The sequence below is a fragment of the Solanum pennellii genome, chromosome 6 (assembly GCF_001406875.1).
Source record: "Solanum pennellii chromosome 6, SPENNV200".
In the NCBI taxonomy this organism is placed as follows: domain Eukaryota; kingdom Viridiplantae; phylum Streptophyta; class Magnoliopsida; order Solanales; family Solanaceae; genus Solanum; species Solanum pennellii.
The window spans coordinates 1,874,063-2,004,065 of record NC_028642.1 but is presented as its reverse complement, the minus strand read 5'-3'; the positions used below and the strand labels follow the sequence as shown (position 1 = coordinate 2,004,065).

At 33.6% G+C, this 130,003-nt stretch overlaps 15 protein-coding genes and 3 pseudogenes across 31 annotated transcripts in view; 9 read left to right on the top strand and 9 right to left on the bottom strand.

Annotated features, from left to right (window-relative positions):
* The first annotated feature begins 11,941 nt into the window (after window positions 1–11,941).
* Window positions 11,942–16,377, top strand: LOC107021377 (E3 ubiquitin-protein ligase RNF4). The gene is made up of 6 exons (XM_015222023.2): window positions 11,942–12,087; window positions 14,156–14,454; window positions 14,582–14,639; window positions 15,246–15,358; window positions 15,458–15,689; window positions 16,132–16,377. Exons 2-5 carry the CDS (start codon window positions 14,203–14,205, stop codon window positions 15,680–15,682), a joined length of 648 nt encoding a protein of 215 aa, XP_015077509.1. The 5' UTR covers window positions 11,942–12,087; window positions 14,156–14,202; the 3' UTR covers window positions 15,683–15,689; window positions 16,132–16,377.
* Window positions 16,378–17,535: 1,158 nt separating this feature from the next.
* LOC107021951 (S-norcoclaurine synthase-like) lies at window positions 17,536–18,021 on the bottom strand. The gene has a single exon (XM_015222662.1). It carries the CDS (start codon window positions 18,019–18,021, stop codon window positions 17,536–17,538), a length of 486 nt encoding a protein of 161 aa, XP_015078148.1.
* Window positions 18,022–23,809: 5,788 nt separating this feature from the next.
* Window positions 23,810–27,872, top strand: LOC107021950 (putative pentatricopeptide repeat-containing protein At1g12700, mitochondrial). Its single transcript, XM_027917841.1, has 3 exons — window positions 23,810–25,808; window positions 26,095–26,150; window positions 27,021–27,872. Exon 1 carries the CDS (start codon window positions 23,884–23,886, stop codon window positions 25,654–25,656), a length of 1,773 nt encoding a protein of 590 aa, XP_027773642.1. The 5' UTR covers window positions 23,810–23,883; the 3' UTR covers window positions 25,657–25,808; window positions 26,095–26,150; window positions 27,021–27,872.
* Window positions 27,873–28,884: 1,012 nt separating this feature from the next.
* On the top strand, window positions 28,885–32,050 carry LOC114077660 (annotated as a pseudogene).
* A 182-nt stretch (window positions 32,051–32,232) lies between these two features.
* Window positions 32,233–36,527, bottom strand: LOC107023612. Its single transcript, XM_015224359.2, has 4 exons — window positions 36,320–36,527; window positions 35,793–35,906; window positions 34,372–34,476; window positions 32,233–32,768 (listed from the first exon to the last, which is right to left on the bottom strand). The coding sequence occupies exons 1-4, from the start codon at window positions 36,420–36,422 to the stop codon at window positions 32,518–32,520; spliced, it is 573 nt and encodes a 190-aa protein (XP_015079845.1). The 5' UTR covers window positions 36,423–36,527; the 3' UTR covers window positions 32,233–32,517.
* Window positions 36,528–39,513: 2,986 nt separating this feature from the next.
* On the top strand, window positions 39,514–41,036 carry LOC107022729. Its single transcript, XM_015223321.2, has one exon. The coding sequence runs from the start codon at window positions 39,826–39,828 to the stop codon at window positions 40,816–40,818; it is 993 nt and encodes a 330-aa protein (XP_015078807.1). The 5' UTR covers window positions 39,514–39,825; the 3' UTR covers window positions 40,819–41,036.
* A 501-nt stretch (window positions 41,037–41,537) lies between these two features.
* On the bottom strand, window positions 41,538–46,993 carry LOC107021244 (putative G3BP-like protein). Of its 5 annotated transcripts, none has more exons than XM_015221861.2 (10): window positions 46,830–46,993; window positions 46,584–46,660; window positions 45,415–45,552; window positions 44,506–44,794; window positions 44,064–44,416; window positions 43,764–43,935; window positions 43,528–43,658; window positions 43,342–43,407; window positions 42,688–42,754; window positions 41,538–42,169 (listed from the first exon to the last, which is right to left on the bottom strand). In XM_015221861.2, the coding sequence occupies exons 2-10, from the start codon at window positions 46,632–46,634 to the stop codon at window positions 41,865–41,867; spliced, it is 1,572 nt and encodes a 523-aa protein (XP_015077347.1). In that variant the 5' UTR covers window positions 46,635–46,660; window positions 46,830–46,993; the 3' UTR covers window positions 41,538–41,864. The 5 variants fall into 5 exon arrangements, with proteins under 5 accessions (XP_015077347.1, XP_015077348.1, XP_015077349.1 ...); XM_015221862.2 differs by having other exon boundaries at window positions 43,534–43,658; XM_015221863.2 differs by having other exon boundaries at window positions 44,091–44,416.
* A 3,557-nt stretch (window positions 46,994–50,550) lies between these two features.
* LOC107023386 (putative ER lumen protein-retaining receptor C28H8.4) lies at window positions 50,551–53,847 on the bottom strand. The gene is made up of 6 exons (XM_015224068.2): window positions 53,531–53,847; window positions 52,473–52,672; window positions 51,784–51,921; window positions 51,581–51,661; window positions 50,913–51,040; window positions 50,551–50,766 (listed from the first exon to the last, which is right to left on the bottom strand). Exons 1-6 carry the CDS (start codon window positions 53,757–53,759, stop codon window positions 50,727–50,729), a joined length of 816 nt encoding a protein of 271 aa, XP_015079554.1. The 5' UTR covers window positions 53,760–53,847; the 3' UTR covers window positions 50,551–50,726.
* A 4,291-nt stretch (window positions 53,848–58,138) lies between these two features.
* On the bottom strand, window positions 58,139–61,065 carry LOC107023387. The gene is made up of 3 exons (XM_015224070.2): window positions 60,763–61,065; window positions 59,110–59,348; window positions 58,139–58,647 (listed from the first exon to the last, which is right to left on the bottom strand). The coding sequence occupies exons 1-3, from the start codon at window positions 60,973–60,975 to the stop codon at window positions 58,455–58,457; spliced, it is 645 nt and encodes a 214-aa protein (XP_015079556.1). The 5' UTR covers window positions 60,976–61,065; the 3' UTR covers window positions 58,139–58,454.
* Window positions 61,066–62,644: 1,579 nt separating this feature from the next.
* LOC107021949 lies at window positions 62,645–64,213 on the top strand (annotated as a pseudogene).
* A 34-nt stretch (window positions 64,214–64,247) lies between these two features.
* On the bottom strand, window positions 64,248–66,126 carry LOC107021948 (annotated as a pseudogene).
* Window positions 66,127–66,325: 199 nt separating this feature from the next.
* LOC107021947 (serine/threonine-protein kinase PRP4 homolog) lies at window positions 66,326–80,883 on the top strand. Of its 2 annotated transcripts, XM_027917477.1 has the most exons (19): window positions 66,326–66,534; window positions 66,672–66,771; window positions 66,871–67,482; window positions 67,576–67,745; window positions 68,289–68,491; window positions 68,884–68,949; window positions 69,117–69,209; window positions 69,385–69,477; window positions 69,566–69,634; window positions 70,144–70,216; window positions 70,497–70,653; window positions 70,739–71,030; window positions 71,159–71,273; window positions 71,417–71,580; window positions 71,770–71,844; window positions 71,963–72,165; window positions 75,678–75,794; window positions 76,187–78,060; window positions 79,237–80,883. In XM_027917477.1, the coding sequence occupies exons 3-18, from the start codon at window positions 66,995–66,997 to the stop codon at window positions 76,239–76,241; spliced, it is 2,433 nt and encodes an 810-aa protein (XP_027773278.1). In that variant the 5' UTR covers window positions 66,326–66,534; window positions 66,672–66,771; window positions 66,871–66,994; the 3' UTR covers window positions 76,242–78,060; window positions 79,237–80,883. The 2 variants fall into 2 exon arrangements, with proteins under 2 accessions (XP_027773278.1, XP_027773279.1); XM_027917478.1 differs by lacking the exon at window positions 66,672–66,771.
* Window positions 79,078–89,355, bottom strand: LOC107021945 (pentatricopeptide repeat-containing protein At4g31850, chloroplastic-like). The gene is given in 9 exon segments (XM_027917742.1): window positions 79,078–79,516; window positions 79,734–79,794; window positions 80,036–80,120; window positions 81,389–81,451; window positions 81,979–84,044; window positions 87,269–87,338; window positions 87,401–88,824; window positions 88,826–89,095; window positions 89,097–89,355. Coding segments are annotated over 5 exon segments (3,927 nt in total). The 5' UTR covers window positions 89,337–89,355; the 3' UTR covers window positions 79,078–79,516; window positions 79,734–79,794; window positions 80,036–80,120; window positions 81,389–81,451; window positions 81,979–82,121.
* A 1,459-nt stretch (window positions 89,356–90,814) lies between these two features.
* Window positions 90,815–103,376, bottom strand: LOC107021140 (mitochondrial import receptor subunit TOM40-1-like). Its single transcript, XM_015221742.2, has 11 exons — window positions 103,117–103,376; window positions 98,018–98,099; window positions 97,807–97,906; window positions 97,625–97,720; window positions 97,487–97,537; window positions 97,238–97,303; window positions 95,053–95,154; window positions 94,336–94,404; window positions 94,179–94,262; window positions 91,442–91,537; window positions 90,815–91,213 (listed from the first exon to the last, which is right to left on the bottom strand). The coding sequence occupies exons 1-11, from the start codon at window positions 103,256–103,258 to the stop codon at window positions 91,157–91,159; spliced, it is 945 nt and encodes a 314-aa protein (XP_015077228.1). The 5' UTR covers window positions 103,259–103,376; the 3' UTR covers window positions 90,815–91,156.
* Window positions 103,377–107,775: 4,399 nt separating this feature from the next.
* On the top strand, window positions 107,776–112,714 carry LOC107023119 (peroxisomal membrane protein 13). The gene is made up of 5 exons (XM_015223687.2): window positions 107,776–107,931; window positions 109,540–109,776; window positions 110,849–111,171; window positions 111,866–111,958; window positions 112,112–112,714. Exons 1-5 carry the CDS (start codon window positions 107,904–107,906, stop codon window positions 112,319–112,321), a joined length of 891 nt encoding a protein of 296 aa, XP_015079173.1. The 5' UTR covers window positions 107,776–107,903; the 3' UTR covers window positions 112,322–112,714.
* A 357-nt stretch (window positions 112,715–113,071) lies between these two features.
* Window positions 113,072–117,201, bottom strand: LOC107023118 (F-box/LRR-repeat protein 12). Of its 5 annotated transcripts, none has more exons than XM_015223682.2 (3): window positions 117,049–117,201; window positions 115,093–115,333; window positions 113,072–114,980 (listed from the first exon to the last, which is right to left on the bottom strand). In XM_015223682.2, exon 3 carries the CDS (start codon window positions 114,601–114,603, stop codon window positions 113,431–113,433), a length of 1,173 nt encoding a protein of 390 aa, XP_015079168.1. In that variant the 5' UTR covers window positions 114,604–114,980; window positions 115,093–115,333; window positions 117,049–117,201; the 3' UTR covers window positions 113,072–113,430. The 5 variants fall into 5 exon arrangements, with proteins under 5 accessions (XP_015079168.1, XP_015079170.1, XP_015079171.1 ...); XM_015223684.2 differs by having other exon boundaries at window positions 115,093–115,242; window positions 117,049–117,193; XM_015223685.2 differs by lacking the exon at window positions 115,093–115,333 and having other exon boundaries at window positions 117,049–117,196.
* A 3,477-nt stretch (window positions 117,202–120,678) lies between these two features.
* On the top strand, window positions 120,679–124,161 carry LOC107023471 (60S ribosomal protein L5-like). Its single transcript, XM_015224173.2, has 9 exons — window positions 120,679–120,833; window positions 121,662–121,731; window positions 121,825–121,916; window positions 122,157–122,283; window positions 122,374–122,453; window positions 122,546–122,662; window positions 123,125–123,259; window positions 123,412–123,581; window positions 123,867–124,161. The coding sequence occupies exons 1-9, from the start codon at window positions 120,831–120,833 to the stop codon at window positions 123,976–123,978; spliced, it is 906 nt and encodes a 301-aa protein (XP_015079659.1). The 5' UTR covers window positions 120,679–120,830; the 3' UTR covers window positions 123,979–124,161.
* A 1,161-nt stretch (window positions 124,162–125,322) lies between these two features.
* Window positions 125,323–130,003, top strand: part of LOC107021378 (mediator of RNA polymerase II transcription subunit 19a-like) — a 7,340-nt gene continuing 2,659 nt past the window's right edge. For 4 of the 8 annotated variants that reach the window (XR_003579042.1, XR_003579041.1, XM_027918114.1 and 1 more), the window contains exons 1-4: window positions 125,323–125,479; window positions 128,432–128,497; window positions 129,269–129,558; window positions 129,742–129,969. Coding sequence is in view for 4 of the 8 variants with exons in the window: in XM_027918114.1 (XP_027773915.1) it covers window positions 128,467–128,497; window positions 129,269–129,558; window positions 129,742–129,969 (549 nt within the window). In the remaining 4 variants the exon portion in view is untranslated. Of the gene's footprint in view, window positions 125,480–128,388; window positions 128,498–129,268; window positions 129,559–129,741; window positions 129,970–130,003 lie in introns of all 8 variants that reach the window. The other 4 variants (XR_003579043.1, XR_001457017.2, XM_015222024.2 and 1 more) reach the window with 2 other exon arrangements.

The window sequence follows — 130,003 nt, the reverse complement described above, 5'->3', positions numbered from 1 at the left end:
GTGACACCCGATCCCCTAATCTCATCACTTTAGTTCATCAAGCCTTCTTTTATACCAAGGCATCATCAATTCTCATTAACAAGGTAGATTAGGATTTCTTTCAAGATTAAGATTCAATAGCTTCATCATGCTTATTTTATCACAATTGTATAATCACATTCATACAAGCATACAATTAAGCATATAGAAGGGTTTACAATACTACCCAATACATATCATTCGCTATTAAGAGTTTACTACGAATAGCATGAAAACCATAACCTACCTCCACCGAAGAATTGTGATCAAGCAAGCAAATTCCCCAAAGCTTTGTTTCCTCTTCGTTTCTCCCCTTTTTTCGTTCGATTCTCTCTCTCTTTGTTCTTTCTATTTTTCTTATTCAAACCCTCTTTCTTTTACCCTAATTAGCATATAATTAAGTATAAAGATGGCAATAATATCCCACTAATTAACTCAAGGTTACCTCTTTTAACCCCCAAGTAATTAGACTTATTAACATTAACCCACTAACTTTATAATTAAAGCAGGAATAGTCCAAAACGCCCCTTAAATTACTTAACAGAAATCCGACCCAGCCTGGGATTACGCAGCCTGTGACGGCCCGTCGTGCCTGCGACGGTCCGTCCTGCTGCTCCCGTCACAAAGTTCAGAGACTCAATTTCCTTGAAGAGTCTGTGACGGTCCGTCGTGCCCACGACGGTCCGTCCTGCCATTCCGTTACGAAGTTCAGAGAGTCGATTTCAGTACCCAAATTTCAGAATTCTAAGTGTTTTGGAACGAGACCCCCTCGACGGTCCGTCGTGCCCATGACGGTCCGTCGTGGGTTCCGTCGACTCAGACAGTTTTTCCAGAAATAAAATCTGCTGCTTAAAACGACTAAACAGGTCGTTACAATAGATACCAATTTACCCATCGTTCGTCCTCGAACGATCACAAGAAGAAAAACAAGGGCGAAAAGGAGTACCTGAATCTGTAAACAGGTGTGGGTATCTTTCTTGCATATCAGCCTCCTTCTCCCAAGTGGCCTCTTCAACTGGTCGATTCTTCTATTGAACTTTGATGGATGCAATCTCCCTTGATCTCAACTTGCGAATTTCTCTATCTAGAATGGCAACAGGCTCCTCCTCATAAGACAAATTCTCATCAAGCAGAACTGAATCCCAACGAATGATGTAGTTTCCATCCCCATGGTATCTTTTCAACATAGACACATGAAATACCGGATGCACTCCTGACAGTCCTGGAGGCAAGGCTAATTCATAAGCCACCTCCCCTACTCGCTTAAGTACTTCAAATGGTCCAATATACCTTGGGCTTAGCTTACCTCTTTTACCAAACCGCATCACCCCTTTCATGGGCGAAACCTTCAGCAAGACTTGCTCACCCTCCATAAACTCCAAGTCTCTAACCTTTCGATCTGCATATTCCTTTTGCCTACTTTGCGCCGCTAAAAGCTTTTCTTGAATAGATTTCACCTTCTCTAATGAATCCCTCAAAAGGTCAGTACCCCAAGGTCTAACCTCAAATGCATCAAACCAACCAATGGGAGACCTACATCTCCTCCCATACAATGCTTCGAAAGGAGCCATATCAATACTTGAGTGATAGCTATTATTGTATGAAAACTCCGCTAAGGGTAAGAAGTTATCCCAATGACCACCAAATTCTATCACACATGCACGAAGCATATCCTCCAATACCTGAATCGTTCGCTCAGACTGCCCATCCGTCTGAGGGTGGAATGCAGTACTAAGATCCAACCTAGTACCTAATTCGGCATGCAATGTTCTCCAAAACTTAGAAGTAAACTGCGTACCTCTATCTGATATGATGGACAGTGGAACTCCATGCAACCGAACAATCTCTGAGATATAGAGTTTGGCTAACTTTTCTGCATTGTAAGTCACCTTGACCGGAATGAAGTGAGCAGACTTAGTTAACCTATCCACAATTACCCAAATAGAATCAAACTTACCTAATGTCTTTGGAAGACCAACCACGAAGTCCATTGCAATCCTTTCCCACTTCCATTCGGGAATGGGCATTCTCTGAAGTGTTCCTCCGGGCCTCTGGTGTTCATACTTTACTTGCTGACAATTTGGACATTTGGCAACAAAATCAACAATGTCGCGCTTCATTCTACTCCACCAAAAGTGTTGCTTTAGGTCACGATACATCTTGGTTGCACCAGGGTGTATAGAATACCTTGAACTATGAGCCTCTGTCAGAATAGTGTTGATCAAATCATCAACACGGGGTACACATACCCTTCCCTTGATTCTCAAAACACCTTCCTCATCGATTGTTGCTTCTTTAGCCTCTCCTCGCAACACTTTATCTCGGATCCGGATCAATTTCTCATCATTAAACTGTTTTCCCTTGATCTTGTCAAGAAAAGAAGATCTCGCCTCCACACTGGCCAAAAATCCTCCCTTCTCATTTACTTCCAACCTCATAAGGTCATTAGCCAGAGTCTGAACCTCTCTAGCCAATGGGCGTCTAGAAGCTTGTAAGTGAGCTAGACTACCCATGCTCCCTGCTTTTCTACTTAAGGCGTCTGCCACCACATTAGCCTTTCCTGGGTGATACAAGATGGTGACATCGTAATCCTTCAGTAGCTCCATCCATCTCCTCTGTCTCAAATTCAAATCTTTCTGAGTAAAGACATACTGTAGGCTACGATGATCCGTATAGACTTCACACTTAACCCCATATAGATAGTGTCTCCATTGCTTTAATGCAAACACTACCGCAGCCAACTCCAAATCGTGGGTCGGATAATTACGTTCATGCACCTTTAATTGCCTCGAAGCATACGCAATTACGTTCTTCTCTTGCATTAGCACTGCACCCAAACCAGAATAGGATGCATCACAATACACAATGAAGTTCTTACCCTCTACTGGCAAGGTAAGGATAGGTGCGGTAGTCAACAAGGTCTTGAGTTTCTGAAAGCTTTCCTCACATTCATCCGACCATACAAATGGAACATTCTGCTTAGTCAAGTTCATCAATTGGGAAGCAATAGAAGAGAATCCCTTGACAAATCGACGGTAGTAACTGGCTAAACCAACAAAGCTTCTTATTTCTGACACATTAGTAGGTCTTACCCAATTCTTCACTACTTCGATCTTAGAAGGATCCACCATCACTCCATCCTTAGAAACCACGTGCCCCAAGAAGGACACTGAATCTAGCCAAAACTCACACTTGGAGAATTTGGCATAAAGCTTTTTCTCCCTCAACATTTCCAACACAATTCTCAAATGCTCCTCATGTTCCTTCTTACTCTTGGAGTATATCAGTATATCATCAATAAATACGATCACAAAGAGATCCAGATATGGCTTAAAAATCCCGTTCATCAAGCTCATGAAAGCAGCAGGGGCATTCGTTAGTCCAAAGGACATTACCAAGAATTCATAATGCCCATACCTGGTTCGAAAAGCAGTCTTTGGCACATCTGCTGCCCGTATTTTCAATTGATGATAACCAGACCTCAAGTCAATCTTAGAGAAGACACAAGCACCTTGTAACTGATCGAACAAATCATCAATGCGAGGAAGAGGATACCTGTTCTTAACAGTTACTTTATTTAGTTGCCGGTAATCTATGCACATCCGAAGACTCCCATCTTTCTTCTTCACAAACAAAACAGGAGCACCCCAAGGGGATGCACTCGGTCTAATAAAGCCTTTCCCTAACAATTCTTGAAGTTGGGCTTTTAACTCCCTTAACTCTGCTGGAGCCATTCTATAAGGGGGTATGGAAATGGGACGAGTACCCGGCTCCAAATCAATGCAAAAGTCGATATCCCTGTCCGGTGGCATACCAGGAAGGTCTGCAGGGAACACATCCAGAAACTCACGAACTACCGAAACCGACTCAATCGAAGGTACTTGGGTAGTATCATCCCTGAGGTGTGCCAAGAACGCTAAACACCCTTTACTAACCATTTTCTTAGCACGAAGAAAGGAGATGATACGAACTGGAGTGGAAGTGTAGTTACCCTCCCACACTAACGGATCTGTCCCAGGCTTGGCCAACGTTACAGTTTTAGCATTACAATCTAAGATTGCAAAATTTGGAGAAAGCCAAGTCATACCCAGAATTACATCGAAATCAACCATTTCTAAGATAACCAAGTCTACACGAGTATTGCTACCCATAAAAGTCACCAGACAAGACCTATATACCTTTTCGACTATCACAGACTCACCCACCGGAGTAGAAACACGAATAGGCATGTCAAGCAATTCACAATGTAAATTAAGACCGGTAGCAAATGAGGAAGATACATATGAAAATGTGGAGCCAGGATCAAATAATACAGAAGCCATGCAATCACAAACCAAAAGATTACCTGTGATAACAGCATCTGATGTCTCCGCTTCAGACCGCCCAGGGAAAGCGTAACAATGGGCCCTATCACCTGTCTGCCCGTTGCCCCTACCATGTGGTGTTGTAGTAGCTCCAATTTGTCCGTCACCCCGGCCGTTTTGGTGACCACCATTACCTCGGCCACCACGTCCTCCAGAATAACGGCCTCTACCATGACCACCTCTACCTCTAGCTATTGGGGGTCTATAACTCTGTTTTGGACAATTCCTCCTAATATGTCCAGTCTCCCCACATCCATAACATTCTCTGGAGTCTAGCATAGGTCTCTGTGAGAATGACGAGGTCTGGGAATAACCTCCAACCTCAGAGAAATGTTGACCGGTCTGAGGTGGACCCCCAACTACAGTCTGTAGTGAAGACTGAATTGGTCGGACTGAGTAACCTCCTGAACCCTGTCCTCTAGAGTAAGAACCATTAAACTCACCTCCCTTTCGAAACCTTTTAGATGTCGATGCCATGGTGAAGTCATCTGGCTTCACTCCCTCCACCTCTATCACAAAGTCTACCACTTCTTGGAAGGATTTCGCTGTAGCCGCTACCTGTAAGGCTGAAATCCGCAAATCTGACCTCAACCCTTTCACAAAACGGCGAATCCGCTCTTGTGAACTGAAGCAAAGCTGGGTGGCATACCTAGATAATGCACGAAACTTAGCCTCATACGCAGTGACCGTCATTCTGCCTTGCTCTAGGCTCAAGAACTCATCTCTCCTCCTATCCCTCAAGGTCCGGGGGATATACTTCTCCATAAATAAGCTAGAGAATGACGCCCAAGTCATGGGTGGTGCCTGTGCGGGTTGACACTCAACATGTGACCGCCACCACATTTTGGCGTTCCCTTGAAACTGATAAGTCACAAACTCAACACCAAACCGTTCTACTATGCCCATCTTATGTAGTAACTCATGACAATCAACCAGAAAATCGTAGGCATCCTCAGATTCAGCACCCTTGAAGACTGGAGGTTTCAATTTCAAGAACTTACTGAAAAGTTCATGCTGATCGCTTGTCATTATAGGCCCTGTAGTCAAACGAGGAAACGTGCCTATTTCCAATGGAGCATCCATGCGGGGAGCCGCAGCAGTTGCCTGTTGTACTTCCGGAACCTGAGGTGCTGGTGCAGAAAACACTGGAGGTGTCTGGCCTTGATCAGATAACCCACTAAGATAAGCCAGAACCTGATTGATCATCTCTGGGGTAGGTTGGGGTGGCAATCCCTCATTCTGTACTTGTTCATTCTCCCCTTCCTCACCCTCTATTACTACTTCCTCAGTCGGTGGAGGAGTCACCGCCCTAGTACCAGATGGGGCAGGTGCTTGTCCTCTTCCCCTAGAGGACGTCCTCCCACGACCTCTACCACGGCCTCTTGCCGTTGCTCTTCCTCGAGCTACAGCCCCAGCGGCTGGCTCAGACGCACCCTGTTCCGCCGGTGCTGGTGTTGGCGTAGTCGTTGCTCTAGTTCTGACCATCTGCGAAAATAGAGTGAAGATGGTCAGATACCAATTTGTATCATCTAGATACCAATTGGATTCAAGTAATAGCACGAAAGAAAGAAAGAATGGAATTTTCCTAAAGTCCTATAGCCTCTCAAAGAAAAGTAAAGGCGTCCCCCTACCGTTCCTTAAGACTCTACTAGACTCGTTCTTGTGTGATGAGACCAACGAACCTAATGCTCTGATACCAAGTTTGTCACGACCCAAAACCGAGCCGCGACTGGCACCCACACTTACCCTCCTATGTGAGCGAACCAACCAATCTAAACCTTAACATTTCAATTTAATATCAACAGAAAATAATGCGGAAGACTTAAACTCATTAATAAAAAGAAATTCAATAACTTCTAAAATTCAACATCTATTATTCCCCAAAATCTGGAAGTCATCACCACAAGAACATCTATGATCAAATTACTAAACTAAGAGTATTCTAAGAAGCTAAAATAAACAAAAGCTAGTCCATGCCGGAACTTCAAGGCATCAAGACATGAGGAAGAAGATCCAGTCCAAGCTAGAAGCATTAGCTCACCCTGAAATCCGGTGTAATGAAGACTGGCTAGAGTTGCGGTTGAGTTGAAGACGACGGTATGTTTGCTGCACTCCACAAATAACAAAGAAAACAAATACAAGTAGGGGTCAGTACAAAACACGGGTACTGAGTAGATATCATCGGCCAACTCAAAATAGAAAACAGTATATATCAGATAATATCATAAATCAACTACAATACTCAACGTGTAGCAACAACAAGTTCTATAATCATTAATAAACACCGCCAAGTTCACACATGAGGACTCAAGCCTCAATACCATACTCTTTTGGGAATTAGGTTCATTAGATTGAGTATATTAACATCTTTCAAGATTCATTATCTTTATTCCTCTTGTGTCGGTACGTGACACTCCGCTCCCCTACTACTATGTGTCGGTACGTGACACTCCGATCCCCTAATTCTACGTGTCGGTTCGTGACACCCGATCCCCTAATTCTACGTGTCGGTTCGTGACACCCGATCCCCTAATTCTACGTGTCGGTTCGTGACACCCGATCCCCTAATTCTACGTGTCGGTTCGTGACACCCGATCCCCTAATTCTACGTGTCGGTTCGTGACACCCGATCCCCTAATTCTACGTGTCGGTTCGTGACACCCGATCCCCTAATTCTACGTGTCGGTTCGTGACACCCGATCCCCTAATTCTACGTGTCGGTTCGTGACACCCGATCCCCTAATTCTACGTGTCGGTTCGTGACACCCGGTCCCCCTAATTCTACGTGTCGGTTCGTGACACCCGATCCCCTAATTCTACGTGTCGGTTCGTGACACCCGGTCCCCTAAATCTACGTGTCGGTTCGTGACACCCGATCCCCTAATTCTACGTGTCGGTTCGTGACACCCGATCCCCTAATTCTACGTGTCGGTTCGTGACACCCGATCCCCTAATTCTACGTGTCGGTTCGTGACACCCGATCCCCTAATTCTACGTGTCGGTTCGTGACACCCGGTCCCCTAATTCTACGTGTCGGTTCGTGACACCCGGTCCCCCTAATTCTACGTGTCGGTTCGTGACACCCGATCCCCTAATTCTACGTGTCGGTTCGTGACACCCGGTCCCCTAATTCTACGTGTCGGTTCGTGACACCCGCTCCCCTAATCTCATCCCTTTAGTTCATCAAGCCTTCTTTTATACCAAGGCATCATCAATCTCATTAACAAAGTAGATTAGGGTTTTTCAAGATTTGGGATTCAATAGCTTCATCATGCTTATTTTATCACAATTATATAATCACATTCATACAAGCATACAATTAAGCATATAGAAGGGTTTACAATACTACCCAATACATATCATTCGCTATTAAGAGTTTACTACGAATAGCATAAACCATAACCTACCTCCACCGAAGATTTCTTGATCAAGCAAGCAAATCCTCAAAATCTTTGCTATCCTCTTCGTTTCCCTCTTCTCTCGATCGTTCTCCCTCTCTTGTTCTTTCTATTTTTCTTATTCCAAAACCCTCTTTCTTTTACCCTAATTAGTATATAATTAAGTATAAAAGATGAATGAAATAACCCACTTTTTATTTTAAGGTTGTCTCCTTTAACCCCCAAGTAATTGAATTATTAATATTAATCCATTAACTTTATAATTATAAGCATGAAAAGTCCAAAACGCCCCTTTAAAAACTTAACAGAATTTCCGACCCGAGTGAGCTTACGGAGCCTGTGACGGTCCGTCACGACTGTGACGGTCCGTCCTGCAGGTCCGTCACAAAGCTCAGAGACTAGATTTTAGTAAAAGTTCTGTGACGGCCCGTCATGCCTGCGACGGTCCGTCCTGCCATTTCGTCGCGAAGTTCAGAGAGTCGATTTCAGTACCCAATTTTCAGAATTCTAAGTGTTTTGGAACGAGACCCCCTCGACGGTCCGTCGTGCCCATGACGGTCCGTCGTGGGATCCGTCGTCTCAGCCAGTTTTTCCAGAAATAAAATCTGCTGCTCAAAACGACTAAACAGGTCGTTACACCACGAGACCTTATTATCATGGACTTGACATTAAGACTTTCCAAAATGAGGGCTCAACATATGCGACCTCAACTAGGGAGTCTTCATTAGCAAACACAGAGTCTGTTTCATTCATTCATACATACTTCATTTCATTCATTCATAGGCTAGTGTGAACACCAGCTAAACCTAGGATGTAGTTTAAGACTTTCATCGGGTTTGTTGTGCAATGATCAGGAATAACCTAATGTCATTACCTGAGTCTAGCTCACCTCTTGATTATCCTATCCTAACACCTTCGGTATCATTCATTTCTTTATATAATTCATTTGAGGCTAGCCACATTCATTCATTGGGAACTTTAACTTTAACCGACATAGATCATGTGAGTATCATGAAATTCAGTGTCTCCCCCACACTGAAAAAAGGTGGAATCACCGGCCAAAGTGACTCAATAACATGCTAGCGTATATGGGAATTTAACCCCGCTAGATCCCTATATTGGCAGTATAGGTTTAAAGACTAGGAGATGTATGGAGACCCATACCCGGCAAGCCGGACAGTCTCATCTCATGAGAGTTACGTGAACCTTCGCCCTTTCCGAAAGAAGGCATCACCGCTCATAGCTAGCCTATCGGTGTTCAGTATAAAGTTCCATTACATTCAACTCATACGTCATGGAAGCCGGCTTCTAGTATGAGGACAACATAGCTCATTAGATGATTTCTCATCTCATCATTAGTATTAAGTGTGTTAAACTCAATACTTTCATTATAGTGTTCATAGAGACTGGTCTCTTCATTATCTTACACGCTCGTTGGTGAGTACATATTGGTAACATTTACTTAGACTCATTTGAGATTGCTCTCATCATATACATTAGCCTCATATCATGTTGTCACCACATTCTTCATTTTTAGCACCCTTGTTTTTCATAGTTACTCACCTCTTATTACGTGAATGTTCGTTTTTTCAATTCATAGTTCATATCATCATATGCCAATGCACTTGGCCATTTAGTGTATCTTACACTCGTACTTAACCCTCCTAAGGTTCATCATTTCATTACGTACATCTTAGGTTCACTTATTTTTGAACGTATGTTAGACTTATGTGTCTATACATACAAGCCATGAGGCTTCATTCATAGTTCGCTAGGTGATTCTTACTTCCCTAAGATTATGTGTTACAAGACTTATGTATCTTGTATATATGCCAAGATCTTGATTTTTGATCTAAGTAGATGGCATTACTCTTGGATATTTTACTCACGTATGACTTATGTATCAATACGGAAGTTTAGGCACGAAAACTCAAATCTTGAATCACTTGGATATCATTTATGTTTTTCATTGATTTTATTTCTAATATTCATAACATTATTTCTCTCAATTAAATCTCAACATTTACATGAAATGATTAATTTTCTATTTTAATTAGAATTCTAAATTAAATCTCAACATTTACATGAAGGGATTAATTTTCTAATTTAATTTTACTCTTAGTTAACCGAAGGGTTGGGGGTTCGAACCCCCACAATCCCTCTTTAAATTTTATTGGTCTCTTATTACCCATTCTTGCCTAAACAAGAGGTTGTGGGTTCAAACCCCCACAACCTCCTGATTTTTTTCTTGTTACGTTTCAGCTCGACAGTTACTGAGGGGCGCGGGGTTGATTCCCCACGGCCCCATGCTTTTCCCTTAATAAATTTCCCCCCCTTTTGCTTCTCACTTTCGCTACTGGTCGGGAGTTGTGGGATCGATTCCCCACAACCCCCCCCTTTTTTTTTCTCTTCTCCTTCGCTAACTACCTAGAGGATGTGGGTTCGAATCCCACTCCTCTCATTTATATATATACGTTTTAAGCAGAAAAATTCGGCTAAGGGCACACGGGTTCGAATTCGTGCGCCTCACTTATTTTTAATTGCCTGCTTGGGGTATCCTCCGCGTCGTGGGATCGAAACCCCACAACAACATATTTTTTACCCTTTTTCTGTCGAGTTTTGCTGTAAACCCAGCCCCAGTTCGAGTCCCACTTAGCAAACCCCTTTTTATTTAATTTATTAAGGTATGCTTTAGTGAGGTCTGGGGTTTGATCCCTACAGACCTCACCTATTTTTTTTTTATTTTCAGATGCCCAATATTTCCAGAAATCACATGCAGCCGATTTTCAGATTCTGGAACTTTGTTACACATTTATATACATCATTTTACGGGACATTTGATCACCTCTTTCTTAGTCGTTCGTTGGGATTCTTAAAACAAGTTAAACATATGATTTGGTCATTTGTCTTAACTAGAATTTCTAGCATTTCAACCATATGAACATCACGATTTTAAGAGCTTCTAATTGCACATAAAACACGAGTAATCTCTATGCTATTAACATGCTAAAGAAAGACTCAAAGTCATGATCACAATCTTGCACAAATACATACGTATTTACATTCATATTTCCGAAAAACACAAAATGTAAACACATAATCATGAACACATACTCGAAACGAGATTATCACTACAAACACAGTATCCCTAAATTCTACCAACAAGAATACCCAACATAGATCATAGGGAGCTAGTGACAGGGACATGCAACAGGAAACAACCTTAGTTTCGAGGTGAATAGTTTGAATCATAAGGGGCCTCTTGGGAAAGGAACCAAGAGAGAAGAAACCCATACCTTAATTTGCTTGATCAAACGTGAAGTTGCTGCCCAAAAATCTTCTCCTTGCCTTTACGTTTTGATTACTTTGTTTTTCTTAAAATTTCTTGTGAGTTCTTCAAATGTGAATAACTCTTGATGTATTTTCTGTTTTTGAAGTTGTTTTTGCAGAATAACGTGTGGGAGAGAGATTGAGAACGTGAGAGAGAGATGGTGAACGTGTGTGAGAGAGTTATTAGGATTAGGAGACAAAATTCAAGACTTAGCCAAAATGGAATTTAATTAACTTAATAAAAAATCTGATTTATTTTAATTAATACGTGAAAGGATCATTATACCCTTAAAATTTCAGATTTTTTTAAAAATAATTAAATCACCTTAAGTACCTATTTATTCGATTTTTAGGATTGTTACAATATTTTTATGCTATGCATACAATTTTTAATACACCAAACCCAACAATGCATAAAATTTTTATATGTATGTTTAATGGCTTAATGCAACTATGCAAGTATAACTACACAATTACTTTCAACTTTAATTACTTATTTCCAAATTATTTTTCAAGAACTAATACCTCCATTTAATGCCACAAGATCAAAGGACGATTTTATACATTTAATTTAATTTTAATTTAGGATCACAAAATTCAAAAGTTTTCTTTATGTATTTAAACTCTGTGCCAAGTCAAACCATATTATTCTTTATAAAACAGAAAGAATAATTATTATAATAAAATATACATATTTATCATTATTTTTCTAAAGAATAAAGAATAATACTAAATTTAAATAAACAAGTAAAAATAAATAAAAATATATTTCAAATCATAATATCTTACAAATTATAATCCGCCCCGTCCGCCCGCCCGCAAACGGTGCAATTAAAAATGGTATTTCCTTATTTGTAACAAAAAGTTTGTGTTACACAGTATTTTGAATTTCAAATTCACTCTCTCCCCTCTCTCTATAAAACCCTAATAAATGTTTTTGGGTTGTTGAATTTTTTTGCAGTTTTGAACAAGTTCAGGTTCGATTCTCATTTGGATCCTTTAATTCCTTTGAAATTATCGATTAACTTGTTTTGTGTTCTTCGTTTTTTTATTTTTAAATGTTTAATCGGTTTATTTTACAGTCTTGTGTTGTGATCTGCTAAATTTTCGTGTATATGTTTGTGTTGTGATGAAAAATTCATATTTTTGCTTCCATTGTTTGTTATATATATACTGAAATTGTTGTTATTAAGTATGAATAGATAGATAGCGGACTGGTTGTTGTTGCTACAGTTCTGTTATGTGTGGCTAGGTTTACTTTGGATCAGCTTAAACTAGGAGGAGGGGGGGGGGGATCCGTAGATTAAACATTCAGCTAAAAATGGTCAAATTGTGTACGCGGTACTTGTTGCTGGTGGGAGTTGATAGGTATCTTATGGAATTAGTCGAGGTAGGTGAAATTTGGCTTGGGCACTAGGATTATTAAAAAAAATAAAAATAGGGTGGAGTGTATATGTTGAATTTATATAGCCAACACACTAGTTTGGGATTGAAGCGGGTTGAGTTGATTTAAGTTGTGTTGTTTCTTTTCGAGCATCATGAAATAAATGAAGGTTTTGATAGATTTGACATTAAGTCTAGAAACAGTCAAATTGTGTACCTGGCACTTGATGCAGGTGGGAGTAGATAAGTATCCTGTGGAGTGCATGCAAGCTGGCCTGGACACTGTGTTTATAAAAAAAACAATTAAATAGTGTGGAACGGATACACTGAATTTATATAGACAACACACTAGTTTGGGATTGAAGCGTATTGAGTTGATATAAGTTGTGTGGTTCCTTTCGAGCATCACAAAGTAAATGAGAGTTTCTGTAGATTTGATATTCAGTCTGAAATTTATCAAATTGTGATGAATCCTCTGAATAGGGACTAATGGAGTGTAATGGATACACTGGATTTATACAATCAACCCACTAGATTTAAGTTGTGTAGTTTCTGGTAATTTTTTGCCAAATTGGTGAGTTTTTGTTTGAACAATTTGATATAAAGGGAGTGTCCACTCTCTGCTTTCACACTGTTGATATTGGTTTTGAGGTTACAATATAACAATAACAACAACAAACAACAACAAACCAAACCCAGTCTAGTCCCATAAGCGTGGTTTGGGGAGGTCGAATGTGTGCAGGCCTCACCCGTATCTTGTGGAGGTAGAGAGGTTGTTTCTGGAAAATCCTCAGCTCGAGTAACACACATTAAAATCAGTTTAACGGGAAATACAGAAGTAAAGAGGACATAACAAGGTTTTAGGTTACAATGTGGAAGTTAATTTTGTTTTCTGGGTCTTCTTTTAACTATGTGTAAGATTCAATTTTGGAACTTGAATGGGCTATGGTTAAACCGGATAACTTTTCAAACTCAAAAGTTATAAAAAGAAGAAGCTATTTGATTCTGTTGTACGGAGCTTAGTATTAAGCTGTAGAGCTTGACGAAGGTTGGCAGATGGAGTGTGAAGGATTCTTGAGATACTGTCTCGTTGGTATCAAACTTTCGATGCCCGTGCTTTCCTTTCCATTGATTGCAGCCCGATTTAACTTCTACTTAGCTAAAAATACATGAAAGCACCCTTCGGGGTGACCCAGTGGTTTGAGCTTGGGACTTCCATGTTGGAGGTCTCAAGTTCGAAACCCCTTGCCAGCGAAAGCAAGGGGTTTGCCTTTTGGGTCGAGCTCGTCGCACCAGGCTTGCTTAGTGGGGTTACCTCTCCTATGTGGTTTGCGAGCTACTGCATAGGAGCGGGGTTTTACCCTGTGCGCACCCAAAAGGGTAGCGGCTGCGGGTTTCCCTTGCCGTTAAAAAAAATCAAAAAAAAAATCATGAAAGCATGCAACTTGCAGTTTGCAAGTCTATTCATTTCTGCTTCTCGCCATGGTGTATGTTAAAAGTCAACTTTAAGCGTTTCTGCAGAAGTGTATTTAGTAAATCAAAGATACTTGAATTACTGCTAGTTCTTGTCCCTTGCATTATGATGAAAATAAAACCCTATCATAACTTCAAATTTATCTGTCTTTCCCTATTCTTGATATATAATTTCACTTGACATCTTAGGAATTATACTGTCGAAGATAACCCTTGGGATCACGACTGAGCAAAGCATGAGTTCCCAAGAAAGTAGTGCACAACCAATTAGGCGTACAAGGTCCCAGTCGAGAAGAAATACTGTTCTAAATGTGGATCTAAATGCTGCACCGCCAGCTGAGAACAGAATTCAGGAAGGAGATCCTATTCATGTTGTGTCTGGGGATACACCACAAGGACGAAGAGGTGCCTCTTTGACAGCTGGAGCAATTGATGTTGAGGCACTTGATGATGATGTGATTATATCATCCCCTAGGGCGTTTGCAGCAGTATGTACTTCCCCATACTATTCTATTTTCTTTTGTTAAGATTGTTTAGTGGTACATCATGTTTGTGATTACGGCTGATGTTTCACATCAAGTCTAATATGTTAGATATCTTCTCATTTTTCATTAGGCTAAGAACAACTCCAGAAGGAATCAAGGACGGGTTATTGTGCTTGATGTGGATTCTGGTAATTTATTCTTCTCTTAAGCCTGTTACACCTGCAGGTTATTTGTTTGTGTTTAGCTATAGAACTTTTTTATTTGCTTTAGATAGGAATTATCTGACTAGAATTGCTTAGAGTAACCTCTTTGTTTTCTTTTTTAATGGTTAAGTAGATATGTGATTGTAATTATAGTATTCTCTTTATGGGTGGAGCAAGATGATCTTTCCTGGACCTATGATAATCGTCTCTTTCTTTGAGGATTCCAATTCAATGTACGAAATTTGTGCACTCAAGGAGTGTCTGTTCTGATGGAATGGAGGATTTTATTAATTCTTCAGGATTAAAATGAATCTTAAAGTGACATAATACTTCGCCAGTATCAACTGAACTTTCTTTAGAGTATTTTCTTTTTCTAATCCTCTAATGGTTGGGAGGAGGAGGAGTGTGTAGATAACAGAATATACACAAGGTATTTGAGCTATGGCATGTATGGTGTTCTAATTAATTTTGCATCAGAAGTGCTTGACCTGATGTACTTTTGTGTTAGTCCATTTGCATGGAAAGCTTTGCTTGAGTTATTTCTTCCATTACCCTTTATGATTGACTTTGGTTGGAGCATGGCTATTGCAGAGGACCGTGCTTCTAGGGGTAACAGTCGCAACAGGCATAGAAGAGTCTCTACAAATCAAGCAACAAACAATGGTGATAATCACATAGACCTAGAAGGACATAGCTGCCCAAAGGTACAGTCCATGTACTATATCTTGTTCTTTATTTAAAAGAATATATTTTATCGATCTACCATCTCAAGTTTCGAAAATTAATTTTGTTCCCCATGCCAGAGAGTTGATCTTAGAAGTGCAATACCAGCACCACCAAAAGAGCCTACATTCAGCTGTCCAGTGTGCATGGGTCCATTAGTTGAGGAGATGTCAACGAAATGTGGTCACATTTTCTGCAAGGCGTGCATTAAAGCATCCATTGCTGCTCAGGGAAAATGTCCTACGTGTAGGAGGAAACTGGCCGTGAAAGACACCATAAGAGTATATCTTCCTGCCACAAATTAAGTCCAAGGTTTGTTTACCGCTCCCTCAAACTTTTTTCTCTCTCTTTCCCCCTCTATTTCCTGAATAAATGGATAAGGATTTATTCTTTTATGTGCTTGTGTTATAATCTCCTCTGTCCACACAGGAAGTGCTAAGTGGTAGTTTGGTTCACTTTCTAGTTATGTGTGAATTATAACGTCAAGATGATTTATGCCTTGAGAATTATTAACCTTATTTCAATACCAGTGTTTGGTTATAAAATCTCCAAATCCAACTTGGATTTGGATTCCAAATTTGGGAAAGTGCTCCGAACTTGTTTTCCAACCCCATCTTCATAAAATTCCAAATAATGTGTTCTCTTCTCGTCTTTGCATAAAGTATAACCAGATCACTCCTTAAAGTTTTGCTACCTTTGCAGATAGAACATGTCATGGCTATTATATAACATGGTTGACCACCTTCTTTGACAGGATTTTGCTATCATTTACATGACCTCTGGATGAAGTGTATGACTATGTGAGTGGAAGGGAAAGTATGACTGGAAATACTTTTATTCAGTTAAGCTTTAGGTCTGAATCATTGATGGTACTCTTCCAGTATGTGCCTTTAAAAGATTGGTGTAATTAGTAAATGGATTTAAGCTACATGCATTTGACAACTTTTGTGATATCATTTGTGTAATATACCTTGAAGAAAATCTATGAACCATTCAGCAAGTTCTTGCCTATCCCCCTCCCCCCCACCCCCCACCCCCCTTTTTTTAATAACCTAGAAATTCTCGAGCGTCAATGGTACACGGGTTGAACTCGGTCCTTTATGGTCAATATCTGAGAATTCCTGGGAGTGTCTTGTCAATGAAGAATATGGGGACAAAGAAAGGTTTTGGGGAAGGCTAGGCCCCTCTTACTGTTAGATCTTATCAATGAAGAATATAGGGATGAATCATGGTTTTTCTTCAACTTTTATCAATGAAGAAGAAAGTAGCAAACTATGCTAGAATTAAGCATATAGCTTTAGGCTTGTGTCTAGATTGATGAAATGAAAAGAGCTACAAGAAGATCATAAGTGGAGAAATGGGTTCACCACCAAAGGTCTAGTCGGATGGTTGAGATTCTCGTACCCTTAACCAGTTGGGTTCAAATCGTATGAATAGAGACCATTTTGGTACATAGGCACTTTACTTCCTCATATTAGGTCTATTCATCGTGAATCGAGATCAGTCAGATCAGTGGACTTCAATAAATTGGATGGTTTGAAAAATGGATTTCCTATTGTTATTGAATTGGATTCCGATCAAGGCAAATCCTCCATGGTTTTTGAATTCAATTATGTAGAAGATGAGAAGAAAGATAGAGTGCACATCTCAACTAAACCATTTCGATATCGACTATTTAATAGAGTGAAATTTAAATCCTTATGAGATTTAATATTATTGCATATTGATCGTTCATAAGCTATCATACTCACTTTTTTTCCCCTATTTAACCATATGATATTTGAATCTTACTGGCTTAACCACTTGAGTATGTTCTTTTCATAGATTAACACAATCTACACACACAAATATGGAACCAATTGTGTTGCATAATACATTGTACATGACCAACCCCTAAACAGAAAGAAACACAAATTTGTCAAAATACTAGAAACTATAGTAGCATCAATAATAAACAAAATTCACCTAATATGTTTATTTCCCAATTCTTTTTCATTGAAATACAAATAAAGCTTCAACCATTGACCAAACTCTTCATCAAAGTCGGACTAGAGTAAGATAAAGACGAGTTTTTTGGGTATATATGATTTTTGCTCGAACTAAGTATACATACGTATAATTCATCATAGTCTTCTGAATCTTGGATTCGCCTCTCCAATTAGGTGGAAGCTTGACCATCTTTGCCTTGAGTTAGACACTTTGCAACCACATTCATTATGGCCACAAAGGGTTGAATACTAACAAATGAGGCATTAGCTATTGCTTCTTCCTTGACTTCATACTCAATTGTTGATTTTGTGATACATGTTTCTTTACCTTTCTCTATGACTTCAAACTTAACTTTATAAAGTGTAAATCCAAGATCAAGAAGTCCACCTTCCACCACTTGAGCTATTTTCACCCTCTTATCATCATCAATAACAACAAATTTCTCTTTGTGAGATGTCAAAAGTGGTGTTCCTGGTGGAAATGTTACTCTGAGGACTGAATCAACACCACCATCACCTTCAAGTATATCGACGTTATGAACGATATTCGGAAGCTCTTTAACTACAATATGTGCTAGTTGAATAGTGCCATAGATTTTCCAAGCTTCATTTGCTGGCACATGAACTTCAATCTCTTCAGAAATTGTTCCAAACATGTTGTTTGTTAGAGTGAAAAATATAGTAGTTTTGATTATTGTATATTTTCCTGTTAATGTACACTAAGTTATATGTATATATATATATATATACATAAAAAAAGATAATATTTGGAGCATATAATTGTTAGGCCTTGCCGAATGAGTCTTATGTGATGTTGATATATGGCCGGCCAATTGTACCATCACACCTCACTATAAACGCCTCGTTCGTATCGAGATATTTTAAAACTTATGTAGAGACTGATACTATCTTCGTCGCATTTTAAATGTCATTTTTCGGATTTCAAGAATGAAACAAATCTCTCTTTGACCGTAAATTATTCATAGATCTTTTAAACAATTTGAATTATTAATTATTGTTACTAATAGCACTTTTTAAGTAGTTTACAAATATATAAACTTCATTTCAAATAAATTGAAGATTTTATGCGCAAATTTCTATCAAACTTAAACTGTTTGACTCTCAAAACATAAAGGGTGTCATGTAAATTGGGACAGAGGGAGTATACGTTTATTTGGATGTTAGAAAAAAAAAAGCAAAAAGAAAAACCTAATTTTCTAATGTAAAAATAACGAAATTATTAAAATTTAAAATCTTAAATAGTATTTATGTTTCAATAATTCAAAAATAAAGAAGGATAATGCATCAATAATTTTTGTCTAATGAAAATCAAATATGCGCGGATCTTTCAATGTAAATTACTATAATTACCAGAAAATATTGTAATATATAAAAGTTTAAAATATTTGATCAAAATATTAACCTATACTATTTCTGTATCTGGTTTTATAACAATAAAGAATTTATTATTTTATGAAAATAATGAACTAGCAATAAAATTGGGAATACTGTAAACTAAAATAATTAATATTTGATAAGGTTATTATAAAAAGGGCCATTTTTACAAAGATCCTACACCACTATTAATTAAATTATATAAGTATTAAATTATCTCCTAAACTACGATTTTGCAATATTAGTTATTTTCCTCATTTCCATTTAGTTGGCACGTCATAAAAAACTAACTTAGCATATGTATTTTTGTATATTTTGTGTCAATTAATAAAATTATATATAATAAGAATAAAATTATTAAAAAATAATAATTGATGTTAAAATAAATGTTATATCTATTTAAATGATTATAATTTTGTATATCGAACTTAAAAAGTACTAATTACTATACTAGCGAACAATTATCAGGAGTTAATCAGTTTGCCGCGATTGAGTTACTGAGAGTGAAACAGAAGACCTCGTGATCAGGGACGAAGCCAACTTATTATTTGGGAACGACTTTCGTGGAAATGAAAAAGTCCTTTATCGAATTGAAACTAATGACTTAAGACTCCTAGAAAACAAAAGAAGGAGTCAAAATAGGTTGTGAGTCTTGTTTTGTTTGAGTTAGGAATTAGGGGATTGAAATGAGTTTTGGTAATATTAAAGGAAATTCTTATATAATATATATGTTATTTGATTAATTACGCTTTCAAGTGTTAATTTATTTTTATTATCATATAGACATATTTTAGCTTTAATAACCATTTGATATAAATATATAGTAAAATTGTATTTAAATTGTATATTAGGTGAAGTTCTTAAGAAAATGTATAAAGTTATATTAAAACTGTATTAAATATAAACAATCGGTGGTTTGGTAGTGGTGTTACGGAAAGAAAAACTCTCAAAATATTAAAGTTGTGCTAATATTATATATATAAATATAAACTGCAGTTATAATACAACTCAATTTCAATATTATATATTATAAATTCGTTAGTAATTATTCAGAACAAATATAATACATTTTAAACGATGTAAATTTTAATTTAAATAGTATCCAAACGCTTGAAATTCACATACAAGACTTATATTATATTTGTATTAAGAATGTTTTGTCATATATTAGGTGAAAGTTCTAATAAAATGTATTAAGGTTATATCAAAATTTTGTATTAAATGTACAAAGTTGGTGGTTTGATTGTAATAGTGATTTATCGAAAAGAAAGAAGTGAAACTCTGAGAAATCATTACTAAATTTGTATTATAATTATATTAAAAAATAATAATTTTGTGGTAAGAAAAACTGAAATGTGTAGGAGTAAGAGATATGTTATAATCAGAAAATAAAGTTATATAATATATTATTTATGTAAATTACTCGAATTAAATTGTGTTAGGTTCAAAACTCAAAATATATTATTAATATAATTTAAAATGTAAAATATTTTTTTGATTTTATTTAATGAAACTTCGAATATTCAATGCATCGCGAAATCGTGATCCTTGCATCGAACATCAGATCGAATTATTTGAGGGAAGAACTGATATTGCATCGAAAAATTGACACCGAAAATTGAATTAGTTCAATTTAGTATTTATGTCTACCCCTAATAAGTTGTTCGATTTATGAAATGTCTCTCAAGTGTGCTAATAAATTATTCAATGATACGTAGTCAAATGTTAGAAAATTCATTTCTCATCAATAATCCAATCAAGAAGTTCGAACCCTTGTTTCAATTATTTCTTTAATTGAAATATATTTTTGTAACTTATTAGGGTATTACATTAGTAAATCGATTTGATCTGATTTAACAAACGTTGATATGATGGACTGATTTGTGCATACATGCAGAAAAGTTTTCATTATTATAGCGAATATTCCAAAAAAAATTAAATTAAACAAAGCATCTTTAACTTTTAATGTTGAAACCTTAAATCAAAATTAAATTTATAAGATATTTATTATTGATTTTTTATTTTTAACGATTCAATTTTTATTTTATCAATAAAAAATAGGGCAACTTTCACATATAGAGCAAACAAAAAATTCATATTTGTATGCTATAGCAAAATTTGCATAATTGCGCTCCATAGCAAATATATAATTGTGTAATTCGCTATATATATAAAATTGTATGATTCGCTGGCCTAAATTGTATAATTCGCTGGTCTCGCTATACAGATACAATTGTATGATTTGCTAGCCTAAATTGCATGATTCGCTAGCTTATTTCGCTGCAATATCTGTATAAAATTTGTTTTGTGTACAATTGAATCGAAGTAAAATGTTTGTATATTTTATAATTATAAGTGTATAGGAAGAAGATATATATATTTCTCTCGCTTTATACAAAAAAAGAAACACAATTTGCACTTCTGTTGTATAAAGCGAGAGAAAATTATATTTCACTGCAATTGTATAATTCACAAATTGTATAATTCGCTGGCCACTGCAATATTTGTATAAAATTTGCATTTGTATACAATTGAATCGAAGTAAAATATTTGTAAATTTGTATAATTAAGTGTATAGAGCGAAAATATATGTTTTTGCATGTGTATATACAAATATCTCTTGCTTTATACAATACAAAAACACAATTTATACACTTCTGTTGTATAAAGTGAGAGAGGCGAGCAGAGGGAGAGTGGCGAGCGAGAGTTTAGGGAGAGAGGCGACTGACAAATGTTGACAAACATTTGCTATGGGGCACAATTAAATCAAACAGTAGTTACTCAATTTATTTTAAATTATTAGTTTGCTATTATATACAATTATCCCTAAAAAATACTCATATAATTATATCCATGAACTATCAAAAATGATATACCTAAAAATTTCTTTATTGACCATTTTTATTTTAGACATAATTGTTCAAATTCTAGAAGACTCATCGATAAATTGAGGTAACAACATTTATTGTCTTGTTTTTGTCATAATTAAACGGGATAATGTACAAGTACCCCTCAATCTATGCTCGAAATCCCAAAGACACACTTATGCTATACTAAGGTCCTATTACCTCTGAACTTATTTTATAAATAATTTTCTATCTCTTTTCGATCTACGTGGCACTATCTTGTGGGTCCAGCATGTGTTGATATTTTTTTTCAAACACTGCCACATAGACTGAAAAGGAATAGAAAATTATTTATAAAATAAGTTTAGGGGTAATATGACTTTAGTATATTAAAAGTATCTCTCTGAGATTTCAGGCATAAGTTCAGCATGTGTTGACATTTTTTTCAAACTAGTGCCACATAAGCTGAAAATGGGTAGAAAATTATTTATAAAATAAGTTTAGGAGTAATATAACTTTAATATATTAAAAATATGTCTCTAAAATTTCATATATAAGATGAAGGACTAATTATGCATTTTCGCTGATTAAATAGAAGATTATACTAATTTGTGTCGAGAAAAGAGAAGGTGTGGCAATCTGTGGTCTGATAGTGGTGATTACGGAAAAAAACTCTGAAAATATTGAAGTTGTGCTAAAATTATATATATAAATATAAACTGTAGTTATAACACAATTCAATTTCAATATTATATATCATAAATTCAATAGTAATTATTCAAAATAAATATAATATATTTTTAACGATGTAAATTTTAATTTAAATAGTATCCAAATGTTTGAAATTCACATACAATACTTATATTATATTTGTATTAAGAATGTTTTGTCATATATTAGGTGAAGTTCTAATAAAATGTATTAAAGTTATATCAAAATTGTATTAAATGTACACAGTTGGTAGTCTGATTGTGATAGGTACTAAATTTGTATTAAAATTATATTAAAAATAATAATTTTGTGGTAAGAAAGACTGATATGTGCAGGAGTAAGAGATATGTTATAATTAGAAAATAAAGTTATATAATATATTATTTATGTAAATTACTCGAATTAAATTGTGTTGGTTCAAAACTCAAAATATATCATTAATATAATTTAAAATGTAAAATATTTTTTTTATTTTATTTAATGAAACTTTGAATATTTGTTGCATTGCGAAATCGTGATCCTTGCATCGAACACCATATCGAATTATTTGAGGAAAAAAATTGACATTTCAAATTGAATTAGTTCAATTTGATTTTTAGTATTTATGTTTACCCCTAATAAGCTGTTCGGTTAATGAAATGTCTCTCAAGTGTGCTACTAAATTATTCAATGATACATAGTCAAATATTAGAAAATTCATTTCTTATCAATAATCTAATTAAAAAGTTCGAACCCTTGTTTCAGTTATTCCTTTGATTGGATCATTAGCTAAAATATATTTTTGTAACGTATTAGGTATCCCATTAGTAAATCGATTTGATTTGATTTAACAAATGTTGATACGATGGACTGATTTGTGTATACATGCAGAAAATTTTTCATTATTATAGCGAATATTAATTAAATTAAACAAAGAACCTTTAACTTTTAATGCTGAAACCTTTAATTAAAATTAAATTTATAAGATACTTATTATCGATTTTTTATTTTTAACGATTCAATTTTTATTTTATCAATAAAAAATACTCATATAATTATATCCATAAACTATCAAAAATGATATACCTAAAAATTTCTTTATTGACCATTTTTATTTTAGACGTAATTGTTCAAATTCTAGAAGACTCATCGATAAATTGAGGTAACAATATTTATTGTCTTGTTTTTGTCATAATTTAACGGGATAATGCACAAGTACTATCCCTGAACTTATGCTATACTATGAACCTATTACCCCTGAACTTATTTTATAAATAATTTTCTTTTTCTTTTCGATTTACGTGGCACTATCTTGTGGGTTCAATATGTGCTGACATTTTCTTCAAACTAGTGCCACATAAGATAAAAAGGGTAAAAAATTATGTATAAAATAAGTTTGGGAGTAATATGACTTTAGTATATTAAAAGTATGTATCTGAGATTTCGAGCATAGGTCGAGGAATTAATAAAAGATTATACTAATTTGTGTCGAGAAAAGAGAAGGTGTGGCAACTACTCTGTTAATAATTTTAATACAAAAAAGTATGTGCAGGCAAAATTAGGTCACACAGCACAGAAAAATTGAAGATGGCAATGGAGATGAGGAGAATTTTTCTGCGGAAATGTAATGGTATTTGCTCTATCTCTTCGTTTCATATATTACATTCTTATTCTTCTTCACAGCGTAGTGAAGTAAAGGGTAGAGTTGGGTTAAGTAGTAGTAGCAATTTTGAGTGTTTAGATGATGCTGTTACTCTCTTCCATCAAATGGTTACAATGAAGCCTCTTCCTTCAGTTGTCGATTTCTCTAAGTTTTTTAAGAATATGATAAGTATGAAGCATTACTCTGCTGTCATTTCTCTTTTTCGACAAATGCAGAAATTGGGTATCCAAATTGATGGAGTCATTTTGACTAGTGTGATTAACAGTTATTGCTTCATGCATCGTGCTGATTGTGGATTTTGGGTGTTATCAATTTACTTAAAGAGTGGTTTTGCATTTGATGTTGTCATCTTTACAACCCTAATAAGGGGATTCTTTGCTGAAAACAAGGTTAAAGATGCTGTTGAATTGTTCAAAAAATTGGTTACAGAGAAGATTTGTGAGCCTGATGAAGTCATGTATGCAACCGTCATGAATGGACTCAGTAAAAGGGGTCATACTCAAAAAACTTTAAGTTTGCTACGGTTAATGGAACAAGGGAACACTAAACCAAAAACAATTAACTACAATATCGTAATAGATGCCCTATGCAAAGATGGGAACTCAGATACTGCTATCAACTTTTTGAATGAGATGAAGCAAAAAGGCATTCATCCAGACATACCAACGTATAATTCATTGATTGATAGTTTGTGTAAGCTCGGTCAGTGGGAAAAGGTTAAAACTTTGTTCTCGGAGATGGTGAACCTTAATATGTATCCAGATGTGCGCACCTTCAACATACTAACAGATGGACTATGCAAAGAAGGGAAAGTTGAAGATGCCGAAGAAGTAATAAAACAAATGGTTGAAAAGGGTGTCGAGCCTAATGTAATCACCTACAATGTGATAATGGATGGATATTGTTTGCGTGGTCAATTAGGTAAAGCGAGGAGAATTTTTGATATCTTGATAGATAAGGGCATTGAGCCTACCATTTTTAGCTATAACATACTAATAAATGGATATTGTAAGAAAAAGAAAATTGACAAGGCCATGCAATTGTTTTGTGAAATTTCTCAAAAGGGATTAAAGCCTAATATTGTTAGCTACAATACTATCTTGCAAGGTCTGTTTGAAGTTGGAAGAATTGGTGTTGCAAAACAATTGTTTGTTGGGATGGTATCTACTGGGCCGGTACCTAATTTATCCACTCATAACACTTTGCTTGATGGTTATTTTAAGTACGGACTTGTTGAAGAAGCTATGTCACTCTTTAATAAGTTGGAAAGAAAGACAGAAAATATTGATATTATATCTTACAATATTATCATTAATGGGTTGTGTAAAAACGGTAAACTCGATGAAGCTTGTGCTATTTTTGAGAAGCTTTCTTTAATGGGATTGATTCTGAATGTGAGAACATACAATACAATGATAACTGGATTTTGTCTACAAGGGTTGTTAGATGAAGCTAAAGATATGCTTAGAAAAATGGAGGGGGACAATTGTCTTCCAAACAATGTCACTTACAATGTTATTGTGCAAGGGTATCTTAGGTGTAGGAAAATAAATGAAATGGTAACTTTTATGAATGAAATGACTGGGAGGGGCTTCTCATTTGACGCAACTACAGCTAAGTTACTGGTAAAGGAAATAAGTGAGAATACTTCCATCCTTGAGATGATACCAAAGCTCCACACGGAAAAGAAGAAGTGAAAATTGCTATCGCTTGGTTTTTTCGGCTATGTTTTAAGCTTTGATACAGTTTTGTTTATCACCTCAAATGAAATTGAATCCAATGCAATTGTGGAAGATGAAATATGGCAATGAAAATGTTGCTTTGGCTTTCGGGCTGGCTTATCGAGGAGGTACATCACTGTTGATGTTTTGATTGTTTTTCCACTATTTTTTATCTTGGAAATCAGATATTACTGTTCTCTTGATATGAGAAATAGTGTGAGTTACCCTTATGTGTACATATTATAAGTTTAGGAATATCATATCCAATGCTATTTGTTGTCAACATGTAGTGTCATTTTCTATCTATTTGAGAATAAATAACAATGTCCTTCAATATATTGAGGAGTAGCATATTTCAGACAGGCACTCCATTATATGATGTCAATTTTATTTACGTGTGGGTTTGCGGAACAGGTTCATCACGGTCACGCCAGAAGCTGAAGTTCTGAAAGCGAAGCAGCTGATGATAGGTACTACTTTCTGCTTCTTTTCTTTTTTTGATGCCCTCTTTAGTGTATTTGCTTCATACACAAGAATATTTGCAATAATGTACTTATGATGGACATGAAGAGTAACAATTTAAGCCACGCCAAACAAAAGAAGAGATTATACAAGAATAACAATTTTGAAAGAACAAATTTTGGAATACCTAGCAAGACTACTGGTTTTTAACTATAAAGCACACAAAATGAAGAAGGAAAAAGGGAACACTGAACACAAGAGTAGTGCAGTAATAATTGATATCAATACAACCCTCCATCACTTATTCACCACAACAAAGTTGTCTGAGGATTTATCTTGATTCTCTAAGGCTGATGTACTGGCAAAGAGAATTGTATATCGTCTTCCTTACATGCTATCTGCAATGAAAATTACACTGGTCAAGTAATCGGAAAAAGAAAGAGAAGCTACTCCATTTTATGTGGCACTTCTTTTCTTTTTAGCATGTTTAAAATAGAACAACGCCTTTCCATTATTGAAAATAATTTAATTATAAATTTCCCATTTTACCTTTGATGACATGCTTTTATAGCCACAAATATGACATGGCACGTTTAAGACTAGAAGTTCCTTTCTTTTGTCAAACTCGGTGTCCAGTGAAACTCCACCGCATAAAACTAAATGGAATAGGTAATAAGTTCCGTCTATACTTACATATTTCCCAGGGTAAGAGCACTCACTATTTTTCACGCATGTTGCTTAAATAACGAGATATTATTCAGGCCAAGGACCTGTAAGTTTTCAGTTCTTCTCTGCCTGGTGGCTCTGATGTATTTCTCTGCTGACTGGTTCCTTGTCCAGCTTACACTTTAAGTTGCTTGACATGGATGTGACTGCAGGTGCTAGATTACATTGAAGATAGCGGTCTTGAGGAGATTGCACAAGGAAGTTCAAGAGCTTTAGGGTGTTTCTTTCTGGTCCATTTGCTCCAGGACCGAATGTATCCTTGATGAAGCAAGACCTTATAGCTGTCTCAGTGGGCTTCCCTAAGCTTCAGTCAGTTTTATACTTCTACCGCCAAATGACAAATGATGCCTTGGTTACTATTGCAAGGAACCATTGTAATATGATCCAATTTCGTTTGTGTGTATTATCAAACCTCAAACTCATGTAACCCTTGAAGCACTTGATGCTGGTTTTTGGGGCCATTGTTCAACACTGCAAGGAATTCCAGCAACTCTCTCTTTCTGGCCTCCTTACGGACCTTATGTTTGAGTACATCAGGGTCCATGCTAGAAGTTAGAGATGCTTTCCTTAGCTTTTCTGGGGGATAAGCATCTATGCCTCCACTACGTGCTCTCTGGCTGTGATAGCCTCGGCAAGTTGGAGATTAGAGACTGCCCCTTTGGCGATGAGGCTCTGTTATCCAACGGTGCAAAGCTGGAGACAGTGTAATCCCTTTGGATGTCTAAATTGTTCAGTATGTATCCTTCTAGCTCAGAAGTTGCCAGGGATTAATTTTGAAGTTTTAGACGGGAGGGTAATCCGGACACGAGACAAGAAAATTTCCCTGTGCATCCTCTAGTAACTTGTTCTTCTGGTGAAATGGTGTTGTCATGTACTTCTGAGCATCTATAGTTGAACTCTAATTGTAATTCTCTATGAAGAATAATGTGAACTAAGCCATTCATTTATATATCTCAAGTGCATATCATGACTTTGCAACATGATGCAAATGAAATCCCATTGGTTGTAACTTTCAAAAGGTATTTTATTGTTTTACTATTCTTTCTTCTACATTGATAAATCTGCTTTAATACTAAAGAGATTATTGCATCAAACAAATAAATAATACTCTCTTTGTCCTTAATTACTTATCCACATTTGAATTGACACACCTATTAAGAAAACAATTATTGACATAGTCAGTTTATCATTTTACCCCTATTAATTATGAAGTGGATGAATTCAAGAAATTCTATTTTTTTTTAAAGTACTTAAGTTAGCGTATAGCCCAAAAATGGAAAAATGACAGAAATGTCACCTATAAGTTCCATTATCTCCTATTAGTTTTACAAATCTCCAAAATCCCTCATTTTCGCGCATTAGATTAATATATCAATGCATCATATTAAAGTATCTCGCGAATCAGATTAGTGTATCATGTATAAAATATACATAAGATTAGTGTATCATGTATAAGATGTAATGTATTTTACTTAACGATTAATATATCTCGCGCATCAAATTAATGTATCAGCACTTATATTATTGTATCAGTTTGAGGGATCTATGTTATTATAAAATTATAAGGGCTAAATAGTAATTTTACTTTAGAAGTATGTAATTTCTGTCATTTGTCAAAAAAAATTTGTCTATTAGTAATAACCGTAAAAAAATAAAAAGTGGACAAGTATAGTATTATTTTGTCATCAATAATATCTTTTGATACTGATTACACATCCCGCAGATATTAATATTAGTTATACTTTCTCCGTCTCATTTTATGTGGCACTTTTTTCGCATTTCGAGATTCGAACAAGTTTATTTTTAACCGTATATTTTTCATACATGTTTTTAATATTTTGAATTATCTAATTTATAATACTCTTTACGTAGTTTACAAATATATAAATTTTATTTTTTAAAAATTAAAAATTTCATATGTAAATATTCGACCAAAATTAAATTGTTTGAATCTCAAAAAACGAAAATTGTTTGAATCTCAAAAAACGAAAAGTGTCACGTTGATCACTGACATTTCTTATTAGGTCACACTGAAAATTATTGAGCGGCAATGGCAATGAGCAGAATTTGTCTGAGGAATTGCAATGGTATTCTCTCTATCTCCTCTTCTTCACGCAGTAATTTTGAGTGTTTAGATGATGCTCTTACTCAATTCCATCAAATGGTTACAATGAAGCCTCTTTCTTCAGTTGTCGATTTCTCTAAATTATTTCAAAATTTGATAAATAGGAAGCATTACTCAAATGTTGTTTCTCTTTTCCGAGAAATGCAGAAATTAGGTATACCAATTGATGGGTTCATCTTGACTAATGTGATTAACAGTTATTGCCTTATATGCATACTACTGCTTGTGCATTTTCAGTGTTATCTATTTACTTGAAGAATGGCATTCCGTTTGATACTGTTGCATTTAACACCCTATTAAGAGGAATTTTTGCTGAAAATAAGGTTAAGGATGCTGTGGAATTGTTCAAAAAATTAGTGAGAGAGAAAACTTGTGAGCCTGATGAATTCATGTATGCAATCGTCATGAATGGGTTAAGCAAAAGAGGTCATACTCAGAAAATTGTAAGTTTGCTACGGTTAATGGAACAAGGTAAAACTCAGCCCGATATATGTATCTACAACATTGTTATAGATGCTCATTGCAAAGATGGAAACTTAGATGCTGCTATCAACATTCTGAATGAGATGAAACAGAAAGACATTTATCCCGATATAGTCACATATACTTCAATAATTGATGGTTTGTGTAAGTTTGGTCAGTGGGAGAAGGCTACAACTATGTTCTCTGAGATGGTGAACATTAATATGTATCTAGATCTGCGCGTCTTCAATATACTAATAGATGGACTATGCAAAGAAGGGAAAGTTGAAGATGCGGAGGAAGTAATGAGAAACATGGTTGGAAAGGGTGTAGAGCCTGATATATTCACTCATAGTATGATAATGGATGGATATTGTTTGCGTGGTGAAGTAGATAGAGCTAGGAGAATTTTCGATATCTTGATAGATAAGGGAATTGAGCCTACCATTTTTAGCTATAACATACTAATAAATGGTTACTGTAAGAAAAAGAATCTTGATGAGGCCATGCAATTGTTTAGTGAAATTTCTCAAAAGGGATTAAAGCCTAGTATTGTTACCTACAATACTATCTTACAAGGTCTGTTTGAAGTTGGAAGAATTGGTGTTGCAAAACAACTGTTTGTAGAGATGGAATCTGCAGGACTTGCCCCTGATTTATACATGTATGGTACTTTGCTTGATGGTTATTTCAAGTATGGACTTGTCGAAGAAGCTATGTCACTGTTTAATAAGTTGGAAAGGAAGATAGAAAATGTTAATATTATATATTACAATATTATCATTAATGGATTGTCTAAAAACGGTGAACTTGATAAAGCTCATGCCATTTTTGAGAAGCTTTCTTCAATGGGATTGGTTCCGGATGTGAGAACATACACTATTATGATAGCTGGATTTTGTCAACAAGAGCTGTTAGATGAAGCTAAGGATATGCTTAGAAAAATGGAAGACAACGGTTGTTTTCCAAACAATTTCACTTACAATATTATTTTGCGAGGATATCTTAGGTGCCGGAAAATAAATGAAATGGTAAGTTTTATGAAGGAGATGAATGGAAGGGGCTTCTCATTTGATGCAACTACAGCTGAGTTACTAGTAAATGCTATTAGTGAGAATCCTTCAGTCCTTGACATGTTACCAGAACTTCATGAGGAAATCAAGAAGTGAAAATTGTTTATCGCTTGGTTTTTTCAGCTGCAGTATGTGATACAATTTCCTTTTTATCCTTGCAAAAGGATTGACATCCAATGCAATTGCAGAAGTTGATGGCAATTAGAGCGTTGCTTGAGGTTTCTTAGGCAGACCTACTGAGGAGGTAATATTGAATTTTGATATTTTGAGTTCTATATCCGTTTTTCTTTTTCTCAATTGCACCATAAATATGAGAATAAAATGGTAATCTTATCGAGTTAAATATAACAATGTTGAGTTTCATTATGTGTTTTAAGTCTAGTAATATCATTTATCAGGTGCTATTTAGTCATTGAATCTAATAGGAAATACTATAGTTGCCAGATTTGTGTTCTTTCCATTTGGCCTTGTCTGGTAAAGCATTTTGCAGCCCTTGAATCCTTCATTCACTTCTCAAAATTGAGAATTTGACAGTGCATGTGTAAAACTTAACCAATCTCTCTATTTGTTTCCGAACCCCATATCTGTAATCGAGTTCATCAAAAATCCCCAATTTACATGGTTGTCACCTTCTATATCTCCAGCTTCATCAATAGCCAAGTGCTCCTTATCTTCTTCTTCTTTTTTTTAATCCAAAGCCTCATTGCTTGTCTATCTTTAGTGAATGCCAACTGTTTTCTGTCCAATAATTTTCTGATAAATTGCTTCGATCTTCTTGCCAGCTGTTTGGCTATAATTTATATACACTATCAATCAAACTAATGTATTTGAAATGTTTCAACTTTTTCGCGAGTTTAAAGCGCCAATTATCATTTGTTTTCTTTTTCTGCCTGGACTATCACTCTCTATGTATTAAAAAACAGACCTCAACAATCAATTTTTGCCTTTTCTACTTGAAAGATGGTGGTAGTTCAGGTAGAAAGAGAACACCTGACAGTAGAGGTGTGTATGATAGTTCAGTTCATGGAGGAGGAAAAGGAAACATCTTATAGTTGAGGTGTGAAACTCACAAAAAATCGATGTGTTTTTGACTATCAACTCTCCATTTTTCATGGGAGTTAAGGCAAGCAGTTTATGTTGCATATATATTCCTTGCAAAATGTTCGTTCTGTTGAAAATACTCTACTACTTTAAACACATCATCCTTTGACAAATGACAACTTCACTTGGAGAGCCTAATATGGCATTTATTCTACTCAAATGTATATTTAGTTGGCAATATCTTATCCCGGTAAATAGTGTGGATAACTTTTTGGATTTTGTTAGCTCCCTGTCTGCTTCATGTTTTGTTTGAAGCAACTTCTTTTGCTCTCTTGTAATCTTGCATTCATCTTAGTAGGGGCCTGTTGAGCTGGACTTACAAATAAAAGTTTATTACTTCTAGGTTTTAGTTTTATGTAAAATAGGAGTATTTTTTTATGTGTATGTTTTGAATTATAACTAAACTATGTGTTGCCTTCTACCAATAGTGCATATTGAGAGCTTAAGAGCTTAGGGCACCAGCGCCTTGTGGTCGAGACCTGTGCATATTGAGAACTTAGTGCACCAAGCTGTCTTTGCGCTCTTTAACCTATATAAATTATGTCTTTCCTGTAAATTTGCTAATCGATTTGTAGTATTATTTCGGCTTTCAGACTTGTTTTTGTCCCCTAAACAATATGCATGCATTATTTCTCTTATAACAATGATTTTTCATGCCTTAAAAGCTTTCTTTCAATTTATTTTGCCATAACATAGCAAATATTTATTCCAGATTTGTACTTTCCTTCAGTGTAACACAACTTGTGTTGTAAGCTCGGAAAAACATTGAACACCCATCAAATGCTTTGCCATTTTCTGTTTCTACGATCTGTGCGGCAACTGCACTAAAGTGTCTCAATCAAAAGAAAGGATATCGAATTGGAAGTAATATGCTGATTTGTTTCTCCATCATGATTCCTTCTTCAGATTGTGGACACTTCTGTATAGCTCCTCTTCCCGAGCACGCTTTGCAGCAAGAGCTTCCTCGTCAAGCACTTGGATAGGCGACCATTCAGGAAGTTTTAGCCAATCATCCTTCTTATTGACCAGAGAGTCGTAGTAGCTTCTCAAGGCTGGTTTTACTCTTATAGTAGCATAATCAACGGTTGTTCCCACAACTGCAAACATGACAGAATAACGAACAGCACCAAGTTGACCACCTGATAATCATCCAATAGAATCGGTCAGCTATTTATCAGGTTCATAGAGATCAAGCACGATCACTAGTACGTCTTGAGAGAAACATATCAGAAATCATAGATTTGAAAAGCATAGATGAAATGTTGTCATCAAAAACTTCAGCTCAAACTGCATCCAAACTGAGCTTGATTCAACTAGTAGTATCGGTAATAGGAAAAAGAGATACAAAATATACAAATATTCCAATATCGCATAGAAAGTAAGGGAAATATATTGTGACTTTGTGGGTTTCAAATCCAACCACAACAACAAACACAGTGAGATCCCACAGGTTGGGTCTGGGGAGTGGAATTAGAGAGGTTGTTTCTGAAAGACTCTCGCTTGTGGGCTTCAAACCCAAGAAATAAAATATCAAAAACATAAGCAAGGGTAAACATGACCAACGTAGAGCACTTTCCAGATTACAGAGTAAAAGCTACAATCTTAACTGGTCTCTTTGCACAAGTATTTATCTAACATAGCTATGAGATTAAACAAAGCTTCTGCACCATGAGAATACAACTTTATATTGAACTGATAAAAGGTATGATACATACAAGAGTTCTATCGATAGTATCGAAGCCATAATAAACTTTAAAAGTAGATGTGCTGAGAACAATTATTTTGAATTAATATCACAAAAATGTCGGTGCCAACCCAACTAATTTGGGACAGGGGCTAGTTGTTATGTTGCATGACCAGAATGTTGAAATACAAATGCATAGAGTAACTGTTGTTCACCAAACTACAGAAAATCGAAATACTTCCCATAATCATTGGATCACAAACTAAAGTGAGCATAACTAGCTCGTTTTTTTAAGTTGGATCTAACAAAACATCTTCAGCATATTTTAACTGATGCTTGGATTCATAAATTGAGCAAGAGGCCCATTAGATTTGCCACCCAAGGGTGTATCCTACTGGTCAATAAGGTGGGAGGAGAACGAGGTCTCAAATTCAATCCCAGTAGGTGAACTCTTACCATCGACCTAAACCTGACCTTAGTGGGCAAAGTTACCCAATACTTGTGCTGGTGGGAACGGTACTCAAGGGAATAATCGCGTAAGCTGGACCAGACACTACAGGCATTAAAAACTTTGGATCCAACATCGAAATTCCAACAACTCTCCACGGAATCATTTTATATGGAATGCAAAAATATCACTCGCCTAAGAACTTCTTGCCAGGAGTCTCTTCCACTTTTTTGATCTTTTTTATATATGATGCAAGGTTCCTCCAATCTTGGTCTCCTCTCAAATGGACATGTAAGAGACTTTTTTCCGTTAAAGATTTTTAAAAAAAGGCAGTAGTGAACAAATCTAGCTGCCCTGATAAGCAAACAAACATGACCATGAAAAATCAGCAAAGGGGCTCGCTCAGTGAAACTATTTGTACCATGATTATTCATAAACATAACCGTTTTTTAAAAAGTAACTAAATATCTAAACACATGATGTCATTAAAAAGAAAGACCACATGTCTAATTAATGTCTAAATTAGCCTATCCTGCTGGAGCCTTTGATGCGCTGGCGGCTGCGCACGCACACAAGAAACACATTGAGGAGAGAGAGTTGCAAATTTTACCTTGCAGACGTCCAAGTATAGCACCACTACCAAAACCTCCAATAGCTGAGTTCAGCAGATCATCAGGCTTTCCTGTTCTACTTGCTCTTACGAACTCACGAGCACCTGCCACACAAATAAAAAAGAACATATATCAACTTCAGATTTATGTGCCATTGGACACAAACAACATCACGATACTGAAACGGCTATGATCACTCTTTTGACTAAACTTCACCCATGGGCTTCTAAGAAATAGACGATCTTAAGTGGAATCAACGTCCCAAGTCCAGAGCCAGGTTTTTGATATAAAGTTGCAGTATGAGAGTCCATTGTGCAATGAAGACTGCATAAATTATGTGGATTAATTTGTTGTGGATAAAGCTGTTATAAACATTTTGAACATGTCTGTAAGAAGATGAGTTTATTCATGACAGCTAAATTTGTGACAAAATTAACATCACCAAAAAAGTGGAGTGTTCAAGAATAAAATATGTGAGGAAAGCAGATGAGGTGAATAAGATTGTCACCTGTGGAATCTGAAAGATGCAAACTTATGAAGCAGAAATCTGAACAGAATACCAGATTATTGGCTTTCAAATTATAAACGGCATAGAGGAGAAATGAATAATACAATCAATCAAGTAACATCACTCCCATGTTAGTGGAAGTTGGCTTGAATTCTTTGTCTCCATTCTGCTCCATTCAAATTTATTCATTCTAAAACTAAGATTGCCTTTTAATAGTAATTAGGGGCTCTCTATTCTCTAAACCGGTAAATCTCCCGTCATTCAAATCTAACCAAAATAGAAGGACTCCTAATAAACACGGGATCTAACATATGTGCAATATAGCAACATAAATCTTTATACCGACTAGTGTTTTTTTTAAATGAGAATGGTAACTTTTTCTTCTATTTATCCCCAGGTATACTACATCAAAGTAGCCCCCCTTCCAAAAGTATTACAAACTAAACAGACTCCATACCGACTAGTTTTTATAACTGTGGTACAACAAGAAGCTGGACTTATCAACCAAAAAAATAGAAAATAACACAAACCTAGAAGCCCAGTAGGTGGAATCTGCTATTGTCAGATCGACGGGTGATTTAACAATAGAAAAATGTTGCGAGCGTATTTGAACCAAAAGGTGGATGAAGGATAATTTTACATCATTTACTAATTCATAGTGATATTTTTTGGCCCTTTCCTATTTCCATTTTGATGTTGCTGGGAGAAAATGTTGCAAAAAGGGGAGGGTCAGAGAAAATAAGCAAATCTGTAGTACTAAAACAGCACACAACGTGGCCTACCATTTTCAACATCTTGGAAACAACATGTCTCCCCCAAACCAAATTCCAAAATCAAATTCAACTCAACACAAGTCTTCATGACATGATTAAGGGATATAAAATTTTAAAACAAGTAAAAGAGTGAGATTACCGCAATAACATGCAGTGACGATAGCAAAATTCGTTGCATAAGTCGCACAAATGTTTGCTAAGCCATGAACTTTCCGGTGCTTTGATACCAAACCAGCTCCTCCACCAGCCACCCCTAAATTCCATACCAAAAAAAAAAAAAAGTTACAAATATAAAAATAACTTATCAAAAATAACAATAAACTTAGATGAACAAATCAATTGATCAAATAACTATCTCAAATAAGTTTGACATCGACTATTTAAAATTTGCCCGCAGGAATCCGGTAGATTTTGCTCAAACAGTGTATATGCGTTAATAAATTCATTAAATTTATACATATATTAACTTTAGCACCCAGTTATTATCACTTAAAATCGTCCTAAAATTCAAAATACATAAAAATTGAAATTCTGGCTTCGCCTATGAGTATATTCATTTCATTTTCACTGTATTTTCGATCGATTTAATCACGTACAAGCTCAAAATATCAATTTAAAAGCGTAAATCGAATTAAAATTAGGGTTTCCGTGAGAACTAAAAAGTACCAGCTAAGAGAGTCGGAAGAAGAAACCGTTCCTTCCAATCTGATGATGATGAAGACGCAGATGAAACTTGTTCTTGTGCATTACTTTTACGCATGGAATCCATTGATTCTCGATTTCGATCTTCTGGTGAAAGTTGATCGGAATCGGAGAGATTTGAGTGACCCGAAACGAAATAAGGAGGACTGAGTTTTGGATTAAAAGAACCGGCCCAATTAAAAATGGGCTAGTCTAGATAAGAATTTGGAAACTTACATAAATATACTATAATTAAATATCACATTTGTATGTTATACCTATAGTTTGTATAATTGTACTATATAGCAAATTTTATATTTGCTATGGAGCTTTTGATTTGTATAATTCGCTACAAACATCTAATTTTATACGAAATTTTTGATTTTGTATAAATTCATTTATACATTGTAATTTGTATAATAAGATTTATATTTATATAATTTTAAGTGTATATGACGAAAATATATATATTTATATTTGTATATACACTTTTCTCTCGCTTTATACAAACACAAACACTTTTTATACATTTTATACCTAAATATATAAAATGACTAATTGAATTCCGGAAATGGTTAATTCTATATATCGAATCAGATGACAAAAAAAAAAGATGTTTGCTGCGAATTGCAATTAAAATAAACTATGGCTATAACATTTAATTTGAATTAATAATTTGTTATTTCATACAATTTTCCTATTTATAATACATGTTTAATACATATTACAAAGACCAACTTTTTATTCACATATATACAAGTTTTATTGATGGATATTACATTATCATACATTCTAATACACTTACAATACAATATGTCAAATTCTTATCAAACAAACCTAACATATTCTAAAAAACGATTATAATACATATATATTGCATACATAATTCATTTTTAATACACATTGCAGATTTAACATAACATTGCTATGTATTGCTATAAATGATAATAAATAAATAAAAATTTCGCTAAAATTAGTAATTATTTATTAAAAAGGTACCCATCCAAATAATTTTTCTTTAGAATTTTCACGACATCACGTAGGTAACTGTTAATACCTTTCATCTTTTTAGGTGGGGACAATCGAAAAAGTATTCCTTCTATTCCAATTATTATATATATTACATTTTTTTAGTCTATTCAAAATAAAATATCATTTTTTTTACTATTTAAAAATTCTTATTTTTAATAATGTTGATGTGTACATCTTAACTAGTTGTAGCACTAAGCTAACTAGTAATTATGCACTTTATATTCTTTATTATCACTTTTGGATACATAATTAGGAAAGGAGATAGTAAATATTACACACATGTAAAATGTAATTGACTAACTAGATAAAAGTTGAATCATATAGGGGACAAAGATGAAAAAACTAGTGAAGGAAGGTACCTTTTTCTACATAAGTCTCTTGGATGCTTCAATTATGGAATTAAAATGATAAAATTAAATGTTAGTCCTTCAATTTTTTAATTAAATTTGAGCATATATTTAACAAAAAAAATTAAAATATAAATATATAATCAAAATTATCGAGTTCAATATAAATTTGTGAAATCATTGTTCAGGGCAAATATCACATTTGAATAAAGGGCAAATAGTATTGTATTGTATTTTATATTTTATATTATGTTTAATGAATATAACATTTGTATATATTATATTGTTCTCTGTCATTATAGCACAACAATAGTTTAAAAGTCAAACCTATAAAAAAAAAAAGTAGATTACGAGATAGAGCTATTATAAATAGATTAAATTTATTTAATAAATAAAAATAAAATGAAAATTATTAATTAAAATGACAATGCGATTACACCAAATTAATCATTACACATAATGAAATTTTTCATTATAATCTAACAATAAATTTAATAATATATTATAATAAAATTTAAGTAATAATTAAAATAAATATTATATTTTAAAATATAATATCATAGATAACAACTATCCAAACAAGCAGAGGGAGAGTCAAAGTTAATAATTAAAATGGTAACAACAGACATTGTGGGACACTCCTTTTTATATATATATATAAAAATATATATAAGGAAAATAAAAGGGTGTGGTATATATGGTAATGCAATGAGTAGAAATTGAGTGGATTCCATGTGAAATTGCTTCAAATTAGCCTCCTCAATTACACTCTATGTTAACCTCTTTTCACACTTTAATGATAAAGTCTTAAGATTTTTTTTATTTTTTAGAATTTATATATATTGAATTTCTAGAATTTCATGTATATACTTTTTTAAAATTTTAAATTCCTTAAAAAAAATGAACCATTTAAAGTAAGCAATTTATATCATATTTTTTCTTTTTTATTCGAATTTGTGACTAACAACATGAGCAAACTTACATCGAAAAAGTTATGTTTACTCTTTATTTTTATGTGTATAATGTTGGATTATAATAAATTTAAACACAGAAACTTGATCATTTATTATTGTTTTACTACTTCTTTATTAAATTCTTTTCATTTTTTATTATTTTATTATTATGAACTCTCTAGGAATATATTTTTATTATGCAAATTCTATCTATAAGTGATCTGATTATATCTATATATTGTATATTGTCGGTTAATAAAATTTAAACTCGAAAACTCTATAATTTCAATTATTTTTAGTAATATGAGTAATAAAACAGAAAATAATGATTTCAATTTCCAATCTAGTGTGGATAAGTAATTTTCAAGAGAAAACACAATTTATTTGGTGGTTAAGGGAAAAGAAAAGTTTCCAAAGGAAATGATATTTCTCCTTCCATTGTTAGTTTAGGCAAAACTTCAACAAAGAAAAAAAAACAAATTATTACTCCCTCTCTTATTTTAATTTTTTAATTTTAAACTTTGCACGTCCGTTAATAAATAATAATTAATATAAATATTTTATTATAATACTTATATTAACTGATAAATAATCTTAAATTTTGAAAATAAATAATTAATATTAAAAATAAAATATGAAAAATATATTTTTTTATATGCTAAAATTGACGAGTAAAAATACGGAACAAAGGGAATATTTGGTGGTTATAGAAGTAAAGTTTCAAAGGAAATGATGTTTCTCTCCCTTTATTATTACTTCACTTTTTAGATTCTCACACAACACATTACTCCTTTATTTACTTTCACAATCACACAAACATTTTTATGCCTAAACAAATTTAGTAAAAACCAAAATATCATCAAATTCTCCTTCTTCCCCTTTTCTTTTGTTCACCTTCAAATTTTCAATCAATTTAAGTTACATATACTAATTTCCCTTCTTCTCCATTATCTTCATTTTCTTAATACATACAGCATATATAAGTTTATCGATATCGAGTCAGGAGATTATTCTTTTGATCTCCAACAATAAAAGAGTGTTGATTTTAATGAACTCATTTTACAATCTCGTCTGTGAATCAACACAATCGAGTGGTTCATTCTGTAGATGCTCAAAACAAAATATTGTCATACGAGAGTGATTTTTGGAAGAAAAAAAAATGTCGGAACTGAGACTTCAGTATTTTCAACTTATCAAGTCAAAATTCTTCTACTTATGTTCTTTCATTATCTCTCACCCTCTCTACTTCTCCTACTTCATTTTCTTCTCTCCTTACATCCTTAGACTCCTTTCATTCCTCTCACCACTCTTCATCACAACTACCCTTTTGCTCCTTACCCTTTTCACCATCTCTCCAAGTCTCATTCTCCACAACAACACGAAAGGATTAACACGAAATGACGATGAAGTAGTCCTCGAGGAGTTGGAGGAATTTGAAGCCTACAAAGTTGTGTTTGGCGCGTCCAAAGTTGATCATCAAGAAAACCATGTCGAGTTCTTGGACTATAAATCAGCTGAGGAAAGTGAATCCCTTATTCTTGGTCAGTTGGGAGGTGAAATGGAGAGTACTAAGCATGTCATAGAGGAGAAGACATTGGAAAATTTCTTCAATGAAGTTGATGAATTTGAAAACACCACTTTGAGTCATAATGTGGAAGTGAAGAAAGTAGACAAAATGATTGAAAAACAAAAGAAAGAGGTAGCTGTGGGAAATGAAGTTAGAAAAAAAGTTGAAAATGTGGGAATTGGTTATGGATCAATGAGGAAAGAAAAAGAGTGGAAAAGGACATTGGCATGTAAACTATTTGAGGAAAGGAACAATGCTAGTCATAGCAATAGTGAAGGAATGGACATGTTGTGGGAAAAATATGAAATAGACACCAACAAAAACAAGGCAAAAAGGGACAATAATGTAAAGAAGATGAAAAAGAAAGCAGAGTTGAAAGAATATGATGAGGATGAACAAGAAATGAATGATCAATTGTGTTGTTTACAAGCCTTAAAGTTTTCAGCTGGAAAAATGAATTTGGGCATGGGAAGGCCTAATCTTGTCAAGATTTCAAAGGCATTTAAAGGTTTTGGATGGCTACATCATGTGGGGAAGAGTAACAAAAAGGTGCATTGTGGTGATCTAAGTTGCTCAGACTCCTAAAAATGTCAAATAGTGATGCGCGTTGAATCTCCAAAAATTGATAGGCGGAGTCTATGAAGTAAGTTTAGATATAAGGTGAACAATGTCTCTAGTATTAAATATGCTTTGAAGATAACTACACCTACTTGTCAAGTAGAGTACTTCTTGTTTTAGTCCTTCAGTCTTATTCAAGCATAGTAATCTATTATAATGTTTTCTACTTTTTTACCATTTGGAAACTTATTTATCGACTTAATTAATCCACCACGAAAACCCTATCACAATATTCTATTTAAGACAAGTACATGCAAGTCTATGGGGGAAAACACCAAGTTTTGCAACAAATATTTCAAAGTTGAAACCATCGAAAGTTCAAATCCTGAATCCATCGGTGACAAAAACACTGCTAGTTTCCATATAGACAGTTAAAACATCTATATTTAAAGATAAATTGGAATTTTTGCTTCTTTAATCCACCAGTTTTCAACATATTTCTTGACATAACAAGGCATAACTAGAAGTAGAAAACAAAAATAATGCACGAACAAGGGATTAATGTTTGAAAGGGCAGCATGGTGCATTAAACACCTGCGATTGGCAGGTCCAGAGAAAGGACCGAACCACAAGAGTCAATTGTATGCAACCTTGCCTGCATTTCTGTGAAGAGCCAATATTTACACTCAAAATGAATCACAATTCAAGAAAGTGCAAAAGGGAACATGTGAAGATGGACAGTATCCTCTGTTGACAGCTGATAATAGAATCCATGATATAAATGACTAATATGAACTCATTCCCACAAACACAGCTTTCAAAGTAACATAGTTCAACTCATACAATGAGCAAAAAGGACTGGATACTCTTCATGGGGGACTTAGATACTCTATATACTGCATAGCAAAAGCTACTTAAAAGTCAATTCCTACCCCACCTATACCAATTAAAGGGAATGTTAGGGAATTGATGATTAGCAAAGTGAGCTCTAAGAGAAATTTTATAGCTCCTGACAAAACTTCTTCTACCTGGGGACTTCAACTGTTAGAAATGCCAATGTAACAACGGAGCTACTACATTACAGGTGCAGCAATACCCTGTGGTGTCATGTGTTTGGCAGTTCCATTAAGCATACCCCCACCACGATTCGTACGCACAACATAACCACCTGTGTTATCAGTTCGCTGGTATGATTGGTATCCATCACCCCCACGATTAGATGACCATCCACGCTGTCCACCTCTGTTGTTGAACTCGGTTCTTTCGCCAAAATCATCTCGAGCATAACCCCTGCCACCTCCATAGTTTCCTCGGCCTCTTACTCCATAGTTCCTGTAACCAGAACCCCCTCCAGATTGAAATCTACCTCTAAAGTGACCTGAAATGATAAAAGAAAATTGATTCACAAAGGATCTCAATCGGTCTCAAGGGAATAAGAATATGATATCTGCAGCTTGTAGCAAGGTAGCACCAAAGCAGGATACAAATTCACTATAAGAATTTGATGAATGTGCTGTACAGGTTTGTGACAGCACAAACCCAGTCTCAACCAAATAATCTGAGAGTCTGTGGAAAGAAGAGCACAAATGTCTGAAACATGGTAATCATATGGCAACACCTGTGTAAAAACCTAAGTTTCTCGGACTCTCAATGTTGCCGCATCCATGTCAGATCCTTCAAAATGTTACTAGATATTTCCCTTTATAGATGCTAATTTGGAGAAACAGGCAGCCTTACACACTGAGGCTCTTTATCCTCACTTTAAGTAAACAAACAAACCAGAACATAGGCCATTCTCGATAATGCTACTGCATGTCATTTACACAGTTTTTCAAAATTTCTATCAATAAATTATACAGGTCATTCTCCAATTATTTCAGATAATATTGAACTTGCCTCGATAATTGGTAGACTTCTTCTCCTCAACATAAGCTTGACGTCCTCCAATTAAAATTGGAGATGCCTGAAATATAGGAAAAAACTTGTCAAAAAGGATGAAGAGGAAAGATAACTCAACAAGGCACTTCGAGCTAATGACATAGTAGTTGGAAACTAGTGGCAATAAAGAGTAACAGCTCTGGCGGCAAGTACTGTTTGAATACTTATAGTGGAGTGGTAGAAGCAATCATGTTTGCTAGCATAATTTCTCACATATAAGCTGAAGTGGACTCCTAAGGGAAAACCCTTTTTCTGCTGCTTCAACCCTTCTTATGATAGGTATGCCAAGGTGAAGATCAGCTCTGGAAATAAAAGCGTATTGATAAACGCTAAAAGAATTTGATTGTGCTTTTTCTCTTAATGTAATTTTTTTTTATAAAGTTAAAGTTCTCTTAATGTAAATTAACTGTGATTCTTACTAGAAGATAATAGAAGCCACAATTAGGAAACACAGAAATATTCTAACTATTCTCAAAATCTTGAGATGGCCTGTACGAATTTCAGACGAGGGATGAAACGCTTGCAGTATGTTGTTGCAGTTTTATCCAGTCATATTCATCTATGTCAACTAATAAATCAGACATGATATATAGAGAATGAAACTGAAGATACCTCAATAGCTTTCTGCAAAGCACTTGCCTCCTCAAATTCCACGAAACCATAAGAAAACCGTTGCAGCTGTCATCCACCAATTACAATTGTTAACAAAATCAGTGAGCGCACAAAAGAAACTATTAGCCAACAATCTACTCGGTTTTTTTCCTTAATTAGTTAGAATGTTAGGGGCTTAGGGCAAACCAATACTCTATTATTTTTAACTTGAATGCCTCCATTCTTTATAGGCCCAAACTTCTTGAACTCATCAGCAAGTAAGTCCACAGTTGCAGTCGGAGGCAGACCTTTTACGTAGATTGAATAGCCATCTGTGACTGGAAGAAATTAAAGGAAACATATGAAAAAGAAATCAAACATATTAACAGCAAGACAAAATTATATAGAGACAAAAACCAGAGCATAATAGCACAGTTATATACCTTCTCCATCCTGATTATTCACATTATCAACAGAATTTGAGCTGGAAGCTGGGCGAACAGTTGCTGTTACAGGAGGTTGATTCACTTGCTCAACATTCCTTGCCATGGGCTTCCGAGAAGCAGGTGCTGGAGGAGAGGAGAAACTCGCAGCACTTCCCTTGAGATGCATGACCTGGAAGAAAGTTACAAATTGTTTTAGCATAAGAAAAGTTCATCATTACCCTCTCCCCTCTAAAAAATCATCTTAGCCAGAAATCAAGGCAGTAATCAAATAGACTTGGCAAATGATCTAATCTGTACCCAATAAACAGCACTACAGAATCTTACAGCTATCTCGCACGTTAACCTTTCCAAATTTAGCTCAACCCTTCTGAAAGAAACATGCAGAAGCAATAGGCTTCCAGTGATTTTTTTCCCAATCAAACTTACAATTGAAGCGTAAGACTTCTTAGGAGCATCTTCACTTTTGATGTTAGACTCAACTTCTACTTGAGAGTCGTCTTGCATTTCATCAACGACCTCAGCAACAGGAACTTCCTCTTCAACAGGCACATCACCATTCTCAGGTGGATTGTAAATTTCTCCCTCGTTAGCTTCCTCCACTGATAGTGTACTCTGCTCGGAAATGTGATTTTGCTGCACTGGAGGGGAAGCTGCAACAGATAGTAAGCACTTACTTCAATCTTCACTTGTCAATATAAAAGAATATCAAACTAACAAATAATCTATCAGCTTAAAATACCTAGTTCAGGAGTGACAGGAGCCACCACATCCGTCTCCGGGACCTCAGCGGGATCAAGTTGATCGACACTCTCTACATATCGAAACATGTCATTCAGAACAAAGTATCCTCGGTCTTGTGGTGCTAGGAAGAAAGTTTGGGAGAAATTCCGAATCAAGGTGTCGTTCCCAGTCAAAGATCCAGTCACAAAGACATGCACTCCCCCATTAAAGGATTCTTGCGAATCTACAGACTTAATCTCCGCTCTGAAGTCCCCATAGTTTAGTGAGAGTATCTTATGATTGATTGCCTATGTGTTTGACATCAAACAAAAGAAAATGAGGGTCTTTATCATATTAAACTCAAAACTTAGCAGAGGGAATAACAGAGTAGCAAAGTAACGAGTCAAATCCATTTCAATCTTGTAATGAAACGTGACTAGATCAATCTTGTAATGAAAAAATATTAGACAAATTCAATTATATATACCCAAAACAAAAAGTCCTGCACAGTCAAACTTAGCATGCCTACTCGTCATGGTATAACATGGACATGACTACCCATCTGAGTGCAGAATTAAATCAATTCAACAACAGTAAAAAAGTTAAAGACCTCTTTACCACCTTTTTACATCTCTGTCTCAATTTCAAACTAGTTGCCATTGGTTATATAACTCATCATTATCTATTTTCTTCAACTTGGACATGTTCCATTCTCATACTCAATAATTCATCTTTTAAGACAAAAGGGGGCTCTGTAACACTAAAATTTATTTCTGAACACTTGATAAATTTATCGTTTAATACAAACTTAAGGACTCTCTAAGAGTAGAAAATTTTTACTTTTTTTCTATCTGACATACAAATTTCCAAGCAAACTAAGATGACCAGATACAAGAAAATACACATTAGTTTTAATTCAGTAGCTTACTTCCATAGTAGTGGTAATGCTCATTGAGCCATCATCTTCAGGTCGTCCAAGTTTGCTTATATCCTGATAAAACCTAAAAACCAGTCCAGGAGAATGGTGCAGAATATGATAATACTGCTGCACAAAAGCATTCCCAACCTGTAACCAAAAAAAAAGGGTTAGCCAAATTCAGTATCCAACTCACCCTAGTGTTATCACAGGCGAAAAGCTTAATAACAAGCTCTAAGGTCTATAGCAAAGTGCAAATAACACATGGGCTTTAATGAAGAAAGGCGCGAATGGAGAGAACAATACAAAAATATGTATGTGTCGTCCAAAACTAATCATGAATAACAAAAACACACGGACAAAGAAATTGAGAACTAGTTATTTATAAAACGAAATATCAACTATTTACTGTTGCCTCTTCCGAATTACACTCATTGGCAAGAAAAAAGTTGCCACAGATCCCTGATGACAACTATAATAGAAAAGTAGTGCAGAGCATGCATGCAAGGAACAGTAACATCAACATAGTATGATCAATTAAACATAATAAACAACAGTACATCAATAAGGCTTATAGAGAAAACAATACATATTTGTATGTGTCGTCCGAGACTAATAATTATAAGCATGAATAACAAACACATGGACAAAGAATTGAAACTAATTATTGATAAAACGAAATATCAATATGTTTTGCGCCCTGATGACAGCACAAAAGTGCCTGCTAAGCAAAGCGCGCAAACATGTTTTACGCCTCATGCTTAAGTGAGCCATTGAGTATACTGACCCACCAACAACAACAACATACCTAGTGAAATACCACAAAGTGGGGTCTGGAAGGGTAGAGTATAACCAGACCTTACCCATACTTCTAGTTTGTTTCCGAAAGAAAAGCAGTTACAGAAAGGAAAAACAGCAGTGAAGTAAACATGCAAACAAATTGTAAAGTAGTGCAAAGCCTACATGCAAGGAACCGTAACATCAACAAATCACAGTGTGATCACCTAGACATAATAAACAACAGATGAAAACAATACCAAAAGCCATACATACAATACATCAATAAGTCTAATACTACCGAAATACACAACACTAACACACCCATGAAAAAACTAAACACCTAATACAAATCTAAGCTCAGAAAAACCCAAAATCTCAAAAGGGAAGGTTAAAATACGCACAACTTGAGCAGGGACAGGTTGTTGCACTACTGCCGCTGCTGCAGCCTCCATTTGTTGATCAAACTCGAACCCACAAACTGTCAAAAACCCAAAATTGAATAAAGCAAACAAAATGTATAAGCTCAAGAGTTCAAAACCCTATATATCTATCATAAAACAGAAAAGATACACACGTAAAACTGAATATAGAAACAAAACTTATCATCCCATCAATCAGTAACCACAAAAAAAAGACGAATCTTATACCTGGATATATGAACTGTTCGCCGGTGAAATTCTCCGGTTTACTCACTTCACGAACACACACAGTTTCTCTGTATCTCTGCAATGGAGAAGTGGAAAGGGCAGTATTTGTAGGGTTTTGCAGTGCACGAAGAGGACTACTATAAAGGGTTTATGGCAATAATGCCTTGTTTGTTTGATTAGAATATGAAAATTTTCATTATTTATTTTAATAAATTAAAAATATTTTCTTTTTTTAAATATAATAATATTATTTTATTAAATAATTACATAAAAAGATTAATCTAATGAAATATATTTTGTAATGGAAATACCAAACAAACTATAATTATTTGAAAAGATTGATTGTTTAGGAATAGTTTGATTGGCAAATAAATTATGTTTGAGATTATAATTTACTAGTTTTCAGAACGTGCGTTGCACGTTTGTTCCATACAATTATTATATAGAAAATATTGAATTTAAAAATATTAGTTTTACCAATTTATATTTTATTCATTAAATAAAATTCATAATAATCGAATATTACATTGACCATCAAGCAAGAAATATGGAAAAATAATAATATTACTATAGCATCTAATAATATGAATATATCTATATGATTTATCCTTAATAATCTCTCATTACGCTCCATATACTAATTACACAAATATGTATCTACTTAAATAAACTATATCAGTAAGGAAAGGAGAAAAGAAAAAAATATTATAAAAGTACATTTAAAAATGAATATAAAAGTTATAAATTAGTAATTTCAGCACTAATAAAAATATACATAACATTCATAATTTCATAGTAGATTAAATTAAAGAAGTGTAAATCGGTAAAGAATACAAAAAAAAAACAGATAAGAACAAATACAACATTCATACCCTTCTTAAGACTTTAATTATAACATATATATAGTAAAAAGAAATACTTAAGGAGTAAAGTTCTTGATGATACCTTCTCCCGTAACAAAAAAAAACATCTAAAATTATAAAGATAAAACTATGATACAAAATATCATTCTAATTAAGATCAAATAAATATTAATATTTAAAACAAAAAAAGTACATGAAAATTGCCTAATGATTCACATCAACAAGAGGTAAGTGATAGTTTTTCTGTAGTCTAATAAAAGAGGAGTAAGAATAAAATGATAAATAGGAAAAAAATAGTATTACCTTATGCTGGACAAAATTCAACAAATAAGAGGGCGATAGTAATAGTAGTTTTTCTGTAGTCTAACAGAAGAGGAGTGAGAATAAAATGATAAAGAAATTTGATAGGGTGATAACTTTATAAAGTGCAAAGAATATGAAAAGGGTATAGAATATTTAACTGATTGAAGTTTAAAAGACAAAAGATATAAATACTGTAATATGAAAAGTTTGATACATTAGCTAAATGATCAGGACAAAATAATTATTTTTAATGATTAGGAATATTTTTGTAATTCAACTTTCAACTATGGAGCTTCATGCTTTTAGTATAATATGATAATTTTTGATACAGAAATTAAATAATTTTTGAGTATTTGGTTTGATTAGACTTGGACTGGACTAGACTAGAAAAGGAATATAAAGTTTTATTTCTTGACCTTTTCAACAGACTTTGGGAGAAAAGTTTTGTAAAAGGAAATATGTTATTATTTATTTTTGGGATAAGCATAAGTATTTTCTCGACGTATGTCTGAAATATCAGGAACACACTTATACTATAATGAGGTCTTATTACTTATGAACTTATTTTATTTATAATTTTCTATCTCTTTTGGGCCTACGTGGCACTATCTTGTTGGCCCAATATTGATTGTTTTTTTTTCAAGCTAGTGCCACGTAGGCCGAAAAGGGATAAAAGATTACTTACAAAATAAATTTAGGGATAATAGGATCTTAGATTAAGGAGATATTTGGTGTATTTTTACTTTATTTTTTTGAGATTAGTAATTTCAAAATTGTTAAGTCACATAAAGTATGTGATAGAAATGATATTACAATTATGATTTAAATAATTTTGTTTTTTCAAAGAAAATATACAAAAAATGTGGGATTAAGTAAACCCACATCTAGTCATGGAAAAAATTCAAAGTGCTTCCTACTTAGATTGTGTGATAATATAAAATTACATGTTGATTTTGTGAAAAATTGCAAAAAAACATAAAGCATATATTAACAATGTAGGTCCATTTATGATCTCAAATAATATTTTAAATGTTGATATTTAGATTTTTATGATGCAATCTTATTATGTTATTATAGGGATGGACATGATATGGTATATATTGAATTACTATATCATATTGCAATTTTTAACACTTTGATTTGGTATTATGGTATTTAATATGGTATACATCTCAATTTTTTTTATATTTGGTATAGTATTTGGGTATTTAGAAATAAATATCGAAAAATAGAATACAATACCGAAATATATAGTTATATAAATACATAAATATATTATTAAAATACTAACAAATATACAACTTACTATAAGTATTGTAAATTAAATGCTTAAAATTTGAAACTTTGACTGCTCTATTTTGAATGAAATATAATTGATAAACAATAGTTGTTAATAATTTATTTTGAATATATATTTTTTACACATGTAATGTGTTTGTATGATATAATTGAGACATTTTCTAATTATCAAAGTCATAATATTCTATTATGTAAGTATATATAAGTTGAAGTTGAACAAATTATGCTTACCTATTTACTATACCATACAATATCAAAATCAAACTTCAATATACCGAATCATACCCAATTAAATTAGTGTGATAATGGCATAATATTTTAAAAATCGAATACCAAAATTACGGTATCAAAACTTTTGATATCGTGTTGTACCATACCATGTCCACCCCTATGTTATTGTATGTACATCGAAAGAATTTTAAAATAAAGAGAAAATGACTTAATATACCTCTTAATTTTGTTATTTAGAAATGATGTATCCCTCGTTATGAAAGTAACTCATATATACCCATATTGTTATACAAATGGCTCACATGTACCTTTATCGTATAAAAGAAACTCACATATACTCTTCTTCTAACGGAAGTGGAAAAAAAATATTTTTTAATTTACTTATTTGACTTTAAAGAAAATCATGTAGGGGTATATATATATGTGTGATCTTTCTAGCAAAGTTCAATGTATATTTTAACCATTTTCATACCTAAATTATTTTGACTTTCTTTGATTATCATTATAAGAGTTGCTTATTCTTTTTTTCTTGCATTCTTTAGTGTAGAACGGACCATTTTTCAATTATATTGTAATTTAGTTTTTGAATTTGTAAAAATAAAATTAAAAAATGGGTCATTTATAACAAATTTTACAAGAAAATTAGTAAAACATAAATAAATTTGACAAACAAAGCAATAAATTTAAATTAGTCATTGAAATAAAAAAATTAAATACGTGTGAGGAGGATCAAGATCATATTTTTTTTAAAAAATAATAATTAATATTTCATTAGGGGAAAATGTATATGTTAGTCATTTCTATAATAGTAGGAGTATATATGAATCACTTCTATAAAGAGCAATATATCAACTCTAAATGATAAAGATAAGGGGTATATCAGACGTTTTCCCAAAAATAAATTTGTTATCTTATCATTGTAGTGTATACTTATAGCTAAAGGCTAAAAGTGTACGCAAGATGATTTGGAGACCATTTCCGATAAACCTCAAACTCAAGGAAAGATTTTTAAAAAAATTAGTAGAAACGAAAATATAACTTATTATTAATGTGACATTGCCATAAAATTATAGTATTTATTTATTTGTTTGTTTATTAACAAGAAGATAACATATAAGAAGGAGAAGTTGTAAAAACTCAAAGTTGATTGCACATTACAAGCACCAACATATGTTACAATCTCTAATTAGAGTTCAACACCTTATGCTGGAAGTCGAACCATCATTTGACCTTGCATGACACTGCAAATCAAAGAAAAACACCTAATTGTCAAACGAGTTTAACTTTTATATACTGACGTTCAGTAACTATGAATAATCGTTCATGAAAAATGGAATTAGCAAGTTACGTGCCGTAACATGTTAAAATATATTGATAATAGGCTCACCTCTTGACATAATAATAACAGAAATCGGCCAAAACGAATGTTTGAACAATTTCTGCCAAAATGATCATTGGTATCCAAAAGAAGCCCCCTCCACTCAAAGACAGATATGAACCAGATGTATCATAGACCTGCCATATGAATAAACTCGGAGACTATAAGTATTGACGGATTCAGAATTTTAAGTCTATGAATATGAAGTGTCATTGCACTCACTAATAGCGACAATAGGTGACAACAAAGTAGTAAAGCTGCAAATTTTCGAAATTTCTACAGAACACACACATCCATTTTGTGAAAGCCGCAACTGCAACTGCATCTGCCTCTGGTTACAAGGGCTAGCATAGGGAAGTGTACAAACAGAGTCGAATCCTAAACTTTTTATCAGTGAATATGAAGTGTCGTTGAACTCACTACTTGCAACAATTGGTGCGAACAAAGTGTTTATTCTAGAACTTTGTTCACATATGATTGTTCTCGAAAGTAGTGAGTGCAACTTCATCCTCCCCTTATTATGGGTTCTGCCACTCTAACATGGGAAAATGTATATATCGTGATCTGTATGCGCATTAAGCTTTGGAAATCCAATCTCGAGGGAGGTAAATATTTAACAAATTGATGTGTTTAGTTCAAAACTTATAAGCTACTACAAGAAAAACTCCAAAACAAACCTTAATGATCCAATGAGCACAACTGAAGAACCTTGAAACGCCCAACGCAAACACATAATGGGCTGTGAACGGCTCAATAATCTGAAATACAAGAACAGGAAACAGTATTGGTACTTCATTTAGAAAATTAAGAATGCGTGAATTCAAACACTTTTTCTTCTGTTTTCTAATTCATGTGACGGAAAGAACAAACATATATGTACCTTGACATTCTGCATCAAACGAAGCTGAGGCAGCACGGAGACGCCTTCTATATACACAGCAAAAGCCCAGAGTATACTGAGAATAAGATTATTCGTCCGAGGATGGATAAAGAAAGCTATCACCAAAGAAGGTACTATCTGTGGACAGAAAAACATGATCCAAAAAGCAATGTCATTACTCATTAAGCAATTTTACTTCCAATGTATACTTCACAACTTCTTGCACAAAACAACTAGATGTAGTACAAATTAAACACCATCAGCATCAGGGGCGTAGCTACGTGTTATAAAGGGCTTAATCGAATCCAACTATTTCTTTGTTTTGTTTCTATATAAATTATTGAATTCTTTTGGCATTACATAAAACTTCTAGTGTAGTGACGAAAGTCGCTCACAAGCTGCTTTAGGTCGTACATTCTAAATCTCAGGTAAGACAATGGACTCTTATTCCCATTGTCGTAATTCTTCTCAAGAATGCCAAACTTGAGATTCGGACAATCTACACAATTTTAAGAATGTAACTGAAATGTTGAGCCAATCAAATTCAAAATCTTGAATCCGCATCTGGATACGAACGTACTAATATGTTTAGAATCAATAAAGGGATCAACAGACTAACATGTGTTTTACTTGAACAACAACTATAAGAGAAAAAGAGCTCAGGGGAGGGAAAGGTATAAACTACGTACCACGGTATATTTCTTCATGTTATCCAAATCTTCCATGTAGGATGACTTCAACTTGTATTTCATCATAAATATAAGCCAGAACGTTGCCACGAGAGTGACAAGGTCTAGTATAGTATGAATATCTCCTTCGATTTGAAGACTACAAAATAATCTTGCAAATAAAAACGTTGCTGTGAGCTGTTGAGTCTTCAATGAAAGGCCTAAGCACAGCAGGAGCAAAAAGTTGTTAGAAGAATATTGATAGCAAGTAGTAAATAACTTGCTATCACAAATTAAATTACACAAAAGATATATAGAAAAGATCATTATATTGTCCGTGTATATAACTTAAATTCATTTGCAAAACGTTCAAGGAATTGAATGAGTTATTTAGTGATTTGTATATGAGATTTACATGCACCTTACTTAGACGCTGTTAATTTTGTTCAGGGGTTTACAAGTTAATACACATATATTTACTTAATTTTTTAATACAAATACAGAGTCTGCAAACAGATGCGTATCCAAGAGGGGTTCGGGGTCAATCCATGCCCCTCCTGAAATCATATATAGTAGTGTTATATTTTTTTAAAAAAAAGGTATTTAAATATGAATGTATGAACCCACACTTAAACTATCATATAATATCGTGTAATTGTGATTGGGTGCACCTTGCTGAGTGAAGTTAGAAATTTAAATCTTTTATTTATCTCTAATCTATTTTTCAATTGGGTAATGACTCTCTAAATGGTTTAGACACGTACATATAATTTTAAAAATTTTAATAATTTTTAGTCATAAGAACCTAAGCGTTAAACTCATCATAGATCGACCTTTTTATCATAGTGCACATATCGAAATAGTGAATACGTAGCTATTAGATTTATTTGAACCCACGAAGCCCTATCTGGCTCAGACCCTACTAGGGTATCATTTTCCCCAAACAAAACACTTTTGTCAATATTAGAACAGGTTTTTTTGCCAAATTTCTGGAGAACTCGAAAGCACTTTTCACTTTTTTCCTAAAAGTCTGGGCAAATACCTCACTCATAAATTGATTTGCAGTGTAAAATTAGTACCTGAGCAAGTCTTGTGTGTTGTCAATTTGTAGATAAGGACCAAAATTCCAACGAAATGTGCGAATTCAGCCAAAACGAAGAAGTGATTGTGTTGATGAATAAGGAGTTTTAGAGTTACCAGTAAAGTAAGAACAGTGAAAACACCCAAAAATGTCTTCACTTTGTTTGATTGTTTTCTAACCCATGAAAATAGCTTCTGCAATGGCCTTTGAACTCGCTTCTCACCCATCTTCTCTCTCAACCAAAAAACTCAAAACATGTATGTATAAAAAGTGGGGTTTGGTACTTAACCAAAAAAACAGAGAGAGAATGCATTTTTTCCACGTTAAAATTCATCCTTGTTCGTTCAAATAATGTTTGCCCCCTCCGTTAGAGTTACGCAGATATTAATTAGTTATGAGTGTATGTATGTATATATTTTGTTATCTTATCGAGTAGATATGAGTAAATTTATGTACGTTTTTAGCTCATATTAGATATATATTTTACTAATAATATTTATCTCATATTACATCGTTACTTATAATTTATTTAAATGGTTGTTACGTATTTTTTATAATATAGTATTGTTAATAAATACAATATTTGGATATGTTGTAATTTATTACGACATTACATACTATTACACATTTATAATTTAAATAATAAACTTTTACAAAGAAAAATAGGATACTGATAGAGGTACTGTGATAATGTATAGTAGAAGGTGAAAAATGATGGTAGGAAAATATTAGGTAAAGACTACTCACAAAAAATCGATCATTAGATAAATTGAGTTTCTTTGTAAATAATGTAAATTATAATAGAATTTAATCAACAATCAAAATAAGTATTATATTTAAACTAACAACATAATATAATATAATAGAACAGGTAATAACCATCCAGACTAAGTGTTCCTGAATCAGAATAGGATTAACTAACTATTTTTATTACACCCATATAATTAATATGATTTTGAAAGTTTAAACAAATTTTGACAATCCAATTATTTTAAGAGGCTGATTAATTTAAGCAACGGACAAAATAATAAGTATGATCGATCTTTTATAATTTCTTAATTACGATATAGAATAAAAAGTGTCAACCTAATATGAAATAGATAAAGTACTATTTTATGTGAATTTTCATATTGTCAATCAAATGTAATATAATTTTATGAATAAATACGAGTAATTTATTCTTACAAATTATAAAAGTTTCATATGTATTTAGAAAAGAAATATTTTTGTTTTTTGAGATTTTATGACATACTTAAATAATATTTCAACTTTCGGTTAATTATGTCCAAACTTAAATTCATTTTACTATGTGCGTACGTGTGAATTTATTAATTCTTACTTCTAAATATTATGTTTTAATGATGTTGTAATTGCGAAAATAAAAATAAATTCAGTAGTGAAAATATAAAAATTAAATTTAAAATCTTTAATCATTACATTTATATTTTATTTTACATTCACATTCACACGTTAAATATAGATAGTAGATAGTAGTAGACACATTGGTTCTGTCAACAACTTTGTAGATTGTTTAACGAGAGGTGGAATCAAGTTGAGATTGATCGATTCAGACGAATTAAGTATTGTAAGTTGTTCGTATTAAAAAACAGTTATATATAAAAACTTTTTGTAGATTATATATATATATAGAGAGAGAGAGAGAGAGAAATTTAAAATCTTTGACTAACAATTTAATATGCAAATTAAATTATCTCGTAATTATAATTCCTGAATAATCTATCTTATTTGAGTTATGAAATAAAATAACCTCAAATTAAAATGAATATTTCATTATTAAATTTGTGATAAGATTTTAAAAATGTACGTGACAAATTGTATCAAGAAAAAATTGATCAAACACGAATCATTTACAAACCAAACAAATATACTTCAATTATTTGATTAAATACAAGCTAATATATTTTTTATAAATAAAAATCTCCAAAAGAAAAAAGTAAATTTGACAAAAGCTAATCTCAAAACAACCATATTTTAAAGTTATTTTTTCCGTCTAAACATATCTATTTGTGAGAAAGGGATGCTTAACTAATGAAAGTTCATTGAGTGTATTGGTGAAATAATTTTTTTTTAATTCGATATCTGATATTCATATAAACTCAATGAAATTAAAATTTATTTATTACAAATTTATTCACTTTGACACAATTTTAATAAAAAAATTATTCTAAAAGTTCAAACTCGAAATAACTAGAAATTAAAATATAACAATTGTTTATTTATAGCCCTCGTGCAACACGAGAAGATCTCTTCTTTTATGGAAAGTTGATTGCTACTGAATTTTGGTATTTATTATTTTTATAAAACGAATCTTAAAATAATTTTTCTTAGAGAAATACGATTATTTTAAAGGGAGATTTAAATGCGATATGGATCTTCACATAATCCAAAATATTCTTTTGCATTTAAGTTGACAAAGCAAATACTCCATCTGTTTATTTTATATATAATATATTTTTTTCTCTTACATCAAAAAGAAATTTTTGGTCAAAATGAATTTTTTTATTGTAATTTTACTATTTAAAAATATTTTTATCAGTTTAGCTTTAATATTTTTTACCAAAAAAAAAATAATCAGTTACTTTTTTAAAAAAATATTATCATTTTAAAAAATTTCTGATCAAGTTCTCTGACCACTTAGCACATCTCTTTTATATTATACTTGTATTAATAAATTACACTTGTATTAAGAAATTTGGTAATTTTATATTTCTATTATTATTTAATTAATATTTTCTTAAATCAACTTTTCAATAAATGATGAATATGATAGATATCAAAAATTAAAATATATTTGAATGACTATTTAATTTTTTTTTTAGTTTATTTTCAAAATTATCTTTTATAGAATAAAGAATGGAGAGAGTAACTAATCCAGGTATGAAGTATTCCAATGAATTAGTTTTCCTAGGTTGGTCAAAATATATCTTTTTAATACTAATATTATGTTTGGATCATTGTTATTCATTGTATTGTATTGCATCGTTATTATATTTATAATGTTTGTTTTGATTGTTACTTAAAATTATTGTACTTTATTGTTAAATTTCATTGTTCTGTAACAATGGAAACGCCTATTTTATGGAACAACCAATTTTGTGTGTTTCTATTGTTACGTAATTTCTTTTACCAATTATATATTTACATAATATTTTAAAATACTATTTTACCCTTTACCTTAATTATTTAAACATAGTCAAACCTCCTACCCTAGAATAATTAAGAATATTTAAGTAAATTTATAAATTACAATACAGTATGATACAATCAAACCACACAATTAAAATGTTACTAAACAACAACAAACAATACAATTTAGCCAAACATTGTATCTACTATACAATACAGTACAATAGAGTACAATACAATACCATACATTATGAAACAATGGGTAACAATGATTCAATCAAAGTGTAAGAGTCTGTTTGGATGGGCTTAAAAGCTGGTTAAACAAACTTAAAATTCAATTTTGACTTATTAGAGTGTTTGACAATTATCAAGTGATTTATTTTTAAGTCAAAAGCTAAAAGCTAGGTGAGAGTTGTTTTTTTTTTCAACTTAAAAGTCATTTTATGTTGACAAAGTATATTACCTTTTTGCTCTTAATTCTTTTATTATTATTATTATATATATATATTTATTATTATTATTATCATCATCATTATTATTATTATTATTATAAAAAATTTGTGATGATTAAAGAAATATGTGAATGATAGGAAAGATTATTACTTATGGATGTAAAATATAAATTAGTCTTGTTTTAATTTTTTTAAGTATAAAACCTTAAATTAACCAATTTTTATCATGTGAACAGTTTTAAGGGATTTCAAAAATTTTGATTAAAAAAAAGTGTTTACCAGCACTATTTTCCAAATACATCAATAATTTTTTTTTTCAACTGAAACATGTTTATCCAAACACAAAACTATTTATTTTAAAAATAAGTTTCATCACTTTCAAAATACTTTTTAAAAGTTGTTTCTTTTAAGTCCATCCAAAGGGCTCTAATTAACTACTGTATCAAGGGTAGAATAGAAAGAATATAGTAATTTATGCCTTGATTTTATTAAATGATAAGTAATATGATCCAACTATTTATGATTTCTTGAGAGACGTATAAAAGGAAGTGGACAGTTAATATGGAACGAACAAAATAATATTCCTCCGTCTCAATAGGTGAACTTGGAGAGCTCAACACGCCAAACAAGATTCGTAGATTGTTAGGAGTAAGATATGCACACACCAGCTCATTTCAGACCCCACTTGTGTGATCTCACCGTGTACATTGTTGAACCTGGAGAGCTCAACATGCCTACACCACACAGATAGAAGTAAAATTTGTATACACTCACTCTCTCCCCACGATTCCACTTAAAGGGATCTCACCGAGTATGTCGTTGAACTTAGAGAGCTCAACTAAGTAACACTCTTTTATAAAAAAAAGTCTTGAGAGTTTCCTTGTCTGATGAACTTTTCTGGGTTCTAAACCATATTTCGACTTTGTGATCAATCCATAGATATCGATAGAAAATAAATAGGCACTCGAAAACAAGTACATGTTCGAGAATCATTAAACAACACTTGGTTAGAGATAAAAACGAACAACAATCAACACACTTCAGATTTTCATAAAGCTTTTTCATGCTAAGTACAATGCTCAATATCTCTTCATTTTGTTTACTGAATCTCGCAGCATGGGTCTATAAGCTACAGAAATTAGGCGTTTCATCGTACAATTCTTCAGATGAGCTACAAACATCTACACCTACAGCCTACCATGACGATTACCCAACCATCTCTTCATATAACTTCTCAAACTAAATGCTCATTCATTGCTGGACCAACAAACGGTAATGTAGATTTTGAACTACTTCAAGCAACACACATAAGACGTCTGCTAATCATACCTTTGACGTCTGAGATCCAGGGGGCAAGAATGAGTCCCACCACCCGGATTCATACTTTGGGTATGGTGCTGTCCATTTTTCCGGTTTTTCAAATTCAATACTAACAGGAGTACATGCCAAAGCTTCTTCTACACTGTCAGCCTCATAGCTCTCTTGTAAAACCCTGTCTAGCCTCAATTTCATGAACCTGCAAGTTTCGAAAAATAGATCAGGAGAAATATTGAAACTGTGCAGCTTCACCCTTCTTCAATACGAAATATCTTAAATTTTACCATCCGTTATACTTTGGGGTCATTCATACCCTTGCCTCTAGCAAATCTTCTCGTAATTGCCCCTGTCACCCAATTTTACCCCTCTAGTTTTTTATGGTTTAAATTTACTCACCGTTATACTTCAGGTTGGAGTTTCGTCAGGGTCAAGGGCAAGGGCAAGGGCAAGTACGAGATGATTTGATGACTTTGAAGATACAAATGACTCTAAACTGTATCAAATGGTAAAGTTAAGATAACTCGTATAGTATAGGGGTATATTTGACCATTTTCCCGCGATTATAACTTGCTTACTAAAGACTGCAATCTTTTGATGATGCATACAGACAGGAAAGTGGAGTAATTAGTGTGTCGATTATTTAACAATGACAGCCCCTTACGTGATCCATGGGCCATTTGTTGAAACAAGTGCTACGGCGGGTCTGTTCAGTCTCTTGGTGATATTAGGGAACTTGTCCAAGAACTTGGGCTCAACTACAAGCCAGAAATCTGGTTCCATGTTGCGCTCTTCATAGAGGCGACGACGCTCAAACATTTGTTCCTGGAAATGCTCCTCTTCGTCCAGCATAAATTTGGCATTTGCAACAAGAAAATGGTACTTCTTCCTTTCCGTCTCTTGCTGTTTATGCAACAGAATATCAGCATCAACATTCCTAACATTGAACTAAAGCAAAATGGCGCCAAATAGGGAGTTACCGAAAAATTGTCTTTTTCCTTTTCAATGAAATGACCTGTCACAGACGACCAACATATACATTCATAGGCGAGTGAGAGTAGGACTAATAGAAGAACATGAACTACACACCCTGAACCTCTAACAGATGGCTATTGTAACTTCAGACTGTTCATCAAAATAGTCACTTCGACCACCTCATAGCACTAATATCCATATTGCTAAACAAAAAATGAGCTCAGTTTTGATCAGAGAAGAACTAGTACAATCACTCAACTGCACCTAGTAAACTTGATCATCGAGAAGCAAAACATGATAAGCGTTATGGGATGGAGGCAGTAATATAGAACCTAGTAACTCAAAAAGTAAAAAATTCTGAACCCAACATCAAAAATTGGCTATCACCAGTGCCTATATGGATCCTTTGCCTACCAACATGTTTTTTCATAACTTGCATTGGTTCCAAGAGAGTTTTGGTCATTCGAGACAAACAAAGCGCAATCAAGAGTTTCACATTCAAGTTTATACAAAGCATGGAAATTGAGAGGGTAAACAAAGACTATAACTTTAACGCGAAACATAAATTTATGCATAAAAAATCACTAAAATTACAACAAATAGTAGATACAAACCCACAACTTTAAGGCAACATACATAAATAAAAACTTAAACTTGACAATAACAGACAACTGTACGCATATCTAGACACCTCAACTAGTCCGTTGAACACCCCAACTTACAAAATGATCCTCTAATACTTTCAAAATTTTAGTATAATGTCATCATTGGATGTTTACGAAACACAATGGGGACAAGTTGGAGCCTTTAGTTACCAATTGAAACCAAGTTAAGATGTCTAGATGTGCCCTGAGCGGTTAAATACCGGGTAAGACCTATTTTGAGTATTTATTTATGTATTATGTCTAACTTTAAATTTTGCTGTAGGATTAACACCGAAAACCTTAAAATTGAATCCATAAAGCTTAAATATTGAATCCACCTTTGCTTAATCTACTACACTATCAGAGAATTTGCAGACATGAATAGCAGGCAAAATTAAACTTTCCACATACATATTCAAACATTTTACTCCATCAATTTATGCACACTTTTCATTTTTCAAAAGCCAAACAGTTCAAGATTGACACAAAATTTGCGCTCTCTTCAAATTTTTTGAAATGAAATTTATATACTCGTAACCTACGTGAAAAGTTGTATAAGTAACAGTAATTGAATCTCGAAATTCGAGAAATGTCATATAAATTGATACTAACAAAGTACTACATTCTTTTTTAATTTCTCAAATTCTGTGTCTAATCAAAATCAGACAAATAAATAAAAAAGGGGTAATGAGCAAAACCTTTTCAGCAGGATCAGAGGAATCAACAGCAGCAACAGCCCTCTTAGTGGTTCTACTTAATTTCCAGCTGCAGTTCTTGAAAAGAGTGTTGTTGTGTGATTGGGAAAATTGGGTACCATGTAAAAGGAGTGAAGGTTTATGAGTAAAATGGGTAGGAGAATTCACTACAGATGTGCAAAATGAAGCAAGATTCAGAGCTGTTGAAGCTGACATTGTTAACAAAAATTGTGTGTATGATTTTCTCTATGTTTACAATGGCAAGAGAGAAACAAAGAAGATTACTAAAAGATAGTGTGCCAACTGGGAAAATATACCAACCTTATCCTACCTTGCACACCCCCCCCAACCCCCACCACCCCACTACTATGAAAATAGAGAAAATGACCAAAATGGTCCTTTTACCAAAAATAGACACCATTTTGATTTATTGACCCCATAAATCTTTTATTCTCCCGATTCAATGATAGTTATCTATTATTAACTTAACAGATTTTTTAAGAAATTATAAATAAAAGAGTAATTTTATTCTATCACCCTTTGAATATAAGAAATACTTTCTTCGTCCACAAATGTTTGACAGGTATACTAAAAATAGTTATTCAAGATTTATTGTCAATTTAAACAATCAAGAAATAATTAGTTATTTTTTTTAATTCTACCCTTAATAATTACTCAATTTTGTTCAATTGAAAAGTTATGTAGACTTTTGATATTCTTGCTGTAGTAGGATTATATTAGTCAAATTACACTTTGTATTAAATTTTCCTTGAGGAGAGTGCATGACCTTATCCTGACAAACAATTGTGGACAGAGGGGATACAATATTGAAAAATATAATAGGAAAATAACTATAATTAATGATAAGGATAAATTATGAATTAAGTGTAAAATTATCTGTTGATTTCATAAAGTGGATAAGTTTTGTTAAACTTCTTAAAATAGTATAGTGAACGAGTATTGTTAGACGGAGAGAATATATATTTTAGTTTGAAATATATTTATCCATAACTATTTGTAATTAGAGGAGTCGATAAATACACGAAATTTAAGAAAGATAAAAAATTTATAGATTTTTGTGAGATTATAAGGAAAAATAGATAAATTAAAATTAAATATTACTAAATATAATAATATGTCTCGAACTAAAAAAGAGATGTATCGCAAATATTGGAACACAAGAAGTAATAACTTTTGAAATAAAAAAAATTCTTCCGTTTTAATTTATTCTACATATTTAACTTAAGACATAATTTAATTAAATAAAATAAATTTTTGAATTTGATAATTTTAAATTAAAAGTATGTCAAATATATTAAAATGTCTTTAATTCTGTGTCACATAAAAAATTAAAATTAAAAAATTACTAAAAAAATAAAAAATTAATTATTTTTAATACGAACCTAAAAAAAAAGGATGAGTCAAAGTAATTAAAACGAAACTATTACCTATAAATCCGATAACATGTGTTAAAACGAATACGAACCTAAAAAAAATCATTCTTTCCAATTAATAAAGGAAATTGTAGTTCGTTTTTAACCCTAATTATTTATATTTAACAAACGTATTCAGTTATAAGAATAAAAATTTATTTTTTTTTAAAAAAAAAAGGAAAAATTACATAAACAAAGACCTTTTATTTTATAATTACCAATTTTAAGTATACTTTTTATTTATTACCATTATTGTCAACTTTTAGCTATATTAACTTAAAACAATTTTAGAACCCATTTATTCCATTTTTATACAATTTTTAAACAAAGTAAAACGTATTCGCTCAAGTCATATCCTCTCTCGCTCTTTTTCTTTTTCTTTCTCCTTCTCCTCCTCTGTTCAAAAAATTAGGATTTTTGTTTTATTCTCTCCATTTTTCTGCACGAATTTTAATGGAAAAAGGTCTTAGAAGAAGTCCGCGTCTAGTGAGGGATATTGATACTTCGAATCCGAAAGTTTATCGAAGAAGTCGAAAGAAGCTTCAAGTTTCGTCTTCTACTTCTATGGATGAAGTTCCAAGTTTTAGTTTGGGAATCTCACAAATATCGGGGGAGAAGAACAATGAGGAGAAGAACAATGAGGAACAAAACAAGAAGCAAAAGAAAGGTAAAAAAACGAGTTAAAGAGGTTAAAACAATGGAGAAATCGAAAAAAATATGTGTTACTTTGGCATCTACATCGAAGAAACTCGTTGACAGTGATGATAATTTTGAGGATTTACCTCCTCAATTTCAATCAAAAAGTTTGAAAAATAAAGATGGATTGGAGAAGAAAAAGCCGGTGAATGATGGAAAAACACAAAATCGTTTACCCAAAAGTGTCATTCTACTAGAGAGTAGATATTCGGTATGTGCTAGTACTTCTTAGTTATTTGTTGTTTAGCAATGGTTGTATGTTGATTGCTGCTTGTTTTTTAGATGTATTATGTGAAATTCATCTTTAATTCAAATTTAATTCAACTTTAATTCAACTTTAATTCATCTTTAATTCAACTTTAATTCAACTTTAATTCATCTTTTATTCAAGTGATTACTACCTTTCTTCGACACATAGTATGTGAAATTCATCTTCATTCATCTTTAGTATGTAGTAACACATTTTTAATTCATGTTTAATGCATATGCAGGATGGTAAATTCTGGAAACATCCTGATGTTGTGTATATTTCGAGTAGGTGGTCATGTTACACTAATCATAGTGTCATTGAACAAATCAAACTATCTTTATCTGATAAACAACTTGAGTTGTTTAGGAATACATGTTTTGGGTACTTTCTTGACCTTCCAAAATCGAGCACACAACTACAACTTATTCATTGTCTTATAAATAGAGAGTTAAAACACACACCGGATGATGTGTTTGCTATTGAAATAAATAATAAAAAGTTATTTTTTGGTCTTAGAGAATTTGGGATAGTTACGGACTTAAATTGTGTTAGTGATGGCACTTCTATCAATGTTCCCAATTCTAGATGTAGTTTGATGAGTAGTTATTTTCCGGAAAAAATCACAGTTCCAAAGAGTCATTTACGTGCACTGTTTTTAGCTAAAAAATTCATAGACGATGATTCAGTTGCTTCATTGGTTGTTCTATACTTCATTAATGATTTTTTATTTTCATACGAGGACAACGAATACCAATTTAGCAATAGAGATTTTTACCTTGTGGAAAGTGGAAAATTCAATTCATATCCGTGGGGTTTAGATATCTACAAAAAATTGTCTGATTCTGTGAGGCATGAGCTTAAGTCAACACATAAGTATTATAGAATTGGTGGCTTGCCTCTTGCTCTTCAAATTTGGATATTTGAGTGTTGTTCAAAGGTTGATGAAGATATAGCTATTCATGTTGCTGATTTTATTCCAAGAATCTTGAATTGGAAGACAATTGCAGAAAGTCCATTGTTAAAATATATTGAGAAATGTCTGTTCATGCCTACAAAAAATAAGGTATTTATATAAAGTTAATACATTTTATTACATTGTTTATTTGAAATCAAGTTACTATATCTAATGTTATTTTGTGTATTTGGTTTTTCAGTTTGAGAACATAGTTGCCAGTGAAGATGAAGTATCCAACTATAATGTTATATATAGTTTTCATAGTCATACTAACTAATATAACATTATAGTTGGATACTTCATCTTCACTGGCAACTATGTTCTCAAACTGAAAAACCAAACACACAAAATAACATTAGATATAGTAACTTGATTTCAAATAAACAATGTAATAAAATGTATTAGCTTTGGACAAATACCTTATTTTTTGTAGGCATGAACATACATTTCTCAATATATTTTAACAATGGACTTTCTGCAATTGTCTTCCAATTCAAGATTCTTGGAATAAAATCAGCAACATGAATAGCTATATCTTCATCAACCTTTGAACAACACTCAAATATCCAAATTTGAAGAGCAAGAGGCAAGCCACCAATTCTATAGTACTTATGTGTTGACTTAAGCTCATGCCTCACAGAATCAGACACCTTTTTGTAGATATCTAAACCCCACAGATATGAATTGAATTTTCCACTTTCCACAAGGTAAAAATCTCTATTGCTAAATTGGTATTCGTTGTCCTCGTATGAAAAAAAAAACCATTAATGAAGTGTAGAACAACCAATGAAGCAACTGAGTCATCGTCTATGAATTTTTTAGCTAAAAACAGTGCACGTAGATGACTCTTTGGAACTGTGATTTTTTCCGGAAAATAACTACTCATCAAACTACATCTAGAATTGGGAACATTGATAGAAGTGCCATCACTAACACAATTTAAGCTCGTAACTATCCCAAATTCTCTAAGACCAAAAAATAACTTTTTGTTATTTATTTCAATAGCAAACACATCATCCGGTGTGTGTTTTAACTCTCTATTTATAAGACAATGAATAAGTTGTAGTTGTGTGCTAGATTTTGGAAGGTCAAGAAAGTACCCAAAACATGTATTCCTAAACATCTCAAGTTGTTTATCAGATAAAGATAGTTTGATTTGTTCAATGACACTATGATTAGTGTAACATGACCACCTACTCGAAATATACACAACATCAGGATGTTTCCAGAATTTACGATCCTGCATATGCATGAAACATGAATTAAAAATGTGTTACTACATACTAAAGATGAATGAAGATGAATTTCACATACTATGTGTCGAAGAAAGGTAGTAATCAGTTGAATAAAAGATGAATTAAAGTTGAAATAAAGTTGAATTAAAGTTGAATTAAAGTTCAATTAAAGTTGAATTAAAGTTGAATTAAAGTTGAATTAAAGTTGAATGAAAGTTGAATTAAAGATAATTTCACATACTACATCTAAAAAACAAGCAGCAATCAACATACAACCCATTGCTAAACAACAAATAACTAAGAAGTACTAGCACATACCGGATATCTACTCTCTGGTAGAATGACACTTTTGGGTAAACGATTTCGTGTTTTTCCATCATTCACCGGCCTTTTCTTCTCCAATCCATCTTTATTTTTCAAACTTTTTGACTGAAATTGAGGAGGTAAATCCTCAAAATCATCATCACTGTCAACGATTTTCTTCGATGTAGATGCCAAAGTAACACATATTTTTTTCGATTTCTCCATTGTTTTAACCTCTTTAACTCGTTTTTTACTTTTCTTTTGCTTCTTGTTTTGTTCCTCATTGTTCTTCTCCCCCGATATTTGTGAGATTCCCAAACTAAAACTTGGAACTTCATCCATAGAAGGAGAAGACGAAACTTGAAGCTTCTTTCGACTTCTTCGATAAACTTTCGGATTCGAAGTATCAATATCCCTCACTAGACGCGGACTTGTTCTAAGACCTTTTTCCATTAAAATTCGTGCAGAAAAATGGAGAAAAAAAAACCAAAACCCCTAATTTTTTGAACAGACGAGACGAGGACAAGGAGAAAGAAAAAGAAAAGAGCGAGAGAGGATATGACTTGAGCGAATACGTTTTACTTTATTTAAAAATTGTATAAAAATGAAATAAATGGATTCTAAAATTGTTTTAAGTTAATATAGCTAAAAGTTGACAAAAATGATTATAAATAAAAAGTATACTTAAAATTGATAATTATAAAATAAAAGGTCTTTGTTTATGTAATTTTTCCTAATTTATTCGCCATCACCGACTCATCGCCGGCGTATTCTCCGATGGCATGCCACCACCGTCCGGCGTATTCTCCGATGACACACTACCGTAGAACAAGTGACGAAGGTGAAGACGGAGAACCTCAAACGCCGCCCGAGGAAGGAGAAATTATTGACGATGTTGCTGTGGTATGTTTTAACCGTATTTCTTTGATTATTTTTGGTTTAAATGCAAAGTTTATAACTTGAAGCAACAATTTTGTTTGATTTTGTGCAAAATTTATGTAACTAATGATGTTTCAGCTGCATGATTAATAAATATGTAGCACAACAACGAGAGACATGATAATTACCTATTCACATACTGCGCATTGATTACATTGGGGACAAAGTTACTCTAGGCGTGTTGGTGTTCTCATGGCTGAGGTCTTTCTTTTATGTATTTGTTTGTTTGTTTGTGAAAATTAAACCTTGTGTTATAAAAAAATTAGGAAAAAGTGACATTTATGTTTTAATTCTGCGCAGAATGCTAGTAACGTAATTGGATTGGATTCTAAACCACACAAGGTTCAAGTTAGTCGAAAGCATAAGAGTGATTTGCAGGTTGAAAGAAAACCCGGGAAGAAGCATAGGGTCTCATCTTCTCAGGATGAAGTTAATGAGTCACATAGAGGAAGATGGCAATCGGAAAGCATTTTGGAGGAATATGCATATGAGATGGAAAGGGAAGGATATCAACATGGAAATCGGGAATCCTCGAAGGAGCATAAATGTAGTTACCGCAGACACACGCGAGAGAAAGACAGGGAGCGAGAATTGGAAAGGGAAAGGGAAAGAGAGAGAGATAGAGAGAGAGAGGAAAAGAGAAAAAGCTCAATATGAAGAACAAAAATATGAGAGGGAGAGGGAGGAGACAGGAAGGAGGAAGAGGGACAGGGAAAGCAGAGGACCAAGTAGGGAGGATAGGGATAGATACAATGATAGGTCCAGTAGGCAGCGGAGATTTGATGACCTTGATGACGATGGTCATGCTTACCATAGACGTTGTGAGACTGACAATGAGAGAGACAGGACAGCTAGTCTCCTAAAATTTGAAAAGCAAAAAACTCAAGAGACAGAGAGTGAGAAACCTGAAAGGTATTGGCAGTTCTATGTTTTTTTTTAATTAAAGAAATAGTCAGTGTATTTAGTTTCCTGTTTCTTTAATACTGGTTTTTGTTTTCATTGTAGAGATGAAGTTGAACAGAAGGACTATCAGGAAAAAATTGCTTTCCAACTTGCTCAACAGGAAGAGGAAGAAGAAGATGAACTTGATAGAATTAAGGAGGAGAGCAGAAGGCGCAGACAAGCTATTCTTGAAAAGTATAAGAATCAGCCTTCACAAAAATCCGGAGACAATGGTAAGTTATTGCATGTGATTTTTTAAAATATAATTCAATTCTGTTTTTCTGTATTTCTTCTTGCCTGTTGTAGAGCTCTATTTGTAGAGGGAAGGGTCTTTGGTTGGTTGTTTTCCAATTTCCAATTTCTTTTGAGCCAAGGGCCTACCGGAAACAATCTCTCTACCTCACAAAGGTAGGGGCAAGGTAGGCGTGCATCCTACCCTCCCCAGACCCCTCTTGTGGGATTATATTGGTATGTTGTTGTTGTTGTTATTGACTTATTAATCACCCAGTTTTGCTAAGCAATTCAACTGCCAAGTTTCTGCTTTCTTAATGAATTTTAATTTTGGATCCGAACTCTTATACGTGCATTTTATAAAACTTAGGATGTTGAGTTGGATACTGTGTTCACTTCAGAGTTTATGAGATTCTCATTGCACCTGAGCTTGTTCAGAGCTATTTGCTGTGATTTTCTCTGCCATTCCTGTGCATAATTCGCTCTCTCTCTCTCTGTTGTTGAGTTTCTAGTCTCTAATTGTGTTTTTGATTTATTGGCATTAGCTGAGGTTCATGCGAATCAGTCTACTGAGAAGCATGCAGCTGGAGATAGGGCTGTATCAGAGCCCGTTGATGGTCCAACAAATGGTGCAGATGTACATGGTGATGAGCCAACATTTTCTTCTGGGAAATCATATTTGCAAGGAGGTCATAATGCTGACGAGAAGGCTTCTGGTGCTGGTGGACTGGGACAGTGTACCCCAGAGGTTGTGCTCATTCTTCATTTTTGTTTTATTTTATCTTCCAAACTGTAAAGATATGACACATGCGTCTAACTCAACCCCAAAAGGTAGCTCATGAGGGGAGAATTGCTCAAGCCTATATAAATAGACCACCGGTCCATTCCCCAACCAATGTGAGACTTTTACCCACTCGAACACCCCCTTCACGCCCTGACAGAACTAGAGCGTGGACCGGGAGTGCAAACGGGATACCATGTAAAAATATGGCACATGGGCCTAACTCAACCCAAAAGCTCCTTTCCTCTTTTATTAGGGATTTTTTAAAATATCGATCAAATCTTCCCCACTGGGCTCAAATACTTTGGAATGCTGATAATGCTGCTTACTTCTTCTGATCATAAGTTATTACTTTGCAGTTCTCAACAGAGGAGCTAGTGAAGACGTTTGAGAAAAAAATTGAACGTCTCCAACAGCAATCACAGGTTAGAATTTGTGATCATTTCCCCCCCATTCTTTCGACACTAGTTTCTGTGAGCTCGTAATGCTTTTCCCGTTTGTTAGGGGTTTGTTTTAAAATTAGTTGATGAAATAATACTTCAAAATGCTGATATTGCAGCTTACTTTTCTGATCATAGTCATTACTTTGCAGTTTTCAACAGAGGAGCTAGTGAAGGAGCTTTCTAAACAAATAGAAAATTTCGAACAGCATCAACAGGAGCATGAGGATGGAGTTAAGCAACAGGTTAGAATTTAACTCAAATACTTTTGAGAATAACCTGTTAAATATAGTTTGCTGACTGAATTTCTTGCAACTGGGCTCAATGCTTTGGCATGCTGATATTTCTCAAAAAAAATAAAATAAATTGGCATGCTGATAATACAGCTTACTTTTCTGATCATCTGTCATTACTTTGCTGTTTCCAACAGAGGAGCTAGTGAAAGAGCTTGCTAAACAAATTGAATATCTCCAACAGCATCAACCAGAGTATAATGACCAAGTTAAGCAACAGGTCGGTAAAGCTTTTTCTCCTTCAGCATTTTTCCATAATGATGGCTTCCTCTATCTGATGATTAACCTACTGTGTTAACATTTTACAGAGTGAGAGGTCGGCTGACATGTTTTGTGACGATATATTTGGAGAATCACCTGCTGCCATTCCGAAAATGGTGAGTCTGTCTTGGAAACATTGTTGGAGATTATCGTTATTATTATTATTATATTAATTCAAACAAAATGTGAGTGTCCCTTTCTTTCCTACTGAACCCAAAATGCAACTTAAAAATGGGGAACCATTTATTTAAGTGATGACTACAAAATGTTTTTTGTTTTGTTATATGTTTCTAGGTGAAGGTTATTCCCTTTATCCATATTGGTGGAGGTGTATTTACTTGGTGGCAGTTATTGCTATTACTGTTCAGTTTAGAGTGTGATATCTAGGAATCATGTATTGTTTGAACTCTATCGATTCTATGAATCCCTCTACCTTGTGCTGTATGCTCCAAGGGAAAACCCTGGCCTATAAGTGAGAATAAGAAAGAGGATTGTTCTGTTCTTCATACTCGTGCTTAGACTGAATTGTAGGAAATAATTGTGCTTATGGAGAGTCCTTTCTTTGTCAAATCAGGCTATAATAAGTAAGAAGTATCATGTTTGTCTGGTTATATCTGTTTTGCAGGGCAAAGGAGATGGCATGCCGACCGAGCGCAATTGTCTTCCTGATAACTGGAATGATCCGGAAGGGTATTATAGTAAGTATTTAGTCTCACATTTTGCTTGGATCCTTCTTATTTGAGCTTCTACTTCAGAGCATGTTGACAATTCTAAATTTGTTTTTTTTCTCCCTCTTCTTTGATATTTGCTCATGACAGTTCCTTCATTCTGTTATTTGATATATCATGCTGCAAGTTGACATTGTTACCTCAAAAAAGTAGCTTTATCCTTCTGCTTATTTTTGTCAACTAATCCTATAATGGCTGGTAACTGTTGTCTTAGTTGATGGTCTAATTCTTTCTCATCCTTTTTTTCCAGTATACCGATTCGGAGAAATTCTTGATGGGCGTTATGAGATTCTTGCTGCTCATGGGAAAGGCGTCTTTTCTACTGTCGTCCGGGCTAAAGATTTGAAGGCTAGACCCGGTGACCCAACAGAAGTAGCTATAAAAATCATTCGTAATAATGATACGATGTGAGTTAGTCTATTAATTTCTCCATTGTGTGCCCACCTTGCTTGTTGGTTTTGGTGTCCTAATTTTGTTGCTTCTGCTCATCAGGTATAAAGCGGGTATGGAAGAGTTGATCATATTGAAGAAGCTGGTTGCTGCAGATCCTAAAGACAAGCGCCGCTGTGTTCATTTAATCTCTAGCTTCAAGTACCGGAATCATCTTTGTCTAGTATTTGAGTCTCTCTGGATGAATCTCCGTGAGCTCCAGAAGAAGTTTGGGCGTAATATTGGACTCAGCCTCGACGTTGTGAGGCTTTATGCGAGACAACTTTTCAGTGCTTTGAAGCATCTAAAGAGTTGTGGCGTGCTTCATTGTGATATTAAACCCGACAACATCTTGGTAAGTGGAATGTTTTAGTATTGTATCTTTTTGCCGGCTGATTCACCCACTTTGCATCTGCTGAGAGTAGCTCTTCATTACTTTGCTTTTGTATGCATATGATGACTTTTCTGTATTTAATTGTGAAGGTAAATGAAGCGAAAGACAAGCTGAAGCTTTGTGACTTTGGCAATGCTATGTTTGCTGGCAAAAACGAAATCACTCCATACCTCGTGAGCCGCTTTTATCGCGCCCCCGAGATCAGTAAGTATCAATTCTCAAGATTTTCCATCTATTTTTTTGAGCTTCCTTTCACTTTTTTTTTGTTTGATGCTCCAATGTTTTGATGCCAAGTAGTTTTATGGATCTGTGTCTTTTGTTTGCTCATATATTTTTTCTTGTTGCAGTACTTGGCTTGTCATACGATCATCCAATGGATATTTGGTCAGTGGGTTGCTGTTTATTTGAGCTTTATTCTGGGGAAGTCTTATTTCCAGGTCGTTCTAATAATGACATGCTCCGTTTTCATATGGAACTGAAAGGTCCATTTCCGAAGAAGATGCTTAGAAAGGTTCGTCTTAAGACATTCTCTATATTACCCCAAACTGAGCAAAATCATTCATAGGCTGGTCATTAATTTGCTGTGGACAATTCTGTTATGATGATTGCATTAGGTAGCTGCTTTTATAGTTGTAATAAGTAATGACATGATATAGCTAGTATGGAAACAATAATACTTTTTGTTCTTATTTTATCACAGGGTGCATTTACATATCAGCATTTTGACCAAGATCTGAACTTCCTTGCCACTGAAGAGAATCCTGTTACAAAGAAGGTATTTATTGTAGACCCTTAAGCCTGTCTTTTCAATTCCTAAACAACCCTTTATAATGATGAGTGGCAATAACTTTGCTGTACTTCTAAGTTTTGGATGTGATTATATTTATTTGCAGGCTATTAGGAAGCTGATTGTCAACATCAAGCCGAAAGATATCAGTTCAGTAATTTCAGGTGACCCAGGTGAAGAATTAAAGATGTTGGCTCACTTTAAAGATTTGATGGAGAGAATATTTGTATTAGATCCTCTAAGGAGAATCACTGTTTCCCAGGCATTAGAGCATCCATTCATCACGAAGGAGCGAACGACAATGATGATGTAACACCCCAAAATTTGTAAATTTATTATGTGCCTTTAGATGGTATTGTTTTTATCACTTCTCTTGAGTTTTGTTTGAAAAAGAAGAGAAGACTTGTTATATCTTGTCGAATCTTTGAAGTCCATTTTTGTGACCCATTTCATATAAATCGTATTAACTTTCTACCCATTTAAGATAACTAGATAAGCACTTTATTAGCAAAACCTCGTTTTAGTTTTCAGAAGTCACTTGCTTCTTCTTCTAACCCTACATTGGAGAGCTCTCAGTCGACTATCGACACAAGTGCTATTCTCCAACTATCATCAAGATCATATTTTTGTTGCATAAAATTTCTCGTTTCCATCTGTTGAATATATGTTGGAATGTTGGCTCCCAAGAATCAATAGGTTTTGAATTTGTGAAGGAACTCTCTCAAACTTGTGGTAAGCTTCTTATGCAACATCATTTAGTGAAATATTCAAGTGGTCTTTTGTTAAAAAATTTGAGATCTTGAAAAAATGGAATTTACTCCTGTTTTTGAACTAAATAGTGAGTAATTTGCTCATATCTTTTTACCAATAACTTGGATTGAGGTGATTCAATAGACTGTAGAAAGATCCTAAATTCCTCTGTTTACTGTGTGAAAAATGGGGCACAAAGCAGGCAGCGTTTCTGGCAGATTTTTATTCTTAAAGTATTATGAATGGTTGTGGCCCATTTAGTTCCCTTTTGATATTCATCATGATTTCTTTAAACCTCTTCAGATTTCAGACCCTAAGTGGGTGTGTTTGGTTGTGTATTAAGGTACTAAAGCTACTTACTCTAGCTAAGGAGGTCGACATGATTGTTTGATTCTTTGCTTTGAGGATCTGTACTTCCTTGATATTGTTTGAGCTCTAGGAACAGTAAAGCTTCGACGTTTGCACATAAAGTTGAATTTTCCTTTCAATTTATTTCGCTTAGATATTGTTCCTTGAGACCAAGGGTCTATCAGAAACCACCTTTCTACTTACATTGTACCCTCCCTTATTAGACCCCACTTATTGGATTACACTGGGTATGCTGATGTTACTGCTGTCATATTGATTTTGTTGCTACTTTACTAGTTTACTTTTTTTGTCGGTTGAGAAAGTATGTCTTGACTCTTTGGGCACTTAGATAAATTAGTTATCATTGAGTGTATAATTTTGTAGTTGGGTTATGAATACGTTAACATCACATTGGTTTAAATGGGAAATAGCTTTTGTAAGATAATTTAACTCACCCCATATACGGATTGCTAGAGCACTATTACATTCTTTTGAAACTTTGTCCTTCTTGTGATAGTGACTATCACTTATTTTGACATGTCTCTTGGAATAGTTTGGATCTTGTGCATCTTGACTTTGGATTAACGATTCATATTATTTATGGACTTACGTCCAATTTAAGTATGAAACTATGAATAAAAAGCCACTTTCCTACTTCAGCTCAGATTCTAAAAGATGGTTTAAAAGAACACCTCCATGTCATTTGGTCTGGAAGGAATTCCAGAGTCTTAGTGCAGAAAGAGAACTACAGATAGACTAGCTTGGGAAATAGCTTGCATTCTAAGAACTGTGTTCTAGAAGCTATCTTTTTGATAATTGTTTACATTCCATAGATAACAGGTAGTGTTTTGATGTATAAGCGACTTTTATATGGAACAGGAAGGTGCATTGTAGCTTATTTGTGGTTCTTATCATTCACTACTTGGTGATTAATACCAGTGACTAGTTACCAAAAAAAAATCCACTTTTAAGATGACTTTTCATCGTCTTGATTTTTTGGATGATGACCCTACTTGATTAAGACTCCGGTTCTTCTTTTATTCAATAATGCTTTGATGTAATTGCTTGACGTAGTATTAGGCAAAATTAACTAATTGGTGGAATTTCAGATTAGCTCTGGGAAGCTTCTTGACACTTGAGTTTTTCATATTTGCATCTTGAATTATTTTGTGGTTTTAATATTTGATTTTCTTGAAGCACTACCTTCATTAAGTATTTGATGTTGATTTTGATAAGGTCATTTCTAGAATTCATATCTTGAACACTTATTACTTAGCTTTTAACTAAATTCATGTGTTTAAGTTTGATGTTATATATTGCAGTTCTCTATTTATGGGAATTGGAGAAATTAATGGCTCCAAGCCGAAAGTTAGTGTGCCACTAAGCTTTATGCTTAGCGATAGTTTGTTACTATTGTAGGTGATGTACCCGAAGAGACATGAGGATGGTCACTTCAAGTAGACTCCTTGGAAGCGTAGATGGTGATCACATTTGCATAAGCATATATATTTTTGTTAACTTTGGGGGATTTGTACATGAACCATATGATACACTTAGGCATTTACTTTTTAATGAATGTTGGCCCATGGTGCTATTATTTTATAACTTGAAATTGGTGAATAGTTTATCTACTTGGGTGGTTTAAGTCAGGTCTTGTTATGCACTAAGTTTACTCTTGAATTGCACTTTAGTGGCGAAGGGGACTTAACTAGTTAGTGCTCGAGATTATGGATTTCATGCCTAGTATGAATCTTGAATGTTGTAGTATGTCTAAGGTGTTGATTTAATTCAAAAGGTGTTTCCCATGTTAATTCAAGGGTCTTGCACTTGTATTTTTATGGAACTTAATGAGATTTCATTGTGGTGAGATATTGCCTTTTAAATCCTTGCTAACACGGGCCTATTTTGGCTAAACAAATTATAATGCTAATTTGCTAAATTAGTTTCAAATGATAATTGTTAGTACACTTGAACTACTACTACTATTATTATTGTTCTTTTTTTCAATGTCTCATGATTAAACTATTAAAAAGTTTTTTAATGTAGTTTCTTTAATTTATAAAAATATTTGTTTTGAAGAAAATATGTAACTTTGTAGGTACTAGATTAGTTCTGTTAGTAAGTGGCCTCCCTAGCGAATTGCTACAAATGATATTCTACTAGACACGATCATCTGTGAGAGCGATGCTTGGCATGGTTGAAGTTACAGAGACAATGGCTGGTCGTGGGAAATCTATTATCTTGACTGTTCTTTCAGTGGATGGATTCTGTTCTCGTAAGATAACTTGCTGCAAAGGCATTTTCCCGTTCCATACTTAATATTGATGGTCACATTATAAAGAGTCTCGTACAATATATTTAAAAAGTTATCATTGCTCATGTGTTGTTTCTCAAGTGTTGCTAGGATACAATTCCTGAGAGTTGAAGTAGTAATGTATGTGCCAAAAAATAGATGTCGACAGAAGTATGGTTATTCACATTGTCTGTGTAAATAATCCTTATCAAATTCTGTTTACTCAGAACTGTGGATCTGTATGTCTTTTTTCTCCTTTCTGTACTTTTGTATTTGTGACCTCTTGTCTCCCAATTTTATATAATTGATCACTCATGTAGAATTGTATAGTCTTCAGGGCTATTTCTTGATTATGTATCTGCTCTCTTCCATTTTACGTTCTATTCATAATCTTGGGGTCATGGAAAGTCTAATTTACTTTTCCCTTCAGGATATCTATCAAGGCTGTGGGGCAAGATTCAATGATTAAGATACTTACTATGACGCCCTCTAAATATTGTGGCTCTCTCAATTCCTCTAACGTCGATTACGTTCTATTCATAATCCTGTGAGTTCTTTTTTTTTTTTTGTTGAATTAATCGAAGTTCTGATTCGTTGAACCTTAATTTGGTTTTGCTTGAAAAGTAGCACGCCTGAAGGTGGCATGTTAAGGCCTATTACTTATTAGGCTAGTAGAATGAAGCTATCATGACTCGTAATTTCCTCTATTTGGTGTCACTGTTTCTTTTTTACTTTCTATTTCTTAGAGCCTGTTTAGAATTTGGATTGGCTTAAAAGTTTGTCAAACCTACTTTTAAGTCATTTTTAGCTTAAAAATAACTTAAAAAGTCAAAAGTAGGACTCTCCCTATTTTTTATTTTTTGACTTAAAAGTCATTTTAAAAGCTACTTCTGTAAGCCAATCCAAACGGTTCTTCATTATAAGTACTTTCTAATTTAGCTGCATTGCATCTGATCCATGGTGTGATTATCCTGGAGGCTGGAGCAATGTATGACTGGAGATGATCAGATGGAACCTTGAACTGAAAGTTTGTTTCACTGAGTTATCAATATATTCGTCACTCTGTTGGGTGTATTTGTTTGCTTTCTGTCTTGCTAGGGTGTGGCTTCATGCTTCTGCAATTCTAGTAAGTATCCTTGAATTTCATTTCTGGAAATCTCTGGTGCAAATCATTCTCAGAAAAAAATCCCTGGTGTGTCGTGTGGGTATCTTCTAGAGGGGCTGATTTTTTTCATCAACTTTGCAATCCAAATTCGCTAGTCATCATAGACCTACATAGAACCGTTTGATTGAAATTCTTAATTGTTTTGTAATAATGAAATTGCCTATCGACTCTATCACAAAAAAAAAAAGACAAAAAAGTTGCCGTTTTTTGTCTTATACTTGTGAAAATGAAGTTGTCAAGAGAAATCTTTATATATCCAATTGACTTTTATCTTGGTAACGGTGGTGTATTCGGTTGTTTCGTGTGCGCCTTCCACTCTATCCACCATGACTTAGACAGATGAGAAGAAATCACACATAGCATCCTTGCCTCCGTTGAGATTTAGTGCCCATTTGAATTAGCTTATTTTAGGTGCTTCTGGCTTTTAAACACTTTTTTAGGTTTGGAGGTGTTTGGAAAGATTAAAAAAGTATTTTTTTTTTTATGACAAGGGAAATCTGCAGCCACTGCTGCGCTACGGGGTAAACCCCCCACTCTATGCAGCTTGCAAACCACAGAGGAGAGATAACCCGTACTAGCATGTGTGACGAGCTCGACCTAGAAGGCAAACCCCTTGCTTTCACTAGTAAAAGTGAGAGCCAAAGAAATTTAATTTAAAAATAAGTCAAAAGCCAAAAGTAGGGTATCATCTACTTATGACTTTCAGTTTTTGACTTATAAGTTACTTTTTACAAGTTCAAACAAACAGGCCCTTAAACCTGTGACTCACTTCATTGACCATTTGGGCACACCTTCAGTGTTTTAATTGATTCAATTCTTGTTTGAAGTAAAAGTCTTTAGCCGATTATACTAGGGAAAAATGAGGATAGCAAGATTTGAATGGGAGAGAAGAGTTTAGGAAGTCTCAAAGGGGTCTGTCAAGGGTTTTTGAAGGTGGGGCTCTTCGATTATGTCACACATTGAGTAGTATAAAAAGGTTGCAAGTTGGGGAACACAAATATCAACGGAAGTACGCAACTTGCTGAAACTTGAATGTATACTACTTTTGTTTCTCTAAACTCAATTATTCAATACATAATCTCTTGGAATCCTCTTTTGACAGGAAAGCTGAAGTTCGTGCAAATAGACTATGATGGTGGCTTAACTGCAGTGTATAGAAAAGCTTCTGATGTTTGTAGAAGAGAAACTTGAGCAGAAAAGCTTGACGACTCACAGGAAATTTGACATAAAACTTCATGATGCATCTGATGGAAATTGATTGATTTTGTTTATATCTGGATCTCCTCTTTTACTCATAATCCATTGAGTACATTTGTTTGCCCATCGAAAAAATGAGAACCCTTTGAATAAACTGTGGGACTTTCTCTTTTGATAATGGCAGTTCATAAAAAGCAATTAGTATATTTAACAACAGCTATTTCCTGTTTTTTTCTGGCACAGGTAGGTAGATATCCTTTTGGTTCTGCTTTGTGTAAGAAAGCGATGTGATTCCTCGGCTGTTTTATGCTGCTGGAGGAGAAAGAACATTTGCTTACCAGCTCATTAGCCACATCAAGGATTCTATACTACTGGCCCGAATCACCGACTGGAACTCCCTATCATCGGAAGTAATAAGGATCAAGCCTATGCTAATGATTATTCTAATCAGGTCAGCTAAGCCTCCTTATAAGGTTTAACACATATAATGGTGGTGGAAATGAAAATCACTAACAATTTTGCTGAAGTAGTTGTTATCCTAGTAGGTATGACACTAACGATTTGCCAGAAAATTGATTATGGCTATGAATACTATGATGGATTCTCACTGTTAAATCAAGAAATATAGTAGGAAAGATCAAAGTCTTGAAAGAGAGAGGAGAATTATGTTTTGTGCATTTGCTATAGAGAAAGCAAATATTGTTGTTGATGTCATAGCTAACTAGAGTCAAAAGATTACAAAACACCCACTTTAATGGTGTCGACATACCCAAGTAGGGTGAGAGCCTTTTTAAGGTGGATTTGAACCCGAGACTTAGGGATTCTCAACCCACTTTATCGACCAATTATACCACACCGGAACACCCTCAGTTAGTCATATTTAGGAAGACAATTTTTTTTTTGACCAAACAGAGAAGGCATGATTATAGGTGTTGAAGGATATTCAGAAAAATGTGTGTTTATTTCATGGAACATGCATTTATCTCACGCAGTTAGAACTCTACTTAAAATTAAATTCAAATGATTCTAAAGACTAAGTAAACTAGACTTAGAAGGAAATACATGTGTTACTCTTATCTTAAATTTTCCCCAAGATTGAATTATTTCATGTAGACAACTAAAAACATATCTAGTAGTCAGAGATACTTGGTATCTATGTTGGTGGGAGGTAGCACGTACTTGATGATTAGCGAAGGTATACACAACTCACCAGTGGGTTCGGATACCACGATCATTTATAAAAATTAACGATGACTATGATGAAGCTTACTTCATTCATCTCATTATTATGTTTCCTCTTCTCTCCAGCTACTTCATTCTACATCTTGTCCCTCCTTTCATTTTCTCTGAAAAATTTTCTTCTACCCCTTGTATTTTTTAAGTGAATTGAATTAAGCAGATCAAAATAGATTGAGTTAGTTTTGTAGATGATTAATCCACCCCTAATAAGCAATTAAATCAAAAGATATTTACTTTTAACTACCTTTGTAGTATTAACTATTAAGCACATAGTAACCAAATATGTCACAAAATAATAAAATCAAAACGGTAGATCTCTGTATCTAAATAAAATCAACTCTACAAATTCTAAGAAATGTCTAAAAGCACTAATTCCCGCTATGCGCAGATCAAGGAAAGGTTCGTACTACAAGGGTCTATTATACACAACTATATTGTGCGTATGTAGAGAATGTCTCAAAAATTGCAAAATCAACTACGAGTGACCAGTTGGAACCAGTTGATAAGGATGCTCCAGAAACAATATCAGCTTGATAAAAATACTCCCTCTTTTCGAATAGGAATGGATTCAATCTTATTAGTAGAATATTCAGATTCAACTGAATATACTGTTTTCAAGAAGGAATCACCATCACCAGTAGAAGTTTGAACCCGACAATCTCTTCCTCCTGAAGTAAGAAAAAAAGGACGAAAAAACAGTCAATCACAGGAAAGGAAATAGAGAAGGTAAGAGACCACTTTCCTCGTTCAAGACGGTATTTATTGAGTAAGTAGTAAGTAAGTGAGAAGTCAATTCTTTTATCGTTGAGAAAACAGATCACTTGCTAATATGCTTTCAATTTTACTTGTGCTCATATATCAAAACCTAATCCCTGTTCAAACTACCTCATCTGTTCTCCAACTGTGAGTCCAAAGCCAAACTTGTAGTCTTCTTTTAGTGATCGACCTGAACAAGCGATAAAGAAGACATTTAGGACAATAATGAAAGTTATACAGCCAAACTGTGAGAGATTGTATTCCAAGTAGTAAAAGCAAGAAGGAAAAGAATAGATAGAGGGGTGTGCCCTCTATCTATTACGGCGTCATTGAGGGCAGCAGAAACGCCCTCAAGCCAAAATGAGAGTCATCGGGAACATGTATTCAATGAAGGAGCTACGAGAAGATAGAGAAGTCGAGATGCAACCTACCTCAGCTGATAAAATGAAATTAAGACCCGGTTCAAGCGTTCTTCCAAGAAACCAGCAACACATCCATCTTTCTTCTGAGACAGCACTGTAATGAATGCATAATATTGAAACAATATGTTAAGTTCATGATAACCATAAGTAATGAATGCATAATATTGAAATAATATGTTAAATTCATGATAACCATTGTTGATTATAAGTCCTAATGTTGTTGCAATGAAGCCATAAAAGCAAGATCAACTAAATGAGAGACAACACTGTAATGAATGCATAATATTGAAACAATATGTTAAGTTCATGATAACCATAAGTAATGAATGTATAATATTGAAATAATATGTTAAATTCATGATAACCATTGTTGATTATAAGTCCTAATGTTGTTGCAATGAAGCCACAAAAGCAAGATCATCTAAATGAGAGACAACACTGTAATGAATGCATAATATTGAAACAATATGTTAAGTTCATGATAACCATAAGTAATGAATCCATAATATTGAAATAATATGTTAAACTCATGATAACCATAGTTGATTATAAGTCCTAATGTTGTTGCAATGAAGTCACAAAAGCAAGATCAACTAAATGAGAGACAACACTGTAATGAATGCATAATATTGAAACAATATGTTAAGTTCATGATAACCATAAGTAATGAATGCATAATACTGAAATAATATGTTAAATTCATGATAACCATAGTTGATTATAAGTCCTAATGTTGTTGCAATGAATCCACAAAAGCAAGATCATCTAAATGAGAGACAACACTGTAATGAATGCATAATATTGAAACAATATGTTAAGTTCATGATAACCATAAGTAATGAATGCATAATATTGAAATATTCATGATAACCATAGTTGATTATAAGTCCTAATGTTGTTGCAATGAAGCCACAAAAGCAAGATCAACTAAATGAGTTCTCATAAATATTGCAAAACGCATAATAGCAGCCCACAAAAAGTTTCTATGACTATTGTGCACCAAAGGGTGTGGCCTAGTAATCAATGAAGTGGATTAAGAACCATGTGGTCTCGAATCAAATCCCAGCGAAGGCAAAAAAGCTAGTTGATTTCTTTCCATCTATATAAGCCTTGGTGGACAAAATTACAGGTACCGGTGCTGGTGGGAGATAGTAGGTACACCGTGGAATTAGTATAGGTGTGTGTTAGTTGGCCTGAACACCATTGAAAATCCAATACAATAAAACAAAAGTTTTTAATGTCTACATTTAAAGTCAAGAGAATTACTTTAGTTATATGGTAGATACCACAGTTCCGATATTATGATATTTGGTATGCATATTAAAAATTTTGGTATTCGACATTTATAAAAAGAATACTCACTGCAAGTTTCTGAACATAACTTGGTGCAACAATTCCTGTACTAGCAACTTGCCCAGCATCAACCTGCATATAAATTAATAGATAATTTTTCTGGGAGGGTTTATTCAGAAGCATGAATGTTCTGATGTACCTGTATATTATTAATAAAATGATATTACTAGACTTGTACTCATCCTAGACCATATTAAGTGAATCGTTGATGTGTGGCACAACCCTTAAGAAAAATATTTAAGGACATAAATTAAAGACCATTTTGCACTATTACCCTTTTGATTATTTTCAAACTAGTTTCCTATAAAAATGTAAATAAGTTAAGAATCTCATTCAATGAAAGAGTAAATATGGAAAAGAGTTCCAAGAGTTTCGTGAACTTTGAATAATTCACTTACTTTGAACGATGAAAAAAGTCTCAATAATTCATTTATTATGGACTAGACGGAGTAATATGTACACATAAGTGAATTTACAACTATTCCTTTTTTAAGAATATCAGTATGGTCACCATTTTTTCTCATATTAAGAGTGCAATGACATTAGAATTCTAAGAAAAAGAAGGATGGTAAGAAAAACTCAAACCAAAATTAATGTACCTCCTCATTAGGCTGTGTTGAAAGCTCAAACAATGTTCTAATTGCCATCAACTTTAGCAAATGCATAGGCTGTTATTTCTTTTGCAGGGCTAAATAGGGAATTGTATCACAGCGATAGCGTAGCTGAATAAACCAAACAATATTCACTTCTTACTTTTCGAGTGAAGCTCTGGTATCATGTCAAGGACAGAAGGATTCACCCTCACGGCGTCTACCAAAAGCGCAGTTGTACCAGCATCAAATGAGAAGCCCCTTCCATCCATTTCCTTCATAAAAGATGCCATTTCACTAATTTTTTTGCACCTGAGAAATCCTTGCACAATAACATTATAAGTGACATTATTTGGAGGACAACCATTGTCTTCCATTTTTCTTAGAATACATTTAGCTTCATCAAACAACCCTTTAAGACAAAATCCATTAATCATTACATTGTATGTTCTCACATCTGGGAGCAATCCAGTGAAACAAAGCTTCTCGAGAACAGCATGTGCTTCGTCAAGTTTACCATTTTTGCACAATCCATTAATCAATACATTGTATGTTCTCACATCTGGGAGCAATCCAGTGAAACAAAGCTTCTCGAAAACAGCATGTGCTTCGTCAAGTTTACCATTTTTGCACAACCCATTAATGACAACACTGTAACATGTAATATCAGTATATTCTCTGTTTCTTTCTAACTTATTAAAGAATGCCATCGCTTCCTCAACAAGTCCGTAGTTATAATAACCATTGAGCAAAATGACATGACTGTGTACAGTAGGCTTGGTCCCTGAAGATAGCATCTCAGCGTAAAGTTGATTTGCATCACCAGTCCTTCCAACTTCAAAAAGACCTTGCAAGATAGTATTGTAGGTAACGATATCAGGTTTCAATCCCTTTTGAGAAATTTCACAAAACAATTGCATGGCCTCATCCACTTTCTTTTTCTTACAGTATCCCTTTATTAGTATGTTATAGCTAAAAATGTTAGTCTCAATGCCCTTCTCTCTCAAGCTATCAAAAATTCTCCTTGCTCTATTCACTTGACCACGCAAACAATATCCATCTATCAATGCATTGTAGGTGATTATATCAGGCTCTACACCCTTTTCGATCATGTGTTCCATTACTTCCTCAGCATCTTCGACTTTCCCTTCTTTGCATAGTCCATCTGTTAGTATGGTGAAGGTGCACACATCTGGATGCATATTAAGGTTCACCATCTCTGAGAACAAAGTTTTAACCTTTTCCCACTGACCGAGCTTACATAAACCACCAATTATTGAAGTATATGTGACTATATCGGGACAAATGTCTTTCTGCTTCATCTTGTTCAGAATGTTGATTGCAGCATCTATGTTTCCATCTTTGCAAAGAGCATCTATAACAATGTTGTAGATATATATGTTGGGCTCAGTTTTACCTTGTTCCATTAACCGGAGCAAACTTAAAGTCTTCTGAGTATGACCCCTTTTACTTAGCCCATTCATGACGATTGCATACATGACTTGGTTAGGCTCACAAATCTTGTCTCTCACCAACTTCTTGAACAATTCAATTGCATCTTTGACCTTATTTTGAGCAAAGAATCCCCTTATTAGAGTGGTAAAGGTGACAGCATCAAATGGAATTCCATTCTTCAAGTAAATGGGTAACACCGAAAATGCACAATCAACACGATACATCAGGCAATAACTATTAATCATACTATTTAAGATGAAATCACTAATTGGAATGCTTAATTTCAGCATTTGTCGAAAAAGAGAAATGGCAGCAGAGTAATGTTTCATCTTTATCATATTGTTAAACAATTTAGAGAAATCGACAACTGAAGGAAGAGGCTTCATTGTAACCATTTGATGGAAGAGAGTAACAGCATCATCTAGATTGTTACTATTTACACCAATTTTATCTTTAACTGAAATTGATTCTTTACTGTAATGGCATGAAGAACAAGCTCTAAATGTATATGCCGAACCATAAACGGAAGAGATGAAGGGAATACCATTGCAATTCCGCAGAGAAATTATCTTCATCTTCTTCAATGGCTGCATCTGCGCGTGCCCTAATTTTGCAAGAAACTAATATACAGCTTCTATGGATATTTTTTTTGGTTTATCGTTCCCATCGTTAATATTAAAGCTGAATTAAATTTAAATTCACGTCGAAAAATCTGAGTAATCATCCAAAAAAAAAAAGGCAAGTATTTGTTAATTTATTAATTTATAAACTAGGTGATATCTATTTACTCCATCATTGTCTTTATTTACTTGTCAATTATTGACTTGACACATTTATTAAGAAATAAAAATTGATATACTATTTTATTTATATTAATTGATAGAATTTCAAAATCAATTTACTCATTAAAGGGAATCTATCTTTTTTTAAAAATATTAACTGTCTAAATAAATTGAGTGTATAAAAAGTAAAAAGTATTATTTTTTCTTGATTTGTCAAAAATGATAAATAGAAAGGGACAAATAAAAAATCAAAATTGGACAAGTAAAAAGGTATATTGATCCTAAATTTGGTTTCAAATTTTAATTTTGACCACCAACTTTCATTATGAACAAATAATATACTTTAACTATCTAACTTTTAAATAAATAAACATGTGAGTCCTATCTGACAAATGTGATATATGCTTATTCTGCCCGAGTTAGGAGTAACTTTTTAGTCCCACCAAAAGTTTAACAAAAATGAGGAATTGACAACTCTATCCTAAATGAATCTCTTTTATAAATATCTTTATATTTTCAAATCAAAATCTCATTTTTCCCCTCCTTTTTCAAACCAAATTTTTTTTCTCTTTAGAACGATTTCTGTTCATATTTAGTGCAAATGACTTCTAATTTTTTTTTTCATCGTGAAAAAAAATGTATAATAAAGATTTCTTAATCTGTAAACAATCCAAAGATGTAAGAAAATAATGATTTTACACCCATAATGACAAAAAATCTACCTTGTATCACAAATAAACTATCAAAAGGACAAAATTGAGGCATACCTAGACTAAATTGAGAAAGATGAATAGATGAACATCAGCTTCAGCAAAAATCTTGAACGATTGTTTCCTTCGATTCACTAGATTTTGATTGTCTATCCTAGCTAGGGTTTTGACCTTTTGAGAGACTATTGGGTGAATTGAAAATATCTTTAAATGGAACTAATTTAATTTGTTTTTCATTCTAAAATTGATGTGTAATATATTTAATAGTTAAGTGACTCACTAGCAAACGTGAAAGCGTTTGCATTTCATGGTCTTTAGCTGCAAAAATTACGTGTCTATTTATTTAAATGTTGGATAGTTAAAATGCATGTTTGTGGAGTATGAAAGTTAGATATCAAAATTAAAATTTGAAGTTAAGTTTAAAGTTCAATATATGTATTATGCCAAAAGATTATATAGATGGAAATGAAATAAAGTATATTACATGAATACTTAAGTCTTCCTCTAGGTGAATACCTCTTAACTAGCCAAAAAAACAACCCCTTAAGGGTGATTTTTTATGCATTAAGAGCCTGTTTGGCTCAGCTTAAAAGCTGGTCAAACTGACTTAAAAGCTGATTTTTGACTTATTCAGCTGTTTGGCAAGACTCAAAATAACTTATTTTAAGTTAAAAAAAACTTATTTTAAGCCAAAAGTTAAAAGCTGGGGTAGGGGTGCTTTTTTTTTTTTAGCTTATAAGTTGTTTTAAGTTGACCATATTTTTATCTTTTTGCCCTTAATATTTTTATACAATATCCAAATTACCCACATAACCCTAACATCTCTTTCTTCCATTTCTCCCTTTTCACGTTTGGCATAGCAACTTCAGCACTTTTATCCAAACACATAACTGCTTATTTTAAAAATAAGTTTCAGCACTTTCAAAAGTACTTTTTTAAAGCTGCTTTTATTAAGCCCATCCAAACGGGCCCTAAATAACTCATACTTAAAATATTATATTTTAATCATGTGAATTTGAACTTGAAACCTTATGATTCTCAATTCACCTTATCGATCAGTTATAGATCTCGAAGGATATTTAGAAAATGTTTTATTTCCGTTAATTTGAACTCAACTTAAAATTACATTCAAATGATTCCAAAGACAACTTAAATGTGTGGTGGAAGATAATCTCATCACCTTGAGTCCTCGATAAACTAAACGAAGGAAATATATATATATATATATATGTGTGTTACTCATGTCTTAAAAGTGTTAACAAGATTGAATATTTCGTAGACAACTAAAAACATATTTGATAGTTAAAGATACCTGGTATCTATGTTATTGATAGGAGATAACATGTACTTGTTGAATAGTCGAAGATATACACAAGTGTATCCGAACAATACCGTCAATAAAAAAATTAATGACAACTATGATAACGCTAACACGTGGAGACATGATCATTTAACAATTTCAACATTACATTTGCATCCACGCAACCAAAGTTCTCACAACAGAAGCAACATTATCACATCCCAGACTAGCAAGTGCATTAGAAAGATTAGTTACCATACCTAAAGAACTGGTAAGTGTGCATTTAAGTACAACCACAAAAACCTTTAAGTCTCAATAATTTTCCCTAATCACATCACACAATTAAAACACATGGATAATGTAAAATCCAAAATCTTGGGTTGTGTAAAACATAAATTTTATATTTTTTAATAACTGTGGTGTCTAGATCAACTTGCATGCATCTGAACTAATTCCACGGGACACTTGTCGCCTCCAACCAGCAACAAATATCAAATAACTCTGTCTACTAATGCTAGAACATATGAGAACTGACAATTGAACCTGAGACCATCTGTTGTTTCTGTAACATTTTCTGTATTACAGGCAGTTGTTAATGATTCTCAAAAAATGAGAAAAAATGACAATACATGAGGATAACTAAATAACACAGAAAATCATATCTCTTGACTTATTACAGTCACATAATAGAATTCACATTATAATTCATATTGAGTGTGAAGCTACATCCAATTTCCAAGATAAATAAGAGTGGAAAAACAACGAATATACCAAAAGTGATGTACCTCCTCCGCAAGCCTGCCTGGAAAAATCAAGAGATACTTCTTTTTTTATGACAAGAAAAACCAGCAGCTGCTATCCTTTTGGTGCACACAGGGTAAAATCCCCGCTCCTATGCAATAGCTTGCAAACCACATAAGAGGCGTTACCCGCACTAGGCAAGCCCGACGCGATGAGCTCGACCAGAAGGCAAACCCATTGCTTTCGCTGGCAAAGGGTTTCAAACTAGAGACCTCCAACATGGAAGTCCCAAGCCCGAACCACTAAGCCACCCTGAAGGGTAAATCAAGAGATATTCTAATTGCCATTTTTCCAACTTCAGCAATCCCATTGATGCCATTTCTCACGCAAGGATAAAAGGAATTGTATCATAGCCCAATAAACCAACCAAAAGAAATATTCACTTTTTATTATTCAAGTGAAGCTCTGGTATCATGTCAAGGACAGAAGGATTCACCCTTACAACGTTTACCAAAAGCGCAGCTGTACTTGCATCAACTGAGAAGCCCCTTCCAACCATTTCCTTCATAAAAGATGCCATTTTACTAATTTTGTTGCATCTAAGAAATCCTTGCACAATAACATTATAAGTGACATTATTTGGAGGACAACCGTTGTCTTCCATTTTTCTTAGAATACATTTAGCTTCATCAAACAACCCTTCAAGACAAAATCCATTAATCATTACATTGTATGTTCTCACATCTGGGAGCAATCCAGTGAAACAAAGCTTCTTGAAAACAGCATGTGCTTCGTCAAGTTTACCATTTTCGCACAATCCATTAATGACAACATTGTAACATGCAATATCAGTATATACTCTGTTTCTTTCTAACTTATTGAAGAGCGACATAGCTTCTTCAACAAGTCCGTACTTAAAATAACCATTGAGCAAAGTGGCATGAATGTATTTATCAGCCTTGGTCCCTGCAGATAGCATCTCAGCGTAAATTTGCTTTGCATCACCAGTTCTTCCAACTTCAAACAGACCTTGCAAGATCGTATTGTAGGTAAAATTATCGGGTTTTGATCCCTTTTTAAAAATTTCACAAAACAATTGCATGGCCTGGGCAAGTTTCTTTTTCTTACAGTATCCATTTATTAGTATGTTATAGCTAAAAATGTCAATCTCAATGCCCTTATCTCTCAAGCTATCAAAAATTCTCCTTGCTCTATCTAGTTGACCACGCAAACAATATCCATCCATTAATACATTGTAGGTGATTATATTAGGCTCTACACCCTTTTCGACCATGTGTTTCATTACTTCCTCAGCATCTTCAACTTTCCCTCCTTTGCATAGTCCATCTGTTAGTATGGTGAAGGTACGCACATCTGGATACAAATTAAGGTTCACCATATCAGAGAACAAAGTTTTAACCTTTTCCCACTGACCGAGCTTACACAAACCATCAATTATTGAATTATATGCGACTATATTGGGATAAATGTCTTTCTGCTTCATCTCGTTCAGAATGTTAATAGCAGCACCTAAGTTTCCATCTTTGCAAAGAGCATCTATAACAATGCTGTAGATGAATAAACCAGGCTTAGTGCTCCCTTGTTCCATTAACCGTAGCAAACTTAAAGTTTTTTGAGTATGACCCCTTTTACTGAGTCCATTCATGACGGTTGCATACATGCCTTCATCAGGCTCACAAATCTTCTCTGTAACCAATTTTTTGAACAATTCAACAGCATCTTTAACCTTGTTTTCAGCAAAGAATCCCCTTATTAGGGTTGTAAAGATGACAACACGAAATGCAAAACCACTCTTTAAGTAAATTGATAACACCCAAAATCCACAATCAGCACGATGCATCATGCAAATAACTGTTAATCACACTAGTCAAAATGACTCCATTAATTGGGATGCCTAATTTCCGCATTTGTCAAAAAAGAGAAATGACAGCAGAGTAATGCTTCATACTTATCATATTGTTAAATAATTTAGAAAAATCGACAACTGAAGGAAGAGGCTTCATTGTAACCATTTGATGGAAGAGATTCACAGCATCATCTAAATTGCTACTATTTACACCAATATCCTTAACTGAAATTGATTCTTTACTGTAATGGCATGAAGAACAAGCTCTAGAATGTAAAAACCGAGCCAGAAATGGAAGAGATAAAGCGAATACCACTGCCATTCCGCAGAGAAATTTTCTTCATCTTCTTCAATGGATGCATCTCCGTGTGCCCTAATTTTGCCAAAAACTTATATACAGCTTCTTTTGGAGTTTGATTTTTCTTTTGTTTTCGCCATAACGTTATTAGCGTGCAATTAAATTTAAATTTAACAATACAATTGGTAATAACTATCCAGACAAGTAGTATCATTCATTGTTAATTTATTCATTTTTGTTTTATCTTGAAGTCAGGAGCGGAGCTCCCTTATACAAACGGTTTATTCGAACCTACTGATTAAAATAATTTATATGTATATATATTTATACGGTAAATGTCGAACCTCCTTTGACTATTTTATGAATTTATGATTTTCTTATTGAAAATTTTCGATTCTACCTCTGCTTCGAATTATTATTTAATAATTTTATTTGTATATTATTTATTTTTTATAATAATTCTATCGTCGAACTTATTTTTATTCAGTAGAATTATGAAACTCTAAAAAATTTAGCCAGACATTTCTTTTAAAAAATAATAATAATAAACACTTCTCTACTTCCTCAAAACTTAACTAAACATACTAGTAGTGTGCTAAATTTTGGATAAAGCCACTAAAATCAAATATGATATTGAAATATTAATTCTTTAATGCATGAATAATTCTCTTTCTAACTAGTAATCGAACAATCATTTGTATTTTAAAAATTAAACTCTTGTCATTTTATAATATTGAAATTCTATAAGAATATAAAAGTATGAATTTTCTATATCCTCCAAAATCGAACACCATAATCCCTTAAGATGGTCGTGTAAGTAAATAAATTTTAAAAATATGAGGTAGAGGAATGAAAAAACAAAGTAAATTCAAAATGCAAGAAAGCAATAGTACTAAATTAAAACTTTTATTATCTTTTCGGAGTTTTTCGAATCGATTTGTATGTGTTACGTAGAACACATGCACACATATATAATTTAATACTTAGTCCTGTCATGATCGCGCACTCGACGAAAGAGCTGTACAAGCGGCATTGCCCTTCTTTACTCACGCGATATTGCTGGATCGAGCTTTCGCCCATTATCCAAGAGTTATGCATATTTAAAAATTAAATGATATAGATTTCAACTTAAATCAAATTAAAGAACACGTGCATGTTCTATGTCATAATGTATGCAATTGAATCATATCCATTTGTTGCAATTGCTTCGTCCTTTATTATTTATCACTATCCTTTTTGATAACCCATGATATTCGAACCAATTATTGCATACTTAGTTTCCTCCTCGCAATAAATACTAGATAATTTTATCTGTAAAAACTAAAATAAATGGAAAGAAATCACATACTATTTCTGGGCAACATATCCTTAAAAATTTGATAAAAGCTTAAGCATCTACCTAATTCTACCATCTTGATAATTCCCCATGCTATATAGTATTACACCGACTACATTATCTCAAGAGATTCAGAAATTAACTATAGAAAATTCATATAATCGATTCTAACTGATTTGAAACAGACATAAATGATTGACACTTTCTTTTTATAAGAATTGTATCTGAACCATTCAACTATTTCGCTAGACGCCTGCTATCTCCCACCATCACAAATACTAGACGAAGAAAATTACTAAATGTCACCTCTGTTGAAGTCTAAACTATGACTTCCCTTTGTTTTCAGATAGCAGGTATTCAAACATCTTCAAAATCTCTGCTCTTACATTAAATTTTAACCATAGAATTATTAAGCACATAGCATCCAGTAAAATGAGAATGGTAGATCTCTTTATCAAAATAAAGTAAACTCTACAATTCTAAACTGTAAAGAATTTACCGAAATTGCAATATCAGCTATCAGTGACTAGTTGCACCAGTAGATGAAATGTATGGTTCAGAACCAATGTCGCTCGATAAAAATACAAAACTGATGTTTCGATTCTTTTATCGCTGAGAAAAAGCATCACTTGTCAAGATGCTTTCAATTTTAATCTTGTGCTCATATGCTAATACCTAATCCCTGTTTAAGCTGCCCTCTATTCTCCGACTGTGAGTCCAAAACCGAACTTGTAGTCTTTCTTTTTGTGATCGACCTGAAAAAGTGACAAGGAAAACCGTTAGGAAACCAATGAAAGTCATTCTACCAAACTGTGAGATCGGATTCCAACAAGTATAAGCATGGAGGAGGGAAATAGATAAGAGGGGTGCTCCGCCCCTAATATAAGAGTTCCAATCCATGCACTAGCTGCCTTAAGAAATTTCACGGTTATCCGAAGGAAAATAAATAAAACAAGAATAGGTAAAATCCATATGCCACTTACCTCAGCTGAAAGAATGAAATTAAGACCCATGTTCAAGCGCTCTTCCAAGAAAGCAGCTACACAACCATTGGAATCAATCTTCCCTCTGAGACGGCACTGTGATGCACGCATAATGTTGATTCAGTAAACATTAAAGTGAATGAGAAAGGTTGATTAGATGTCCCAACATGGTCGCAATGCAGTCACAAATATAAGATCAACTTAATGAGCTTTCATAAATCATAACCCTTGCAAAACGCATAACAGCAGCCCACAAAAAGTTTCTACATGTCTTTGCACCCAAGGGTGACCTAGTATAGTCAATGAAGTAATTTGAGAACCATGACGATTGAGGAATCACTGTTCAGATATCAGCAAGAGGAAAAAACACTAGTTGATTTCTCCCATCCATCTAATAAACCTAGGTGGGACAGGATTACTCGGTACATGTATTGGTCGGAGGTAGTCGGTACACATTCGAATTAGTCGAGGTGCGCACAAGTTGACCCCGACACCACAGTTATCCAACAACAACAACATACCCCGTGTAATCTCACAAGTGGAATCTAGGAAGGCTAGGATGTACCCAGACCTTAGTCCTACCATTGTAAAATAGAGAGATTGTTTCTAATACACGCTCAGCTCATCAAAGCATGATGGCCAAGAAAATACGACAACCAAATAGCCAGATAAAAAGTAAATGCAACAATAGATAGTAATACAAATAGAAGAATAAGGAACTATGAACTTACCAAATAACACCACAAGGCCCTTCCCTCTACCACATAAGGTGCAACAACATTCGCCTACCTACTAACCTTCTATCCTAATTCTAGACTTCCATACTTTCCTATCTAAGGTCATGTCCTCAATAAACTGAATTTGTGCCAAGTCATGTTCGATCACCTCACCCAGCTCTTTTTTGGCATACCTCTACCTATCCTAACTTTTGTTATAGCCAATCTCTCACACCTACTAACTGACGCATCCGTGCACCTCCTCCCCACATGCCCATATCATCTCAGTCTCACTTCTCACATCTCATTTTACACATTTAGGTTAATAGCACCAAATTTCCCCAACTCTCTCATAATTAGGAGTCACGGTATTTAGGTCAATTTACCTTGTATAACACTTCGGGGAGAACACCCCATACACATGTGATATCCCAAAGAGTAGAAAATCTAAGCAGAGATGATTCTCTACACAAGACTCCTAACTATCTACCTTACCACACTTAGGTGCATCGGATTCCTAACAGGGTTCAGTATTCTGAAACTCTTAACACTACAGAAACAAGATGTCACATCACAAAAAGAAATGAGATGTCACATAGCAGAAAGATATGAAAGAGAATACAAAATTAAAACCACTAGTACATATATCTTAGCTGAAGAAAGAGTTATAAATCAGGAAGCAAGAACGAAGGGCTGCAGGCTGCTACAAATATATGGACTCATGGGCACACACCAAGTCGGTCCATGCAATACACATGGAAGACGTGGTAATCGGTCTTTAAGATAAACTGAATTATAATCAGTGTTTTGGGAAGCGAGAAGCGTGAAGCGAAGCTAGCGCTTTTTTTTAAAAAAGCGACATTTAGTATAAAAATAAAAAAATATTAAATAACTAAATAGAGGTAATATAGTCTTAGATTGAAAGAAATTACATAGGCAAAAATACTCATAAGTCATAACATATCAAGCAAAAAATCAAAAACATAATTAAATCACAAAGATTCAAACTCCTATTCTTCAACAAGGCTGCTAGACTGATCACAAAATAAAATAAAATAAAATAAAAAGCAAAAGAATTGAAAAACAAACAGAGGAGGCAGCAGTCAGTAATTAGAAACAGAGCAGGCAGCAGAGATGAAGAAAAGAAGAGAAGAAGAAGAAAAAACTAGAGTAGTCGAAACTCAGAGAGATGAAGAGATGAAGCACAGGCGAAGATTGTATATTTCAGGAGAAAAGAAACTCATAGAGATGAACTAACAAACATTAGCTAAAAAAGAGATGAACAAAAAGTTACATGCAGTCGCGGTTGAGGTTGAAGAGAGAGGCAGCCTCAGTCGAGATCGTCAGGAGAGAAAGCAGGGAAAGAAGTATTGTGAAAGAAGAGCCGCGAGGAGAAAAGAAGGGAAAGAGTCGCGAAAGAAGAGTCGTGAGGAGAGAGAAGGTTATATGTCAGTTTTTTTTAAAAAAAACCTAAATTTTTTTTAAAAACCCTAATTGTCGCTTTTTTTTATAAAAAGCGCGCTTTATTGCGCTTTTGCCTTAGGGTCGCTTCTCGCTTCTTCATCTGAAGGGAGAGCTTTTTTCAGATCGCCTCGCCTCAAGATAAAAAAGCGCACAAGGGTCGCCTCGCTTTGAAGCGCGCTTTTCTACGCTTTTCACAACACTGATTATAATGCTAGAATGGTTCTACCATCAAGGTGTCGAAACCTAAGGCAAGGTGTCTAACCTACGGGCCAAGGTAAGAAATGATCTATTGGAGAGTCTGCATCAATCATTTTGAAAAAGATACAAGGCCAATATTGAGATATTAAATTTGAAGCGTTCATTTTTCACTAGATTCAGGACAGTAGCAGCAGGTTAGAAACTAGGAAGAAACTACACCCTTCATCGAGTAAGGGTCTCTCAAAGCCAACAGGAACTGCAAACTGCTGGAATGCAGAGGAGTTTAAGTACGAAAGACAAACAGTAGCCTGCAGGAAATCAAGCTAGATTTTCGGAAAGAATTTACAACAAAAGGTTACCTGCCGAAGGATGTAATCATAACCAAAGCTTGCTGTTACATCTCTTGACATGTAGTTGTACATAAAATCTGATGCTAGAGACACCTGCATGGAAGAAAAGAGTTCAAGAAAACCAGTCACAAAATGCAATTGTTAAGATACTAGTGACTCTGACAACCTTATCAGAAATTTTCTGAACATAACTCAGTGCAACCATTCCAGTACTAGCAACTTGCCCTGCAGCAACCTGCAGATAAATTAACAAACACTGAATTATGTGAAAATCATTTTAAAAAAAACTGGAAAGATGAAAGACACCTACAAAAAAGACAACTACAAGAAATTAATGCTAGTGAAAAGAAAATATAATAGATATGTTTTCTCTTTGGGAGGGTTTATACTCAGAAACGTGAAACGTGAATATTTTGATGTTCCTGTTTGACATAATATTAAAATACCAAGTCAAAACGATATAATAAAAATCCTTTTGCGTCTGGAAGACCGACCTGCAATTCAATTTTATTCTAGAGCTATTCATACAAGAGATGAAGGAGAATAATGACACTGCCCTTGATGTTATAGCTACTGAAAAAACTTACTCAGACAAAGCAATCAATCAAATGTCTAACTGGGGCATGATACATATTAGTTTTCCGGAAGGACTTCAACTGAAGTTAAATAGAAGTCTTCTCAATCAACTGAAATAATTAGCAAGTACCAAAAAGAACTAATTGTAAAACAGCAATGAAATTCAAGCTGCTGCCGTGTATTACCAACACAATAACAGTAATTACAACTACAACTCAATCACAAACAAGTCATTCTTTTGAACAAATATTATAATGCCTCGAATCGAGATAAAAAATTATCTAACATCTAGTAATAGGCAGCATACCATTTTATCTGTGTTGTAGCGAGCAGCATAACCAATGCCAGATTTCCGATGCTGACCAGCCCAGAACACTTCCCCACCCAGAGAAAAATGTGGACCGACACTCTGCAAGAGCACATAAAGGTTCAGTTAGCAAAGCTAAAAAGATAATACCACACAATTCATCTCCATATGATATTGACCCTCAATAAGGACAGTTTACTCATTCTCTGGTACTTAATACGAACCACAAGGAATCCATGATTGACCAATAGGTGGTAGATGATATCAAACCAACTAATCAGATATGCCCACAGCGCGAAAGGACAAAAGCGAAAAAATAAATTGCTATAACATTTGCAATTTCCACTCTTTTTCAGAAAGTAAAGTCCATTACTGTCTCAACTCTCCAATTTATAGAGTATGACACTGAGTTTGTACTTTGTAGTCGAGCTGCCACCAAGGAACAAAACCCCAAGTAGCAAATTACTAATAGAAACCTTTTATAAGAAGGTCCTTTTATAACTATTGATAATATGGAAGTTGCCATAAAGAAGAGCATAAAGCAATGGTACCTGTAGAAGCTCACCTATACACATTGAGCCCAATTATTTAAAGAATTCATCTTTTAATTCCAAAACATTTTCCAGCAAAATGAGCCAACGTGAGTAGGGACATTTAAATTAGAGTAATCCAAGTTACCAACCATCAAAGACATAGGGGAGGCCCCATCCTCTTTAAAAGGGGCTTATATCTGCAGTATCCTTGCCATACTTTCCTAGTCTATTCAGATCTTTCCTCCCGCTGACACAAATAGACCATGCAGCGTTAAGACAACTAATCCGACAACTATGAACAAGGAATCTCCACGTTGAAGTCTTCCACCAAGGGATGACCTCATCAAACAAACTCTCAATTACAAAAAAATAAACCACGTATATGCCTAACCACCACTATCCATAATGCTCGTTCACACCCAAAACCATGTGTCTACCACACCACTCTTCGCGCTTTGCTTGGTTTTCCATCATCCAATCCACAATAAATCAAATGAAACCCCACCTAGAAAACTTCGCTAGGATACAATTGATAGAAAAGGATCCTTTATGTACCCCCAAACACATCTTGAATGCATAGTCTCACAAAACAAACAATTTTAGTTGATTTCAATTGATCCCTCATTACTGTCCAGAAAGAAGTGCAAATGACAAACTTGAACTCATGACGTTTCTTACCAAAACAATGGCATCAAACGGATGTCACAATTACAGCTACTCATTGGCTAGCTTAAATAGTAAATGATGGTGGAAATTGTCTACTGTTTCAGTTGATCGTTCTGGTGAGAAGTTAAATAATGGAGGTTTCCTTTAAATTGGAAATGTTTTACTTTTGTAAAGTAATGGGTATGTAGTTGATGCAGATTGAGTTGCGTGACACTGTTCCTGTCAAAGAGCACATTTTGTGGCCAAAGGGAGTAGCAGTACAGAGTGGTTGGCAGTCCCTTCTTGTCATCAGGGGTTGAGGGAACAGGATGAGGTAAAGCTAATAATTAGTAAAGTAACACTTAAAAAGTATTTTCTAAGTAATCAAGGAGTTGTTAGAGAATGTGACCCACATTAATCACTAGTGTCTTCTTCTCTTCTTAGCATTTAATCCAATTAAGTAATCTGACTTTTCACAAACTACATTACGATTGATCTCATATTGATGCTATAACAACTCCTAATGGTTCCCTTTGCTCTCTCTCCCACTCACTAGGCTTTTAATTCCAGTTAATAGCACAATGTCACACATTATTATCTTCTCATTTTAAACCTAAAAACGCATACTTGTAAGTGATAATACACTATTCCAACTCATCGTATCAAGTAAGACAAAATTTACTGAACCTTTGAAACTTTACGATACCTCGTGTAATTTGAGGACATAAATGTCTGATGCATTATAACAGTTCATATACATAATGGACTGAGAAAAGGTCATTTCCTTTCTGACAAACTTGCTATATCCCCACAAGTGGGGCCTGGGGAGGATGAAGTGGTGCACGCAGACCTTATCCCTATCTTTGTGGGGTAGAGAGGTTGTTTCCGATAGACCCTCATCTCAAGAAAACGTTTTCTATAACAGTTAGGGAGAAAATGCCAGTCGAACGTCATGATGGAAATATTGAAGAAAAATAAGTATTGACAGCAATGATGAGTAACAATACCTGGATGTAGCTGGCTCCAAGTAATGCACCATTGCCAAGTTGAAATTGGGTCCTGTAGTCTTTACCCTTATAAACAACAACAACAAAAATATACAACAATCATTATTCCCAAGTCAAATGGCCTGCACATAGTATGAGAATAGTACAACTTAAATGAAATAGGAAGAGTGACCAGAATAGCCTGGATAGATCAATTAAATCTAATGAATTATATGCAAGAATATCCTTCCATAAACAGAGAATAATTACCTTGTAATCAAAATTAACCATGCCATGTGACATGTGTGGTTCACCAGTCAGCTGTTAAGAAGATAGTAATTATGAGACATACAGTCGCTCCACATAATTATGGAAGGGAAAGCAACAGTTGCAGATATCATTTAATACCTGACCATTGGCTTTCAATGAAAGATTCTCAGACAAATCGCACTTCACCCTAGCATTCACCCTACCATCTGTCATTACTCTCCCAATAAGCATCATCTGTAGCATTAGTAGGATGTCATTGTCGCTGCTATTTGATCCTCAATGAGTTCAGCCACTTAGAAAAATAAAATTCAACTACAGACCTGTGGATCTATAAAGTTGGCACCAAACTCATAGTGCGCAGTTGGTATTTTGACGATGTCAGCAGACTGAGTAGGAAGTTCTGTAGGCCCCATAAAAACACTGATAAAAGGTAAGAACACATTTGTTATCAACTAAGAGAACAGCTCTTCCCCTCAAGCAACGGAGGAACATAGCTACAAATAAGATAGTGGTGAAGTATATAAAATCTACCTATGACTCAGTGAAAATCTCTGATTAAGTCCTCTGGTAAAATCAAAACGCAGTCCTTCAAAAAGCTCGGGCTTTAAAGACACTGCCAATAGAGACATGAATTAGTTATTTCCTTCACTAGAACAACAACAATTATATAGGAGTGTCACATTTAAGAGCACCAAAGCTGACTACATATGAACATGAAAGGAAACACTATAACTGCAGTAGAAGCACTGCAGTAATTTAACTTTATAGTGGTTTCAACAACCAGCTCTCCAGGTTTTGATAAAGAAGAACTACTGGACACAACTTTACATCTACACACAATGAATCGAACAACTATTAGCACACCCTCTTTTCCCAAATGCAAGGTTGAATTAGAATGTAGAGGCAGTATTTCTTGCTAAACCTAGAGCATTCACAACAAACACACAACTATACACAATCTCAAACCAGTTGGGTCAGATGTATGAATCCTTTCTATCCATTTTGCTCTCTATGCAAGCCCATTTCATTCCATACTAAATATAAAACAATTTTTCCAAATCTTATACATATACCTCTATAAATATCTAACTAGAATACAATGAATACTGAAAAAAACACCTAATGTAAGTGTAACAACAATAACTATGCCTTAGTCCCAACTAGTGTTATCGCATATATGGATCCTCACTTCCATTGTGTTCTATTCTTAGCTCACATGATTATGAGAGATTGTACGTGTTGTGATACAACTTCTGTCCATGTAGTTTTAGGTCTATCTCATCTTCTTTATTCTCAATTTCTGTGTATCATCCTTGTGGGGGCAAGCTAATCTCATCTTCTCTTTATTATCTTCCATCATCAGATTGTCATATGTAGTTCTATACTAGTTCCATGGGGGTCGTGCTAAGCCTAAAGCCCCAGACCCAAACTCAAAATATAGTAGTAATTTTAATTAAAGAAGTACAATTTGTACCATATTTTTACTTTATAACTAATATAATCTAATGGCAGGTCAAACATATCTAGTTGATAAGTCTTCATAATTGTCAAAATTCTTAATCACATAATTAGATAACTTTAAATGAAAAATTATTTATGAGGAAGTAAATTTGGCCGGAGAACTAGAAAATATCAAAATGTAACAAGTGATTCGATATTTCATTAAATAACCTGATTTAAAATATGTAAAAAAATTATAATTTGATCTTCTTATAATTCAATGAAGATCATAAATAAAAATTGTTCGTATTTCTATGAATTTGTGAGCATGTAATTTCTTAGTTATAGATAGAAATAAATTTTATTTCAATATTTATTATGTTTTAATTTCACTCATTATTTCATGTGCCAAGAGTTTTTGCAAAATTCATTTGTTGTAACATTGGATATATCGCTGTTGTTTAGGATCATATATAATTTACCCCCGACCCCCTTTGTCGATTACAGATTACACTGGGTATGTTTTTTTAATTTTAAACTGGTAACATTGTATTTCACATAATACTTAGGTACCATGTTGTATACACTAGGTATGTTGTATAGAATCATCTGTTACAAGTTCAATGATTGTAAATGTATATTATAATAGTTATAACTTAAATTTAGAGCCTTCACATACATTATAACTTAATAACGATCTTACAAGGATACTAATAAATAATAATTGAAGTACATTAATGATGTACTCCATTCAGTCCATTTAACTTGTCATGTTTACTTTACACGCCCCTTAAAATACCCTATCCATCCCATTTCATCATTGTTTTAGCTTTTTTCATGCCCAATAAGAAACATTATAAAAACAGGGTATTACCTCTTGAGTTACCCTGTTTATTAGAAGTTTTTGAGAATTGAACAATATTAAACAGAAAAAGAACTATCAGGGTACAGTTGAAATGCTTGCATACTTTAATTTTTTATACTAGAAAATATTTAGGGTTAATTTTTTTGAGTTGAAGTCACTATTAATTTAAAACGGAGGGAGTATTAAATAAAAGGTAATCTAATAAGTGGCAAGAAGAGATTCATACAAAGCTACTATTAGGTTACACCAATTACAGAGGCCCGGGTGGGAACGGACTTAGAAATAAGAGTTGGGGGCAAAAATGGGAATATGCAAGAAAAAAGAAACATCAACTGCCATGTGTGGCAACTTCACATCACCAAAAAATTGGAATTCTGGATTCACCCCAATGAGCACTACAAACTTATTATTCTCCCTTAAAAAATAGTGTCATACAATCATAGACGGCCTTACTTCGGCATTCTACATGTGCTAATTTTATCCTCTATAGGACATGATCACTCCTAATCTATTTTCTTATATCAAGTACAGTATAATTTTGTTGATAAAAGCTCCCTTGTGCAAGAGCTATACAAAAAAAAAAAAAAGAGAGAAAGAGAGAGAGAGAGAGAGAGAGAGAGAGGGGAGAGAGAATCAACAAAAACATATGATATAAGAACCTCAAGTGCACCAAATAGACAAAACATTTATGAAATTAGTCCTTGGATGTATGGAATCAAGTTCCTTCCTTTCAAAAGCTCTTCTACGACTTCACATTAATTTAAACATCTAGATTTTAGAGACACTGATTTTAGGATATACATGGCCCCTTAGACCCATTCACCATCATATAAATTGTTCCTCGAATGTACGAAATCATGCTCTTTCCTTTCAAAAGCTCTTCTACAACTACACATTCATTTTAACATCTAGATTATAGTAACATTGATCTTAGGATATATGTGGCCTTGTAGACTCAACATTTACTATCATATAACATTGTTCCTCTCAAAATCTACAACCACTCTACAAAACTAATTTTCATTTTGTTAGGTTTCTCCTTGCCGCATTACACGCTTGTAAGAGTCCTCTATTTTAGTTATCTTATATCTTATTATATTATGTAATTTGCCTAGAAGACTAAATCTAAATATCTAGATTGTGTTGTTCTCACATCACCTTCCTTCTTATGCAAGTTATCCTTTACGATTTGATTTAACTTCCCATCCTACAATTCCAACTTTTTCAATCCACTTGTCTGTCACTTTGTCAATAAGACAATTTCATTTGTACATATCTTGCAGGCTAGCACCATGAAACCTAATAGCTACACCATTGGATGCGACATAATATTATAAGTCAAAACTCCATACTTAAAATCACATTTTCAATTCTTAGAATACGCTAAAGCAATCTGCAGACAACAAGAAATGAAATACTGATCAATTACAAGATCCGCTACATAAATCTTCTACATCTATTTTAGTTATCATATATCTTATTCTATCTTGTCATTACCCAGAAGACTAAATCTAGATGTCTAGATTGTGTCATTCTCGCATCACTTTCCTTTTTATGCACGTTATATTTAGGATACATATATGGTTTATGGCTTCACTTCCCATCCTACAATTCCAACTTTTTTTATCCACTTGTCAGTCATTTTGTCAATAAGACAATAGCGTTTGTATATATCTTGCAGAATTGCACCATGAAACCTAATTCCTACACCAACGGAGGCGACATGATATTAAAAGTTAAAACTCCATACTTCAAAACACATTTCAATTTTTAGAAACGCAAAGAAACCCAATCTGCAGATAACAGAAAATCAACTATTACTCAATTACAGGATCCTTTACATAAATCTTTTACATTTATTTTAGTTATCTAATATCTTGTTCTATCTTGTCATTCACCTAAAAGTCTAGATGTCTAGAGTGTGTCTTCTTGCATCACCTTCCTTCTTATGCAAGTTATATTTACCATACATATATGAATTTAAACTTCCCATCCTACATTTCCAGCTTCCGATCGACGTGTCAGTAATTTTGTCAATTAGACAAATATCATTAGTATATCTCTTACAGACTTGCACCATATCCCTAACTATTAGAGGCAACATAACATTAAAAGTTAAAACTCCATACTTAAATCACATCTCAATTCTTACAACACGCAAAGCAATCTACAAACAACTGAGAGCTTCTCAATTACAGGATCCGGCTACATAAATCTTCTACATCTAATCCACTCAATTCCAAACCATTTACCGCCACATCCTTATAAATCATATACATACATCCCACTCTACTCAAACCAGTTTCATTAAATCTTAAAAGCAACAACTGATCATAGGCGAGAAGTAAATGATAGCAATACTACCTGAGAGCTTCTCAATTACAGGATACCTAAACCTTTTACACCTAATCCACCCTATTTCGAACCATCTCAACTATACCGCCACATCCCTTTTAATCATAAATATCCATTTCACTCTACTCAAATCAATTACATTAAATTTAAAAGCAACAGTGGATCATAGGCGAGAAATAAATGATAATAATACTAACTGAGAGCTTCTCAATTAAGGATCCAGCTACATAAATCTTCTATATTTAATCCACTCTATTCCGAACCATTTCAACTATACCGACACATCCTTATAAACCCTATACATCCATTTCTCTCTAAACAAAACTAACTTCATTAAGCTTTAAAAGCAACAACTGATCATAAGCGAGAAGTATATGATAATAATACTAACTGAGAGCTTCTCAATTACAGGATCCGGCTACATAAATCTTCAACATCTAATCCACTCTATTCCGAACCATTTCAACTACACCACGACATCTTTATAAATCCTATCCATTCATTTCTCTCTACTCAAACCGAATTCATTAAAATTTAAAGCAACAATTGATCAGAGGCGAAGTAAAAGGACAACAATACTAACTGAGAGCTTCTCAATTACAGGATCCAGTTACATAAATCATCAACATCTAATCCACACTATTCCAAACCATTCCAACTATACCGCCATATCCTTATAAATCATATACATCCATTTCACTCAACTCACACCAAATTCATTTAACTTAAAGCAACAATTGATCAGAGGCGAAGTAAACGATAGCAACAATACAAACTGAAAGCTTCTCAATTACAGGATCCGGTTACATAAATCCTCTACATCTAATCCACCCTATTCCAAACCATTTCAACTATACCGCCACATCCTTATAAATCAAATACATCCATTTATCTCCAATCAAAACCGAATTCATTAAAACTTAATAGCAACAAATGATCAAAGGCGAAGTAAAAGGATGAAAATACTAACTGAGAGCTTCGCGATGGATTTCTTCATAAGGAATTGGACAAGGCAAGTTCAGGTAATCAACTTTCTCTTTCTCCGATTCGACAGCCGCCGACTTTGAATTCGCCGGTGGAACTATAACTGACGGGGGAATGAGAGTAGCCATTGCACAAAAATAAATTAATAAACAAAAAGAAGGAAGAAATTTGATTCTGTTTTCCTTCTTCTTCCTCCTGACTGCGGCTATAAAGGAAGAAAAGCTCAGTAGAGTAAGAGAAGTAGTAAAACCCTTCGCCTAAATACAGAAAGAAATAAAACCCTTAAAACTTCGGTAGACCCGACCCGTTTTTGAGTGGCTTCATTTTCAACGTGACATGTGGGAGTACTTTTATGGGATACCTGACATTTTTCTTTTTTCGAGAATTAAAGTTTAATCGAAAATTTACTTGTAAAATTTTTGATTTTTATAAAATGAAATTTATATATTTTTAAATTATATAAAAAGTATTATGAGTCATAATAATTGACAATTCAAAATAATTAAAAAATATATAAAAAAATTTACGGTAAAAAATAGATTTGTTTGAATCTCAAAATTTGAAAAGAGTTACATAAATTGAGAGGAATGAAGATATAAAATAGTAAAAATTAAATTAAAAATTATATATAAGTACTAGTTTAGGCATGTTATTGCATTGCATGTGTATATCACGTTAATATTTATAAAACATATACATTATGTTATGATAAATATATGTGATTAAAATGGTATATGTATGTTTGCAAAATATATGATACTTCATCTGTACTTCTAATTATCGTATTATATTTTTTAAAAGTCAATTTAATTAATTTTTTAAGTCAAATTAGAATATATTGATTTTGTATTTTTTAAAAAAATTTAGATATTCAAAAATTATACGAAAAGTACTATAAATTACATTTTTACATCTCAATATGATGAAAAAATATAATATAAAATGTTAGTCAGTACTATTATCGTTGACTCTATAAATGAAAACTATAACAACTAAAATTGGACAAATACAGCATATATTTACTACTTATATATCGAAGTATATAAATACTCTTAAACTGTAAATTTTTACATGGAGTTATATATATATATATATATATATATATATATATATATACACACACATACTGTTTTTGTATTATTTGCTTACTAAATTATTATTGTCTATTCATATTACTAAAACTAGCTAATGATTCTATCAATATATTGTGATTGCGTATTGATACTATATTTATTGAGAATGGAGCATATTCAAACGGCTATTTCATGATTTTGTTTTTAAATTTATTTGATGGGTTGAGTTTGGATTGGTAGTTGGTTGCTCCACCAAATGATTCACTCATGACGGATCAGGATTGTAACAAAGAGATTGTAGAACAATCATATGCTATGACGCCCGATCAAGATTAAATCTTGAAGTTTGACACGTAAATGTATATTGTTGCATCAAAATATGACATTGATTTTTTTTTATATATTCCAATAAAATAGTTGAAACTGCAGTTATCACTTCTATCTATGTCATATTCTTTAAAATATCACCATTGCGTGAAAAATAAGTACATATATTTATATTGATATTGATTTACACAATCCTACTAAATATTATTCGTTATTAAATAAAATTTGCGAAAACAGAAGACATTGATATTATCTTATCATGTTTGAATTTATCTAATATACGATGAGATTGAATTCAAATTTATTAAGTGAACTTTATAACAATTTTTTAAAAAATATTTATTGAAATAGTATAGTCGAGTTCGAAAGTAGAAATTTGTATTAAAAACATTTATATCAACATAACATGAAAAGTTTGAAACGCTCCTAAAAAAGATTTTATAAGTCATGAACATTTATAGTAACATTATATTTGTCTTAATACAAATATCATTTAAAAATAAGAAAAACTTCAAAGCATTGCAAATTAGCCCTAATTTTTAACCATAATTGTTTCCAACAGGTTAACCTAGACCAACTTATGAGGATTACATATTTTAGGGTTATAATTAACATAGAAATATAATAATTATAGTATGAGTAATCAATACTTATCAAATAAAAAATATCACCAGTTTCCATCTACTAAATTGAATTGGTGGTAATGTATATTTGATAATATTCACTTAACTAGCCTATGTAATATTAATATAATCTAAACAAAAGTGAATCTTATGATATCATAAAATAGTAAATATACAAATATAACATATTAAGCTATGCACAATTACATATAAAAATTAGAGATGTATGAAAAAATTTAAATCTTTCTTTTAAATCATCATTATTTTGGTCAATAATCATGTGCACATATTGCTCCAAATACTCAAATTATACAATGATTCATTAGAAATAAATTCACGTTTGCATGCCATAATCAAAGTACTAGATTCTATAAGTTATGACTTCTAAGTAATTAAATATATATATTATAGACTCGTAAACTCATATCAATTGCAAATACGTGGATTACACATGCAAATAAGTTTAAAAAAATGTATACATCTCATGACTAATGAGCTATTTATGTAATTAATAATAACACAAGCACATGGATCATAATATTAAACTAGCATTTTTAGCACTATATCATTGTGATAATGTTAAAATAGTCACGACAATTACAAATGTGTAAAATGTTATATCAATATTAATTATGTTTTATGTGTTAATTTTGAGTAAGATATTTCATATATATGCTCGTCAATTAACATCTCATTTATATTGTATCATATATATGTATATATTCTCTTATTTGGATCAAAATTCTAACTTACCTTGATTAGAAGTTACTTTAATCTTCACACTCCAATAATTCCATCATGTACTTGATCTAGTTAATACTCTATAATGTTAGACAAATAGACTAATGTTAATCTATTTTCTTAATTAGGTCAAAGTCAAGTTCAATCAAAAAAGTTTTCTTCATGTTTTGTTGTTAATTTCTAAAATAAATCACATTTTTGAATTATTCATATAATTACAAGAGACTAAATGTGTAATAAATATAATTGTTAGTTTGACTTTAATTTGATATTCAACTTCTTATATTACACTCTCTTCAGTTTTTATTAAAATACTTAAATATCACATATTTAATTGATCATGCTTTTTGACATAATAATTTCAGAATTTAACGGCATATATCAACTATGTATTTGAAATGCTCACTCAATATTTTCTTGATAAATAAGTTTATTTAAAATCGTTATTCTTAAGTTGTTTAAACTTAAATCTCAATTTTCTCCTTTTATATTGTTCTAGATTATTCATTGCAATCTCGATATTGTCTACCCATCTATGAAAAATAGTCCCAAGCCTTTTATGTACATATAACATGGGTGCTCGCAATAATGATGCCCAACAAATTATTGTGATCGCATTTCAGTGCCACCCTAACATCTTCAGTTACATATAGAAAGCATCATCAATATAACCTAGATCATGAACTAATATTGAAGGCTAGGCATAATACTTCACATTGTGTGATCATCATAAACACACATTCATAACACAATTGCCTCCAAGTCCATGATCACATCACATATAGAATGACAATAAGGTAAACACCGCCACCAAAAATGGACCATATCACACAATGCCATACAAGGTCAAGCATCGTATAATATCTATGTAAATTTATCCGCATTAGAAAAAATATATAATATCTCCGGTGTGAATTTATGTCCAAAACTCACTTGAATTAATGGATTCTAAATAATTCAAGCAAGTTCCAAAATACTATATTGATCTAAGAAAAGTGTTAAATTAAAGTAAAACATAATTCAAACACTCAAATAAGAAATTAATATGTTTCTAAAATTAAATAAAGACATATTATGAAAAAAGTTGTTGTCCTTTTTTTATTTATTAAAATGGACAAGTAAATAAGGACTGATATAAAAGGATACATGGACAAGTAAATAGGGACAAAGAGAGTATGTTTTTTTTGTTGTAATAAAATTAAATAAATGTCATGTGAGTCATCCTTTGGGTAGCTTATTAATATGATGACATGTGGGTCACCCATGTTTGAGGTGTAATCACTTGGCCAACTGGATAGCTTATCAATGACCAAATGTTTAATTTATATTTTTCTATTGGCTATAAATAGCCATTGTGTTCTTTACAAAGATATTAAAAAAAATATTGGAATATATTATTATACTCTCTCTTTGTTTGTTCTTATTTTTAATTTAGTTTATTAATATTAATTTGTTAGCTAGTTACTTTATAACGCATTTATTATTTTTAGAGAAAGAAAACTAATAGCTAAAGAGAGATGATAATACGCATGTCCCGAACCAGTGTTTGATTTCCTGATGTTATAACATTGAAGTAACTCATGACATACTTACACTTTGTTTGGATCATTGTTAGTAATTATTTCATAATGTATTGTATTATATTATACTCCATTGTATGATAGATACAATGTTTGATTAGATTTTACTATTTATTTTTGTTTAATAACATTTTAAATGTTTGGTTTGATGAACAACGAACCGAACTATAGAGTAAGCAATTTTTTTACGAGGTAATATTCGACCCACACCGACCATATAATTATTGGTTAGAAGGGTAGAATGGTTAATTACTACGTCAACGGAATTTTCTTGGTACTTTCAAAGAAAAGATAAAATTGCTTTTTAATAAATTTATAGGCTTATATTTTCCCCTTATCAAATTCCTCTTTTTCTTTCTCTCTCTACTTTCTCTATCCGTCGTAGCGGTCGTCGACGGCGGCTCTTCTTCTTCCTCCTATATCCGATTGATGGAAAACGGACCGCCGCAGCCGTCAGGTTTGTATAATCTCTCTGTATTTCGATCTATTTCATCAGCGGATTTAGTTTTGTTTTTGTTAATTGCCTTTTTTAGATAGTGTTTGGGCTACTTGTCGTGTACCGCGACTAATTCAATGAATAGATTGAAGGAGATCACCTAAAGGTTTTGTTGTTTGGGATTTGAATTTGGATTTTGATTGTGATATCTCGTGGTCAATTTTGAGTTTCATTGTTGTTAGGGCATATTTTTGGGGTTTGTCAAGTGCCAATTATTTGATTAAATTACGTTTATATCCGTGCAAGTTTCTATAGTAAACTCATCGAAGAGCGCAGAGTTATCTGGTAATTGTGTTGTCGGAGATATCAGGTATGAGGTGGAATATTTGAGGTGTGTATGCTGGCATGGACGCCACTGTCATGGGAAGAAAAAGAAGAGGGAAAAAAGCAGCCAAGAGTGTGTTCTAGTGGTTGAAGTGAGGTCTCGGGTTAAGTTCCCAACAGATACAAAAAACTCCCTGATTTCTTCCCATTCATTGCTGGTGGGAGGTAGTGGAGGTGCGTGCAAGCTGGTCAGGACACCACATGTATTAAAAATAAAACAAAGAAAAATATTGAGAAGGAATCTATTTTGTCTTAAAAAGATCAGTTATTTAATATTGGAATTATTTTCAGCTGAATTGAGGCAGAGTAGATACAGGATTAATAAACTAATTTGGCATTGAAGTGCAGAAAATTGGTATGGGATTTAATGGGCTCAATCAAACACGTTTAACGGTTTAATTTGCCTGTGATGCCAACATTTGTATTTTCTGGTGGGCAGAATTTACTTGTTAATCTCATATCCCATAATTATAGTATCTAATATGGTTCTGATAAAACCTCTAGTTTTTTCAAGGGAAATTTCGTTTTCCTAGGAGTCGTCCAAGAAGTCAAATTACTGATTATTGGAATGAAATGGCGAGAATAGAGCAGAATAAATATAAAGGATTTATATAGCTGAGTACAGGTAGTTTAGGATTAAGTGATGGAGCTGACATGGAGGAAAATTAGAGAGTTGTGTGCTCAAAGAGAAAAAGTAGTATGCAATACTACTAATGCCATCCATTAGTCACTAAATCTTTTCCGGTTGATATTTGATAAAATGATTGGCTACCCTACAATTTGATAATTACAAGTAGTAAAGTTATATTAAAGCAACTTGATAAAATGATTGGCTACCCTACAATTTGATAATTACAAGTAGTAAAGTTATATTAAAGCAACTTCGTTAAACATGCTGTGTAGCTATTATTCCTAGCAGCTGATACTGAGCAATTTCTTACACCCTTTTTTTATACATTAATGATTAGGTAGAAAGAATTTCATATTTTTGTTAAAGTTATTGTTTAAAATTATAGTTGCTATGCATTTATTTGGTCAGGTTAATTAGATATATTTAAAGGCTATCTAACATGATACTGGTTTCTCACAGTAGATATGTCTTTGAATAATTAGAGAAAGGTGTAAACAAAATTGTATACATTGCTAGTAAGTACCCTTGTTGTATTCAAAGAAACAATTTACTCTCGACCAACTCATTTTTACTTTCTTTTGCGTATTATTGGCTTGACATTTGTTTCCACGCAGGTAGTAGCCCACCCCCAAAACCCTGGGAACGAGCTGGGTCTTCTTCAGGCCCTGCACCTTTCAAGCCCCCCTCTGCTGGTAACACAAGTGACGTAGTAGAGGCATCCGGAACAGCCAGGCCTGGTGAGATTGTTTCGACTGCTAATAGGAATACAGCTGCTAATAATAACACACTTGCAAGGCCTGTACCTACTCGACCTTGGGAGCAGCAGCAAACTTACGGTAGCTCATACGGAGGTATGCAGATGTTTAGTTAATTTTCCCTCTTGCTCTTTTTTTTTTGTGCCTGTTCTGTTTTTCCATCAAGAGGGTTGGCTGTCTGAAGTCCATTATTACAGACACGTCTGTTGATGCCTTTTTCACTAGCACAGCTGTTTTGTGGTTTGTAAATAACTATTTGTATTTTACATCCTTAAGGTTCACTCCTGATATTATAATACTACCAACCTTGCATTAAAAGCCTCTTTTGGTTAGTATAACAACTAAGCTATCCTTAAGGTTCACTCCTGATATTATAAATACTACCAACCTTGCATTAAAAGCCTCTTTTGGTTAGTATAACAACTAAGTTATCCTTAAGGTCCACTTGTTTGTTCTGAATGTATGTCCCCTAGCATCGAAAGGTTGATTATTGAGTGATGTGTATTATGATCTCTGCTTTGGAGTGCATGCATTTGATTTTTCAGGATCATAATGCAATACATGACATGTCATGCAGACCATTATTAACTAGGCAAGTTCTTCCTAAATATATTCTGGTTTTATCATACTGTTTGATTCTCTTCCATACATTAGAAGTACGCCCACTGCCTTCTTTTTAAAATTCTTTTTAAAAAAAGAATTACTAGGTTGTCTAAGTTTGTACTCCAGCTTATTCCTCTTTTGAAATTCATCTTAGTTAATGCACCTATTAAATCAACTTAACCTGTGATTGAATGTTTTGTTGAGCTGTTATCCCATCTGCTAGTCAGTATACCTCCTCTTCTTATGTGTCCATTTTTAGGAGCCAAGCGCTACTTGATCTTAATTCATTTGCAACAAGATGTCTATGAATGTGCAACCAATTCCCACTTCATCTATACTTTGTCCTCTGTAAGTATGAATGGCATCTGTGTGTTTACCCAGCCAAATCAAAATGTTGTTATGGACATACTCTTTTCCTTTCCTCTTATGGTGAAGAAACTTTCTCAATCTTTGAAGGTTTTGATCCAGTAATTGAAGTTAGTTATTGCAATTGAAGTAAGAGGAGTTGAGTCCTTTTTTATGGAGTACCCAGTCTCATTATTTGCTTGATTGGTTCATTATGCAGGTATTAATACAGGTATGAATTATAATTCTGGATATGGAACTGGAACATATGGTTCTTATGGTGGTGGCTATGGAAGCACATACGGAAGTGGTTTGTATGGAAACAGTATGTACAGAGGAGGTTATGGTGGACTTGCAGGCGGTGGCATGTATGGTGGAGGAATGTACAATAGTGGGTATGGTGGCTCAATGGGAGGTTATGGCATGGGTGGTATGGGTGGTATGGGCGGCATGGGTATGGGACCCTATGGGGACCAAGATCCAAATAATCCATATGGTGCTCCACCTTCTCCACCAGGCTTCTGGGTCTCCTTCATGCATGTGGTAAGCTCTAACAGTACAAAATAAATTTATTTCTGTTCTTTACTTCTTCTCAGGGACTTTAAAGTGAATTTGATGTGTACAAGTCCCTCATTTGCCCTGCACTTCCAGTACAAACTGTGCTGGCTTTCTTTTTGAATTTTTGTTTTCGGATTGGCCAAGACTTTAAAATTAGTTCCAAGTGAATTGGTAATAGAGCAAGGCCTCCAAAATACAGAGAGAGAGAGAGAGAGAGAGAGAGAATCACATAGGAAGGGGAGAAATGTAAGCAGGCTCATTGTGAAATCTCAAAAGCTTCTTGCAGCTCACTGGTTTCTGTGATGAGATGCTTTTAGTTTATGAAAAAAAAGGAATTATAGGTAGAGCCCAATGTTTTTGATAATAACATCTCCCTAAGCTTTACTTGATATGAAAATAGATCCTCCCGAAGCTTTTATTAATTGTGAAAGCTCTCTTATTTGATGCAATGGTATTCTAGCCTGCAATTGGTAGGTTCGTCGATACGTATCTAAGAACTTGCAGGTCTCTTTGAATTAACAAAAAGTTCAAGGAGATGCTACATATCGTATTTTAGGTTCTGGTGTGAGGAGAGGTTGTCCTTCGGGTAGGTATTTTAGTCTATAATCTATAGACATCATTAATGCCTTTTTTCTGTTGATAACTAATTGTTTGACATTATGTTATTTAATGATGGCAGATGCAAGGTGTTGTAACTTTTTTTGGCCGCGTTGCAATGTTGATAGACCAAAATACCCAGGCATTTCACATGTTCATGTCAGCGCTCCTTCAGGTATATCTTCATTTATCCCTTGCATCCAAATAGTTCTTGAACAACCAATACCTCCTTAACTACCTTATGGAGTTCTGTATTTGCTACCCAAATACTTTATGGAAAAGTATATAGGATGGTGACATAAAAATCCAATTAACATATTTTTTACAGCTGTTTGATCGCTCAGGGTTATTATATGGAGAGCTGGCAAGATTTGTGCTGAGACTGCTGGGGGTCAAAACAAAGCCTAAAATTCAGCCCCCAGGTGCTAATGCACTTCCTGGTCCGCACCAACCTCGTGGTAATCAGACCTTTATCGAGGGACCCAAGGCTGCTCCAGGTGCTGCATGGAACGATGTGTGGGGTGATAATGCACAGTGATATAGAGTAGTGACTTACAAATGTCACCTACCATCGGAAGCCATCAACAAGAAGTTGCAGTTTGTATGAATGCTACAGTATAGATAAGAGCTATGCTGGTGTGGTGTACTCGCATGTAAAACCAATCTACCTACCCTGCTGGATTGACTTGCTGCATTTAAATGAATAATAATCTTCCCTCCCCTTCCCCCTCCCCCTGCCATGTTTGTGTGGGATTTGTAGGTTGTTATAGATCAATGTGCACGTCAGTTTTGGAGACTTAACAACATCGTTCTGGAAATGATGTTTTATGATCCGTTGATTGGCGATAAGATGTTTCATTGTCACATCATTTGTGTAAATCCATGAAATCCGAAGTTCTCAATTTATTTGACCAGTATCTTATTTGTTGTACGTACAGATGAGTGGACAAGCTGTGACAAATTTTTTACATGGATGCTCAAAACGCAGAGTAGAATTCTCTCATGTTGAGATAGTAGAAACATAAAATGGATCTAAGTCGAATAATAGAGAGGTAACAATGGACACAAATGTTAGAAGAGAAAACTTCACATGTAAAACTAGTTCACCTTTTTTCCACCTTGTACATTAGTCAGTAGAGAAGTGTTTTTTTGGACCTTCAAGTAATATGAGGAGTTCGTTTGTCCCGGTAGTAAAACGGACAGTCAGCATTGAGCTTTTCCGAACAGGCTAATCTTCTGACCTTTTCTTACATATACTTAAGAAATCATAAATAAGAAGATAATTATACTAATTATAATGTTCCCTATGATTCAATATACCAATCCTTTCATTTTATCCTGAATCAAACAATTGTTCTGCATTGTGGCCTACATGCCACATGAAGAGCTATACCTCTTGAGTGTGGGTTCTGGAATTTGCACCAAGCAACTGTTTCATTGTATGTTCATGCATTTATTAGAATCACTTATTTTCTTATGGAAGAAAACATTACAAGATATTATACACAACATGAAATTTTCTCTTCCAAAATTTGCCAGGGAATCCGAATTGGATCGACTGGGATAACAGTTTCTCCTCCCGAGTCTGTAAAATCAGAATGTCTGCTGAGACCTGACAGCTTAAGACCTGAAGATTATAGTCACCTATTAAAATCTGAAGGCTCCGTGAGGGCAAATGCACATTACTTCTTCTTCTTTGACCTCTACATTACTTCTAGCAAGTTTAAAAATTTCCATCGCTACACCACTGATCTGAGAATTTCTGGTGATGTAAAGAATTGAGAGACGTTTGCATCCGGTCCTCAATGCCTGCAGTCCACGATCACAAAGATTTCTACACCGATTCACATGTAGCGTTTTCAAGTTATGACAATGTGATGCAATAGATTCCCAACCTGCTATCTTGACCTCATGACATATTGCTAAGTTCCATTCCTGAAGCGATGGACAACCCTTTGCTATTGTCATGATACAATCATTGCCAATCATTCTGCTGGAACGGAAATTCAACACTCTTAACTTTGCAGCAAATCCGACGCTAATAGCTACCAGACCATTCACACGCATGCACCAGGTCAAGTTAGACACACTCAAGTATTCAACACCACCTCCACTTAGGATACTCCGTATTCCATTAGGTTCAAGCCTACAGTAATCGGCTTCCAAATGAGTCAGAGTTTGAGAACATCCTTTAAAGCCAGCACCAGTTAGATTTCTACAGTAGGATATCCTGATTGCTCTAAGATGACGGCAGTTCTGTGAAATAGCTTTTACGCCATAATCAGAGATTCGAGAGCAATACGAGAGATTTAGATCTTCTAAAGCCAGACAAGAATTAGATAAGGCCTCTAACCCATAATCTGTAACATTACACCGGTAAAGACTTAGTATTACCAACAAAGAACAGCCAGATGCCACGCAGGAAAGACCACTATCAGTTATCCCAAAACAGCAGTCTAGATGAAGACTTCGCAGTTTCGATCCATGACGTGGTAACAAAGACAAACCCGAATCTGGAAGCTCAGTGCATCCGGACAGAGACAATGATTCTAGGTTCTGGAAACGGTTCAGAAGCCTATATAAGTGTAATGTACTGATTTGAGTATTAGTTTGAGATAGCGATGAAAAATTAAGCACAGTGAAAGAGCATTGGAACTGTAAAGATCTTCTATTTAGATTTTGAATTTGAAGCCAGCGACGACAGGTTAAACCAAACGATTCACGGTCAGATCCACAGTCAAGGTGTTGGAAAATAAAGAGTAAACAATCGTCAGGAAGCTGCATGATATATCCAGAGAAGTCATCTGATGGATTATCCATTTCTACCAAGTTAACACTCCAGCAAGGGTGTGAAGCTCGATAGTTCACAATAAACTTTTCTTTTTATTAGGACTTCCCAATAATTTTATCAAAAGACATGCTAGAGTCTAGAAGAGGTAGAAGACTCGAAAAAAGAAAGAGCAAGTCTTCAAACACATGACCTATGAGATCACTGGCTTATGGCAAAGAAATCTGGTTTCAGAACTATGAAGTCCCCTAAGACGTAGGAACTAGGAAGATAGTTTACTTATCAACCAGAGTAAAACGTCAACGTTCCCAACGGTCAGTTTTATCTATACTTATCGTCTTTGGTACCAATACCAAAAGCAAAAAGATTGGAGGACATTAACTTGAGAGGTTAGCCACACAAACCAACACTGCAAAGAATAAGGAAAACCCCATATTAGTTGACATTATACAGCATTGAGCATACCATACATGAATATCTTGTCTTTTGTTTATATGTAAATTTTCTCTACAAGAACATACCCAGTGTAATTCCACAAGTGGGATCGCGGAGGGTGGATACACGGCCCTTAACCATATCTTATGAAGGTAGATAGGCTATTTTAATGTTTTCAGGCATTACAAAATGACAAAGGTAAATTGTAACCTCATCCATATGTTGTAAGATGCTTTCTGCATGCATGTGTCCACTTCAATATGAATACATAACCTCAAATTTCAGCAGTACTACTAATGCGTACTAGGAACATCATAAGATAGCGACCTAAGTCAAAAGATGCAAAAAAAAAACAAAAAGAAATTAAAAAAAAAAAACTTAATAAAAGCTACTTAATTGTCTTTTATGCATGCCAAGGTGTAGCTAGACAATAAAACCATCCGGAGCTATTTTCTCAGAAATATACCACACACATCTTGGTGAGGATACAAAATATTTACAAGACTAATGTGTATGCTTAGCTTCATCTCGAGCCCGGGCTATCTGGATATAGAAAAGTATCCTACATTTGGTTAAGTCTTGAAAACATTCCAACTGCGATAGTAGTGTTACTTGGGTGCACCAAAAAAACTATAAGGGATTGAAGACTACTCCACAATCGAGCAAAGTTCATCTCCACCCCTTCAAAGGCCTCCTATTTCTGTCTTTCCAAATGATCCACATTATGATCCACACGCATAAACATATGTATATGGTATCACAAACAATGCCTCAACCAGGAATAGATGTACAATTGGAAGATGAGCTTTCAAAGAACTAGCTATTCTGCAGACACTTGATAATAGCTTGTACAAAAACCTCTCCTAAGGGGTCATTTGGTTCAAACCGATATCTCAAGATTATAACTAAACCACCTTCTATATGGGATAAGTTATACTAAGATTTTGGTAAAAAAAAAATACTAACTTGGCTAATACCTCCAACCAAACACGGGATAAATTTAATCACAAAATTTGTTCCGGGATAACCCACCTGATTCGTTGAACCAAATGGCACTAAGAGGTCAGATTAGGGGTCGAAAAAGGAAATCAACTTTGAAGTAAGCTCAATACATAAGGAGCAGCAAGTAACAACCCAACAGAATTCCTTTATTCCCATAACTTGAAATATTTTGTAAACTACAGATAGCTCTAAGGTCCCCCTTGCTCCAATAAGTCAGCATTTTGGGTTTAGATATTCTAAGAGAAAGATTTAACAACACTTGAATGACCAAAGGCAGAGCAAGGGATTCTAACAAGGCTATTAAAAAAAAATTCAAGAATGTACGCAGACCTATGTCAATGGAATCTTCCTTATGTCAATGGAATTCAATGATTGATAACAACAACATACTCAGTGTAGTCCAACAAGAGGGTAAAGTATATGCAGACCTTATCTATACCTCATAGAGATATATAAACATTTGACGTATACAAAAAAACATTTGTTTTTCCCCTATTTACCTATCATAATCATCTGAGAAATGAGATTCAACTGAACCCCTAGAATCCACCTAGCTCCACGACTCCGCCCCTGGCCTGAGTCGTGGGTAAGCACTTAAAAATACACATCATATTTTAGTTAATTTGAATCAAATAGATAATACAGTACAGCTAAAGTTCTGCAATTGTTCTTCACATTGACAATTTCAAATAGACTACATAGAACACAGTATAGTGATTAGCTGAACAAAGTGAAAATACAGAACATTTCCCTCTACAAAAAATTGTTAACATGAAAATTCCGAGAGAGAAAAAAAACAAATAATAAATTCAAAAAGCAATATTTTTTTAGCTTTTGGTGATTTTTTTACCTATTTATCTGCCGAAAAACACTGGATTCAATCGAACTCATGGTAGATATGCTACATCTACCAAATCTGGGTTCTATAATACTACAATTTCATCAAAATTTCACCAAAAAAATCCACAAAATCTATCAAATTCGGGAAGAAAAAGGTGTTTTGCAGACTTAAAAAAAATTGAAATTATAATCGGCCATACCTGAGAGCAGTGAGAGAGGCGAAGATAAGAAATTGGAACTATTGCTAATCACTCATATCAGCATCGCAATTTATAACACCTTGTTTGGATGTAAATATCACACATATTATTGGTGCCGTTTGGATGATGGGTAGGTTTGTTGATTAAAAACAATTAAGAAGTACCACATTAATTTAAATAAGTTTTATAAGAGTAGTGGTTAGATAGATTATATAAAGAGTGTGTTGGTTGGTTAATATGTTTAGAAGATGATGTTATGAAGATTAGGATATTGAGATACATAAATGTATAGGTGTCTTAGGAGCGATGAGATTAAAAATGAGTATATTGAAAATAAGATGTGTTGATGTGTGTGACGATTAAAATGAGAAAGTGAGGTCAAAATGATTTGTACATATCAGTAGGAGATGTATACATGTCTCAGTGAGTATATGTATGAGGTTAGGTATAATAGGTACAGGGAGAGAAGTAAATCGGTAAAGTATTGGGGAGAAGTTATTAGACATGATATGATATATTTTTATATATCAAAGATCAAGCTTAGATATGAGGGTGTGGACATCACATATTAGGGTAGATAATTAGTAGTTTTGAAGTTGTCTCACTTTTCGTACGATTTAACCTTGTTATTATAGTGTCTTACTTTTGATTACTATCTATTAAGTCACATTTTTCTATATTTGTTATTGTTCTTTTATTTGTATTAGGGAGATAGATAGATCGATAAAATATTAGGGAAAAGTGATTGGACATGATATGACACAATTTTATATTTATCGAAAATATAATCCTAGTTAGGAGAGTGTAGATATCACATGTATACTAGGCTGGATGTTAGTAGTTTGGAGTGTTATCTTGTTTTTCGGAAGGTTTAATGTCTTGATTTTGAGTGCTATCATGAGTCATCTATTATTTATTGTGTTTGGGTTATCGTATTATTCTATTGTCGTTATAGTTCTCTTGTTAGTTCCTTTGTCTTCCTCATTATTGTTTTTCTTTTTTCATACGTAGTTTGACATGTAGTACGTAAGTTACAATTTTCGAAAATAGTTATTGGACCTTTACGAGGTAAGGTTAATGTGTTTACATTTTATCCGACTCACGTTTCACTTGTAAAATTTTACTGGATATGTTTTTATTGTTTGGATTGTACAATACAATATTGTCTTCATAAGTTTGTTTGGGTGTGTTTTTGAAATCTAACTGATTTAAATCAAAAGTTTTGTTTAGACATGCAATTTGAATTCTCATATTATATTTTTACTCATTAAATATGAAAAACTCACAACTTGTCTCCCTAAGTCTTATACTATCTTATATTAAAAAAGTTCATAATAAAAGTATAATACATTGTAATAAATATACAACATTTATGATCAAACTTTAGTTCGATAAAAAATAAATTGAGCATGAATTGTAGTATACTGCGTTTTAATATAATCTTCTCACATAGTACAAACAATCTTATCATGTTAAACACACATTTCTAGATCAAATGACTAAAAAGATGAACCAACATTGTTACTTTGAGACATTTATCATTAGCAATTGTGTTATCATGGGTCATATTTCGTGAATTTTCATGACTCTCTCTTGGTATTCTCGCCATAACTTATGACTCATTGTATAAGCTATGACAATCATCATTTTCTGTCAATATCATAATGGTTCATGCCTTATTTTACTTGTGTGTCATATTTTATGAAAATAAACAAAGTAGGAAAAAAATAAATTTAATTGGTAAGAACAATAATTATAGCTCATATAAATTGTTTAAAGGTTAGTAAGAGTAACAATGTGAAATAGTTTTTTTGGTATGAAATAAATGTTTGGTTGAAATAAAATAATGATTTTCTTTATAATATATAAACTCGTAGGTTTATATTGAAAAATATAAAATCATAATATAAAATTTTCAAATAATTTTTTTTTTCAAAAATTTAAAATTTCATATTAAATACTAAATTCATTTCATAATTTTAAATCGTGAAATAAAATCACATTTCAATACCTTTATAGGCCATGTGAAATAAATTATATCTCTTTATTTTTGAATGAAATATATTGTTTTTTGTCTTAATTGCTTAAACAAAACCACAAATTAAATGTCAAAGGCTACTTGTTACTCGTACAAGACTTTATATATATTTATTGACTTATATATGTATTAATAAATCAACTTTATTTCTATAATTATATTGTAATATTCAAAATTCAATAACTATATCCTTTCTTATACGTTTTTAGTTTACTCTCATTGTTTAAAAAAAATTCACATGTATATTTTCTCACTATTATTATTTCATTTATGCGATAAAAATAAGTTTGAGAAATTGACTTTTCTTATTTTTTTTCATCAATCTATTATCATTATTTTTCATAAATAAAAACTCAAATTTATTTAACGATTAATCTGAATTCTTATTCAATTCGTACGTTTCATAACATATCATTCATGTATAAAATACTTCACAATCGACCTAGAATAGGAGGTCATAAATTTTTTAATAAAATATATCTTCTTCTTTTTTGGAAAATATTGAAGTATAAATTATGTATTTTTTCATGACTCTCTCTTGGTATTCTCGCCATAACTTATGACTCATTGTATAAGCTATGACAATCATCATTTTCTGTCAATATCATAATGGTTCATACCTTATTTTACTTGTATGTCATATTTTATGAAAAATAAACAAAGTAGGAAAAAAATAAATTTAATTGGTAAGAACAATAATTATATCTCATATAAATTGTTTAAAGGTTAGTAAGAGTAATAATGTGAAATAGTTTTTTTTGGTATGAAATAAATGTTTGGTTGAAATAAAATAATGATTTTCTTTATAATATATAAATTCGTAAGTTTATATTGAAAAATATAAAATCATAATATAAAATTTTCAAATAAATTTTTTTTCGAGAATTTAAAATTTCATCTCATGACTTAAAATTATAAAGTAAAATTCCATATTAAGTACTAATTTCATTTCATAATTTTAAATCATGAAATAAAATCTTTATAGGCCATGCGAAATAAATTATACCTCTTTATTTTTGAATTAAATATATTGGTTTTTGTCTTAATTGCTTAAACAAAAACCACAAATTAAATGTCAAGACTACTTGTTACTCGTACAAGACTTATATATATCTATTGACTTATACATGTATATAAATCAAATTTATTTCTATAATTATATTGTATCATTCAAAATTCAATAATTATATCCTTTCTTATACGCTTTTAGTTCACTCTCATTGTTTAAAAAAATTCACATGTATATTTTCTCACTATTGTTATTTCATTTGTGCGATAAAAATAAGTTTCAGAAATTGATTTTACTTATCTTTTTCATCAATCTATTATCATTATTTTCCATAAATAAAAACTCAAATTTATTTGACGATTAATCTTAATTCTCATTCAATTCGAAATTTCATAACATATCATTCATTTATAAAATACTTCACAATCGACCTAGAATAGGAGGTCATAAATTTTTGAATAAATTATATCTTCTTCTTTTTTGGAAAATATTAAAGTATAAATTATGTATTTTTTTTAAAAATAAATTCTAATCTTAATATTAAAAATTATGGGCTTCATATTTCAATGGGCCGAACACACATGGGCCTTACAGGTGAACATTTCATGATTGGCCCATTAGGGTTTCGTTAGGTATTTTAGCTTCATATTAGTAGTGTTTTTCTCACACAAGCTTCTTCTTTAACTCATTCCCCACAGCCCCAAGCGCCGGCGGAGGCTTAATCGACGAACAGCAATGGTACGATTTAGTTATCTTTTTCTAATTTCAATGAAATGTATGTTATAGATTTTCTATTGTACTTTTGAATTCATGATATACATTTTGTTGTTTAAATTTTTTTATAGCTATAGAGTTTTTCATACATAATTTGTACTGTATATGGTTGTTTGGTGTATACAAGTGTGTAAATTGTGGTTTTGGTGTTATTTTATTGTTTATGGATCTGTTTTTATGTTATTGATATGTGCTTAGTTTGATTTGCTTTTGTTTTTCCACTTTTTATTTGGTGCATGTATGAAAATGTTAACAAAAAATGAATTTTCTCTTGGAAAGTATGGATCAGAATATTTATTTCGTATAAATATTAGGCAGTAGATAATATAATATTAGGCAAGGAGTTTGATTTTTGTAGAACTAGTGATGGAAACTGTCTTATTCTCTTTTGTGAACATGGATTTTGCATTCTATATCTGATTTGAGCTTGATTTTTTAATGACAGTATATCACTCGAGTTTAATTTAGGTTTTAAACTTGAAAGGTTCAAGCTTTAAGGTTCTTATTTTTGAACTAATTATACATTTTAACATCTAGACTAATTTTTATCATGTTTTTATGTGGTGTCCATAAATATTCTGTTTGTAACTATCCCTTGATGTGATTGAACCACTTTTTAACATCTAGATCTAAAATAAAGCTTATGTTACTTACTCGACATTCCAATAGCATTTTGTTTAGGAAAAAAATGTATATGACCTGCAAATTAATGGTTGGTACAAGTTGCGTAAACTATGATTTGAATGCTTCATTTTCTTTGAGTTTTGACATTGTTGCTAAATTATGTTGCAGGCCTTCATCAAAGTCCAGAAGACAAGGGCTTACTTCAAGCGTTTCCAGGTTAAATTCAAGAGAAGGAGAGGTAAAACTCTATCTTTCTTCATCTTTTCTGGTCTGTTTTCAATCTTGTTTGCAGTTAAAGTATCACTAATTTCAATGTTTTGCTAATGTGTAGAGGGAAAGACTGACTACAGAGCCAGGAATCGTTTGATCAATCAGGACAAAAACAAGTACAACACTCCAAAATACCGTTTCGTTGTTCGATTTGTATCCTTTCTAATGCATTTTCTGCCTTTTTAATTTGCAAAGCAGCTACTTGATAAATTGCTATTTCTTTCGGAGAATCATCTACTGTTTGGTCCACGGAACAATTCCTTATTACTGTGCATTCATTGAATGTCACTTGGAATATTTTCACTTGATTAGTGATGGAAATTCTGAGAGTAACTTTTCTGTGATGCTGGGAGGTGATTTTTTCCCGTGTTTTATCTTAACATTTTCCTCTAGACTAACAAGGACATAATTACACAAATTGTGTCTGCTAGTATTGCTGGTGACATGATTCTTGCTTCTGCTTATGCAAGCGAGTTGCCTCATTTTGGACTGAAAGTTGGATTGACAAACTATGCTGCTGGTACTTACTCAAGCTATTCATTTATTGGTTATCCAGATGAAATTCTTCTGTATATCTAATTTATGATAAGTGGTTTGCTACTGATTTCAGCATACTGTACCGGACTTCTCTTGGCAAGGCGAGTTCTCAAGAAGCTTGAAATGGATGAAGAATATCAAGGAAATCTTGATGTAAGTGGTAGCTGCAAGCAAGGTTTCTGTGTGCATCTTTTGTCCTGTTTGCAGTTTCTTTTGTATCTAACTTCAAATGCATGTTGTCACAGGTCAATGGAGAGGACTACTCTGTTGAACCTGCTGAAAGCAGGAGGCCTTTCCGTGCTCTCTTGGACGTCGGCCTCTTAAGAACTACTACAGGGAACCGTGTTTTTGGTGCTCTCAAGGTATCAACCTTCTTTTGCTGTTGGTTCCTTATCTGAGTTAAAGTCTACACGATGCGCCCCAGATTGCTAAATTTTTTCTTTAATTGAAATTTTTTATTTGTGAACAACATCGTATACTTTCTGTGAGTTGTTGCTTGAATGGTTCTTTTATTAGCTATAACTTCAACGTGAAGAACATTTGCAAGATTATTTTGATCTCTGAGAAACTCAAACTTTGTTCAACTCTCCTAAGTATGGTTGGGGCTGTTGGGTAGATCTTGTAGTAATTCTTCTCTTTGAGGGACCATGTATTCCTTCATTTTATTATTTAAGGTGCATTAAACAATAAACTGTCTATCTGCAACATTTTTTCTTGGTTTCAGGGTGCATTGGATGGTGACATATTAGTTATGCATTAATCATGTCATGTGACATTTAACTGTGTCTTATCCGTGATGTTGAATATTTGTTTCTTTGACTCAGGGTGCATTGGATGGTGGGATTGACATCCCTCATAGCGAGAAGAGGTTTGCTGGATACAGCAAGGACTCTAAGCAACTCGATGCAGAAGTTCACCGCAAGTATATCTATGGTGGCCACGTTGCTGCTTATATGAATGTGAGACATAGAAGTGCTTTAGATTGATTCTTTTGTAATTTAAGTAGAATCTTCCATGGGTAGGGAGGGGCACAGAAGATTGTTTGATTTTCAGTGTTCATTCTGGCTTCTATTTACTCCTCATCTCTAATATGCTTGATCATTGTTTGCAGACTTTGATGGAAGATGAACCTGAGAAATATCAGACACACTTCAGCTTATACATCAAGGCGGGTCTTGAGGCAGACAATCTTGAGGAGATGTACAAGAAGGTTCATGCTGCCATACGCGCAGACCCAAGTCCAAAGAAGTCTGGAAAGCAACCTCCCAAGACACACAAGAGGTCTGAAATTTCTATCCTTATTCAGCTTTATAGAAAATAATAGAAGTTAAAATCATTAGGACAAAGCTGAAATTCATAAGTGCGCACTAGTGTTGTGTCCTTTGTACTCGTAGACCCGTTCTTCATTTGCTTGAGCTGTAACTTGTTTTGATGCATTTCTGGAGGATCTTCATCTCTACTGATTATCGTGCTACATTACTGTCTGAACTACATAGTGCTTATAGATGTGTCCCAACAGAAACTCCATCGTTTTCTAAACCATACTACTTGGGGGCTGTTCTGCAGGTACAACCTTAAGAAGCTGACTTATGAAGAGAGGAAAGCTAAGTTGATCGAGAGACTCAATGCTTTGAACGCAGCTGGTGGAAATGATGACGATGAGGAAGACGACGATTAGTGAATTTGTAGAAGAACTTTGAATCCTTGTTGCCTTAAGGTTTTCTATTAATATTGTTTTTCTTTTGCTACTAGGTAGAAACCTCAGTTTTGCATGCTTAGTAGAATGAGACTTGTCAATTTTGACAAATGTATGGGATTATATTTTTGCTTCAGGCATCTATTGAGTTTTAACTTATATATTTGTCTATCATTTCACTTAAAAGATAATTAATTATTCATAGTGATCCCTTCCTGAATAACGACTTAACTTGTAGGAAATTAATTTTGTTTTAAAGATCATATTGATTAATAATCGATAATATATATAATATCAAAACGTTGGTTAAAATTCTGATGACATCATCAATAACCATTTTTATAAAAATATTAGTACACTTTATGACTGTCTCCTAAACTCTGGTAAATAATATGCAAATTTTAGTTTTTACAAAAATATATAAAAGTTGGCATAGCTTATTTTGTGAAAAATCTTTTGCAATAATAACCGCTTGAAACAAAACTTATTTGTGAAAACAAAAAACAAGTTTTCAAAATTTTATGACATCTAATTACGAAAATAAAATAAATTTCTTCAAAAGTAGTAACCATTATCGGTAATTCAACTTTATATTAATGTGACCATTCATTTCACTTGAACAAGTAAAACAAATAAATCATTTAATTATCGTCAATCGTCACCACCGTCTTCATCCAACAAACTTTCTCCAATTAACAAATCAACTAATAAAATCATATATAAAATTTTTAAAAATGATCCGAAGGTGGAATGTATGGAGTGAGTGAGAGAGAGAGTGTTTTGACTTTTGAGTGTGTAAGGAAGAGAAATAACAATAGTTTACTAATTAAATTTGGTAAAATATAAAAACCATAGCTCATTTTGACGATATAGTTAAGTCAATTCTATTTTACAAATAATTATTTCATTAAAATATTAGTAAGGTCGATCGAAAATCATAAGCTCTCATCTTCAAATCTTAACACAAATTAGAATATTACATTAGCATTTCTTCTATCCTTTATAGGTTTCGACATTGTTATTTGATACCTAATTCTGGTGTAAGATGATAAATATCTCATAAAATTAATCAAATTGCGCGTGTAAATTAAATTGAACTCCGTGTTTTCTTTTTAAAAAAATTCATCTACATTGAAATCTGACTCTTAAACCTCATTTGAGGAGAAACTTTTTTTTTCCTGTATCTAAATCTCGAATCAAAATCTTTGATTAAGATAAGAGCAGCCCAAACACCATTTTTATAAAGAAAATTAGTTATAGGGTTATTATTAATTTATATATAATTATAATTAACAAATAAATGACAGATTGATAATATATACGTACTATTAATTAAAAAGTCCAGGTCTATTTTTCCCCCAATTAACATCTCACCTCGGCGAAAGAGGAATTAGGGTTTTAATAGCATCTCAATTGGAGGGCAAAATAGATTTGTGCTTCGCCGGAACCCTAATTTGCTTCTCCGATCACTCTGTCAGATTGAGTATGCTTTCTTTCTACGTCGAAATTTGAATTCATATATTTTGTATGATTGTATGTTTTTTGGATTCCTATTTGCTGTTTTTTTGCTTATAATTGAACTCTGGCGATGAAGATGTTTGGTTGATACTAGAATGTATTAAATGATGAGAATTGGCAGCAATGACTTAACTTTGGTTTTCGAGTGAATTTGAAATATTCTGGCATTTTTAGTATGTCAAATTTTGAATTTTGGCGTTAAAGGTGGTCTAAAATTTTGTAAATTGAAAGTCCAGTAATTGATTATTTGGATTGATCTTTATGGAGTTTTGATTTTTTTTCGATCTTTTGTAAATGTATGTTTTTTTTAAAGGATAGACAATAACAACAAAAAATCCAGTGAAATCCCATAAAGTGTGGTTTTGGGAGGGAGATTGTACGTAGTAGGCCTTACCACTACCTCAGAGAGGCTGTTTCTTGAAGAACTTCTGATCAAGTAAATCAGAGCTGTAATTAAAAGAAAACATGACAGCCCTTGTCATATCTGTAAAGAGGATTCCCAGTCAATTATCTTCTTTTTGTGTAGATTATGAGTTTTCTTTTGTTATATATCCTGCTAGCGAGTTAATCTTTCCTTCCCAAAATAGTGACTGAGTCTCCTTGTTGCCGCATTTGAAAAAGCTCAATCATTTTTCTTCATATGGCACATTTCCCTCAAATGAATCAAACTGATAAATTGATGCCTTTTATATTGTTTATAGACCAAACACATTAAGGCCCCTTAAACTTGCCACAAATTTTCATTTTGCTACCTTGGCTCAACTATGGCTTGTTCCAATTAGACACTTAAAGTAAGTCTGAACTTTGTCTTTGAAGCACCTCAGCGATAATCACCTAAAAACATTAAGTGTGTGTTATTCACACTCATTGACATGAATACGTTCCAAATAAAATAAAGACACGTGGCATTTGGATTCATATATTAAACAAACATTATAAAATAATATATATGTTATTTTCGCATGATCCCTCCCATCGTGTATTTTCTTCCCACTTCACAATACCAATGGTTATACTAGTGTTCTTCAACCCTAGCCTCTTCCATCGTCTCCTACCCCCACCCCTAAAGCTTTGCTCACATTCTTCTCAATTGCCAGAATTGTGTTTTGTGTTGTATATTATTAGTGCTATAAGTTGTTTGCATTATCTGATTTCTCCTTCTAATAAATAATTAAACTAAAAATGTATGCCTTTAGTCCATGGCTCCACGCCTCTTGTTTTTCTAGTATCCTAGAGACCCAGGCCAATGGTTATTATACTAAATGCGAAATAGTGATTATCTAATTTTATCATTATTTTGTATCATAAAGATCTTGATAGTTCTTGTTTCGTTCAAATTAAATTGAATCATATAGTATTTCATGATTCAGTAGTTTCAGATGACAATAGAAAGAAGACAGGAAAAGAAATTAAATAGAATATTTTTTTAGGCTTTCACTCTCTTAGTGAAAATGTGATGCACACACTCTCCCACATCGCTTATTTGTGTTTAAATAGGTATAATTTTAATGATGTTGAAGTGTATATAATAATTAGTGTTATAGAAAGCGAAATTAAGGTCCTTTGGGATTTAAGCGCAAATAAAGCGTGTGCTTTATTGGAAAAAGACGCAAATGGAGAAAAACTACAAATATGTATGTGTAATCGAAGACTAATAATCATAAGCATGAACAATAAATATATGGACAAAGAAATTGAAAAATAATTATAAAAAAATGAAATATCAATTGTTTAGTGTCACCTCTTCAAGATTGCACTCATCGGTAAGGAAAAATATGTTTTACATCCTTGATGACAACACCAAAGTGCTTATAAAGCGACGGAAGCACTCAACCTGTTTTTTGCCTCGTTTTAGGGCGTAAGTGCACCTTTCACGGATAATAATAAACTATTTTTATGATACTTCTCTACCAATCCCAATATAATAATCTCATCATACATTCTCTTATTGAACTCCCCGTTAGTAAAATCAGATCATTTTATCAGGTAGAGGGAGTATTTGTCTCCTGGTCAATTGTCTAAAGTTGCGTAGTGGGATCTTTATGTTTGCATGTTTCCTCTTGAGACGGCTTTCAATATCAGTTTTTTAGTATCATTTTTTCCCCCTAAATATTCCGTTGCCGGGACTTGAACCCGGATCTTTCGGGTGAGAGCCGAGTATCCTGACCAACTAGACATTTGTTATTTTATTTCACTTTTCATGTTATGATGTATTTTGATGACTTGATACATGGAAACCATGTCATTATTAATTTCATCCCAAAACTGGCTTTGTCTTCATCATTTGCATTCTTTCATGGCTCTTCCAGAATAAAGGTTTAGACTAAAAATAACTTACTTCCTTTTATTCTGTTTTTGCCTATTTAACTTTCATAATATCTCCTAATAATCGTCTCTGAACATGTATTACCAGTTATGTTTTGTTATCTCCTTTTCTTCCTTTCCCCTCTATGCTGTGGCCTGTGGGCTCCCATCATTCCATACTTTAGAGCCTTGTATTCTTGTGAAAGAAAATGTATACTACTGGATTTTATTGCTGTTCAACGTTATATTTAAGTATCATTGAGTGATTTGTGAGACGAGCTGATCTATTCGTGAATTCACATTCTAAGTTGTCTCACTAATTTGGCAGATTAATGTTTGGTTTCATTCTTGATTTACTGGAGCTGTCATTTTTTTGACTCTTAACAATTTTGGTTTGACTAAAATTAATCCATGCCAAACCAAGGTGTCTTGGTGTCTTTTACTTTGTATAAATACTGAAATTGATTCGCTTTATCGGTTCACCATGGTTACTAAGACAGCTTATATATGAATTTATGTATTGCCATTGCCATTTTGTTTGCATTCCAAATCTTACACGTAGACCATTAGGTGGATAATTGTGGACATTGTCTTACCTACCAATACTTCCCAGGAAATGATGCTCTATCTTATGCTGGGCGCTAATTGATGGATCCAGACAGCAAGAAGTTTGGAAGAGGTGAGCTTCTTACTGTGATCTTTGAACAGTTTCTTTGCATGTTTGGGTAAAATGACTACTGCTAACATTTGACTCTACTTGGGTCCATATTGCACGTCTAGCTTTTGATTGAAGGTGGAATGGAATGCCTTGCATTTGATCTGTACTTGTATATGTGAATTTCATGCTTGATATATTTGGTGTTAAATTTTGTCTCTTCTGTTTTTCTTCTTCTTTTGTGGTGCCATTTTATTTAATTTCAGGAAGTGGAAGTGGTTGATTTACTTCTGACTTGAATTCGCCTATTTCTTTTGCACTTAAGTATGTAACCACTATCATCTATTTGGAAAACAAACGAAGATTAGTGATGCTTGTTTTGTCGCTTTTTGAATGAGGTTCTGCAAAATTCTCTGTGCTAAGCAACGTGTTATCCAGCTTCATCTTGCAGCATTTGGATTAATGTTGGCTGGTACTTTGTTCATAGGGTTATGAGTTTGGTTACAAGATCTCACAAATTACTAAAATATGCTTGAAGTCGTGCCAAAGTGGTCAAAGTTTGCACACAGTTAAGGTGTTTTATAAAGGTTGTGATTTGCTAAAAGAATATTGTGCTTCCCGTTTTTAAATTCCGAAGAATTTAAAATCAAAATCATTTGACTCTTTGATCTTCTTTTCGTTGACATTTTTTCATTTTAATTTAGACACCGTTGGCTTTTTAATTTAGACACTGTTGGCCTTTTAATTTAGACACCGTTGGCTTACTGTGGTTGATTGGTCCAATTACATTATTAGGGCCAAGAGAGCTTGCAGGTGCTGTGGATCTTATTAATCACTACAAGCTGTTGCCTCATCACGAGTACTTCTGCAAGAAGCCTCTTCCATTGTCAATTTCAGATACACGCTACCTTCACAATGTTGTGGGAGACAGAGAAATTAGGAAAGGGGAAGGGATGCAGTTGGATCAGCTTATACATGATACGTCTTTTTTAAAAGAGACAAATTCACGCATCCAACCATTTGAGTTAGATGCTCTTAATGAAGCTTTTCAACTACGTGAAGCAGCTCCAATTGTTCTGCCTCCGGTAAGAAACCTATTGTGTGAAGCTTAGTTATATAAGTATGTCTGATTCAGCTCTTTAAGTAACCCTTTCACTCCTTTCTGATCTCTGAAGATGGAGGCAGAACAGCATTTTTTTCTCTAACCCTGTGCTTTTCTATAATGCCAGTTTGCTTGTTCCACTAATTCCTGATTTGGTGTTTCATAGTCTGAAAAAGGGATCCCCACTGTAGCTGGAAAGTCTAAAAGTGAGTCGAAAGACAAGGAGAAGAAGCATAAGAAGCACAAGGATAAAGACAAGGAGAAGGACAAAGAGCATAAGAAGCACAAACACCGTCATAAAGATCGAAGTAAAGACAAGGATAAAGAGAAAAAGAAAGATAAAACTGGCCATCATGATTCTGGTGCTGACCTTTCAAAGAAACATCATGAAAAGGTCTGCTACTAGCAAATGTTTATAAAACTATTTA

Excerpts from the sequence above, each read along its gene's own strand:
- LOC107021377 (XM_015222023.2), top strand. The coding sequence starts at position 14,203 with ATGAGTTCCCAAGAAAGTAGTGCACAACCAATTAGGCGTACAAGGTCC. Across the intron at positions 14,640-15,245 it reads TGTGCTTGATGTGGATTCTG|AGGACCGTGCTTCTAGGGGT; the intron begins GTAATTTATTCT and ends TGGCTATTGCAG. Across the intron at positions 15,359-15,457 it reads AAGGACATAGCTGCCCAAAG|AGAGTTGATCTTAGAAGTGC; the intron begins GTACAGTCCATG and ends TCCCCATGCCAG.
- LOC107021951 (XM_015222662.1), bottom strand. The coding sequence starts at position 18,021 with ATGTTTGGAACAATTTCTGAAGAGATTGAAGTTCATGTGCCAGCAAAT.
- LOC107021950 (XM_027917841.1), top strand. The coding sequence starts at position 23,884 with ATGGCAATGGAGATGAGGAGAATTTTTCTGCGGAAATGTAATGGTATT.
- LOC107023612 (XM_015224359.2), bottom strand. The coding sequence starts at position 36,422 with ATGGATTCCATGCGTAAAAGTAATGCACAAGAACAAGTTTCATCTGCG. Across the intron at positions 35,907-36,319 it reads TCTTCCGACTCTCTTAGCTG|GGGTGGCTGGTGGAGGAGCT; the intron begins GTACTTTTTAGT and ends TATGGAATTTAG. Across the intron at positions 32,769-34,371 it reads TATACTTGGACGTCTGCAAG|GTGGTCAACTTGGTGCTGTT; the intron begins GTAAAATTTGCA and ends GATGATTATCAG.
- LOC107022729 (XM_015223321.2), top strand. The coding sequence starts at position 39,826 with ATGTCGGAACTGAGACTTCAGTATTTTCAACTTATCAAGTCAAAATTC.
- LOC107021244 (XM_015221861.2), bottom strand. The coding sequence starts at position 46,634 with ATGGAGGCTGCAGCAGCGGCAGTAGTGCAACAACCTGTCCCTGCTCAA. Across the intron at positions 45,553-46,583 it reads AACCTGTCCCTGCTCAAGTT|GTTGGGAATGCTTTTGTGCA; the intron begins GTGCGTATTTTA and ends TTTTGGTTACAG. Across the intron at positions 43,659-43,763 it reads GAATAATCAGGATGGAGAAG|TCACAGATGGCTATTCAATC; the intron begins GTATATAACTGT and ends AATTTCTTCCAG.
- LOC107023386 (XM_015224068.2), bottom strand. The coding sequence starts at position 53,759 with ATGGGTGAGAAGCGAGTTCAAAGGCCATTGCAGAAGCTATTTTCATGG. Across the intron at positions 51,662-51,783 it reads GTTTGATGCAGAATGTCAAG|ATTATTGAGCCGTTCACAGC; the intron begins GTACATATATGT and ends CTTGTATTTCAG. Across the intron at positions 51,041-51,580 it reads GTGCTCATTGGATCATTAAG|GTCTATGATACATCTGGTTC; the intron begins GTTTGTTTTGGA and ends TTCATATGGCAG.
- LOC107023387 (XM_015224070.2), bottom strand. The coding sequence starts at position 60,975 with ATGTCAGCTTCAACAGCTCTGAATCTTGCTTCATTTTGCACATCTGTA. Across the intron at positions 59,349-60,762 it reads CCTCTGATCCTGCTGAAAAG|CAAGAGACGGAAAGGAAGAA; the intron begins GTTTTGCTCATT and ends TTGCATAAACAG. Across the intron at positions 58,648-59,109 it reads ACAAATGGCCCATGGATCAC|GTTCATGAAATTGAGGCTAG; the intron begins GTAAGGGGCTGT and ends CGAAACTTGCAG.
- LOC107021947 (XM_027917478.1), top strand. The coding sequence starts at position 66,995 with ATGAAGTTAATGAGTCACATAGAGGAAGATGGCAATCGGAAAGCATTT. Across the intron at positions 68,492-68,883 it reads TGGGACAGTGTACCCCAGAG|TTCTCAACAGAGGAGCTAGT; the intron begins GTTGTGCTCATT and ends ATTACTTTGCAG. Across the intron at positions 71,031-71,158 it reads TTAAACCCGACAACATCTTG|GTAAATGAAGCGAAAGACAA; the intron begins GTAAGTGGAATG and ends TTAATTGTGAAG.
- LOC107021140 (XM_015221742.2), bottom strand. The coding sequence starts at position 103,258 with ATGGCTACTCTCATTCCCCCGTCAGTTATAGTTCCACCGGCGAATTCA. Across the intron at positions 97,538-97,624 it reads CATTGAAAGCCAATGGTCAG|CTGACTGGTGAACCACACAT; the intron begins GTATTAAATGAT and ends TCTTCTTAACAG. Across the intron at positions 94,263-94,335 it reads TTCAGAAAATTTCTGATAAG|GTGTCTCTAGCATCAGATTT; the intron begins GTTGTCAGAGTC and ends TCTTCCATGCAG.
- LOC107023119 (XM_015223687.2), top strand. The coding sequence starts at position 107,904 with ATGGAAAACGGACCGCCGCAGCCGTCAG. Across the intron at positions 107,932-109,539 it reads CGGACCGCCGCAGCCGTCAG|GTAGTAGCCCACCCCCAAAA; the intron begins GTTTGTATAATC and ends GTTTCCACGCAG. Across the intron at positions 111,172-111,865 it reads GGGTCTCCTTCATGCATGTG|ATGCAAGGTGTTGTAACTTT; the intron begins GTAAGCTCTAAC and ends TAATGATGGCAG.
- LOC107023118 (XM_015223682.2), bottom strand. The coding sequence starts at position 114,603 with ATGGATAATCCATCAGATGACTTCTCTGGATATATCATGCAGCTTCCT.
- LOC107023471 (XM_015224173.2), top strand. Across the intron at positions 122,284-122,373 it reads ATTGACAAACTATGCTGCTG|CATACTGTACCGGACTTCTC; the intron begins GTACTTACTCAA and ends TACTGATTTCAG. Across the intron at positions 123,582-123,866 it reads CCTCCCAAGACACACAAGAG|GTACAACCTTAAGAAGCTGA; the intron begins GTCTGAAATTTC and ends GCTGTTCTGCAG.